Below are 121,896 nucleotides of genomic sequence, written 5' to 3'. Positions count from 1 at the left end.
CTGTACCAGGAGACAATGAGTAATGGACAATGCCCATACTGTACCAGGAGACAATGAGTAATGGACAATGCCCATACTGTACCAGGAGACAATGAGTAATGGACAATGCCCATACTGTACCAGGAGACAATGAGTAATGGACAATGTCCAGACTGTACCAGGAGACAATGAGTAATGGACAATGTCCAGACTGTACCAGGAGACAATGAATAATGGACAATGTCCAGACTGTACCAGGAGTCATTGAGTAATGGACAGGGCCCATACTGTACCAGGAGTCAATGAGTAATGGACAATGTCCACACTGTACCAGGTGTCAATGAGTAATGGACAATGCCCATACTGTACCAGGAGTCAATGAGTAATGGACAATGTCCACACTGTACCAGGAGTCAATGAGTAATGGACAATGTCCATACTGTAGCAGGAGTCAATGAGTAATGGACAATGTCCACACTGTACCAGGAGTCAATGAGTAATGGACAATGTCCATACTGCACCATGAGTCAATGAGTAATGGACAATGTCCACACTGTACCAGGAGTCAATGAGTAATGGACAGTGTCCATACTGCACCAGGCGTGTATGTGCAAGAGATAACACGGGTAAGGGAAATCATGTTTGTACTGTACTAATTGTTCCAGTTTGATGCCTACCTTGTGCCCATTCTAATGGTAATCAGATCAGTTGAGGCTGCATTCCTGCTGTTCCTCCCCCATCAACTACAGTTTGAACCATCTCTCCAAAATTCTAATCCTTTCAATCTCTCAGTTAGCGAAGGGCCTCCAAAAATGACTTCTCACTCTCAGGCAAGTCTGACATTCTGAATCATAGAATCATAGAATTTACAGTGCAGAAGGAGGCCATTTGGCCCATCGAGTCTGCCCAGCTCTTACAAAGAGCACCCTACTCCAGCCCACGTATCTACCCTATCCCCCTAATCCAGTAACCGCCATTTCACTTTTTTGGACACTAAGGGCAATTGATCATGGCCAATCCACCTAACCTGCACATCTTTGGACTGTGGGAGGAAACCAGAGCACCCGGAGTAAATCCACGCAGACACGGGGAGGATGTGCAGACTCCGCACAGACAGTGACCCAGCCGGGAATCGAACCTGGGACCCTGGAGCTGTGAAGCAACTGTGCTATCCACTATGCTACCGTGCTGCCCTGCTACCATGCTACCGTGCTGAAGGAGGTGGTTTGCTGAGAATTTGGCATATCACCTCTTGGAGAAATCCACAATCGACCCTGAACTGGATACACACCTGCATTGTTCAACAAGTCCCCATTTTACATTGTCAAACCATTCTCACAACGGAGCAAATGTTCAACAGAATGCTGCTGCGACCAGGAATTCTGGATGATCCAAGGTGTCATTATCCTTTTAGATGGACATTAAAGGTTCTCCAGCACTAATCTTAAGGCCATCAAGGTGGCACAGTGGTTCGCACTGCTGCCTCACAACACCAGGGACCCGGGTTCGATTCCGGACTTGATTGACAGTGTGGAGTTTGCACATTCTCCCCGTGTGTGCGTGGGCTTCCTCCAGGTGCTCCAGTTTCCTCCCACATTCCAAAGATGTGTGGGTTAGGTGGATTAGCCATGCTCCTCGGTGTCCAAAATGTTAGGTTAGGTTAAGGAGTAACGGGGATAGGGCGGGGCTGTGGGCCTAGATTGTGTGCTCTTTCGGAGGGTGCAGAGTCAATGGGCCGAATGGCCTCCTTCTGCACTATTGGGATTTTATAATTCTGTGGGATTCCATGAAGAGGCACTAAATAGATAGTTCCTTTAAAGATCCAAGAGGGAGGCGATGGGACGATGGCCTCCATCCATGCTGTAAGGTTTGGTAATTAACCAGTGTAAATCACACTAAACAAGTGTCAGAGGCAAACTTTGGGCTACAGGCGAGTAAAATTGGAAGAAGACCTATTGCTGGTTGGTGGCCGATTATGGATGGGATTTTGTAGCCGTTCCCAATGGCAGGGTCACCTGGTCCCACCAACCAAGGGTTCCCCAATGGTGGAGGATGCAAACAATGGAGAGACTCGTTGACATCGGCGGGCTGGAGGATCCCACTGCCAATCAATAGCGGGCCCCTCTGCTGCAGGGTGGGGGGGGGGGGGGGGAGGCAGGGGAGGGTGCGGGTGGAGGGGCGGGGGGGCAGAAAATCCCACCCTACGTGTGCACTCGAAACCGCTTCCTCAGTTCTAGATATGAACCAGTTGGACGACACTTGATTTTAAAATTATTTCAGATGATGGCTGGCGGCGGGGGAAAGATTGCGAAAGTTTAATCGCAAAATGATTTGCAGCGGAAGGATTTGCAGCTGAAAATAAGAAGCACCGAAAATAAACGACAGCACAAAAACGGTGCGGGGTTGTAAACTGCTGTCTTAATTTCCTGCTGGCGCAAAGCAAGAAAGATAGTTTGGCTTTGTGAGGTTTCAAGAGTTGAAAGACAGGCAGTGGTAATCCCCGTCCCACAACGTTAACATCTGACCCGCAGGTGATGGGTGACAGTTCAAGAGTGGACACATCCGCATCCCCAGTGGGGTCCACAGATCCAGCCCCGAAAGTCAGGAGAGGGCCAAAGAGCTGAAGATAGCTTCCGCCCTGCTCCCGACGCAGTGATGAAGTAATGAGGCTGAGATAAATACAGGTTGAAAATCCCTTGTACGAAATGCTTGGAGCCGAGTGTGTATCGGATTTCGGAATTTTGCGGATTTCCGCGTTGGGAAGTGCGCATCGCCCAGAAGCCTGGTGGGATTTCGCATTTGTGACGTCACGTCGGGGCTCGAAGAAAAGTACAGATTTCGGAATGTACTGCGCATATGCGGCGCGCGTTGGGAACTACGCATGTGCGGCGCGCGTTGGGAACTACGCATGTGCGGCGCGTGTTGGGAACTACGCATGTGCGGCGCGTGTTGGGAACTGCGCTTCACCTAGGAGTATTGTGGGATTTCCCACTCGTGACGTTACGTCGGCACTCAAGAAAAAAGTGCGGATTTCGGAACGTTTCTGTTTTTGGAATTTCGGATAAGGGATGTGTGGTAATACCAGGTATTGTAGTACCTGAGAGGTGAATGACCATTGGCTAGACCTAGGAGTCTACCATTGGCTAACGTACATAGCTCCGCCCTGAGAGGCGGGGTATAAGAACCAATGCCGTCCCAGCAGCCTTCACTTTCTGTATCGAAGCTGCTGGGTACAGTTCTAGCTGATTAAAGCCGATTAGATATGACTCGCCTTGTCTCGAGAGTAATTGATTGTGCATCAATTTAATCAGCTATTACTTCAGTGAAGGATGGATCTCCGCATCAAGCCGGAGTGCCTTCAGCTCAGCCCCCACGCAGACAACTCCGCTGCTATCTTCAAGCACTGGCTGGCGTGTTTTAAGAGCTTCGTCGGCACGGCCGGCGACACCCCCACGGAAAGGCAGAAAATGCACCTTCTACGCTCGCGGGTCAGCCCTGCAATCTACCCTCTGATCGAGGAGGCGGAGAATTATGCTGCAGCTATCGAGCTGCTAGAAGGTCACTATATCCGACCTGTGAACCAGGTCTACGCCCGTCACCTGCTGGCAACTAGAAGGCAAAGCCCTGAAGAAACACTGGAAGACTTCTACCGGGCACTGCTAGTGCTGGGCCGGAACTGTGGATGCCCGCCAGTTTCGAGGAACGAGCACACAGAACTTTTGATTAGGGCTGCTTTCGTGGCAGGTATGACTTCTGATATCCGCCGAAGGTTCCTAGAAATGGACACACTGGAACTTACTGAGGCACGGGCCCTGGCGGGGTCTATGGACGTTGCGTTTAAAAACGCGCTGACTTTTTCCCCCGGACGCGCGGCGCCCCCCTGGGCTGCGTGGCACCTCTAACCCCGCAAACCTGCGCGGCGAGACAGCCTACTATCGCTACCGGCCAATGCTGCTTTTTCTGCGGGCAGGCGAAACACCCCCGCCCGCGCTGCCCGGCCCGCACCGCCACCGGCAAAGGGTGGGGCAAGAAGGGCCACTATGTCGGGGTCTGCCAGGCCCGCGCCGTGGCCGCGGTCTCCAGCGACTATTGGCAGCCTTTAGCTCAGGTCCCGGCCGTCCAAAGCCCATCGCCGCCCTCCTATACCCTGGCCGCATGCGATCCACAGTCGCGGCCATTTTGTCCCCCCAGCCACCACGCTGGATGGGTGGGCGCCGCCATTTTGTCCCTCGCCGCCGCCATCTTTGGCATCCCCGGACTCCATGTACGACCCGTGTCTGACGCCATCTTGGATGGGGCCCTCAAGCCCCCAGCACAGCCAACTCCACGCTGCCTGACCAGAACGTCCCCTTGCTGCAGCTGGCCTCCGTTACCCGGGACCGGCCTCAAGCCCCCAGCACAGCTGACTCCACGCTGCCTGACCAGAACTCCCCCTTGCTGCAGCTGGCCTCCGTTACCCTGGACCAGAGTCGGCCCCGGACGCTAACGAAAGCCACCACAACGATCGCCATCAACGGACACGTGACGTCTTGCCTGATCGACTCCGGGAGCACGGAAAGCTTTGTCCACCCCAACACGGTAAGGCGCTGTTCTCTTGTCACCCATCCCGTAAACCAACAAATCTCCCTGGCCTCCGGGTCACACGCGGTGCAGATAAAAGAGTTCTGCCTAGCGAACCTCACTGTCCAAGGCAGGGGATTCCGCAATTTCCGCCTGTACGTTCTGCCGCACCTCTGCGCAGCCACCCTTCTTGGGCTGGATTTCCAGTGCCACCTACAAAGCCTGACCTTTAAATTTGGCGGCCCTATACCCCCCTTACTGTCTGCGGCCTCGCGACCCTTAAGGTCGACCCGTCATAACTAATAGGTCGCCACCAAGAGCAGACGGTACAGTGCCCAGGACCGGACCTTCATCAGGTCCGAGGTCCAAAGGCTGCTGAAGGAAGGGGTCATCGAAGCAAGCAACAGGCCCTGGAGGGCTCAAGTAGTGTAGGTAAAGACCGGGGAGAAACATAGGATGGTCATCGACTATAGCCAGACCATCAACAGGTTTACGCAACTGGACGCGCACCCTCTCCCCCGTATAGCCGACCTGGTAAACAGGATTGCGCAATACAAGGTTTTCTCCATGGTGGATCTCAAGTCTGCCTACCACCAGCTACCCCTCCGTAATGGTGACCGCCAGTACACTGCCTTCGAAGCAGATGGGCAGCTCTATCACTTTTTAAGGATTCCCTTCGGTGTCACGAACGGGGTCTCGGTCTTCCAACATGAGATGGACCGAATGGTTGACCGGTACGGCTTACGCACAACGTTCCCGTATCTTGATAACGTCACCATCTGCGGTCATGACCAGCAGGACCACGACACCAACCTCCGAAAATTTCTCCAGACCGTGAATATCCTTAATCTGACCTACAATAAGGATAAATGCGTGTTCAGCACCGACCGTCTAGCCATCCTCGGCTACGTTGTGCGAAATGGAGTCATAGGCCCCGGCCCTGAATGCATGCGCCCCCTCATGGAGTTCCCCCTCCCTCACTGCCCCAAGGCTCTAAAGCGCTGCCTCGGCTTCTTTAGCTATTATGCACAATGGGTCCCTAATTACGCCGACAAGACTCAACCCCTGATCCAGTCCACAACCATCCCCCTGTCGACGGAGGCCCGCCAGGCCTTCTGCCGTATCAAAGCGTCATCGCAAAAGCCACGATGTGTGCCATCGACGAGTCCCTCCCCTTCCAGGTCGAGAGTGACGCATCCGACGTAGCTCTGGCAGCTACCCTCAACCAGGCGGGCAGACCAGTGGCCTTCTTCTCACGTACTCTCCATGCTTCCGAAATTCACCACTCCTCGGTCGAAAAGGAGGCCCAGGCCATAGTAGAAGCTGTGCGACACTGGAGGCATTTCCTGGCCGGCAGGAGATTCACTCTCCTCACGGACCAATGGTCGGTTGCTTTCATGTTCGATAATGTACAGCGGGGCAAGATTAAGAACGACAAGATCTTGCGGTGGAGGATAGAACTCTCCACCTACAATTACGAGATCTTGTACCATCCAGGGAAGCTGAACGAGCCTCCTGATGCCCTGTCCCGCGGCACTTGTGCCACCGCTCAACTGGACCGCCTCCGAGCCCTCCACGAGAACCTCTGCCACCCGGGGGTCACTCGTTTCTTTCATTTCATTAAGACCCGCAACCTGCCCTACTCCATCGAAGAGGTCAGGACAGTCACCAGGGACTGCCGAATCTGCGCGGAGTGCAAACCGCACTTCTACTGGCCAGAGAGAGCGCATCTGATAAAGGCTTCCCGTCCCTTTGAACGCCTCAGCATGGATTTCAAGGGCCCCCTTCCCTCCACCGACCGCAACACGTACTTCCTGAACGTGATTGACGAATACTCCCGGTTCACATTCGCCATCCCCTGCCTGGACATGACCACGACCACCGTCATCAAGGCCCCCCAGGGTATCTTTACACTGTTCGGTTTCCCCGCATACATTCACAGTGATAAGGGGTCCTCCTTTATGAGCGACGAACTGCTTCAATTCCTGCTCAGCAAAGGCATCGCCTCGAGCAGGACAACCAGTTACAACCCCTGGGGAAACGGGCAGGTCGAAAGGGAGAACGGAACGGTCTGGAAGACCGTCCTGCTGGCCCTTCGGTACAGGAATCTCCCAGTCTCCCGCTGGCAAGAAGTCCTCCCAGTGGCCCTTCACTCCATCCGGTCGCTGCTCTGTACTACCACAAACCAGACACCTCACGAACGTCTCCTTGTTTTCCCCAGGAAGTCCTCCTCCGGGACCTCGCTCCCAACCTGGCTAGCGCCACCCGGACCCGTCCTGCTGCGGAAACATGTGAGGGCGCACAAGTCGGACCCGTTGGTCGAGAGGGTCCACCTGCTGCATGCCAACCCCCAGTACGCATACGTAGCGTTCCCCGACGGCCGCCAAGACACGGTCTCCCTTCGGGACCTGGCGCCCGCCGGAGCCCCACGCGCACCCGCACCATTGCCTCCACCCCCACCCTCCCCGCAGCACCTGACCGGAGGGTCAGTACTGCCTCCGCCCCTACCCAGCGCCGAACAGGCACCGACGCCCCCTACAGGCGCCCCTCCCCCCTGCTCACTGTTCGCCCCAACAGCGCGCCTAGGGGTGGCGAAGCTGCCTGGGAGGGAGACACCACGTTCCCGGAGCCACAACCGCCGGGGCCCCCACCAGGATCATCACCGAAGCCCAGACACTCCAGAAGGATGACCAAGCGACCCGATCATCTGATTGCTGCACCATAAAACAACAAAAAAAAGAACTTTTTCTGTTACCCTCAACATCACGGTACCTCCATACCTGGTCCGACCATGCAAAAGGCGACAGTAACGCTGGTCATCACCCCGCTTGGTTCCTTTTTTTAACAGGGGGTGAATGTGGTAATACCAGGTATTGCAGTACCTGAGAGGTGAATGACCATTGGCTAGACCTAGGAGTCTACCATTGGCTAACGTACATAGCTCCGCCCTGAGAGGCGGGGTATAAGAACCAATGCCATCCCAGCAGCCTTCACTTTCTGTATCGAAGCTGCTGGGTACAGTTCTAGCTGATTAAAGCCTATTAGTTATGACTCGCCTTGTCTCGAGAGTAATTGATTGTCCATCAGGATGCTCAACCTGTAATCCGAATGATGGAACGCAGCTCCGAGCATAGAGGATAATTCGAAGGCTTGACTCATTTTTAACCTCGTTACCAGAACAGGACGCACTTAAGGACAAATCGCAGTGAGTCAGTCAGAACAAAAAGTGACTCAATTAGTATCGAGCCGGGGTACAGTAACATGGGAAATAAAGGTAGGAAATGCAGTGAGTGAGTCATCACTCGGAGGGGAAAGGCCGGTCAACATTTCTAACAGCGAGGTGTGTTGCTAATTGGAAAAGCAGGCACTGTTTTATTTCCCTGGGGCCAGGCAGGGTAAGCAAAGGCAATGGGACTGATCTCAGAGACTGGCGGTGTCACAACACTATGCCGATGTTCCTGATGGCATGCTCCATGAAGTAAAATAAGGTTGACACTCGTGATGGGTGCAGCTTTCACGGGCCAAGTTATGAGAACATGTGGTAATGGCGTTAAGGGTTTGCCCGTGACAAGTGTGAACACTGAATCCTCTGGAATATCCAGCATCGATGAAAAAGCTGAGAGCTACTAACCTGCATAGTTGCTGAACCACAATACCTTGCATTGATATAGCATCTTTAACACGGTGAAGCATTACAAAGCACTTCAATGACGATCAAACAACAGTGGACCCCATACACTGTCAGGATATATTAGGACGTGTTTTGAGGGCGAAAAGAGGTGCGGAGGGGATTAGGGCGGGAATTCCAGAGCGCCCACTTGTCCAAAATCAAGGCCACCATCGCCGGCACGAAGAACACGATTGGTACCCGAGAGGCCAGAGTCTCAGGGGGACTGTTGAGCTGGAGGGTACAGAGTTAGGGAGGGGTGGGGCGATGCAGGGTTGTCGACAAGAAGGATGAGAATTTCAAATTGACGTACTGCTTATTTGGGACCCGATAATGTAGCTCATCGAGAACGGGGGCGATGGATGAGTGAGAGGTTAGTGCGAATCAGGACTCGAGTGTGGTATTCAATTGTTCTGTGGTTGATTATGTGAGTCTGATAACTGATCTCACTTTATTTGATTGGTTTCGTCTGGGTGGTAAATAAACAAACAATAGCAATCGGGGCAAACCGGAGATGAAGCAGGGAGCATTCATTTTAAAACTGTGAACAAAACACTCATAGGCCTGAATCTTCAGAATGGTGGGGATTTATCAGGGTTCATCAAACTAAGTGTCAGGGGTCGCAGGGTGTGGAGGGTAGAGAAGGCCCAGGAGGGGGCGGGTGGAGGGGGGGGGGACAATTGGGGTTCCAGAGGGGTGGGTTGGGGTTCAGGAGGGAGGTCTGAGGGTAACTAGGCCTTCAGGGGTAAGGGGGGGAACCCCAGTCGGAAGGGGTCTCCTGATGGAAGTAAGTTTCCCACTCACTCCCCTCCCCATCACACTCCACCCCCCCCCCCTCCGCCCCCCACCATGTTCTTGCCACAGATCTAACTTGGATTATTTCAGGCCTTCCTCCACAGATCTTCAATCCCACCCTTTGGCCTCAAAATTGAGGCTGGGCAGGAAATGGTCCTTAAATGACCACTAATGTGCGAATTAAGGGCCTCAATTCGGGCAAAGGTGGGCTTCTCATCCAAGGCCTTGCCCATCCCAGCCTATAAATCTCCATGAAATCATGGTGGGCAAGAATCCAGAGGGAGTCCCCGTCCTTGAAATTTCTGTCTCAATGTCCCAAGATGTGCAGGTTAGGTGGATTGGCCGTGCTAAATTGCCCCTGAGTATCCAAAGGCTAGGTGGAGTTATGAGGAGAGGGCGCGTGTTCTTTCAGAGGGTCGGTGCAGGCTTGATTGGCCGAATGGCCTCCTTGTGCACTGTAGGGACTCTCTGATTCTATGAACTGGTGCACTTGCTTGCTAGTGGATATCAGTTCAAATTGGATTTGTAATCTTTTCCTGTCCATCAACTGCTATGATGCCGGGGCATGTGAGTATTGGCAGTCCACTTCCAAGATGGACTCTATCAGCCTCTGTCGCTCCAATCGCTCCATTTTCATATGAAACATCTCCCCACCTTATGACGGCCTTGAGGGTCTCCCAGAGTGTTGAAGGAGAGATTGACTCCGGCCTATTTCCGCGAGGGTGGCAGACAACCGCTGACAGAATTTTATCAACAGACAGCAAAGTGGTGTCTAATCTCCAAGGCGGGCGTTGGGAAGGACCAAACTCTGAACCGTAAATAGGCAAAATGAGGTGCACGGTTTGAAGTGCCGATTGCCGAGTAATTATTATTACCAAAAATAAAGAAGTCGATTCCGGAATAGGCCTGATGAACTTGTGAAAAAAGAAAGAAAATTCTTTCTCGTTTGGATACAGAAAAAGCCACGGATCCGCCCCACATACCTGCTCTGCAAATGAGGTCAGCGCCCTAGCCGCCAGAGATTTTGATTTGGAACGGTCCAATTAGGGTCCAAGTCACAGTTCAGGTCACCTCCCAGAATCACCCGGTGTGAGTCTAGGTTGGGGAGAGAATTCACGAGCGAATTTATAAAGTTCATGTCATCCTAGTTGGGGCATAGATGTTTGCCAGGATTACAGGGCTGTTGGGCCAGTAAACTACAGAGAACAACATAGCGACCATTCGGGTCCTCTGTAACGTCAGAGGGGGAGAATTGTATTAATTTATGGATTAATATTTCCGTGTCACTGGCCCTACTCGAGTGGAAGACCCACCCCACCCAATTTGTACAAAGCCTTGACTGGTCCTTTAACCGCAGGTGGGTTTCTTGCCAAAGCACAACATCAGAGTTTAAGAATAATATAATAATAATCGCTTATTGTCACGAGTACGCTTCAATGAAGTTACTGTGAAAAGCCCCTAGTTGCCACATTCCGGCACCTGTTTAGGTTCTTAAGATGGGCGAAAATCCTAGCCCGCTTCTCTGGGTCATTCAGACCTCGAACGTCCCAAGTTACTGATCGAAGTGGAGGTGCCCCACGGCCTCTCACACCGGATTCAACCTTTTCCAAGGAGGATCACCGAGTAAGGAATCCCGGAAAGAGACATTGAGGAGACCCACCCTAGATGGCCACCGGGCTAAGTCAGACAGAAAAGGATTCACAGACACCACCAGCCAACCAACATTGAAACCCTCCCCCTCCCCCTTCCCTCCCTATCCCCAAACCTCCCCTTGGCAACACGAACAAACAAGCCCAATCACTGCGTACCTCATTCACAAAATCCTCCTAAATGTGCAATCGAAGCTCACATTCACAAACTATGACGAGGTGCAGTGAAGCTCCCCTCACCTCTCCCGTTAGCTAACTTCATCACCAGCCGCGAGGCTCTGCTAAAGAAAAGGCAACAAGCGCATAATTTGCAGCATAACAATAATCAGCAAATATTAAACCCGACAACAAGTACAAACCCTAAACGTGACGGAAACACACAATATCAAACGCCTGTGCACCAGTCTCCAAATTAGAACAAACATGAACAAGTATGAAACAGAATTTGAATTAAATTTTTGAATAAAAATGTTGGCTTCCTCTGGAGAATCCAAATAGCGGTCCCTCTCACCAACCATCACATTCCATACCCCAACAACTCTCTGAGTAAAGAGGTTTCTCCTCATCTCGCTCCTAGCTCTCTGACTGACCATATTGAAATTGTGACCCCGAGTCACTGTCATACCAACTAGTGGAAGCAAAATCCTTTACCCTGTCAAAGTTGTTCAGAATTTTGAACACATCAATAAGGTCGCCTCTTAATCTTCTCTGGGAACAAGCCCAATTGCTCCAATCTTTCCCTGTGTCTAAAATTCCTCATTCCTGGTATCATTCTAGTAAATCTCCTCTGCACTCTCTCCAGGGCTTTAACATTCTTCCTTAAATAGGGTTCCCAGGACTGGACATAATACTCCAAATGTGATCTGACCAATGATTTGTCGAGGTGCAGCATCACTTCCTTGCTTTTATATCTCTGCCTCTATCTATAAACCCAAGGATGCTATAATCTTTCTTAACAACTGTTTCCACTTGCCTGGCCCCCTTCAGAGAATTATGCAATTGAGGTCCCTCTGCTCCTGAACTCCCCTCAAAGTTGTACCATTGAGCCGATATTGTCTCCCTGTGTTTCTTCTCCAAAATGCGTTTCGCTTCATTGAAGTTCATCAGCCAGGTGTCTGCCCATCTGGCCAACTTGTCAATGTCCCTCTGAAGTGGCTCAGCGTCACACTCACAATTCACAATTCTCCCTCGCTTAGTATCATCTGCAAATTTAGATATTTTGCCCTCAACACCCACTTCGAAATGACTTGTATAAATCAGAAAAAGCCAGGTTCCCAACACTGAGCCCTGGGGAACACTACTTTCAACTCATCTCCAGCCTGAGAAATGTCCACCTATACCTGCCCTCTGTTTCCTATCTCTCAGCCAACTTCTAATCCATGCTGCCAAGGACCCATCAATCCCAAACAATTTTAATTTGCTAGCAAAGTACTCATTTAGTCCCACTGCCATACCCTCTGCTTCAGTGAGCAGTTCCCCCTGCTTGTCCGTTATGGGCCCCATTCTATCCTTCACTAATCTTTTACCATTAATACGTGTGAAGAACGTTTTGCCATTTGATTTAGATCAGCCTGCCGCCCTTTCCTCGTGCTTCCTCTTAGCCTTCCTTGTTCCAGCCTTAGTTTCTCTCCTGCATTTGAGATAGTCGTCCTGATTTCTGTTGCTATTATTATTCCGGCATGCATCATATGCCGCTTTTTTCTTCCTTATTTCATCATCAATATCCTTTGTCCTCCAACGTACTCTAGTTTTTGATACCCTGTATTTACTTCTCTGGGTACTGTTGCTAACTTTTTGTTGGTTCAATTGGCTCTGTTTTATAACCTTTGCTCTCGAGTCGCCAGGTATCTTGATGATACCACCACGAGGTTCAAGTTCAAGTAATGATCAATAACTCAATACACTGATTAGTAAGATTCAAATCAAAGCACATTTATTATACACAGTAATCGCTACTCATGCACAAATTCTACGTCTAAGCTACTTCTACACCTAACAGGCCTGTACTTAGCTTCGGACTGGCCCACCAGGTCAGGGGAACAAATGGCCTTTCATTCGGGTTCTGAGTCTGCTGGATTCGAAGTTGGTACGGATTGGTAGCTAGGAGCGCCTATCTCGTAGCGAGCGTTGACTTAAGACTTACTGGATATCGGCGGCAGTTGAACCGGTCACGGTCAAGGTTGGTTTGCGCTGCTGAGTGACCCGGTCAAGAAGAACGATTTGAACTTGGGGGCTTAACTTTATAGTCCCCAGGGGCTTCCCGCCTTTCGGGGTGGACCCTGTTCCTGATTCCAAGTGATTGGACTCCGTTCCAATTACTTGGTTCGATTTCTCCAATACGGGAGCGGTTCCCTGATCGATGGGTTGTCTTGAGGTGTCCGTTAACCTCTTTTGTGTTGGCTCCTGCTGGTGCCGGGGAGTCTGGCTTAGCTTTGTTTGTCCCAAATGTTGCGATTGTTCCCTGGGATCACTCATCAGTATGTAGATGGCTGCTACATTATTATGCAGATGGCTGCTTGTATCGATGCTGTCTGGGCTTTTGCAGAGTTTAGTACACAGTAAACTTTCACCTGCTGGTTTCTGCCTGTGTTGGCTGAATTTCCCTGCAGCCTTTGCTGTTCTCCATTTTACATCGGAAGTTGGCCAACCCAGGTGGCTACATGTCCTCCTTGTGATCCTAACGCAAAGCGTGAAGGATCACACAACAGTGTGGGTTTTCATTCCCTGACTCGGCGTGCACTCTTCTATGGCCTCTACACTGACCATAACTATGCAAAAAATGTTTAAGTGACAGTTCTGAGGGGCGCTATGTCAAACAGGGGCATGCATCACAAAACAAGAAAATGGGAACCACTAACTATCCTTAATATACTACACTCACTCAAACATTTCATCACACTCACTTCCGAAACCATACAAACAAAATCATAGCAGTTTTATACACATTTTCTGGCTTGGCAGTCAAGCTCAGGATTGTACAATTGCTCATGAACATTTCTTTATTTACAACAAATCACAAATGAATGCTCTTTATTATAGATCGCGGGGGTCGGGGGTCTGGTCATATCCGAAAATAGGGGATCTTATCCTATATACCGGGGTTTGAGCGCGGTTGGCTCTCCTTCTCCATTTTCTCAGACGAATAGTCTGCACGATGCAGCAGAGTATCGCCAATACCAATAGGGATTCTATCACGTAGGACAGGGAGTACCAGGTTATAAACCTGTCACACCAAGATGGTGTGGTGTCGCTTGTGACTGGGCTCTGGGTACTGTGGGGAAGTGAATCATTAACGGCTGCGGGAGTTGAGGTCAGGGGGTTCGTGTTCGCGCGCAACCAAATGTCCATTAGGGTTATGAGCCACGCGGAGGATGTCCTCATGGTTCTTCTTCTCTTCTCTTCTCTTCTCTGGTCCTGGAGCTTCTGGAGTTCTGTGGGATCATAGATTATCATAGAATTTACAGTGCAGAAGGAGGCCACCCGGCCCATCGAGTCTGCACCGGCTCTTGGAAAGAGCACCCTACCCAAGGTCAACACCGCCACCCTATCCCCATAACCCAGCAACCCCACCCAACACTAAGGGCAATTTTGGACACTAAGGGCAATTTATCATGGCCAATCCACCTTACCTGCACATCTTTGGACTGTGGGAGGAAACCAGAGCACCCGGAGGAAACCCACGCACACACGGGGAGGATGTGCAGACTCCGCACAGACAGTGACCCAAGCCGGAATCGAACTTGGGACCCTGGAGCTGTGAAGCAATTGTGCTATCCACGATGCATAGTGTCTGTTACTATCTTGGTTTAATATCTTGTACGATAGCCTGTCTGTCCTTTGGTGCCAATTACTCCCTTTATAATTGGTCACTATGTGTGACTCCCTCATTTTTTTTTCAAAAACCAAGTTTCGGGACAAGACACACTTACAAATACTGAACCAGTGCGAGCCGTCTCGCAGACTGTGCGATTTACCATCCAAATGTTTGAAGATGTAAATAGCATAAGGTTGGCAACCTAAGGGTCACCTGAAAACAGAAGAAAGCTTTTTGAACTAAACTTGACGAAATGAGGTGCGTGTGGGCTGCGACGGGTACGATTTGGATGGAGTCCCCGGGTAGGACGGCTACCTATGCCGTGTGTGCCCTACCCTAGCATAGCTGACCAGAGGGGGGGTTCCCAGGCAGGGCGGGTCCCAAGCCGTTTCTCCACTGCCTGAGCAACCGACAAGAACGGGCAAGAAATGTAGTCATCGTGGGGGGGGCTGCCGTATCGGTTCTTCCCTCGAACCAGAAGGCAAGTTACGAACGGGGGTCTGTGTTTCCGTTGACAGACGAGTTCCTCTGAACTGGCGTCTGGGACCTTAACAAGTCTCTGTGGACAAATTCTCAGAGGTTTCGGCCGAAAAGGCGTGGGGCCGTGGAAAAAGAAATTCCGGTCGAACATACAATATTTAACAAAACAAGTACAAACAACATCAAACATGATGTAGGTTCCATCAGAAAGGACACCGTTTTCTCCCAAGCGGTTCCTTTTAAAACATCATCTGGACACCTCAGTAATCGGTTGCGAACAGGGTTGCAAAGTGGTTCTCGTTTTGGGAGTCAGACTCCAAGTCGTCATCTTCTCCCAGATGCCAAACTCTCGAGTGTATCAGGGCTGATAGGGCTGCATGGTGTGATTTGGGATCGCTCTCGTCATTCCGGACGAGTCTGTATGAATTATCTCGGTGCCAAAAGGTGGTGTCTAGTTCTGTGGGGACGGAATCGGGGTCGTCATTGTAGGTCGGTGGTGGGGTTTGTTGAGGAAAGTGATCATGAAGGGATCACTCGAATCGTGGTCAGATTCGCTGGGTGTGGGTCCTGTTGCATGGGGATAGTAGGGAGGCGTGCTGTGGCTATTGTCCGAGTCACAGTCGCTGTCGCTGCTGCTGCTGTCTGTGGGCGTTCCGGGGCGGAGTGTATATTTTGGGGTGGAGTCGAGGTTGAGTCCATGGCTGGGCTGGACGTGTTGGGGGAGGGTAGGGTTACGTTGGCTGTGGGCGGGGTGTGGTCTGCTACGTCGAGCATGACGTGGTGTGCGTGGTTAGACTGTGTTCCATATGCCTTCATCTGGTTGATATGGAACCACGCAGTCTTTCCATTGGGGTACTTTATTTTGTAGACGGAAGGGCTGACTTTGTCTGCAATGGAGTACGGACCCGAGTACTTTGGTGACAGGAATGTGCTGGGGTTGTATACGGAGAGCATGACTTGCTGTCCTACACTGAACTCAGTCGCATGCACTGTCTTATCGAAACAGGCCTTGCTCTGTTTCTTTCTTGTGCCCAATTTCACTGCGGCTGCTGGCTGAGCCGTATTAACATTCTGCACTAATTGTTTGACTGCGAGGGCCGTCACTTCGGGGCTGGTCAAATCTAATCCTAATAAAAATTCTGTGCCTTTCATGAGGCATCCGGTCATGAGGGTGTGTGGGGTGTAACCTGTGGATGTGGAAACCGTATTTCGCAAAAACATCAGCGCAAAAGGGAGGACTGAGTCCCAAGTGGTGTTGTTTTGCTGGACCATTTTTCTGAGGGTGGATTTTAGGGTCCGATTCATTCGCTCCACGATACCACTTGACTGGGGGTAGTATACAATGTGGAATTTTTGGGTAATGCCAAATATCGTGAGGACGTTCTTCATGACACGTCCCGTAAAATGGGAACCTTGATCGGATTCAATGCTGCGGGGGAGTCCCCATCTCGTAAAGATGTGGTGGGTGAGGATCTTGGCTGTGGTCTCTGCCATGTTTGTTCTTCCATCCATTTTGTAAACGTGACTATCACCACGAGTACATATTTATAACCATTCCTGCAAGGGGGCAATGGTCCTATATAGTCAATCTGGAGGTTAGTCCAGGGGCCATTAACGGGTCGGGTGTGACTGAGCTGAGTCTTTTTGGCGTATCTGTCCGGGTTGTTCTGGGCACAGATAAGGCAATTCTCAATGTAGTGATTTACATTGTCCTTTAAACTCGGCCACCAGCAGAGCTGCCTGAGGTGGGATGTAGTGGGATCGATTCCCTGATGTCCATGACTGTCATGGAATAAACAAATCAGTTGATTCCTGTCCTGTTCAGGAACCACATAAAGGGTGTCTTTTAACATCACACCATCATGTGTGGTCAGAGCATTTTTAAACCTCTCATAGGGGTCTGGATAGTTTCCTTTTAAAATCTCCCTGAGATTGCTGTCCTGCTTCTGAGCCTCCGCTAGATCCTCGATATTAGCCTGCGAGACCTGAACTGCATTCACTGGTGCGCTTTCGGGGGGTGTCCAAAAATATCCCTGCCTGGAACCTGCGTCAGCCTTTACATTTCCAGGGGGGGGAGTAACGATGGTGACTACGAACTTTGACTATCCCAAAAGTCCTGTTCTGTGCTCTCTCCAAAATCGTAAAGAATCGGGAATTGAGTCCCTGCTTGAGCATGGTCTCGGGACTTGTGGCTACTGTGGGGGCTGCTGCGGGGGTGATGTTGTTGAGTTCCCGGTAATCAATGGTCAGTCGCCATGATCCATCGGTCTTTCTCACTGGCCAAATCGGGGCATTATTAGTGGAGGCTGCGGATCTAAGTACGCCCTGCTCTAATAAGCTGTCGATTACCTTTGAGATTTCTCCCTCTGCCTCTTGGGGAAATCCATACTGTTTTGGGGGTCTAGGGTCAGGTCCTGTGCTTTGTACTGAACCAGTCATCCGGCCACAGTCATGCTTGTGGGTCGCGAATGCTGTCCTGTTCTTCTGTAAAACTGCCCTAACCTGCTTGTCCGTGCTAATTGTTGTCGGGTTAAACCAAAACTCGCCTACTTCGCTAATTTTGTAGGCGTATTCACCTATTGTGAGCGTTGCGGGGGCTCTTGCGGACTTTGCCATTTTCCAGACACATTGGTTGACTGGATCAAATGAAAGGTGGTGGGAGTTCATGAAGTATATGCCCAAAATGTGTTCTGCTGTGTGGGGCAGGTCAACTAAAACTATGGCGTGCTTGGTGGTGATGTTGCCGATTTGAATGGGTACAGGGTGTCATGATATTCAGGTAAACATCATAGCACATACATACACACATACTGATGGACAGATCAACGGACCAATCAACACCCACACAACACGACAGCCAATCACAGGCAAGAGCATACACAGTACAAAACAGGGAACACGACACTTCCTGGGCATTCCAGCAGGAGACAGCTCAGGGCACAAAGCTCATAGCAAGCCACTCAGACATCCACCATGTGCTGAGGGCCACTACTAGATAGTATTAGGAATAGGTCCACAGATTCAAGGGTTATGATCGAACCTCAGTGTTGTGGAAAAAAATAGCCAGCACTTTGAGGTTTCGCAAAAGGTCTTTTATTGTAGCACGAAGTTCGTGGAAGGAGTTAGAGTGACCACCGTCCTTCTAATTGGCCCCACCTTACAAGAGTATAGCAGTACTTGATATGGTTTAATAAGCAATATTTAGAAAAAACGAGGCATTCCTTTGATAAGCACAGACAAATGAGCAGTGTTAAACAACAGGTCTTGAATTCCCAGCCTAAGAACAATAATAATTGTCTACTCTCAGCAAAATGTGCAGCTGTGCACTTGTTTACATAGTCTGAACTTCTGCCTCTTACATGCAGAACTTCTTGACTGAAATAAAGCTAATATATCCATCATGCTTTGCCAAGTGCCCATTGCCATGAAATAGAGTCAAGCAGCCGGTTAAGAAGGAATACAGGGTATTAAGGCAACTAATCCACCAACTAAAGTTCCTTCTACAATTCCCTCCTTGTTGATCATATGATCAACACATTGTTAGTACATCACAGTGTCCTCAGCAGCAAAGGGTGGGTCATAATGTATGGGGAATGGGCGTATGATAGACACCTGTTTGTTAAGTGGCTGGGACCACGGAGGCAAATCTGACATCCGCGCCCCCATGCCCTGACAACGTCCCGAGCAACATTTAAACAGTAACCATACGACAATCAGGATTACAATAATGATTATAATCCAAATCACAATCCTCTGTCCTAATGTTCCCAACCATCTAAAGCCAACATCCCATCCCTCATCCTCATGCAACTGTGCCACCTCTCGACGAATGTGATCCACCATGTTATCAATTTTCTCTGAGTTATCAGGGATGTATGTGCAGCAGTCACTGCCAATCAGGGCACAAGTACCTCCCTTTTCTGCTAACAAGAAATCAAGGGCCATCCTATTCTGTAGGGCAACTGCTCTCATCGCAACCATCTCTGTCTCTATTTGGTGAACAGCTTCCACAGTGTCATTAGCTGCCTGCTGAAGGATGTCTCTTAATTCGTGTAGTTCGTATGCATTAGCGGCTATTCCTAATGGTGGCATCATTATTCCCAGCATTTGTGTCCATGTCATAACATTGCGTGTCGTCCTGTGATGGGGATGGTCCTTTAGTTGTTGGACGTGTTGTACATAAGGGACTACGTATCCCAAATAGAAGGAGCCCTCCCAATTTTCTGGTTACCATGGGTACGCCTTGCGTCCATAGATAAAGTATGTGCCGTTATATGCGGTCAGGTTTCCTTTACTATCAGTCATCATTAGTCTAATCGGGTCCCCTCCCCAGGGGCCTCCATTAGTACGATTTTCAACCGCTGACCAGTCAAAGATGAATAGCCCTTTAACTGTAAGGCGGGGCATAGGGGGTTGCCCGTTCAAGGTCTGGTCGCACTGACTTGTGCCGACTGAGTAGGCCCCATATGTTTTATGTTTCCTAAAGCATATGCTACCCTTTGGGACTCCAGTGTAATTGGGAAGGATCAAACAGGGCGTTTGACGTGTTACATTAAACCCCCACCATTCCTCAAACCTATTCATATCGTATCCAGCTAATCTCCAATCGAACATATTCTGTGTATCTTCTCCACGTCCTGTACTATTTTGTCTTAGAGCCCATTCTGCTGCCTCTTTACTGCCGAAGGGGATAGGTCGCACAGGGAAGCCCTCCTCCAAGCACCTGGGAATTTGTGTACAAACCAACAAATGGATTTATTTACCCTCTCTGCGTATGAGTGAGACATGTATATTAAGGTGTCAGTATGCAATTTACCCTCTACATGATGTTGGATTAATATGATGATATAAAAACATCAACGCCGTCATTCTCTTCAGGTTAGCGTCTCACTAGTACTCTCAAAGTTCCGTCTGATGTAGTTTACACGAGTTGCGCGGATCCCACCTGGCTTTTCTTTTACTTTAACGGCTGTTCGGGCTGTTAGCAGCACTTGGTAGGGTCCAGTCCACCTAGGAGAAAAATAATCTTTGTTTAGTGCTTTCACATATACTTGATCTCCAGGTTTAAAGGGTGTGTATTTCCCTCTTTTGGATGCATCTGAGCCTGTCGCACCTTTTCATGTTTTGGGGTTTTTTCCATTTTTTTTTTCCAGCGGTTTCACACATGGCCTGGGCAGACTTTAGCGATGCCTCACCTGCCCATATTATGACTACTGCTGCTTGAATCATTGGGGGTTTAGTTCCAGTTGTCGTGGGATGTTCCAATTATTTTCTCCTACGGGGTTAAACCCGTATTACGATTTCTCTGATTTCTCAGGGCATACATCACTATGGGTATGGCATCTGGCCGTAGCAGCCCATTTTGTTGACACACTTTTGTAACTGCAGTTTTAATTATTCCATCCGCCCCTTCCACCATTCCTCAGGATTGTGGCTGACATGGGATGTGCAATTTCCAATCAAATCCCATGGCTTCTGTTCGGGCCTTGGTCAATTTGCTAGTGAAATGAGTTCTCCTGCCACTGTTAATACCCATTGGTATCACAATCCCAGGATATTCATCCTTCAACACTTCAGTTGTCTGATTTTCCACTGGCTTATCAACAACAGTAGGCATCACTCCCACCTGCGATCCAGCTATATCATTACCCAAGATAAACTGTTTTTCTGGACCAGATAATTTCTCTATTACTCCTACTACCACTTCACCACTCTTCGCTGGACTTTCCAACCTTACCTTATATAATGGAACATTACTCCTCTCACCCTGAATTCCACATATTACCACCTTTTCTGGCAACATTCTTCCCAGACTACATAACTCCTCATCTCCAACCATCAAAGATTGACTAGCTCCCGTATCTCTTAAAATTGTGACTTCATTAAGAGTTATAGCTGGGGGAAGGGCAATTATGATGCCATTAGACGTGACTTGGGGGGGATAAGGTGGAGAAGTAGGCTGCAAGTGTTGGGCACACTGGATAAGTGGGGCTTGTTCAAGGATCAGCTACTGCGTGTTCTTGATAAGTATGTACCGGTCAGACAGGGAGGAAGGCGTCGAGCGAGGGAACCGTGGTTTACCAAGGAAGTGGAATCTCTTGTTAAGAGGAAGAAGGAGGCCTATGTGAAGATGAAGTGTGAAGTTTCGGTTGGGGCGATGGATAGTTACAAGGTAGCGAGGAAGGATCTAAAGAGAGAGCTAAGACGAGCAAGGAGGGGACATGAGAAGTATTTGGCAGGAAGGATCAAGGAAAACCCAAAAGCTTTCTATAGGTATGTCAGGAATAAGCGAATGACTAGGGAAAGAGTAGGACCAGTCAAGGACAGGGATGGGAAATTGTGTGTGGAGTCTGAAGAGATAGGCGAGATACTAAATGAATATTTTTCGTCAGCATTCACTCAGGAAAAAGATAATGTTGTGGAGGAGAATGCTGAGCCCCAGGCTAATAAAATAGATGGCATTGAGGTACGTAGGGAAGAGGTGTTGGCAATTCTGGACAGGCTGAAAATAGATAAGTCCCCGGGACCTGATGGGATTTATCCTAGGATTCTCTGGGAGTGTTGATTCCCAAATTTCTTTCTCTGTCAGTCTGGCCTCAATAAAAGTTGAGATGGATTCGCACGTAAAAAGAAGTTATTTATTTAGCTTGCAAGCTTGATTCATTTCATAGAAATATAAGAGACATCCAGTTTCCTATATCCCAGAAAGCGAATGAACAAAGAAACAAAGGGATCTCTGCAAATCAATTCAAATGGTATCAAGTTTCACATACTCGACGCCCGTAGGTCAGCCTATATCCCTCCTGACCTGTTTGATCTATTCTGATTGGCTCACTTCCAATCCCTTTCTCTGGCCCCTATCAATGCAGCATCACTCTCATAGACACACCTCTTCCTGCTTTTTCCATGCGGTCTCAAATCCCTTTGTCCCTAACTGCCAGAATCAAAGTGGCTTATTTCTACATTACATTAACTAGTATCTCTAAAGTAACTATTTTATATCACATTCGTCAGGAGGCCAGGGAAGAGATTGCTGGACCTTTGGCTTTGATTTTTATGTCATCATTGGCTACAGGAATGGTGCCAGAGGACTGGAGGACAGCAAATGTGGTCCCTTTGTTCAAAAAGGGGAGCAGAGACAACCCCGGCAACTATAGACCGGTGAGCCTCACGTCTGTAGTGGGTAAAGTCTTGGAGGGGATTATAAGAGGCAAGATTTATAATCATCTAGATAGGAATAATATGATCAGGGATAGTCAGCATGGCTTTGTGAAGGGTAGGCCATGCCTCACAAACCTTATTGAGTTCTTTGAGAAGGTGACTGAACAGGTAGACGAGGGTAGAGCAGTTGATGTGGTGTATATGGATTTCAGCAAAGCGTTTGATAAGGTTCCCCACGGTAGGCTATTGCAAAAAATACGGAGGCTGGGGATTGAGGGTGATTTAGAGATGTGGATCAGAAATTGGCTAGCTGAAAGAAGACAGAGGGTGGTGGTTGATGGGAAATGTTCAGAATGGAGTACAGTCACAAGTGGAGTACCACAAGGATCTGTTCTGGGGCCGTTGCTGTTTGTCATTTTTATCAATGACCTAGAGGAAGGCGCAGAAGGGTGGGTGAGTAAATTTGCAGACGATACTAAAGTCGGTGGTGTTGTCGATAGTGTGGAAGGATGTAGCAGGTTACAGAGGGATATAGATAAGCTGCAGAGCTGGGCTGAGAGGTGGCAAATGGAGTTTAATGTAGAGAAGTGTGAGGTGATTCACTTTGGAAGGAATAACAGGAATGCGGAATATTTGGCTAATGGTAAAGTTCTTGAAAGTGTGGATGAGCAGAGGGATCTAGGTGTCCATGTACATAGATCCCTGAAAGTTGCCACCCAGGTTGATAGGGTTGTGAAGAAGGCCTATGGAGTGTTGGCCTTTATTGGTAGAGGGATTGCGTTCCGGAGTCGGGAGGTCATGTTGCAGCTGTACAGAACTCTGGTACGGCCGCATTTGGAGTATTGCGTACAGTTCTGGTCACCGCATTATAGGAAGGACGTGGAGGCTTTGGAGCGGGTGCAGAGGAGATTTACCAGGATGTTGCCTGGTATGGAGGGACAATCTTATGAGGAAAGGCTGATGGACTTGAGGTTGTTTTCGTTGGAGAGAAGAAGGTTAAGAGGAGACTTAATAGAGGCATACAAAATGATCAGGGGGTTGGATAGGGTGGATAGTGAGAGCCTTCTCCCGCGGATGGATATGGCTGGCACGAGGGGACATAACTTTAAACTGAGGGGTAATAGATATAGGACAGAGGTCAGAGGTAGGTTCTTTACGCAAAGAGTAGTGAGGCCGTGGAATGCCCTACCTGCTACAGTAGTGAACTCGCCAACATTGAGGGCATTTAAAAGTTTATTGGATAAACATATGGATGGTAATGGCATAGTGTAGGTTAGATGGCTTTTGTTTCGGTGCAACATTGTGGGCTGAAGGGCCTGTACTGCGCTGTATTGTTCTATGTTCTATGTTCTATGTTCTATTACCTGCTCCTCCTGATACACATGAGTAAACTTTACCCACACAAGTAAATTATTTCAAAAGATCTGGCACCTTCTTATCAATCAACTCTTGATCAGGCTGTACAATCTTTTGCACCTCCTTTGCTTCACCTGGGTTTTCCTTTCCCACTCTAACAAACCTCACCGTCTTATCCTGTTTTACCACATCAGCCTTCCCAGTGCTTTTCTTCAACCACCAACACTGTGACTTTACATGGCTTAGTTTATTACAGTGAAAACATTTGAAACTTTTGACACTGTCCATATTATCTCCCATCAGATCACCTTTACCTTTGCCACTTGAGTATTTCTCATGTCCCCAGTTTCTATCCCTCACCGGCTGAAACTGATGTTGGAAACCAATCTTTGATTTATGAACTAATTCATAATCATCTGCCATTTCTGCTGCTAATCTCACAGTTTTAACCCTCTGTTCCCATATGAGTTCTCACTACATCAGGAATTGAATTTTTAAACTCCTCCAAAAGTATAATTTCTCTGAGAGCTTCATACGTTTGGTTTATTTTCAAAGCACTTATCCACCTATCAAAATTGTCTTGATAGCAACCTGCTTTTAGCCAAGAGCGATGCTCCTGTAGAGAGGCTTGCTCCTGTGTCTTTTTTTTAACTTTGGTTCTGTTATGGTGGACGGAAGTTCAACTGCAGAAGCTTGCAGTTGGGGCTGTTTTTTGAGAGCCACTTCCTTAGCTATTTTATCAGCAAATCTGTTTCCCCTGGAGATTTCATTGTCTGCGGTAGTATGCGCTTCGCACTTTAATATAACTATTTTGCTGGGCAGCTGAACAGCATCTAATAAATTTAAAACCAATTTAGCATGCTTAATAGGTTGGCCGGAGGAAGTTATGAACCCCCTGTTTTTCCATAATTGGCCAAAATCGTGTACTACCCCAAAAGCGTATCGAGAATCAGTATAAATGTTGACTGTCTTACTCTTTGCTAGAATACATGCCCGAGTAAGCGCGAATAATTCAGCCGCTTGGGCAGACGTTCCCGAAGGCAGAGCAAAAGCTTCCACTATCTCGAATGGAGTTACTATTGCGTAGCTGGCTAGGAGGGTCGTATCATTTGGTCGGTTCGCTGACCCATCAGTAACAAAAATGATGTCTGGATTTTCAAGTGGGTGACTCAATAAATCAGGGCGAGGGGTTGTGGTGGCTTCAACCAATTGTGCACAGTCATGATGAAACAAATGTTCTTCATCCGAGGGCGTGGGTATGAGTGTAGCAGGATTGACAGCTGGTGCTCGCTTGTAGACAAAGTTAGTCTTAGAGAGAAGGATTACCTCATACCCAATGCGTCGAGACGCAAGAAAAATGCTACGTTGCGGATGAATTAAGCAGGAGCAAAACAGAATGAGGAACCAATACTGTACACGGGTGGTCGAGTACAAGGGGTACTGATTTTTCTACTATGGCGGCCTTGGCTGCTACTGCTCTTAAGCAACTTGGCATACCCTTTACCACTGCACATAGGACGACCGAGTAATAGGCAAGGGGTCTTTTCCCTGCTCAATGCTCTTGCACCAGGACCCTGTTGCAAATCCCCTTGCTTCATTCAAATAAAGAGTAAAGGGTTTGCTGAAATTAGGAAGTCCCAAGGCAGGGGCGCTAATCACGGCTTGTTTCAAATTACAAAATGCTTGCTCCCTCTCTGGGATCCGGGTAACAACCGAAGGGGCATCCTGTAGGGTAGCCTTTCGCAATACTGTGTCCATCTCTCTATAGTCCGGGATCCACTGCCTGCAATAGCCCACCATGCCGAGGAAGGTGAGGGTCTCCTTTTTTTGTACGCGGAGTTGGAACCCTTGCTGCAGCCTGTATTCTTTCATACCCAAGCCTCCGCTGTCCTTGCTGAAGCTGAAATCCTAAATACTGAACTGTCTCCTGACAGAATTTCAGCTTGTCCAGTGAGGCCCTATGCCCTCTTTTTGCCAAATGTGTCAATAACAAAAGGGTATCCTGTTGGCAATTTAGACCCCCCTCTGACGCCAATAATAAATCATCCGCATATTGCAACAGTGTTGAGCTGGATGAGAACTGGCACTCATCCAAGTCTCTTTTAACCGCCGCAGCATATACTGCCGGGCTTTCTGTGTAGCCCTGTGGCAGGCGCGTCCAAGTGTACTGTTGATTCCGATATGTAAAAGCAAATAGATATTGACTGTCCGGGTGCAGTGGTATGGAGAAAAAGGCCGAGCATAAATCTATGACAGAGAAAGTGTCTGCTGCTGGTTGTATAGAAGACAAAATAACATTTGTGTCCGGCACCAATGGAGCAATAGTGATCACAATTTTATTGACGGCTTTGAGATTATGTACAAATCGCCACTCGTTGGGTCTTCCCACTTTTGGAATGGGGAGTATAGGGGTGTTACAGGGGCTTTGTGTCCTCTTCAGCACCCTTTGCTGTAATAGTGCACTGATAATCCCCTCTATTCCTTTCTCTGCGTCTGACGCCAACCGGTATTGTTTCAAGTATGGCAGGGCAACGTTCTTCTGTAACTGTACCCGGTGCGCTGGGGCAGAATGGACCTTTCCAACATGATTTTTATGTTGGGCCCATAGATCTGCCGGTACCTGGGCCAGGACTGAAGGGAGTAAATGATGGCTGTTTCGGGGCGGTTGTTGACTTTCAAATGTAGCGGGCCATTGTTCCTCCTTCCAGGTCACTGTGCCCTCCTGTTTGCCATAAAACTCTATCAGGCAATTTCGTCCATCCATTTCAATATAAATCCCATGTATTACTTTTTTCCTTTGGCCTCTTTGATCACTTCTCCTATTTGCTTTGCCTTAGCGGGATGTCTTACGGCCAATGTTAAATGGGGTTCTGAAGTTAAACCCATCCTAAAAAGGTCCCTCTGACTATAGGTCAACTGTACTAACATTCCTAATCCCACAACTGTGAAAAATAAAAATGGGGTGACATGCAATGTTGTCTGCTTCCCAAGGTGACATTGCGCTTGTAAATTGTATGACTGTCCGTCTTTACGAGCATACCAAGCCGTGCAGTGGGTCACTGTGCTCTCTCGGCTGATCTCTATCAGGTGTTTTAATAACTGCGCCCAAGGGTCAGTGATCTTTTGCAATGCTTCCTGCAGTTGTTTAACAATTGTGCTGTAAGGGTTAAAGTCCAGCTACCAGCAATATAACACAGGCACAGAGCGATCTGTCTCTTGGTCAAAAGCTATTAAATTCAACAACTGATGAGCGCGTATCTGAGGCAGTTCCATAAACATGCCTTTGTTGGTGCAATGAATTAATGCCCCTAATTTCATAGAATTTACAGTGCAGAAGGAGGCCATTCGGCCCATCGAGTCTGCACCGGCTCTTGGAAAGAGCACCCTACCCAAGGACCACACCTACACCCTATCCCCATTACCCAGTAACCCCACCCAACACTAAGGGTAATTTTGGACACTAAGGGCAATTTATCACGGCCAATCCACCTAACCTGCACATCTTTGGACTGTGGGAGGAAACCGGAGCACCCGGAGGAAACCCACGCACACACGGGGAGGATGTGCAGACTCCACACAGACAGTGACCCAAGCCAGGAATCGAACCTGGAACCCTGGAGCTGTGAAGCAATTGTGCTATCCACAATGCTACCGTGCTGCAGAGGGTCTGCCTGCCAAGCAGAGGGAGGGGCGTAGTTTTTGAAATAATCATAGTATCGACCAAGGGGATATTGTCAATTTCCAGGTTAGTTGGGCGTGATGATGGCTCAGTCATGGGAATGCCGGCTACTCCCAGAGTGACAATAGAGGACTCACCGGGGGTTAATTCCATGGAGGGGGGCACAGACGACATAGTAGCGCCGGTATCGACCAGAAGGTCCACATAATGATCTCCTATTTTAACCGTTGTCATGGGTTCGTCTCTTACTGAGTTGGACAGTCTGATCATAGCCGCCTGTATCACCTTTACTCCGTGGCACCCCTATTGGTTTTGGTTAGGGTTCGGGTCAGAGTACGTAAAGGGAGATGGGGAAGGGGGCATGTCTCCGAGTGGGGCGCAAGCTTCCTGGAGATTAAAGTTACAATCACGAGCCCAATGTCCCTTTGCCTCACATCGCCTACATTGATCCTGGGGTCTATCCCTTCCTTGCCACTGTCCTCTGCCTCTACCCCTGCCTCTCTGCCCCCTGCTGGCCTGCTGACCACGCCGTGCCCACCCTTTCCTTGGTAGAATTGCCCTGTGATTCTAGGCTTTTGATATTTGGGGCCCATGAACAGTCCTTCCCGGTCCATGTTCATGGTAAATAAATGTTAGCAATAAAACTGAGTTGTACCATTCGCAACCGCGTTGGTTCATCTGTGTAGCAGAGCACCCAACACATCACAGGGGCTGTGATGTGTCCCTGCTGTGAGTGGCCTGTAAAGCCGCTGAGGGTGATGGTGGCTGTAGTGGGCCACATGTCTTTTTGGAACATGGTGGAGGAATTTATTGTGGTGCGGGACCCTCCTGTGTCCCAGAGAAACTCGATGGGCTGTCCCCGTATTTTCGCTGCGACTACCGGTCGTCCGGACCTATCCCAAAGGGTGTCGCAGACCCAACTGGGGGAGCCCGAACACCATCAGTCCGTTCCGTTCAGGTCTGTCTGATCTGAACGGGTGCTCACACTATGTATGGGCTCTGTCTTATTCTTAATTAGAGTGCCCGTCTGCTGGGCTCCCTGTGGCTTTCGTGGGGCATTGCATTCCCTTGCAAAGTGTCCCAACTGTCCACAGTTGTAACACTCCTGTGACTTTTGTGGGGGGCTGTTCCTTGCCTTCATTTACCCATGCGGGGTTCTGGTGTGTTTTAACAGCTTGTATGTCTGCTTCTGCCTGCTTTTCTTCGGGATTTTTAACTGCGGGTTTGTTTTGTACAGACTGCTCCCAGGTGCGGGACAATCTTTTTACGACCCATTTCTCGTTATGAGCCTCCTCTGAGGGATCATAATTGGCGCAAGCTTTCTGTCCTGTTTCTGTGGCATGGGAGATAAGGGTGCGGGTCCATTTAGCCATGTTGTCTGGGGACAAATGGGCGCGGTCTAAGTCTCCGAAAACTGCCGCAAAATGGATCCACAGGCGTCCAGCAAAGGCTGTGGGGTGCTCGGTTTTCTTTTGCCTGCATTTATTGAGGCCATCTACGGGGTCACCCCGGTTATGCCCGATCGCGTCTAGAACCGCGGTAGGCATTTCTGCAAGGGTGCCTCCTCCTACATTCTGTGGGTCGGGAAGGGCTGCTACGACCGAAGGGTCTAGACTCAAAACTGTGAGCTTTACATGCTCTTGCTCATCCAGGCCGTACATGGTCGCCTACTGCTTTACTCTGGCAAAGAAGTGGTGGGGGTCTGAGGTGGGGAGGAACGGTGTGATCTTCTCGCACGCGTCCCGTAATTGGGTCACTGTTAAGGTGGTGTACAGAAATTCCGTATCGTCCGATGTGGCTGTGCGGTGGGTGGTTACTGGGTTCATTGGAGCCTGAACTATCTGCTCTGTGGGGGGTTGGGGTGCTTTTCTCTTCTGGGGCTTTCCCTGCGCACATGTTCTCTGAACATATCTCTGCACTGTCTCATTCAACTCTTCCCAATCAGGGCCGTCTTCCTCATCTAATTTTACTCCAAAGGTTTCCTGGAATCCTTTTTGGACTGAAAGCAGAGATTGCAGCTCTGCAATCTGCTTCCGGCACTTTGCGTGATCTAGCGTGCTTTGTCTTTGCTCCGTGTTGGCAGCATGGAGTGCTCTTAACGCTGCCTTCAGGTCACTACACGGCCTCTGCAATGCTTCTACCTGCTTCTCGGTTTCTTCTCGTACCAGGACTGCACGTTGCGTGTCCTGATAGGCCTTTTCATACTGGGACTGGAAGCTGCTTAGGTGCACCAGACAAGACTGGTGTGCCCACTTGGCATCATCCACCTCTCCGTCTTTTGCTGCCAACTTCCTCCTTAACTCTAAGTTCTCTCTTTCTACCTCTTTCCGGAGCGTCCTAATGACCTCCTCTGTGCCTCGCAATTGTGCCAAGCAGGATACGATTGCCATCGGCTTGCGAGCTTTCCCTAAGCTCTTCTTGTGAATCTCGCTCAGGTTCTCCCACCAAGTATGTCCTATACTCCCGGGACCTGTTTCCTCATTGCTACAGAATTCGCTCCAAAGGGGCCATCCTTTCCCTTTGAGGTACTTCCTGATTTCTTCTTCCCATACGGGACAGTGTCCCACTCTACTGCTGCTGGTCGCTGCGACCGCAAATTCTTCTGGGTTCATATGCATTGCCATCTTTCTTATCTGAATGCTTCTTTTAAATTTGGAACAGTGGAGCTAAGGCGGTGCTGTAAATACGGGTACGGCTTTCGCTAATTTCTGAAATACAAACTCCCGACAGTTTTGTCGCAACAGAAAATCTATCAGTATTACCTTATACCTGTTAGTTACACATGCATTTAACACACTTCCGAATTATGAGGATTGATCAGAACTGCTTGAACACTTGTGGTTTTCTGTTCCCAATTGGATCTCTAATTCAAATGTTTTGATTCTCCCGGAATGGTTAAGTCACTTCTAGTTCAGGTCCCGTCAGGATGGCGCCAGTAATATGTTGCTAACCTTTGGTTGGTTCAATTGGTCTGTTTTATAACCTTTGCTCCCGAGTCGCCAGGTATCTTGATGATACCGCCACGAGGTTCAAGTAATGATCAATAATTCAATACACCGATTAGTAAGATTCGAATCAAAGCACATTTATTTTACACAGTAATCGCTACTCATGCACAAATTCTACATCTAAGCTACTTCTACAACTAACAGGCCTCTACTTAGCTTCGGATTGGCCCACCAGGTCAGGGGAACAAATGGCCTTTCGTTCGGGTTCTGAGTCTGCGGGATTCGAAGTTGGTACGGATTGGTAGCTAAGAGCGCCTATCTCATAGCGAGCATTGACTTAAGACTTACTGGATATCGGCGGCAGTTGAACCGGTCACGGTCAAGGTTGGTTCGCATTGCTGAGTGACCTGGTCAAGAAGAACGATTTGAACTTGGGGGCTTAACTTTATAGTCCCCAGGGGCTTCCCGCCTTTCGGGGCGGACCCTGTACCTGGTTCCAAGTGATTGGACTCCGTTCCAATTGCTTGGTTCGATTTCTCCAATACTGGAGCGGTTCCCTGATCGATGGGTGGTCTTGAGGTGTCCGTTAACCTCTTTTGTGTCGGCTCCTGCTGGCGCCGGGGAGTCTGGCTTAACTTTGTTTGTCCCAAATGTTGCGATTGTTCCCGGGGATTGCTCATTAGTATGTCGATGGCTGCTACATTATTATGCAGATGGCTGCTTGTAGCGATGCTGCCTGGGCTTTTGCAGAGTTTAATACACAGTAAAATTTCACCTGCTGGTTTCTGCCTGTGTTGGCTGAATTTCACTGCAGCCTTTGCTGTTCTCCATTTTACATCGGGAGTTGGCCAACCCAGGTGGCTACAGTACGTACCCAGCTTGCACCCTATTCATCTCCTTTGAAAGTCTCCCATTTTTTTCATCCACTGTTTTATCCACCAAAATGTGTTTCCAATCAACCTGCTCCAGTTCACCTTTCAGCCCCTAAAATTTCCCCTTTTCCAGTCTGGGATCTTAATCCGTGACTGATTTTAATGCTTTTCCAATTTAATATTGAATCATACCATATTATGATTGCTACTTCCTAATGGCTCCCCAACTCTGATGTTCTCCACCTGCCCTGCCTCATTTCCTAGGACCAGATCCAGCACAGCTTGCTCCCTGATAGGACTAGAAATGTAATGTTCCACAAACTTCTCCTGCACACACTGCAGGTATTTATCCCCTTCCATGCTCCACACCCGACCGGTTTCCCAGTTTATCTTTGGGTAATTGAAATCCCCAACTATCACAACCCTACTTGCCCTGCAGGTTTGCGCAATCTGCCTACAAATGCTCTCTTCTACTTCCTCCCCACTATTTGGAGGTCTATAATAAATACCAAACCAGGGTCGGGATTCTGCGACCCCCCGCCGGGTCAGAGAATCACCGGGGGAGGGGGGGGCGGTGTGAATCCCGCCCCCGCCAGCCGCCGAATTCTCCGGCACCGGAGATCCGGTGAGGGCGGGAATCGCGCACGCCAGTCAGCGGGCCCCTCCCCCGGCGATTCTCCGGCCCGCGATGGGCCGAAGTCCTGCTGCTGTAATGTCGGTCCCGCTGGCGTGAATTAAATCACCTCCCTTACCGGCGGGACCAGGTGGCGTGAGCGGGCTCGGGGGTCCTGGGGGGGGGGGAGGCGCGGGGCGATCTGACCCCGGGGGGGGGGGGTGCCCCCACGGTGGCCTGGCCTGCGATCGGGGCCCACCGATCCGCAGGCGGCCCTGTGCCGTGGGGGGGCACTCTTTCCCCTCCGCGTCAGCCACAGCCTCCACGATGGCTGACGCGGAGGTGACCCCTCCCCCTGCGCATGCGCGGGGATGACGTCAGCAGCCGCTGACGCTCCCGCGCATGCGCGGACTTCCTCCGGCCGGCTGAGTCCCTTCGGCCCCGGCTGGCGTGGCGCCAAAGGCCTTCCACGCCTGCCGGCGGGACGGCAACCACTCCAGCGGGGGCCTAGCCCCTAAAAGTGGGGGCTTGGCCCCTGAAGTTGCGGAGAAATCCGCACCTTTGGGGAGGCCCGACGCCGGAGTGGTTCCCGCCACTCCATCCCGCCGGGACCCCCCTCCCCACCGGGTTGAATCCCGCCCCAGGTCACCGCTCCCTTCCTGTTTCTCACGTCCAACCATGTAGATTCTAATTCAAGAACTGGATCTCGTCCAAGGGATATGATACTATCTTTGACCAAAACTGCTACATCTCCTCCCTTTTTACCCAGCCTGTTTCTACGAAAAACCTTATAACTCGGGATGTTCAGTATCCAGTCTATTTCTGGCTTGAGCCACATTTCTGTCAATGCTACTATGTCAAATGTCCCTAGAACAATTTCTGCTTCCGGTTTCCCAGTGCTGTTCACTATACTTCGTGCACTTACATACATACAACTTAACCCTGCCCTTACCTCTTTCTTGTCACGCATTTACCTCCCTGATCTGCCTTTGCCTAAATGGTGAAGCTGGTGGCACAGGTGGTATTTCTGAGATTACCACCCTACGTTCCAACCTACTCCCTAACTCCTGAAACTGGTCCTGCGGGATCTCCAAACTGTCCCTCTCTATGTTGTTGGTTCCCACGTGAAAGACAACCTCTGGTTGTTCACCCTACCTTTCCAGGTGTTTGTCCAGCCAATCCATTATGTACCGAACCCTTGCACCCAGGAAGCTACAGACCATATGGGACTCACGATCTTGGCTGCAAACTAGACTATCTATCCCCCGAACTGTTGAGTCACCCACGAATACTACCTTTCTAATCTGGCCACCAGCCTCTCTCTCTTTTCTCAGAGTAGCCTCAGGAACTATGGTACTGTGGTTCTCCCTTGAGTCATTTATGCCTGATTCAGTCATGTAGATAACTTCATAGTGATCTAAGATTTCCTACCTGCTAGACAGCTCCAAGGAGTCCTGTGTTTCCTGGACCTGCTGTCTCTTTTCCTTTCGATGAATTGTCACCCACTCTCCTGCCATCTTTACACTCCTCCTTGCTTGCCTAACGCAATGTGGAGTGACCACCCTCTGGTACGACTGTTACAGAAACCTCTCTCCTTCTTTGTGCGCAGGGAAGAGGGTCGCTGATCCAAATCAGCCGCATGTTGTTCAAGGATTGTTATCCTGGGGCGGTTCTTGCAGCTATGACTGTCCTGGATGTCTTGTCGATCCAAAATCTCCCACATCTTGCAGGCCATGCACATCATAAGCTTTCCCAGAGACCCTGCCACCTTTACCGATTCTCTTGTGCTGTTTTCAATCACCCGGCTCCTCTCGCGCTGTGCATCTCGTAGACGGCACACCCGGCTGTCACTGTCTATCAGGGGCGAGATAGGTTCGACTGGTTCTTATTCACCGGAGTTTAGTGGAATCTCATTGAAATGTATAAAATTCTGACAGGGCCCGACAAATTGGATGCGGAGATGTTGTTTCCTCTGGCTGGTGTGTGGGGTGTCTGGCACAAGGGGTCACACCCTCAGGATATGGGGTAGGCCATTCAATATGAATACAACCAGGGATGTTCTTCTGAGGCTGTATAAGGCTCTGGTCAGACCCCATTTGGAGTATTGTGAGCAGTTTTGGGCCCCGTATCTAAGGAAGGATGTGCTGACCTTCGAAAGGGTCCAGCGGAGGTTCACAAGAATGATCCCCGGAATAAAGAGCTTGTCATATGAGGAACGGTTGAGGACTCTGGGTCTGTACTCGAAGGAGTTGAGAAGGATGAGGGGGGATCTCATTGAAACTTATAGATTATTGAGAGGCCTAGATAGAGTGGATGTGGAGGGATGTTTCCACAAGGAGGAAAAAGTAGAACCCGAGGGCACAGCCTCGTAAAAGGTGAGGTAATTATTCATTCCAACCACTTACTTGGTTACAGATAAAGGGCTAATGGAATATTATTTATATTTTGGAGGAGGGCAGCACGGTTGCAGAATGGTTAGCACTGCTGCGTCACAGCGCCAAGGACCCAGGATCGATCCCGGCTCCGGGTCACTGCTGTGTGGAGTTTTCACATTCTCCCCATATCTGCATAGTTTTCACCTCCACAATCCAAAGATGTGCAGAGTAGGTTGAGTGGCGACGCTAAATTGCCCCTTAATTGGAAAAAAGATACATGATTGGGTACTCTAAATTAATTTTTTTTTTAATTTATATTTTACTTAGGTTCCTAGAGTGCAGATAATTTATGAGGGATTTATTTAGTCCTTGCTAAGCAGATCAAGGAACTTAGTGGTATAGAGATGATATAATTAATGGGAGGAGCCAGGTCTGTCTGTAGAACATAGAACATTACAGCACAGTACAGGCCCTTCGGCCCTCGATGTTGCGCCGACTTGTGAAACCACTCTAAAGCCCATCTACGCTATTCCCTTATCGTCCATATGTCTATCCAATGACCATTTGAATGCCCTTAGTGTTGGCGAGTCCGCTACTGTTGCAGGCAGGGCATTCCATGTCCTTACTACTCTCTGAGTAAAGAACCTACCTCTGACATCTGTCTTATATCTATCTCCCCTCAATTTAAAGCTATGTCTCCTCGTGCTAGACATCACCATCCGAGGAAAAAGGCTCTCACTGTCCACCCTATCCAATCCTCTGATCATCTTGTATGCCTCAATTAAGTCACCTCTTAACCTTCTTCTCTCTAATGAAAACAGCGTCAAGTCCCTCAGCCTTTCCTCATAAGATCTTCCCTCCAAAGCAGGCAACATTCTGGTAAATCTCCTCTGCACCCTTTCCAATGCTTCCACATCCTTCCTATAATGCGGCGACCAGAATTGCACGCAATACTCCAAATGCGGCCGCACCAGAGTTTTGTACAGCTGCAACATGACCTCATGGCTCCTAAACTCAATCCCTCTACCAATAAAAGCTAACACACCGTACGCCTTCTTAACAACCCTCTCAACCTGGGTGGCAACTTTCAGGGATCTACATACATGAACACCGAGATCTCTCTGCTCATTCACACTGCCAAGAATCTTACCATTAGCCCAGTTCTCTGTCTTCCTGTTATTCCTTCCAAAATGAATCACCTCACACTTTTCTGCATTAATCTCCATTTGCCACCTCTCAGCCCAACGCTGCAGCTTATCTATGTCCCTCTGTAACTTGCAACATCCTTCCGCACTGTCCACAACTCCATCGACTTTAGTGTCATCTGCAAATTTACTCACCCATCCTTCTACTCCCTCCTCCAGGTCATTTATAAAAATGACAAACAGCAATGGCCCCAAAACAGATCCTTATGGTACACCACTAGTAACTGGACTCCAGTCTGAACATTTCCCATCAACCACCACCCTTTGTCTTCTTCCAGCTAGCCAATTTCTGATCCAGACTGCTAAATCATCCTGAATCCCATGTTTCCGTATTTTCTGCAGTAGCCTACCATGGGGAACCTTATCAAACGCTTTACTGAAATCCATATACACCACATCAACTGCTTTACCCTCATCCACCTGTTTGGTCACCTTCTCAAAGAACTCAATAAGGTTTGTGAGGCACGACCTACCCTTCACAAAACCGTGTTGACTATCTCTAATCAAATTATTCCTTTCCAGATGATTATACATCCTATCTCTTATAAACCTTTCCAAGATTTTGCCCACAACAGAAGTAAGGCTCACTGGTCTATAGTTACCGGGGTTGTCTCTACTTCCCTTCTTGAACAAGGAAACAACATTTGCTATCCTCCAGTCTTCTGGCACTATTCCTGTAGACAAAGATGACTTAAAGATCAAAACCAAAGGCTCAGCAATCTCCTCCCTAGCTTCCCAGAGAATCCTAGGATAAATCCCATCCGGCCCAGGGGACTTATCTATTTTCACACTTTCCAGAATTGCTAACACGGTTGTCGGTTGGAGTCTTTACCTCGTACACGCATCGTATACGAGACCGGCCCAGAACATTTTATTGTTGTTCCCAGAATCCATATCGCCCCATACCTCCTCCTTATGAACCTCAAGCCCTTCTAGTCTAGTAGCCTGAATCTCAGTATTCTCCTCGACAACATTGTCTTTTTCCTGTGTGAATACTGATGAAAAATATTCATTTAGCACCTCTCCTATCTCCTCGGACTCCAAGCACAACTTCCCACTGATGTCCTTGACTGGCCCTACTCTTACCCTTGTCATTCGTTTATTCCTGACATATCTATAGAAAGCTTTAGGGTTATCCTTGATCCTACCTGCCAAAGACTTCTCATGTCCCCTCCTGACTCTTCTTAGCTCTCTCTTTAGGTCCTTCCTAGCTAACTTTTAACTCTCGAGCGCCCTAACTGAACCTTCAGGTCTCATCTTTACAGAAGCCTCCTTCTTCCTCTTGACAAGTGTTTCGACTGCTTTAGTAAACCATGGTTCCTTTACTCGACCACTTCCTCCCTGCCTGACAGGTACATACTTATCAAGGACACGCAGTAGCTGTTCCTTGAACAAGCTCCACATTTCCATTGTGCCCACCCCCTGCAGTTTTCCTCTCCATCCGATGCATCCTAAGTCATGCCTCATTACATCATAATTGCCTTTCCCCCAGATATAACTCTTGCCCTGCGGTATATACCTATCCCTTTCCATCACTAAAGTAAACGTAATCGAATTGTGGTCACTATCACCAAAGTGCTCACCCACCTCCAAATCTAACACCTGTCCTGGTTCATTACCCAGTACCAAATCCAATATGGCCTCGCCTCTCGTTGGCCTATCTACATACTGTGTCAGGAAACCCTCCTGCATACATTGGACAAAAACGGACCCATCTAAAGTACTCAAACTATAGCGTTTCCAGTCAATATTTGGAAAGTTAAAGTCCCCCATAACAACTACCCTGTTGCTTTTGCTCCTATCCAGAATCATCTTTGCAATCCTTTCCTCTACATCTCTGGAACTTTTCGGAGGCCTATAGAAAACCCCTAACAGGGTGACCTCTCCTTTCCTGTTTCTAACCTAAGCCCATACTACCTCAGGAGATGAGTCCTCATCAAACGTCCTTTCTGCCACTGTAATACTGTCCTTGACTAACAATGCCACCCCTCCCCCTATTTTACCACCTTCCCTGAGCTGACTGAAATATCTAAACCCCGGCACCTGCAACAACCATTCCTGTCCCTGGTCTATCCATGTCCCCGAAATGGCCACAACATCGAAGTCCCAGGTACCAACCCATGCCGCAAGTTCACCCACCTTATTCCGGATGCTCCTGGCATTGAAGAAGACACACTTTAAACCACCTTCCTGCCTGCCGGCACACTCCTGCAAGTTTGAAACCTTATTCATGACCTCACTACTCTCAACCTCCTGTATACTGGAGCTACAATTCAGGTTCCCAAGCACCTGCTGAACCAGTTTAAACCCTCCCGAAGAGCTTTAGCAAATTTCCCCCCCAGGATATTGGTACCCCTCTGGTCCAGGTATAGACTATCCCGTTTGTAGAGGTCCACCGACCCCAGAATGAGCCCCAATTATCCAGAAATCTGAAACCCTCCCTCCTGCACCATCCCGGTAGCCACGTGTTCAACTCTTCTCTCTCCCTATTCCTCGTCTCGCTATCACATGGTACAGGTAACAACCCAGAGATAATAATTCTGTTTGTTCTAGATCTAAGTTTCCACCCTAGCTCCCTGAATTCCTGCCTTACATCCCTACCCCTTTTCCTACCTATGTCGTAGGTGCCTATGTGGACCACGACTTGGGGCTGCTCCCCCTCCCCCTTAAGGATCCCGAAAACACGATGTAGTTTTGCAGTCTGTTATAGGATTTTAAGTTGAACAGCAGGGCTGTCAAATACTTTTAGGTTGGGCTGTTAGCCAAAGGATTTGAGTCTGACAAGACAGAAGTGTACTGGATCTGCTCTTGAAAGGATCTCTCTGTAAACGTATCTACACAGAAGGCTGCAAGTAAACCTGTTGTGCTAACTTTATTTATAAGTGGCCTTTGAACTGTATTGGATTGCTTAATTGGAATTAGTAGCAGGTGTAAATGATAAGCTGAAGTTCTTCCTTTGAATTAAGAGCTGTTTAACTGGTATTTGTGAAGCTATTTCTGTCATATGGTTAATTGTGTGTTGAAATTAAAGTTTTGCAAGATAAAAGATATCTATTGGTGAGTGTCATCACTCCTGGGGTGAAGTATCCTTTCCTCACAGTTTTACAAAGTAAAAACAATTGTTTGAGGTTATCGTCTAGTATCCTAACAAACATTGGGGTCTGGCCCAGAACCCTAACAGACAGAGAGAGAGAGAGAGAGAGAGAGACATGATTTGGATTTCGGCGGCAGCGGTGCGCAGGGGCCTTCTTGGAGGTGAGTAGTGAGTTTAAAAGCACTTACCTTTACAGGAGCAGCCCTTTGGATTTCGGCGGCAGCGGTGCGCAGGGGCCTTCTTGGAGGTGAGTAGTGAGTTTAAAAGCACTTACCTTTACAGGAGCAGCCCTTTGGATTTCGGCGGCAGCGGTGCGCAGGGGCCTTCTGGGAGGTGAGTAGTTAGTTTAAAAGCTCTTACCTTTACAGGAGCAGCCCATTGGATTTTGGCGGCAGCGGTGCGCAGGGGCCTTCTTGGAGGTGAGTAGTGAGTTTAAAAGCACTTACCTTTACAGGAGCAGCCCTTTGGATTTCGGCGGCAGCGGTGCGCAGGGGCCTTCTTGGAGGTGAGTAGTGAGTTTAAAAGCACTTACCTTTACAGGAGCAGCCCTTTGGATTTCGGCGGCAGCGGTGCGCAGGGGCCTTCTTGGAGGTGAGTAGTTAGTTTAAAAGCACTTACCTTTACAGGAGCAGCCCATTGGATTTCGGCGGCAGCGGTGCGCAGGGGCCTTCTTGGAGGTGAGTAGTGAGTTTAAAAGCACTTACCTTTACAGGAGCAGCCCTTTGGATTTCGGCGGCAGCGGTGCGCAGGGGCCTTCTTGGAGGTGAGTAGTTAGTTTAAAAGCTCTTACCTTTACAGGAGCAGCCCATTGGATTTCGGCGGCAGCGGTGCGCAGGGGCCTTCTTGGAGGTGAGTAGTGAGTTTAAAAGCACTTACCTTTACAGGAGCAGCCCTTTGGATTTCGGCGGCAGCGGTGCGCAGGGGCCTTCTGGGAGGTGAGTAGTTAGTTTAAAAGCTCTTACCTTTACAGGAGCAGCCCATTGGATTTCGGCGGCAGCGGTGCGCAGGGGCCTTCTTGGAGGTGAGTAGTGAGTTTAAAAGCACTTACCTTTACAGGAGCAGCCCTTTGGATTTCGGCGGGAACCGGAAGTTCGACCTCTGGCAAGTCCCCCCCCCCCCAATAAATTCTGGTGGAGAGGAAACCCGAGACACTACACGTGTAGTGTCTCCCACCCACCCTCCTCCTCTAACCTAATAATAAGACCCATTGGTGGAAGGTAAGTGCCATATTATATTATATATTATTAGCATTGTGCAGGCCAAGGATTGGAGGTGGAGGAGCAGTCTCTGTCAGCGAGAGAACCTGAGAACATCTCAGAAGGTAAGCAAGTGATTTTTACTTTTATACCTTTTTTCAAATTGTGTGTGTCGGGGGGGACAGAAAAGCTGTGACCTGAGTGGCTGGTTGGGATTCTAACCTAAATTTTTTTGACTATTTGGGAACTAATTAAACATAATAACTTAATTATAATTTAGAGGATATCTAAGCCAGAGATCGGAGGATATTATAGTTAGCTATCGCATTTCTATTAGAAATCTAGTGCTAGGAAACAGATAGTTGACAGTAACTTTGTAATTTAAAAAAAAAAAAGTATTTATAAAAAAAAAAGACAAACTTTAATTTTAATTAATTGACGCAATGTCAGTTAGAGGGGTGCTGTGCTCTGACTGTGAGATGTGGCAGGTCCGGGAGGCTTCCAGCGTCCTGGATGGCTTCATCTGCAGAAAGTGCACCCAACTGCAGCTCCTCACAGACCGCATGGTTCGGTTGGAGCAGCAATTGGATGCACTTAGGAGCATGCAGGTGGCGGAAAGCGTCATAGATCACAGTTATGTAAGTGTGGTCACACCCAAGGTGCAGGCAGAGAAATGGGTGACCACCAGAAAGGGCAGGCAGTCAGTGCAGGAATCCCCTGTGGTTGTCCCCCTCTCGAACAGGTATACCCCTTTGGATACTGTCGGGGGGGATAGCCTATCAGGGGAAAACAGCAGCAGCCAGAGCAGTGGCACCACGGCTGGCTCTGATGTTCAGAAGGGAGGGTCAAAGCGCAGAAGAGTAATAGTTATAGGGGACTCTATAGTCAGGGGAACAGATAGGCGCTTCTGTGGACGTGAAAGAGACTCCAGGATGGTATGTTGCCTCCCTGGTGCCAGGGTCCAGGATGTCTCCGAACGGGTAGAGGGAATCCTGAAGGGGGAGGGCAAACAGGTAGAGGTCGTTGTACATATTGGTACTAACGACATAGGCAGGAAGAGGCATGAGGTCCTGCAGCAGGAGTTCAGGGAGCTAGGCAGAAAGTTAAAAGACAGGACCTCGAGGGTTGTAATCTCGGGATTACTCCCTGTGCCACGTGCCAGTGAGGCTAGAAATAGGAAGATAGAGCAGACAAACACGTGGCTAAACAGCTGGTGTAGGAGGGAGGGTTTCGGTTATCTGGACCACTGGGAGCTCTTCCGGGGCAGGTGTGACCTGTATAAGATGGACGGGTTGCATCTAAACCGGAGAGGCATAAATATCCTGGCCGCGAGATTTGCTAGTGTCACACGGGAGGGTTTAAACTAGTATGGCAGGGGGGTGGGCACGGGAGCAATAGGTCAGAAGGTGAGAGCGTTGAGGGAGAACTAGGGAATATGGACAGTGTGGCTCTGAGGCAGAGCAGACGGGGAGAAGTTGCTGAACACAGCGGGTCTGGTGGCCTGAAGTGCATATGTTTTAATGCAAGGAGCATTACGGGTAAGGCAGATGAACTTAGAGCTTGGATTAGTACTTGGAACTATGATGTTGTTGCCATTACAGAGACCTGGTTGAGGGAAGGGCAGGATTGGCAGCTAAACGTTCCAGGATTTAGATGTTTCAGGCGGGATAGAGGGGGATGTAAAAGGGGAGGCGGAGTTGCGCTACTTGTTCAGGAGAGTATCACAGCTATACAGCGAGAGGACACCTCAGAGGGCAGTGAGGCTATATGGGTAGAGATCAGGAATAAGAAGGGTGCAGTCACAATGTTGGGGGTATACTACAGGCCTCCAAACAGCCAGCGGGAGATAGAGGAGCAGATAGGTAGACAGATTTTGGAAAAGAGTAAAAACAACAGGGTTGTGGTGATGGGAGACTTCAACTTCCCCAATATTGACTGGGACTCACTTAGTGCCAGGGGCTTAGACGGGGCAGAGTTTGTAAGGAGCATCCAGGAGGGCTTCTTAAAACAATATGTAAACAGTCCAACTAGGGAAGGGGCGGTACTGGACCTGGTATTGGGGAATGAGCCCGGCCAGGTGGTAGATGTTTCAGTAGGGGAGCATTTCGGTAACAGTGACCACAATTCAGTAAGTTTTAAAGTACTGGTGGACAAGGATAAGAGTGGTCCGAGGATGAATGTGCTAAATTGGGGGAAGGCTAATTATAACAATATTAGGCGGGACCTGAAGAACACAGATTGGGGGCGGATGTTTGAGGGCAAATCAACATCTGACATGTGGGAGGCTTTCAAGTGTCAGTTGAAAGGAATACAGGACAGGCATGTTCCTGTGAGGAAGAAAGATAAATACGGCAATTTTCGGGAACCTTGGATGACGAATGATATTGTAGGCCTCGTCAAAAAGAAAAAGGAGGCATTTGTCAGGGCTAAAAGGCTGGGAACAGACGAAGCCTGTGTGGCATATAAGGAAAGTAGGAAGGAACTTAAGCAAGGAGTCAGGAGGGCTAGAAGGGGTCATGAAAAGTCATTGGCAAATAGGGTTAAGGAAAATCCCAAGGCTTTTTACACTTACATAAAAAGCAAGAGGGTAGCCAGGGAAAGGGTTGGCCCACTGAAGGATAGGCAAGGGAATCTATGTGTGGAGCCAGAGGAAATGGGCGAGGTACTAAATGAATACTTTGCATCAGTATTCACCAAAGAGAAGGAATTGGTAGATGTTGAGTCTGGAGAAGGGGGTGTAGATAGCCTGGGTCACATTGTGATCCAAAAAGACGAGGTGTTGGGTGTCTTAAAAAATATTAAGGTAGATAAGTCCCCAGGGCCGGATGGGATCTACCCCAGAATACTGAAGGAGGCTGGAGAGGAAATTGCTGAGGCCTTGACAGAAATCTTTGGATCCTCGCTGTCTTCAGGGGATGTCCCGGAGGACTGGAGAATAGCCAATGTTGTTCCTCTGTTTAAAAAGGGTGGCAGGGATAATCCCGGGAACTACAGGCCGGTGAGCCTTACTTCAGTGGTAGGGAAATTACTGGAGAGAATTCTTCGAGACAGGATCTACTCCCATTTGGAAGCAAATGGACGTATTAGTGAGAGGCAGCACGGTTTTGTGAAGGGGAGGTCGTGTCTCACTAACTTGATCGAGTTTTTCGAGGAGGTCACTAAGATGATTGATGCAGGTAGGGCAGTAGATGTTGTCTATATGGACTTCAGTAAGGCCTTTGACAAGGTCCCTCATGGTAGACTAGTACAAAAGGTGAAGTCACACGGGATCAGGGGTGAACTGGCAAGGTGGATACAGAACTGGCTAGGCCATAGAAGGCAGAGGGTAGCAATGGAGGGATGCTTTTCTAATTGGAGGGCTGTGACCAGTGGTGTTCCACAGGGATCAGTGCTGGGACCTTTGCTCTTTGTAGTATATATAAATGATTTGGAGGAAAATGTAACTGGTCTGATTAGTAAGTTTGCAGACGACACAAAGGTTGGTGGAATTGCGGATAGCGATGAGGACTGTCTGAGGATACAGCAGGATTTAGATTGTCTGGAGACTTGGGCGGAGAGATGGCAGATGGAGTTTAACCTGGACAAATGTGAGGTAATGCATTTTGGAAGGGCTAATGCAGGTAGGGAATATACAGTGAATGGTAGACCCCTCAGGAGTATTGAAAGTCAAAGAGATCTAGGAGTACAGGTCCACAGATCACTGAAAGGGGCTACACAGGTGGAGAAGGTAGTCAAGAAGGCATACGGCATGCTTGCCTTCATTGGCCGGGGCATTGAGTATAAGAATTGGCAAGTCATGTTGCAGCTGTATAGAACCTTAGTTAGGCCACACTTGGAGTATAGTGTTCAATTCTGGTCGCCACACTACCAGAAGGATGTGGAGGCTTTAGAGAGGGTGCAGAAGAGATTTACCAGAATGTTGCCTGGTATGGAGGGCATAAGCTATGAGGAGCGATTGAATAAACTCGGTTTGTTCTCACTGGAACGAAGGAGGTTGAGGGGCGACCTGATAGAGGTATACAAAATTATGAGGGGCATAGACAGAGTGGATAGTCAGAGGCTTTTCCCCAGGGTAGAGGGGTCAATTACTAGGGGGCATAGGTTTAAGGTGAGAGGGGCAAAGTTTAGAGTAGATGTACGAGGCAAGTTTTTTACGCAGAGGGTAGTGGGTGCCTGGAACTCACTACCGGAGGAGGTAGTGGAGGCAGGGACGATAGGGACATTTAAGGGGCATCTTGACAAATATATGAATAGGATGGGAATAGAAGGATACGGACCCAGGAAGTGTAGAAGATTGTAGTTTAGTCGGGCAGTATGGTCGGCACGGGCTTGGAGGGCCGAAGGGCCTGTTCCTGTGCTGTACATTTCTTTGTTCTTTGTTCTTTGTTCTTTGATGGCTGGGGCGCAATCTCATCGGCCAGGATTTTATGGCCACCACTCCCCCCCGCACCCGCCCTCCACCTATCTCATCCCCCCTCTTCCCTCAGGTTTGTTGCCACTTCACTATCAAACCACGAGCAGCGAGTACGTTTCTTGTATTGACCAAATGACCACACAACCAGTATGTTAGTTCAATAGATAGTTTATTATTAAACACAAAACTTATCTCTCTGTGCAATGATACACGCGGCTACGCATTAAACTACACCTATCAACTAAGATGACCTTTACTTAACTTCTGGATGACCGGCTCTGTGCAGGTGGATAAAGCCTTTATCTGAGTCTTCACACGTGTCGGCTGGAAATCGTCAGGTTTGTCTCGGCTGCGGCTCGTCCTTCAGGTAGCGATCGGCGGTCATGAACTTGGCTGGTCGTTATGCTGCGATTGGAGTGGGCACAGGCCGGTCCCAAAAGAGACCGGTCCCGAGTGCGCAGGGCCTCTTATCCTGCTCCTCTTTCGTGCCCTTTTGGGCGGAGTTAACCCAGGATCCAATGGACCGATAGGGGCAGGTACCTTCATGGCTGGGCGGGTCCTAGTCACCATTGTTCCAAGTACGTAGGCCTTTCCAAATAAGGGGAGGTGGCGCCGGGGAGTCTGCTACTGTTGCTATTCCTTAATTTGAGTCTATTGTCCTGGGGAAATCGGTGATTGACCTTCAACAGGTGCAAGTTTCGGTTCGGTCTGGTTTTCCGTTGCTCAATACACAGGGCCTGTGCACTGTCTGTGTCCCGACTTGACCACAATTCCCATTATCCTTTGCGGGCGGTCATTTTAGGTGGCCACAAGTTGATGCAGTGGACCATTTAAATTGCCCGTTTACTTTGGCGGGAATATAATATCCCACCGGGTAAAATCCTACCAATTAACTCACTGTTGACGTGTAAATTATTGCCCACGTTGCTCTCCAGCACCAGAGTGTGTCACTTAACAATTAATAATGGTTTTCAAAAAAGCCAGAACCATGGGCGAAATTCTCCGGGAACGGCGCGATGTCCGCCGACTGGCGCCCAAAACGGCGCAAATCAGACGGGCATCGCGCCGCCCCAAAGGTGCGGAATGCTCCGCATCTTTGGGGGCCGAGCCCCAACCTTGAGGGGCACGGCCGGCGCCGGGCGAATTTCCGCCCCGCCAGCTGGCGGAAAAGGACTTTGTTGCCCCGCCAGCTGGCACGGAAATGACATCTTCGGGCGGCGCATGCGCGGGAGCGTCAGCGGCCGCTGACGGCATTCCCGCGCATGCGCAGTGGAGGGAGTCTCTTCCGCCTCCGCCATGGTGGAGACCGTGGCGGAGGCGGAAGGGAAAGAGTGCCCCCACGGCACAGGCCCGCCCACGGATCGGTGGGCCCCGATCGCAGGCCAGGCCACCGTGGGGGCACCCCCCTGGGGCCAGATCGCCGCGCCCCCCCCCCCCCCAGGACCCCGGAGGCCGCCCGTGCCGCCTTGTCCCGCCGGTAAGGTAGGTGGTTTAATTTACGCCGGCAGGACAGGCATTTTAGCGGCGGGACTTCGGCCCATCCGGGCCGGAGAATCGAGCGGGGGGGCCCGCCAACCGGCGCGGCGCGATTCCCGCCCCCGCCGAATATCCAGTCCCGGAGACTTTGGCAACCGGCGGGGGGGGATTCACGCCAGCCCTGTCGATTCTCTGACCCGGCAGGGGGTCGGAGAATTTCGCCCCAGATGTCCATATTCCCATTGACATTTCACACTCATTAAAGAATAAAATGTTTCAATTGATTTAATGAGATCCCAGCAGGTCTCCCAGTTGGAGTAGCTACAAACAACGGGAGCAATGGTGAAGAGTGATGGATTTTGAACTGTAGTCTGAGGTTTGACTGGAAATGGTGTTGATTAAGCAAATTGTGTTTTATCTCTAAGTCTCACCACACTGCCTCATCTTGACTATCTTCTTGTTATCTTTGTTCATGAGCACATTGTCACACCTCTGATCAGAATTGTTCTCTGGTTCAATTCCCACTCTTCTTCATGACCAGTCCTTGAGGTTTAACTCACAGAATTGTTACTGGCAGTGAAGGATGCCTTTGGCCCATCGTGTCTCCAGCTGTCCAAGCAAGCATTATTATTAATAATAATAATAATCTTTATTATTGTCACAAGTAGGCAACGAAGTTACTGTGAAAATCCCCTAGTTGCCACATTCCACCGCCTGTTCGGGCACACTGAGGGAGAATTCAGAATGTCCAATTCACCAAACAAGCACGTCTTTTGGGACTTGTCGGAGGAAACCGGAGCACCCGGAGGAAACCCACGGAGACACTGGGCGAACGTGGGAAAGTGATCCAAGCCGGGAATCGAACCTGGGACCCTGGAGCTGTGAGGCAACAGTGCTAACCACTGTGATGGCTCTGTGTCATTCCCTTGCCTTTTCCCCCTGCACATTTCGCTGGTAACTGCTTGTTGTGCACGAGTTCTCAGGACGTGGTGAGCGAGGTTCCTGTCTACAGACCAACAGGAGGCATGTCCACCTTATGTGAGAATTGCTTGGTGCCAAACGATTAGCAGAGTGCTCACCGGATGGTTACTGAGGATTACACAGTGGATATTATGCCCCCAAAAGAACCATAGAATCCCTACAGTGCAGAAGGAGGCCATTCGGTCCATTGAGTCTGCAACAGCCCTCTTCCGAGGCCCACGCCCTCGCCCTATTCTCATAACCCCACCTAACCTGCACATCTTTGGACTGTGGGGAGGAAACGGGAGCACCCGGAGGAAACCCACGCAGACACGCACAGGGAGAATGTGCAAACTCCACACAGTCACCCAAGGCCGGAATCGAACCCGGGTCCCTGGCGCTGTGGGGCAGCAGTGGCTAACCCACTGTGCCGCCCACAGATTTCAGAAATGGCAGAGCAAAGTAGAGGTGTCTCATCAATAGACAAGGCATCCAAGACACATGCCTTCATGAAAGATAATGGCCGGAATTCTCTGGCCGTCGGGATTCCTCTTTCCTGCCGGCAGCGCCCCCCCCGTCCATGGGTTTCCCAGCGGTGTGGGGCGGCTTCAATGGGAAATCCCACTGACAAGCAGCGGGAAGAGAGAGACACACAGGCTGGGGGACCAGAGAATTCTGCCCAGTGTCCGTCAAAGCCATCCGAGAGATTTACTTCCATTGATACACAATGCCGTCATTAAGGTCACAATGGATAAGATTAGCGATGGAGCTGATATAAATCACCCTTTTGAGTCTATTTAACTGGCAATGAAGTGGGGGAGATTTGCAGGTTTTTAATGTCCTCTATCTAAAGATGTGCTGTCTTTTAGCATCCCTGAATGGTCTAATTCTCATTCTAAGATTGTTCCTCTCGTTCTGGACATACCCAGCAGAGGAGAGAGTTTCTCTCTATCTACCCAATCAACTCTTTCAATCATCTTAAACATCTCAATTAGACTAGCTCATAATCGTCCATACTCAAACGAGTACACGCCTCTACTGCTAGTGTCATGTGAGAATGCTTTTAGGAAATGGGTGTTTATCAAATAGCTGTAGTAGGTGTACCTTTAAGAAATGGGTATTTATCAAATGGCTGTAGTGGGTGTACCTTTAAGAAATTGGTGTTTATCAAATAGCTGTAGTGGGTGTACCTTTAAGAAATGGGTGTTTATCGAATAGCTGCAGTGATGTCAGTGTGTTGGTGGAGCTGGGCTGTCTGTCTGTCTTTCACTTTCGCTTTTGAGCAGGCTGCTACGGGGTGTGTTTAGTGTAGTTTTGCAGATTTGGAGCTGCATCCGGCAAGACAAGGCGTGATTCTGATTTATTTCTGTTTGAAAGGAATGTCTTCAGATCACTTGCTAATTTAACAGTGGTAACTACTCTCAGTAGAGAATTTAAACCTGACATCTATGTTAAAAAGGGTCTTTTGTCTTATGGATGTTGCAAGGAAAGATGAAGGGTTACTTATAGAATATTGTATCTGTGAGGAGGATTGGTGTTGATAGTTGTTAAGATGTTTACTGTGGGTTTATAAAGTATGATCTGAATTCATAAATAAACATTGTTTTAATTTAAAAGTACTTTAACTCTCTGTTCCACCACACCTGTAAAGTAGGCCAGTGTGCTCCCCATAACCACAATCTATTAAAGGTTGTGGGTCAGGTGAACTCCTTGATACACTTTGGGGTTCTCTAAACCCTGGCCCGTAACACTAGTCAATGGAACCCGTCCTCAGAATTTAACACTTTGAGGCTGATATTCTGCTGAATTTCCATCCATGTTCAATATAATCTTCCCAAAGTGCGGTGCCCAGGAATTGAACGAGGTGGTCCAGATAGAGCTTTGTACAGCTAGAACATAACTTTAATCCTTTGTATTCCAGCCCCGTTGTAACAAAGGCCCATCATAGAAACAAGGGGGATCCTTCATCACTATAGCAACCCATCCAGAAGACCCAATGTCGTTTATATCACTTTATATTACTTTTGGTAGAGTGCTCAACGCTCTTGTGCCAATTAACACCGTCGCCAATTCCTACGCGGCGGGATCTACAAGCATCAGAAGTGATGAATGATGAGTTAATTCATGTGCTTTGTTGATGGCACTAGTTGAGGATAGTTACTGACCAGGATTACTCTGGGACAACGCCCTACCGCCAGGCATGAGCCAACAAGGCCTCAGTTTAGTGTTCAATTTGAAGGATTACATCAGTACCTTTATATTGTATACATTGCGGGGATGTGGGCATCGCTGTTCTGGGCCAGATTTGTTACCCCTCCCTACGGGAGCACGGTAGCATTGTGGATAGCACAATTGCTTCACAGCTCCAGGGTCCCAGCTTCGATTCCGGCTTGGGTCACTGTCTGTGCGGAGTCTGCACATCCTCCCCGTTTCCTCCGGGTGCTCCGGTTTCCTCCCACAGTCCAAAGATGCGCGGGTTAGGTGGATTGGCCATGATAAATTGCCCTTAGTGTCCAAAATTGGCCTTAGTGTTGGGTGGGGTTGCTGGGTTGTGGGGATAGGGTGGAGGTGTTGACCTTGGGTAGGGTGCTCTTTCCAAGAGCTAGTGCAGACTCGATAGGCCGAATGGCCTCCTTCTGCACTGTAAATTCTATGATTCTATGAATTGCCCTTGACAAGATGGTGGTGAGCTGCCTTCTTGAACCGCTGGAGTCCCTGTGGTGTGGATACACCCACAGTGCTGTTTGGAAGGGGCTTCCAAGATTCCGACCCTGTGACAGTGAAGGAACGGCCGATATATTTCCAAGTCAGGGCTGTGAGGAAATTAATATAGATATGCTCATGGCTATTTCTAAAATTTCAAAACTGAGCGATGCTCATTAAAATGGCTGAAACAGTGTCTGTCAGCGACCCCTTTAACAAAGGAAGCCCCTTGGCAGTTTCAGGAACACTCACACCTCGTTATCTCTGAGGAGACAGTAATGGCCCCCCTTTAGACGGCACAACCCAGTGGCAAAGAGAACTACACATAGTCAGCTGTGTTGCCTGGAAGAAGATGCATCAGCGGCTCCAAATGGCAGAGGCAATGAACAGTCATCAGAACCCAGGCGATGTGTACACTCCCTCTGCCAATGGCCTGGTGGGGAGTTCGGAGATCATGCGAGATGGGTCTCTGGCTTGTGGTGTTAATATACTGTGGTAAAACCCTTTTTGTCTGTCTGTATTTTCCTTTTTATCCTCTCCCTGCTGCCTGTCTTCTGTTAAGCTGCCTCAACAGTAATGCACCATCTGGGATCTCTGTTAAAACTGCAGATTTTAGACAGAGTTGGAACCCCTATGGTGATGGATTAAGCCGAGACGCCCCCTTTCGGTTCTGTGGTAGAACCGGTGATGATGATTTGATAGACTTGGCAAGCAGCCAATCTGAATGTACAATTTCATATTGCTGCCTGTGATTGGTGGGGGGCCATGCTGAAAGCTCCGGAGACAAGGCGGATCTTGTGAAGAGTGCCATTTTTATTTTGGGTGTGTGCTGGGAAGAGATCCAGACATCTCTCTCTCTCTCACTGCCGGCTGATTTAGAAAGCTTTCTACAATGAATGAAATGAAAATCGCTTATTGTCACAAGTAGGCTTCAAATGAAGTTACTGTGAAAAGCCCCTAGTCGCCACATTCCGGCGCCTGTTCGGGGAGGCTGGTATGGGAATTGAACCGTGCTGCTGGCCTGCCTTGGTCTGTTTTCAAAGCCAGCGATTTAGCCCTGTGCTAAACCAGCCCCTACAACCTGCGGGTTCAGATTCTAAGCATGATTCAGAGATTGCTGGCTACAAGGAGCTACGTCAGTAGCAAAGAACAATCTCACACCTATTAATCCCTTTTCAGTTCAAACCTTTTCCCTCCATTCCCGTCATCCTGTGTGTCTGTCTTGTGTGTGTCTGGGTGGAGGGTGGGTTTTGTGATTAGGTAGATCGTTAGATCATTGTTCTGTTATTGCTTCATATACTCATCTTTTCCTCTTGTTACTAATAAACCAGCAGGAGCTGGTTTAGCACAGCGGGCTAAATAGCTGGCTTGTAAAGCAGACCAAGGCCAGCAGTGTGGGTTCAATTCCCGTACCATCCTCCTCGAACAGGCGCCGGAATGTGGCGACTAGGGGCTTTTCACAGTAACTTCATTTGAAGCCTACTTTTGACAATAAGCGATTTTCATTCATTTCATTCATAATAAATAATCTACTAACGTTTTTTTACGTATAAACCTAGTGTCTGCATCTCATTGCAGCAGTCTAGGGCCAAAATCTCGATAAGTTAATAAGAATTATTTGTTAATTCACTTATGTTGCGACCCCGGGTTGCGGGGGGACTGAAACTGACTGCACGCTCCCCCAGGGTGTCACGACAGTGGAACAATTTATATTACCTTGCTGGACTGTATTGGTCATTCTGCTGTTCGCCATCTGAGTAGCAGCTCACAGAAAAGGAGCTGTGCCCAGGTGGGAAGCATGACTCCCTTCTTTGAAGTAGAGTCTTGCAGTAGTACAGGAAATGCAGCAGCCAATCGGCATGTAGCAAGCTCCCGCACCAGTCATGTGATGAAGACCATCAGATAATTACCCTACTGCTTTTGCTGACAATTATCACCATCGCCTACAAGACTGGCTCATTGTGCGAAGTCAATACCCCCAGAAAAGTGAATTATACAGCATTGCTTTTCAATCTGCCAACATCCGTGAAGGAATACTTAACTGGAATTTTATTCTGAACTCTGGAACAAATTTATTTTCTCTGTGGCCTCTGTACTGTAGAACCCTCTTTTCTCTTTCCCTCTTTTTACTGTATGAGTGTGAGGGAGCGACATTGTGGCCATCCATTCCCCGGTTTTTAGTGTGAGCAAATAAATTAACCCTTCGAGCTCATCCTATCTCAAGTTTGTTGCGGGGTTATTAATAGAAAATCGATTCACACATAAGCCGAGGGGTTGGGAAACACCTTATAAAGAGGGAAACAAATCCAAAACACCTTTTTGTTTACTGGGGATGGTCAGAGGGGAAATTAATGCAGATTAAATTAAGCCCTTTCACCCCCCCCCCCTCCCCTCCTGCTAGCAAGAGGATGGTGCGTGGCTTGAAGGGAAACTTGCAGATGGTAGTTTTCCCATGTGTCTGCTACCCTTATTGGTGTAGGTAGTAAAGGTAACAATAGTAATAATAATCTTTATTAGTGTCACAAGTAGGCTTACATTAACACTGCAATGAAGTAACTGTGAAAAGCCCCCAGTCGCCACATTCCGGCGCCTGTTCGGGTACACGGAGGGAGAATTCAGAATGTCCAATTCACCTAACAAGCGCGTCTTTCGGGACTTCTGGGAGGAAGCCGGAGCACCCGGAGGAAACCCGCGCAGACACGGGGAGAACGTGCAGATTCCGCACAGACAGCGACCCAAGCGGGAATCGAACCCAGGACCCTGGAGCTGTGAAGCAACAGTGCTAACCACAGTGCTATTTCGAAGGGGCTGCCAAAGGACATTGGGCTCAAGACCTTGGAGGGATCTTGAACACAAATCCTTCTGACTCAGAAATCGGAGTGCTGATCATAAAACCATAGCTGATGGTGCACCCTGTGCGCGCACAACTGTGAGATTGTTGCTGATCAGTCATCTTTTGATGTCATATTGTTCGGGCTGGGGGGTAGGCCTTGGATGTATTTCAGTTTAACTTAGCGTGCGGAACAATTTCTATCATGTGAAGCACTTTGAGATGTAATCGGGAGATGCAAGAAAGCCTGACATGTATATGCAAGGCTCTGGAGTTTTTTTATCAAAGTTAAGTTAATGATCTCTTTTCAACTACGCTCGACACAGAGCGTGTTAAAGTTTAGTTCAGCTGTGGTTTTCGTGGGCTGTTTAAATCTCAAGCCACGTTGCTGCGAAATTCAGAACTTTCCGCTTCAGGCGAGTGGTGTTAGCTTTCTCTCGAGTCAAATAGAATGCAGTGAGATGCAGAGAGCAGCTCTCTCCATGCCACCTTATCCAGCACTCGCAAGGCAGCTGCAAAAAGATACAGGGTAAAGGTCCCTCTTCCCATCGAGGGGCAGGATACACAGGGGTTTTGTGCCTTCCTTCGATCTCAGGACATCCCAGAGCACCTCGCAGCCAATAAAGTTATCTTCGCAGTACAGTCATTGAGGGAGTACAGGAAATTCACACGGCCAATTTGCACACACCATCTCCCACAAACAGCCATGTAATAAAGACCAGTTAACTCACCTACTCGAGAGAAAAGTGACATGGGGGTGTTTGCATTCACTTTGGCAAGTGTGATGTTCTTTTGCTTTCTGGATAGGATGGCTTTGATGTGTCGTGTTCAACAAAGACCATCAAGCTATGTTGATTAACAAAGCTAATTAATTAACACTACTTATAACTAGATTTGAATGCCTTACTAAGATACAAAGGTTGCTAAATAAACTTAACTATAATTCTATCCACAGATCTCCTGAACACGTGACTACTTTCTTGGGTCTTAGTTTTAACATTACATCCGGAAGGCAGTGATGTTCTGAAGCTGAGATGATTGACCTCCAACCACCACAACCGTCTTCCTTTGTGCCGGGTATGACACCAACCAGAGGAGAGTTTCCCCCCCTGATTCCCATTGACTCCAGTTTAGCGAGGGCTCCTTGATGACACATTCGGTTAAATGCTGCCTTGATGTCAACGGCAGTCACTCTCACCTCACCTCTGGAGTTCAGCACTTTTGGCCATGTTTGAACCGAGGCTGTAATGAGGTCAGGAGCTGAGTGACTCTGGAGGAACCCAAACTGAGCGTCCGTGAGCAGGTTATTGCTGAGTGAATGCCGCTTGACAGCGCTGTTGATGGCCCCTTCCATCACTTTGCTGATGATCGAGAGTAGGCTGACGAGGTCAAGTTGCCTTTGTCCTGGTTCTTGTGGGCAGGATATAGCTGGCAATTTTCCACACTGCCGGGTAGATGCCAGTGTTGTAGCTGTAGCTTGGCGAGGGGCATGGCATGTGCCCCTAAGTGAGCTTATGCCCAAATTAAATAAAGAGGAATGCTCTCTCCTTGCTGTCTCACGAAGCACTTCAAGGCTAGATGCAGGTTAAGTGCAACAATAAAGTTCTGTGCATTTTGCCGAGTGTTGTGAGTGCAATGTGAACCCAACTTACTTTACAGCAGAGCAGCTGGTTTGGAGTGAAGGTTGTTCTCCCAGTGTTAGTAAAACCATTATAAGAACAAAGAACAATACAGCACAGGAACAGGCCCTTGGGCCCTCCAAGGCTGTACCGGTCATGATACCAACCTTGGCCGAAACCCGAAAGAACAAAGAACAATACAACACAGGGGACATTGTTGTCATAATATACACCAGTGTATCATGGTGCAGACACACACTGATGGACACACAGTGGGACCAATCAACATACACAACACCGCAGCCAATCACCAGTGAGAGCACACGCACTGTAAAGACAGGGGGCATCAGAGTTCCCGCTCATTCGAGCAGCAGCTAGCTAGGAGCACAGAGCTCACAGCCTGAAACACAGACATTCACCATGTGCTGAGTGCATCGACTGGTTAGGACAAGGCAAAGGTCTTTAGTTAAAGCTGATATCGTATTTACCCACATTTCAAGTATGTTTAAATAGTTAACCTTTTAATAAAATAGTGTTGCACTACTTCAAGTGTTGGTGACCTGTACGTGATCCAGAACACCCAACACATCAATTGTGTTAAACAGTGCTGCAGTTTCCCTACAGCAGTCCTGGGGCACTGAGGCGCTGTTGAAAGGTTTCAAGCAACCCGACTATTCCCGGTGACACTCTCACTGGGCTTCTGAATGAGCTGAGGCCTAATGGAGTAAACTAGAGGAGTGGACAAGAGAGACTGGGATTTCCCAAGCCCGATCTGGGCGGGAATGTTTGGCGACATTGTCAGAGGTGTTGCCAGAAGGCGCCTTTCTCGGCAGCGGGAATGCAGGACTCAATTGTCCCCTCCGCCTATCGCTGGCGGGCCCTGTTTCCCACGGTCAAACATCGGGATCGTCATTACAATAATTTTGTATCCAAAGAGGGGGGTGGAGTATGGCGGACTCAAGGCAGCAGAGACTGAATGTTGCGCGCAAGCACATAGTGGGGAAGGTGTAGAGTGGGAGGGGGCATGGGGTCAAAAGAACTAAAATAAATGAAATAAAGGTGAGTACTCTATTGCAGCTTAGATTGTGTAGCTTGAGATCAATTGACATGCTTGGAGTCAGGCTCGTCAAGCAATTGTGCCCACTCAAGCAGCACTGAGTCCTTGAATGCCAATGATTGCTGTTCTACATTTAACCCCTTGCGCGCAGCCTTCCAAATCCAATGACTGCTATGGTTCGGCAGAAACATTGGGCGACTGGATGAGCTTGAGGGTCCCTTTAGAAAGGTGGCCATGGGACACTGACCAATGGGTATGCTCCTAATCACTTGCTTTGTGTAAAAGTTCACATTGTCAAGTTCCCCTCCATTGCCCAAGCAAAGTGTAAGGCCTTGGGAGTACAGGATAGGACAAGGCCTGCGCCTGAGATCAGACGAGCAGCCGACGCTGCCACCGTTCGGTCATGTGGCGTGGGGCGGTGTTGGGGTAGTTTTGGTCGACTGTCATTGTCATTAAACACAGGCTGTAGCGACATTTATTTCCACTCTTCCTCCGCCCACCCGCCCTCCCGACCGTGACCCACTTTCGTCCCCGCGTCACCCCCAACATCCACGTGAGGCCTCTTCACATTGTAATAATAATAATCTTTTATTGTCACAAATATGAAGTTACTGTGGAAAAACCCCTAGTCGCCACATTCCGGCGCCTGTTTGGGTACACAGAGGGAGAATTCAGAATTCTCAGCCGGCCTCTTTCTGCATTACAGACCAGGGGCGGGATTCTCCGAGCCCCCGCCGGGCCGGAGGATCGCCGGGGGGGGGGGGGGGGGGGGGGGGGGGGTGAATCCCGCGCCGCCGCCCCAACACCGGCTGCCAGATTCTCCGGCGCCGGGTTTTGTCGGGGGCGGGAACCGCGCCGTGCCGGTCGGCAGCCACTGGCAGCGCCCCCCCCCCCCCCCCCCAGCGATTCTCCGGCACGCGATGGGCCGAGCGGCCGCCCGTTCTCGGCCGGTCAAACCGGCGTAAATCGAACCAGGTCCGTACCGGCGGGACCTGGCTCTACGGGCGGCCTGCAGAGTCCTCGGGGGGGGGGGGGGTGCCGGGGGATCTGGCCCCGGGGGGTGCCCCCACGGTGGTCTGGCCCGTGATCGGGGCCCACCGATCCGCGGGTGGGCCTGTGCCGTGAGGGCACTCTTTCCCTGCGCGCCGGCCGCTGCCGCCCTCCGCCATGGCCGGCGCAGAGAAGAACTCCCCTGCGCATGCACTAGGACGACCCCAGCACACGCTGGCGCCCCCGCGCAGGCGGCAACTCACGACGGCCGGCGGAGGCCCTTCGGCGGCGGTTGGCGTGGCGCCAAGCCCTTCCGTACCTGCTGACGCGGCGCCAACCCCGCCGCCGGTGGCCTAGCCCCTGAAGATGCGGAAGGTTCTGCACCTTCCGGGCGGCCCGACGCCGGAGTGGTTCACGCCACTCCTCGGTGCCGATACGTCCCGCCCCGCCGGGTAGGGGTGAATCCCGCCCCAGTTGCCTAGCCCACTGTAATGGTATACATAAGCAATTCTGTATGTTAACATGTTAGACCTCCAACCAGCAGGTGGCAGTGGAGCTGTACCACGTGACACTGCAACCTCAGGGAGTCTGGGGTGAGGGGTCATCGTGGATAGTCGTGTTTTGTATTAGCTCGCGTATTCTAGTTGTTAACAGTTTAAAGTTCGTTAGTAGTATAAGTGTTGTTTTTTACCCACGTTATTGTGATTTAATGAATCTTAACTAGTCACAAACTAGACGTTCTTTGGTGCACTGACTCAATCATTGCATTTGACTGGAACATAACACATGTGTTTGGAACTGGAACGCACTGCCCCCAATCGTGGCAGAGGTTGGGATCTTTTGAGGCTTTCGAATGGAAATTCCATCATTATCTGAAAGGAAGTAAAAAAAGAAATTGTAGAGCTAGGGGAAACAAGACTGGGGAGCGACACGAGGTGAATTGCCCCTTCAGAGGGCCAGCACAGACGCGATGGGCTGGATGCCCTCTCTCTGCACCGTAGCCATCCTCGGATTCTGCGTTCTGACTTCTCCTCGGGAGCAGTGAGCTTCAGGAATGTGCGATTTTCTGCGGTGGCAGGAGCTGACTCTCTATGCTGTCGAGGGGGAGGTGGACGGATTTTTGTCTGGAACCGAGAGTGCCTCATGTTGATGGGAAATTAGGACCAGAATACTCGGGATGTACTGCTGAGGCTGTATAAGGCTCTGGTCAGACCCCATTTGGAGTATTGTGAGCAGTTTTGGGCCCCGTATCTAAGGAAGGAATGTGCTGGCCTTGGAAAGGGTCCAGAGGAGGTTCACAAGAAAGATCCCTGGAATGAAGAGCTTGTGTTATGAGGAACGATTGAGGACTCTGTGTCTGTACTCGTTGGAGTTTAGAAGGATGAGGGGGGATCTTATTGAAACTTACAAAATACTGAGAGGCCGAGATAGAGTGGACGTGGAAAGGTGTTTCCATGAGTAGGAGAAACTAGAACCTGAGGGCATAGCCTCAGACTGAAGGGACGATCCTTTAAAACAGAGATGAGAAGGAATTTCTTCAGCCAGAGGGTGGTGAATCGGTGGAACTCTTTGCCGCAGAAGGCTGTGGAGGCCAAATCACTGAGTGTCTTTAAGACGGAGATAGATAGGTTCTTGATTAATAAGGGCATCAGGGGTTACGGGGAGAAGGATGGGGATGAGAAACACATCAGCCATGATTGAATGGCGGAGCAGACTCGATGGGCCGAGTGGCCTAATTCTGTCCCTATATCTTATGGTAAAGGTCTATATGTCTGTCCCTATATCTTATGGTAAAGGTCTATATGTCTGACACTATGTGGACTTTGGACTGGTTTCAATTGGAAAGTCAGAGACAAATTTTCCATAAAATATATTTGCCCTCACTGGGCCTGTGCTTTTGTTGCCTCACATAGGATCCCATGAGGAGGGTCATGGGATTATTGCGGAGCAGAGTTAGTGGGAACGGCGTTTTTAAATTCATTCATGGGATGTGTGTGCCGCTGGTTAGGCCAGCATGTATTACCCAAATTGCCCAAAACATTTCAGGCACTATTAAAATTCAAGCACTGGGGTTACATGCAGGCCAGACCAGGTAAGGATCCCTGAAGGCCATTAATGAACCAAATGGTTGACCTCAACCAGAACGTGAATGAGCAGCTTCTCCTGGAGGTGGAGGACATTGCGAATGGTGCCAGGGAGGCCCGGCCAACCATACCCACATGTTCTGGCCCTGCCCTAGACTTGTTGGGTACTGGATGTCCTTCTTTGAGGCCAGGGCCAAGGTTGCGGGGGTAGGGGTGGAGCCGTGCCCAAATGTGGCAGTCTTCAGGGTGTCAAATTAGCCAGAGCTCTCCATGGAGTGGGGGGGGGGCCTGCTGACGCCGTAGTCTTTGCCTCCCCGATCGCCCGCCAGAAGATCCTGCTCTGCTTGCAATCAGCAGCACCACCCAAGGCTGCAGGCTGGCCGTCCGACCTGGCGGAACCTCTCAGGCCGTGGGTCGGACGAGGGTTGGCACAGGACGTGGAAGCTGATCACCAAGTTGTTTCAAGACTTGTTCAGAGCCAGCCAACCAATAAAGTAGGTGTGTGGGGGGGGCGTTTGGGGGGGGGGGGGGGGGGGGGGAGACACGTGACTAACTGCAGCACAGTCAGGAGAAAAAAAGGAGGTGGGGGAGGAAAGGAGTGAACACATAACAAGTGGAACGCGTGGAATAAACAGGAGGGACAAAAGCCACAGAGGACCAGCTCGTTGGCCAGCTAAAGCCCAAACCAAACTGTACATACTTGACCGTCAAATAAGTCAGAAAGGTACGTCTGTTAAAGGCGGGGTCACGGCCACAGTTGCTGTAAGGTGATTCTCTGCTGTGAATATACGTGTTGGTTTCGTATTGTTTTGTAAAATGGCCGGCACGGGAGCACAGTGGTTAGCACTGTGGCTTCACAGTTCCAGGGTCCCAGGTTCGATTCCCGGCTTGGATCACTGCCTGGGCGGAGTCTGCACGTTCTCCCCGTGTCTGCGTGGGTTTCCTCCGGGCGCTCCGGTTTCCTCCCAAAGGTCCCGAAAGACGTGCTTGTTAGGTGAATTGGACATTCTGAATTTTCCCTCCGTGTACCCGAACAGGCGCCGGAGTGTGGTGACTCGGGGATTTTCACAGTAACTTCATTGAGTGTTAAAGTAAGCCTACTTGTGACAATAATAAAGATTATTGTTATGATTATTATTATTAAATTGTTGGATACAAAATATGAAAACTCAATAAAAATATTTCCCCCAAAAAAACCGAATGAACCAAATGACAATTTCATGGTCACCATTAGTCTTTCAACTCTCGATTTTTTAAAAATTAAATTCAAATTTCATCATCTACCACAATGGGATTCAAACCCAGGTCCCCAGGGCATGGCCCTGGGTCTCTGATTTAACTAGCCCAGTGATAATACCACTGCCTCCCATGCAGGGGAGCAGGAGAAATGAGGGAAGTGTCCCATCACATGCTCTGAAGTAGCCTCAATTGTATATGTCTGTCTCGACAGTATTGGCCACAATATTAGCGAAGCGTTTCCACTCTGCCCCACTCATGTTTCGCATCTTGATGACTATGAGGAATTTGTCAAGAAAGGAAACTGACAACTTGAACACGGAGGCAGGGGGAATAAGACCGAGTACGTGCTTTGAAGTGAGCGATATGCAAACAAAAAAAAAAGCCCACGCACTTCATAACCTCAATTTTCACCATTCTGCAACGTTAGGCATTGGTGCGGTCGCTTGTGGTTTATCTCTGCACAATCGCCCAAACGCTTTATCTGCGCCCCATCACGGCCGTTACTACTAAGATCCTTCCAGCTGACTCTCAGGGAGCGCGCGTAGGTTGAAAGCAGCAACGGTACAGGCGCGTTGTGAAGAGAGTGAATTTGGCTGTGTGAGAAAGGCGAGCGATGCAAAGGAGTCCTCGCCTTTTGGAGGGGAACTGAAAGATTCTCATTTCCAAATCTTTGCGGCGCAACAAAATGTCCCGAAGAATGACCGGCAGAGTGAGGGCCGGGGAGCGAGACGGCGAATTCTGATGTGCAAACAGGCCACAAGGCTCCAACCAGACACATAAGCCGCCGTCGCCCTTTCTGCCGTTCCGGTGACTCCCAGCATTTTCTGTTTTAAGGGTGTCTTTCCGATAAATGTTTCTGACTCAGTTGAAGTGAGCATCGCCTTGCAGATGGGAAGTCCAGAGCTTCTAACATTAGAAACATAGAGACCAGGAGTAGACCACCTAGCCCAGTGATAGGCAACCCTAGGCTGGTGAGTGGGTCGCATGAGTGACCCTCCTTCATCTCAGTGGGCCGTAAAATTTAAATCGGGGTTTGTTCACTAACCGTGACCCCATGAATAAGATTAAATACATTTAATACACGTTGAATATTTCATAACCAGTTATAGAAAATGCTTAATCATTTATATATTAATAAAATACACATATAGTATTATATATTAATATATTATTGTATATTCATATATTCGCCATCCGTGGGTCAGAATAGGGCACAGTGGTTAGCACTGCTGCCTCACAGCGTCAGGGACCCGGGTTCGAGTCCGACCTCGGGTGACTGTCTGTGTGGAGTTTGCACGTTCTCCCCGTGTCTGCGTGGGTTTCCTCCGGGTGCTCCGGTTTCCTCCCACAGTCCAAAGATGTGCAGGTTAGGTGGGGCTATGGGGATAGGACTTTATAATTGACGTCAAGGCCTTGAGAGGGAGCAGAAGAGATTTACGGGAATGATACCAAGGATGCTGTGTGGGGAGTTACGTGGGAGAGACTTTTCAGAACAGAGGATATTAACATACGGACGCAGGAATCAGGGGCAGGGGTAGGCCCGGGCCCCTCTGCTCTGACACTCAATAGGATCATGGCTGATCTAATCGTGTCCTCAAGTCCACCTTACGCCAACTTCTGATAACCTTTAAACCTGCCCACCCACCCCCACCTTGATCGTCAAGAATCTGTCTAGTTCTGCCTTCAAAATATTCATTGAATATCTGCCTCTGAGGAAGAAAGTTCCAAAGACTCACGATGCTCCGAGAGAAAAGATTTCTCCTCATCTCCGTCTTAAATGGGAGACCCCTAAGTTTTAAACCGTGCCCCCCTTAATTCTACTCTCTCCCACACGGGGAAAGACCCTTTCAGCATCCACCCTGTTGAGTTACCCCCTCAGGCCTTGCGTGTCTCGATAAGATCATCTCCCATTCTTCTAAACTCCAATGGATGCAGGCCCAGCCAGTCCAAACTTTCCTCGTAAGATAACCCCCTCGCCCCAGGTTGTGGGCCCGTCTGCTGATGCGGTTGGCGGATGGACGGGCCGATTGGCTTCAAACTTGATCCGGCAGGGGAGGTGATGCACAATCAATCACTCTCGGGACAAGGCGAGTCATAACTAATCGGCTTTAATCAGCTAGAACTGTACCCAGCTGCTTCAATACAGAAAGTGAAGGCTGCTGGGATGGCATTGGTTCTTATACCCCGCCTCTCAGGGCGGAGCTATGTACATTAGCCAATGGTAGACTCCTAGGCCTAGCCAATGGGCATCCACCTCTCAGGTACTGCAATACCTGGTATTCCCACAGGAGGGTTGGATGAACAGTCCGGGCTGAAGTAACATTTTAAAAGGCTCTTATGGGAACTAAGGTTTGCCTGCGGATGTGATTCCTAAACGTAATTTAGTTTAATTTTTCCAATCGCAATTGATTTTTCACAGGTCTGCTGCTCTCTGAGACAGCTCGGCAGGCTATCCCCTGAGGGAATACCTTAGAAGCATCAGCCTGCGGCCTCCCTTTCCGTCAGTGCCTGCCCTCGACGGCAGTGCTGAGACTTCCTCAGCGCGCGCTTCGCAGTGGCTGCCCCGTAATTGAAGCGCGTTTCGACGAATAAGGCCAGTGTTTATAAAAATAACCATTTCGCGGTTGAGGATAGTTTCTGCTACACTTCAGGCTCCAATGATCTGGAATGCGCTGCGTGACAGGCCGGTAGAAGCAGCTTCAATATCAACCTTTACAAGGGGACTGGACAAATGTTTGGTTAAGGAAACCCTGCTGGCACAGCAGTGAGGGGGCGGATTGGGCTTGCTATACTGTTCTGAAGTTAGTGTTCCACACAGATCTCTGCTTGACCTTGTTCATCTAAGTCTACCAGCGTATCCTGCTGTTCCTGCCTCCATTTGGAGTATTGTGAGCAGTTTTGGGCCCCGTATCTAAGGAAGGATGTTCTGGCCTTGGTAAGGGTCCAGAGGACGTTCACAAGAATGACCCCTGGAATGAAGAGCTTGTCATATGAGGTGCGGTTGAGGACTCTGGGTCTGTACTCGTTGGAGTTTAGAAGGCTGAGGGGGGATCTTATTGAAACTTACAGTGTACTGAGCAGCGTGGATAGACCTGTTTGGAATATCAGAACAGTCCAGTTGGACGAAATGATCTGTTTTCTGATGCCGTACACTTTGTTCTAGTTCGACGCAAATCATCCGAGCCTTCATACTTGGAATGCTACGTGGAGGAGGTAGTCCCACTAGTAGGAAAAACTAGAATCCGAGGTCACAGCCTCAGACTGAAGGGACGATCCTTTAAAACTGAGATGAGGAGGAATTTCCTCAGCCAGAGGGTTGGTGAATCTGTGGAACTCTTTCCCGCAGAAGGCTGTGGAGGCCAAATCAGTGAGTGTCTTTAAGACAGAGGTTCTTGATTAATAAGGGGGTCAGGGGAGAAGGCAGGAGAATGGGGATGAGAAACATATCAGCCATGATTGAATGGCGGAGCAGACTCGATGGGCCAAATGGCCTACGTCCTCTCCTATGTCTTATGGTCTTACTACGTCTTTGCCGAGCTTCCCCGTAAACACGTCTCAATTAAGATAAGAGATTCCGGATTCATTTCTGGTTCACTCAAGTCGCTCATCTCAGCACCTCAGGCTAACTCTGCTACCGATGCACCAATGCTTCTCCTTCAGAGGGTCATTTGCATGCTTCGAGTGCCGTCTAAACCAAACCTGGGACAGGTCTGGTCACAAGAACCGCGAAATATTTTCAGCTCTCCCACTGAGGCCGCAGCTGGCTCTGTTTAACCTTTATTGTGCTGAGTCAGTGGCCCTCGAGGTTAAAGATTCTGAGGGACGCCCATTCAAAATGTTCACCCATCATCTGTTCCCTCTTTTCCCTCAGGGGATGGTTTAGCACACTGGGCTAAATCGCTGGCTTTAAAAGCAGACCAAGGCAGGCCAGCAGCACGGTTCGATTCCCGTACCAGCCTCCCCGAACAGGCGACGGAATGTGGCGACTAGGGGCTTTTCACAGTAACTTCATTTGAAGCCCACTTGTGACAATAAGCGACTTTCATTTTCACACAATGGTGCCATGGGAGAACGCTGCAAGTTAGCTGAGACTGTCAGGGGAACCCGGAACTGTGAGCCTTAACAGCTGAGGCACTGCTATTCAGTTGCGTACTAATCGTTTGTGGTCCCACTGAGGTTTGACTCAGCCAATGCGTAGGATATTCCTGTCCTTCCCATGGTGGTGCCCTACCCACCACTCCGCGCAGACAGTGACCCAGCGGGGAATCGAACCTGGAACCATGGCGCTGTGAAGCCACAGTGCTAATCACTTGTGCTACCGTGCTGCCCATAAACAACATCAGTAAGATCTTAACCCAAATCCCCACCCGTTCCCTCAAGGAGCTGAGGTGGAGCGTGGGAGTTCTCCCCCTGCACCCAGGCCGACATTGATCCCTCAAACACATCACCGGAGCAGATGAACCGGTCATCGTCGCAGTGCTGTGTGTGGGGTCTTGCTGTGGACGGATTATCATAGATTATCATAGATAATCATAGATGTGGTTGCCGTCCTCTCCGAGGCCGCCCCGCAAGAAGCTGTCGGATGGATCTTGCGGGGCGCGGAGGAAAGGAGGTCCGATCAGGGGCACCGATCGCGGGCCAGACCCCTTTTGAGTCCTACCCTGGTGAAAGAGCCCCCGTCGCCCCCCCCCCCCCCCACAGGCCGCCCCCCCCCTCCCCAGCGTTCCCGCGCTGTTCACGCCGGCAGCGATCAGGTGTGGATGGCGCCGGCGAGAAGCCGTTGTTTTGGGCAGGCCGCTCGGCCCATCCGGGCCGGAGAATAGCGGGGATAGCGGAGAATCGCCATTTTGGGTGTCCCGGGCGATTCTCCGGCCTGCGCCGCGCAGAACCCGACGGGGCCGTTCTCGCCGCTTGGGTGAATCGCGGGAGGGCGTCGGACCGGCGTCGCAGGGAAAAATGGCGCGCCAGGCGATTCTCCAAACCGGCGCGGGAGTGGAGAATCGCGCCCTCTGTTCCCGCATGTCAATGGGATTTTCCATTGAAGCCACCCCATGCTTCCCGGGAAACCAACAGGCGGGACTGCACTGCTGGCGGGAACAGAGATTCCCAACGGCTGGAGAATTCCGGCCTTCGAGTCCCGCTCCAGACACTTGATCACAATATTGATCCTCGGGCAACGTGGTGGCGCAGTGGTTAGCACTGTTGCCTCACAACACCAGGGAGTATTCCCGCCTTTGGTGACTGTCTGTGTGGGGTTTGCATGTCCTCCTCGTGTCTGCGTGGGTTTCCTCCGGGTGCTCTGGTTTCCTACCACAGCCCAAAGATGCGCAGGTTAGGTGGACTGGCCACGCTAAATTGCCCCGAGTGGGGTTACGGGGCTAGAATTGGGGTTTGGCGTAGGTAGGGTGCTCCTTCAGAGGGTCGGTGCAGACTTGATGGGCTAAATGGTCCCCGTCTACACTGTGGTGATTCCAGGAAAAGTACAAAGCTTTATAGGAATCATACGTATTTAAAATCAAATGTTGTTTTGGGGCTAATGATGCCACTACTAATGGAAGACCTCAAGGAAACCAGTGAATAGCATGTATCCCTCTCCAGCAGTCTCTCTTTATAAGTGCTCTAAGAACCTCAGTATAACAATGTAATGATGGTATCATGAGCAAAGTAGTGTTTGGGAATGATGAAGAAAACGTTGGGCCTGTTGGGATTAATGCTCCCTTTTGATCCTTTTCCCTTTTTATTCATATCATGGAAGTTGCATAAAATAAACTCTGAAAAATGGGCACAAAAAATCAGTGCTATTAAAACAATAAAGCAGACACAATGGGAGATGGAACTGTATCCCTCTCGGTCTCTAATTCTCCCTGCGTACCTCCCCACACTCTCTTTCACTCCGATTAAGTGCAGACGGCGACAGAATGTAGAATTACATGCGATGCAGAACGTAGGCCGGGTGGTTTTCCAGCTCTCTGTGGCTAGACCACCATTTTGCTCGGGTGTACCAGCTGTGGCCTAGTGGGCAACCTTTCTGTCTCCAAGCTACAAAGCTGTGGGTTGGAGTCCCGCCCTGGAGACTAGACCACAAGGTTGACGCCAGCTCTCCAAGTAGAGTAGATGCCATCTTTCTGGTGACTCGTCAAACTAAGGCCTGCTGCCTTCTCTCTCAGGTGGATCACTATTTCAAAGGCAGAAAGGGTGGTTCTGCCTCTATTTCTCCTGCAACTAATATCACTAACCAGTAGATAATCCGAGCTTTATTGGCCTGCTGCTTGGAGGATGTGCTGGGCACAGGTTGGCTGCCCTGTGTTCTATAATATGCACTTGATTGACAGTGATGGGCTTTGCAAAGTATCTTGAGGTCAAAGGAACTGGCTCCATCTATTTTGGGCCCTGGGGAGTTTCTCACCAGTTTAGCCCGCGCAATGGGTGCGATTAGCCAGCCAGGCTGCGCCCGTAAATCAGCTCGCCGCATGGCCGATAAAAGCCCGGTGAACCTGCTCCCGGGATCGACCCGGCTCATGATGCAATGTAAATCCCACCCATTGTGGGCGGGATTACTTTCGGCAGATCGCGCATATTAAAGCATGACGGCTAGTCTCACTTTAATGTGCAGATTCCCAAAGTACCTGAGGGTTTGGGATCTATCCATTTTGCCTCAGAGACCTCGGGCGAGTGCTGTTTAGCACAACACAGGACTCTGTGCTCTACGCTCTACGGACTGTTTCCAGGGACACACACCGAAACAAACATCAACTGCTGCTGGAAGGTCATCAACTCGGTTAAAGACGCTCTTTGGTCTGCCCGAAACTTGCTGATCTTCCAGTGCAAAGAGCTGTCCTCGACCGAGTGTTGCAGACTGGCACATTCCAAGGTCCAGGGCTACGAGCTGAGGGACGCACTCAAGCTTGGGGAAAGACCACTGTGTAAGGTCTTACCAGCAAATGTACATTGAGGGGCAGGTAACAGTGTAAACCCCCCTCGGTCTGGGTCATTAACACTCCAATGTATAAAAGAAACATGATGGTGTAAATATTTAAGAAAGAGTTGTAACGTAAAGAGGGATATGTGTGTAATGTCATCCCAATTGAATGAAAGAAAGTCAAGGGAATGTGTAACTCTGATGGAAATGTACAGTCAAGACAATTCGAAATGTTCTGTAATGTTTATGATAGATTTTATGAATAAAGTATATTTTTTGAAAAAATAAACTGGTCTCCACAAATGGGGAACAGATGGAAATGGTACTCATGGAAGTCTCTCAGGGGATTGGAGGCACTCAGGTACATACGCTTTGTGCAAGGTTGTACACTAGCAGTGCCAGACTGAAACCCTGGTTGTGCCACCTGGGTGCCAGCCTGATACTGCAGGGTACTGGGTTGGCAGTGTCAAGCTTGCATATTTGTGCCGTGGCTATCAGGTTGGAGATGCCCTGTGTGGGCGTCAGGAAGTGTGGAGGAGCCCAGGAGCCCTGCCATAGTGCATTGGGGCTTTGGGAGGTGTTGGGGGCTGTGTCAGGGTCTCCAGAGATGGGGATGCCATTTAAAAATGGTGGCCCGATCTCTCGTTACACTGAGGAGTTCCAGCGAGCAGAGCTCCTCAGTGCAGGAACCGGGACTATGAGCGGCCTTGGCCATGCATTCCCGCTGAGGCCCCCTCGCTAACCTGAGTGCCGTTTTATAGCGTTGTGTTTCTCTGTGCTGCGAGTGGTGGGAAACACACGGCTAAACACGCTCGCTTTTGGGACGTTGTTCCCATTTGGTTAAATCCTAGCTTTAGATTTTTTTCATCACTGGAGAGCTGAACTCAGAGATCAGGCCGCCATTTTGAAAGGGTGCCCCGATCTCTACGTGAGCTTCTGGGTCCCCCACACAGCCCACCCATAGGCAATGTCACCCCCCACACACATGGGCATTACCTCACGTCCCCCCAAGTGAGGCCACTCTGCTATGGGGTCCCTGGTGAGCCCCTTCTCTAGGCCCCACCACACCCCATTACAGGCCCCCAGCCCCCCCTTCCAGGACCCCAAACCGTCCCCCGTCCCCAACCTCCAGAGGCCCTTTCTTACCTGCCCTGCACCCTTCATACCCCCCCCACCCTCTTTTCATGGGCATGGACCCTCTCGGTCCTACCCTTTCGCAGTGCCACCCTAGTACCCTGGCTTGGCAGTGCCACCCGGCCACCTTTGCCATTAAAATGATGCCAGTGCTAAGGTGCCCGACTTCCAGGGGGAGGGTCAGGGCACCCAGAGTCAGGGGGAGGGTCTCCGATGTCCTGGGAGACCCCTCGGGTGCCTGGTCCAGGTTTGTGTGGACTAGTTCTGAGTGGGGCCCACCTGAGGCCAGCTTGGCGAGGCTGTTAGATCCTGGAAGGCGGGTTGATGTCGGGAAAATAGGGAGGTTATGCTTCCGTTGAACAGGGCGCTGGTGAAACTGCTTTGAAGTATTGTTCAGGAAGGATGTAAAGCATTGGATGCAATTTTGAGAAGGTTAACCAGACTAATACTTGGAATGGGCGGATTGTCTGATGAGGAAAAGTTGGACAGGCGAGGCCTGTATCCACTGGAGTTTAGAAGAGTGAGAGGCAACTTGATTGAAACATATACAATCCTGAGGGGTATTGACAGGGTGGATGTGGAGAGGATGTTTCCTCCTGTTGGGAGTATCTGGAACTAGGGGGTCACTGTTTAAAAATATGGGGGTCACCCATTTAAAACGGAGACGAGGGCGAAATAGTCCGGAAACGGCGCGATGTCCGCCGACTGGCGCCCAAAACGGCGCAAATCAGACGGGCATCGCGCCGCCCCAAAGGTGCGGAATGCTCCGCATCTTTGGGGGCCAAGCCCCAACATTGAGGGGCTAGGCCTGCGGCGGACAAATTTCTGCCCCGCCAGCTGGCGGAAACGGCCTTTGGTGCCCCGCCAGCTGGTGCGGAAATGACATCTCGGGGCGGCGCATGCGCGGGAGCGTCAGTGGCCGCTGACGGCATTCCCGCGCATGCACAGTGGAAGGAGTCTCTTCCGCCACCGCCATGGTGGAGACCGTGGCGGAGGCGGAAGGGAAAGAGTGCCCCCAGGGCACAGGCCCGCCCGCGGATCGGTGGGCCCCGATCGCGGGCCAGGCCACCGTGGGGGCACCCCCCGGGGCCAGATCGCCCCGCGCCCCCGCCCAGCGGGGGGTCGGAGAATTTCGCCCGAGGTGTGTTTTTTCCCCTCAGAGGGCCGTGATTCTTTGGAACTCTTTTCCTCAAAAGGCAGTGGAAGCAAAATCTTTGAATATTTTTCAGATGGAGGCGGATAGATTCTTGCTAAGCGAGGGGGTGCATGGTTATAGGGAGCAGGCAGAATTCCGGTTTGAGGTGGCTGTCAGATCTGATTAAATGGCGGAACAGGCTCGAGGGGCCGAATGGCCTCCTCCTGCCATCTTGTTTGCATGTTCGTGTGTGCTCATCCGATTTGCTGACTGACGTCAAAGCGTCCCGTCCGCTAACCGGAGCAACGTGGTTACAACATGTACTGCTGACTGGCTACACCCCAGCAACCCCCCAAGATTCCTGAGCAGCAACCTCCAAGCCCACAACTGCCACCAACTGGAAGGACAGGGGACCCAGGTTCATAGAACATAGAACAGTACAGCACAGTACAGGCCCTTCGGCCCACAATGTTGTGCCGCCCATTTATCCTAACCTAAGATAAACCTAACCTACACCCCTTCAATTTACTGCTGTCCATGTGCCTGTCTAAGAGTCGCTTAAATGTCCCTAATGACTCTGACTCCACCACCTCTGCTGGCAGTGCATTCCACACACCCACCACTCTCTGTGTAAACATAGAACATACAGTGCAGAAGGAGGCCATTCGGCCCATCGAGTCTGCACCGACCCACTTAAGCCCCCACTTCCACCCTATCCCCGTAACCCAATAACCTCCTAACCTTTTTGGTCACTCAGGGCAATTTATCATGGCCAATCCACCTAACCTACAAGTCTTTGGACTGCGGGAGGAAACCGGAGCACCCGGAGGAAACCCACGCACACACGGGGAGAACGTGCAGACGCCGCACAGACAGTGACCCAGCGGGGAATCGAACCTGGGACCCTGGTGCTGTGAAGCCACCGTGCTAGCCACTTGTGCTACCGAGCTGCCCTAAAACCTACCTCTGACATCTCCCCTATACCTTCCTCCAATCACCTTAAAATTATGTCCCCTCGTGACAGCCATTTCCACCCTGGGGAAAAGTCTCTGGCTATCCACTCTATCCATGCCTCTCATCACCTTGTACACCTCTATCAAGTCACCTCTCTTCCTTCGCTCCAGTGAGAAAAGCCCTAGCTCCCTCAACCTTTCTTCATACGACTTGCCCTCCAGTCCAGGCAGCATCCTGTTAAATCTCTTCTGTACCCTCTCCAAAGCATCCACATCCTTCCTGTAATGAGGCGACCAGAACTGGACACAATATTCCGAGTGTGGTCTAACCAGGGTTTGAAAAAGCTGCAGCAAACCCTCGCAGCTCTTAAACTCAATCCCCCTGTTAATGAAAGCCAACACACCATCCGCCTTCTTAACAACCCCATCAACCTGGGTTCAAGGGAGAATAACCATCTTACAACCTCCCCTTAAACACTTGCACCCCGCCCCGACCTAGGCATCCAGCGGCCATTCCTTCACGGTCATTGGGTCAAAATCCTGGAATTCCATCCCTGATAGTACCGTGGGAGCCCCTTCACCAGCAGTTCAATAAAAGGGGGACCACTACTAGAGCATGTTGGGTCGGGCAGTGAAAACCAGCCTTGCCAACGACGTACGCCCTCGAGATGAGTTTTTTAGAGACTCTCTTTGACCCTCCACGTAAAGAAACAGGAGCCCGCTCCGCCATTCATTCTGATCATGGCTGATCATCCAACTCACTAAACTGTTCCCGCTTGCCCCCCATATCCTTTGGTCCCTTTAGCACCCCCTAAGTGTTTTATCTAACTCCTTGAAAACATACAATGTTTTGGCCTCAACTATTTTCTGTGGTAGCGAATTCCGCAGGCCGACCGCTCTCTGGGTGAAGAAATTTCTCCCCATCTCTGCGGTGGGCAGTGTGCGCCGAGCAAGATCCCAAAAGGAGCAACGGGGCAACGGTCAGATCGTCCTTTTTTTTGCCCCTCACTCTCTCTCTCTCTCTCTCTCGCTCTGTCGACGTTGGTTGAGAAATAAGCGTTGGCCTGGAAACGAAAGGCCATCCTCAATGCTGCAGGCCTCCGGGTTCAGCAGAGTGATGCCACAATAGCTCGGGCCAAGAGATTAGAGTCGTGAGCAGTCAGGTAACTTTGCAAGCCGGCGCCAAGGCTGCACGCGTTCTTTGCAAAGTTATGAAAACATTTCATCTTCAAATGCCTCTGATATGATCCACTTCAAAAATAAATCTATGTGTATCGGTGGTTTCCGTCAGCTTCTTGCCTCTGAGTCATATCTCTGATTCTTATCAGGCCTGATAAATCCTGGTGACCTTCCATCAGCCTAAGTCAGTGTCAGCTTTTTGTTGTTGTCTGCATTAGATGGTTTAAACAGATCCTGAAGCAGATGATCCATATCACAACAAGACGCTCACAAAAGCTGCTTTCTTCCTGAAGAGCATTTCTCCTATCGGAACAATGTTTTATCAGTATTTGAGAGACACTCCTTCGGCAGCACCTTCCAAATCCCCGCCACCTTTACCACCTCGCGGTGGGCAAGGGCATGGGGCAGCGGGCGGAGGGGAACGCTGCCATCTGCAGGTTCCGCTCCGGGTCACGGGCCTTCCTGGCTGGGACCGACAACCGCCGTCCCTTAACTGTCGCTGGGTCAGAATTCCCAAGCTCCCTCCCGGACCAGGCGCACACCGTGCGGGGCGGCAGCAATCCAAGGTGGTGGCTCCCTGCGACCTCCTCAAGGGCAATTAGGGATGGGCAATAAAAACCCTGGACCGCCCCCCCCCCCCCCCCCCGCCCCCCCCCCCCCCCCCCCCCATCCTGTGAAAGGATTAAAACAGAGTGGAAAAAGGCCCGTTGGTCCAACCAGTCCACGGTGACAGAGGAACATAGAAAAAAGTATCAGAAGAAGGCCATTCGGCCCTTTGAGCCTGTTCCGCCATTCATTATGATCATGGCTGATTATCCAACTCAATAGCCTCATCCCACTTTCCTCCCCATATCCTTTGATCCCCTTTGCCCTAAGTGCTATATCCAACTGACATAAAAACCTTCTGTACTTTAAAAGGCCTCTATGAAGTCACCTTTTTCTTTCCATGTGACCCAGCCAGGTCATCCCTTCCTCATCCCGCATTTCTACCATCCTCCTTGTAAATATATATATTTATTTTATTCATTTCCGGGATGTGGACATCGCTGGCTAGGCCGTGCATTTATTGCCCATCCCTAGTTGCCCTTCAGAAGGTTGTGGTGAGCCGCCTTCTTGAACCGCTGCTGTCCCTCAGGTGTAGGTACACCCACTGTGCTGTTAGGGGGCAGTTCCAGTATGTTGCCGCAAGTGACAGTGAAGGAACGGGTGATATATTTCCAAGTCAGGGTGTGAGTGACTTGGAGGGGAACCTCCAGGTGGTGGGGTTCCCAGGTATCTGCTGCTCTTGTCCTTCTAGATGGTAGCGGTGGTGGGTTTGGAAGGTGCTGTCTCAGGAACCTTAGTGAGTTACTGCAGTGCATCTCGTAGATGGTACACACAGCTGTACTGTTCGTCAGTGGTAGAGGGTTTGAATATTTGTGGAAAGGGGGCACACTCTCTCCAGTGCCCCTGTGGTGGTGTCCCTGCTGTTAACATCAAATGTTAGCACATGATGGAGGAACAATATTTTACCTTCAGCAAATTTATTCTCTGCCCAGCTCAGCTGAGGCACGAGCCCCCTATCGTCACTCCACTCCCCCCTCACCCATCCCCCCCACCCCCCCCCCACCCACCCCACTACATACACAATCAACTCTAAAGCATGATTATTAAAATGGCAGTATAGAAGAGGACCTTTGTGAATGTGGGAGACTCTGAGGCTCAGTGGATTAATGTCCCTGCCTCTGAACCAGGAGCTCTGGGTTCAAGCCCCAGCCCAGGCCTTGAAGGTGCGTTCATAACACGGCCAAAGAGGTTGAGTTTCAACCTGCAAACCCTTCCTGTACAGGTGGTAACAATAATAATAATAATAATCGCTTATTGTCACAGGTAGGCTTCGATGAAGTTACTGTGAAAAGCCCCTAGTCACCACATTCCGCGCCTGTTCGGGGAGGCTGGTACGGGAATTGAACCGTGCTGCTGGCCTGCCTTGGTCTGCTTTAAAAGCCAGCAATTTAGCCCAGCATGCTTAATAATCTTCATTAGTGTCACAAGTAGGCTTACATTAACACTGCAACGAAGTTACTGCGGAAATTCCGTACTCGCCACACTCTGGCGCCTATTCGGGAATTAGAGAGTCACCCGGTCAGCAATGCTTGATGTGAAGTGGTGTCCCTCAAGCTGCAGTCGCTGATTCCAGAGGAGTGACCTGTTCCAGGAAGAATGAGTTATGCCTTCAGGCGAAAACAGGTGCGCTTTTCCTGTCTCACGTGGGAAATAATTTAAGTCTCAGTGCCTTTATGAGCGGCATAGACTCAGCGAGGGTGACATGCGCTGGCTGCACGGAGGTGAAAATGACCCAAACGACCTTGAGGAAGCAGCGCCTGTTGAGAGGACCGATGTACTTGCCCCAACCTTCGCAGCCGACGAAACTCGAGTAATGGAGTGATGCAAATGTTTGCAGCTGCCAGTGACTGGAGTGAGATGCAGCTAAAGCTGAAGCGAAATCAATTTATTACCTAGACTGCCTTTTACTGAACTCTAATGACTAATACTTGTGTTTGCTAAACTGTCAACTCTCTCTCACTGCTAATTTGCATGTTACTGTTTATATTGTTTGAATGAATTGTACTTTTGTGTAATTTCCGTTGCTGCGATATTAGCCTCTTGGCCAGGTCATTAATGTGAGCGACTATTGGTTCTCAGTAGAATAACCTGCAGGCTGTACTCCAGGTGGGAACTAGTCAAGGTTCACAGATATTTAGCATAACCCCTTTAATCTTCAACTCTGTCAATTTAGAAGTAAACCCCTGGACTTGGGTTTACGTTTTCTTTTGACGGCCTTGTTAACCTACTTTTTGTGATGTATTCCCAGAACCATCTGTTCCTCTACCCCGTTGAAATTCTTATTTGAAATGTCACTGTTGAGTTCACGGAAGCAGCCACACGGGTGATTTCTTTACAGAGGTAGGAAAATACCACATGCGTGGGTATATTCTGGTTTCCCCTCCTTTAGCGGGGAAGCTCGTACTCCATGGGATTCACGGGGAGCCTAATCGGCCCAGCCCCGGAGGTCTCGTAAAGATTACAATGGTCACCTTCCATTATCATTTCCCCCGTGTCTTATGTGTTACTGGTACCATGTGCCAATCCTAAAAGGTTGTTTTGCGATTTGTTTAAGATCCTTTGTTTTTCCCGCACACCTCCCCCCCCCCCTCTCCACCCAACCCCCCAACTTCACGGCAGGTTCTCAGGCGGGGTGAGTGAAGTGTGCAATTCTGTGCTCGGGACTCCCTTCGAGTTCCCGCCTGCCCCGGCCTGACCAGTGATTTTACTCTGGGATAGGCGGGGCCTTAGACGGGAAGCCTACTCTTGGACCAATGAAGGCCCGTAAGTGGCCACTCGTGCAGTTGACCGCACCTTCAATTTGAAGCTGAACTTGCTCAACTCATGTCAGTTCGTTAAAGTTCTTCTTGCACTACATGCATGTTCTGAGAGGCCGAGAGAAAGAGAGAGAGAGAGAGAGTGAATGTGGAGAAGATGCTTCCACTGATAGGAGGGAGTAGAACCCGAGGGCACAGCCTCAGACTGAAGGGACGATCCTTTAAAACTGAGATGAGGAGGAATTTCTTCAGCCAGAGGATGGTGAATAGAACATACAGTGCAGAAGGAGGCCATTCGGCCCATCGAGTCTGCACCGACCCACGTAAGCCCTCACTTCCACCCTATCCCCATAATCCAACCCCTCCTAACTGTTTTGGTCACTAAGGGCAATTTATCATGGCCAATCCATCTAACCTGCACATCTTTGGACTGTGGGAGGAAACCGGAGCACCCAGAGGAAACCCACGCAGACACAGGGAGAGCGTGCAGACTCCGCACAGACAGTGACCCAGTGGGGAATTCGAACCTGGGACCCTGGCGCTGCGAAGCCACTGTGCTAACCACTGTGCTACCGTGCTGCCCATGGAACTCTTTGCCGCAGAAGACTGTGGCGGCCACATTACTGAGTGTCTTTAAGAGAGAGATAGATAGGTTCTTGATTAATAAGGGGATCAGGGGTTATGGGGAGAAGGCAGGAGAATGGGGATGAGAAACATATCAGCCATGGTTGAATATCGGAGCAGACTCGATGGGCCGAGTGGCCTAATTCTGCTCCCTATCCTTGGAGAACCACTCCTCGCAATGATCTCAACTCCGAATTGTCCCCACAGCCTCCTGAGCGGTTTTGTGGAGATTCTTTGACCCACACCCACGCACCCACACACCCCACCCGCACTTCGCTGGAGTAACAGGGCACCTGTCCTACTCTCCAAGGGCCGGTTTAGCTCAGTTGGCCAGACAGCGGGATCATGATGTGGAGCGAGGCCAGCGGTGTGGGTTCGATTCCCGTGCCGGCTGAGGCTATTCAGGAAGGCCCCGCCTTCTCAACCTCGCCACTCGGCCTGAGGTGTGGTGATCCTCGGGTTAAATCGCCACCAGTCAGCTCTCCCCCCTCAAAGGGGAAATTAGACTACAGTTCATCTGAGACTATGGCGATTTTACCTTACCTGCCAGGAACTCGATTCAAAGGATCATAGCCCAAATTGACATCTGAAGAGATTCCCACCACTTCTTGCAGAGATGGTGCACCTCCTCGTTAAGAGCTGCAGGCTGTCTTTGACTAGCACCACCCGCCCACAATATCACACCCCTGCTAATGACAATGACTGGAGCTGGGGTGGGGGCGTCCAGGCATAGATTATCGGAAAGAGCAGACTGTACGAGCTTAACGTGCTGTTTGCAACCCAAGGCATGCCTGAGAGTTAATGTGCTCCATGCTCGTCCCATCCATTTTCAGTGTCCTGTCCCCAATTTCTCCCCGGGTTCCTCCAATTCTGACCCCTCGGGCTTCCCCCCACTTCCTTCCATTGGCTCCAACTATCTGGGTCTCAAACTCTGGAATTTCTCCCGAAGCATGTCCCGCTCCCAACTCTCTTCCTGAAAAATCTCCCTCCACAGCCGAACAATTTTTTTTTAAAATCTTTATTTTCTCAAGTAGGGAGAGAGAGAGAGTGAATGTGGAGAAGATGCTTCCACTGATAGGAGGGAGTAGAACCCGAGGGCACAGCCTCGGTAACTACATGATAACTACATTCTCACTGCAATGAAGTTACTGTGAAAATCCCCTCGTCGCCACATTCCGGCGCCTACACAGAGGGAGAATTCAGAATGTCCAATTCACCTAACGAGCACGTCTTTCGGGACTCGTGGGAGGAAACCGGAGCACCCGGAGGAAACCCCCGCAGACACGGGGAGAACGTGCAGACTCCGCACTGACAGTTACCGAAGCCGGGAATCGAACCTGGGACCCCGGAGCTGCGAAGCAACAGAACTAACCACTGTGCTACCGTGCCGCCCCTGAGCTGCCGTGCTGTCTGGAGGACGCCGCGGTAGCTGTTCTAATCCAGGTAATGGTACAAGGTACAGACGATGGAGCTGAAAATTAGACAAATGGAGGTGATGAGCCATAAAGTAACATGTGGTAGAGTGGGTTCCAGGAATGTCGTGTGCCGTCATATGGTCTCTGGAATGGCTGACTGCAGCTTCTCCGAGTGCCAGTTGAGGTCAGCATTGGAAATTTCATTATGCACCAATCATTGGACAATACCAGAGGTGGCCCACATTCACAGGCACTGGAGGTCAAACACCTGAGCAGGGACAGTTATGTTACTTTTTATATTAATCTCCTAAAACCTACCCATAATGGATACTGCGCAAGTTCAATCAGTACCATGAGGAGGATCGTTGGTTCAAAAGTTGCAAAATGGCTGAAAGATGCAGGAGACTTAAAGTATTGGGACAGTATAAGGAGATTCTTAGTCTGTGTCTAAGCTGTGGCGTGCCATTTCGAAGACTGTTTGGCAGGACTGGGTATAGGGAGCTTTACTCTGTACCTAACCCCGTGCTGTACCTGTCCTGGGAGTGTTTGATGGGGACAGGGTATAGGGAGCTTTACTCTGTACCTAACCCCGTGCTGTACCTGCCCTGGGAGTGTTTGATGGGGACAGTGTAGAGGGAGCTTTACTCTGTATCTAACCCCGTGCTGTACCTGTCCTGGGAGTGTTTGATGGGGGACAGTGTCGAGGGAGCTTTACTCTGTATCTAACCCCGTGCTGTGCCTGTCCTGGGAGTGTTTGATGGGGACAGTGTAGAGGGAGCTTTACTCTGTATCTAACCCCGTGCTGTACCTGTCCTGGGAGTGTTTGATGGGGGACAGTGTCGAGGGAGCTTTACTCTGTATCTAACCCCGTGCTGTGCCTGTCCTGGGAGTGTTTGATGGGGACAGTGTAGAGGGAGCTTTACTCTGTATCTAACCCCGTGCTGTGCCTGTCCTGGGAGTGTTTGATGGGGACAGTGTAGAGGGAGCTTTACTCTGTATCTAACCCCGTGCTGTACCTGTCCTGGGAGTGTTTGATGGGGACAGTGTAGAGGAAGCTTTACTCTGTATCAAACCCCTTGCTGTACCTGCTCTGGGAGTGTTTGATGGGGACAGTGAAGAGGGAGCTTTACTCTGTATCTAACCTCGTGCTGTACCTGTCCTGGGAGTGTTTGATGGGGACAGTGTAGAGGGAGCTTTACTCTGTATCTAACCCTGTGCTGTACCTGTCCTGGGAGTGTTTGGCGGGAACAGTGTAGAGGGAACTTTACTCCGTACATTACCCCGTGCTCTACCTGTCCTGGGAATGTTTGATGAGGATGTCATGATATTCAGGTAAACATCACAGCACATACATACTGATGGACAGATCAATGGACCAATCAACACATACACAACACCACAGCCAATCACAGGCAAGAGCATACACAGTACAAAACAGGGAACACGACACTTCCTGAGCATTCCAGCAGGAGACAGCTCAGGGCACAGAGCTCATAGCAAGCCACTCAGACATCCACCATGTGCTGAGTGCCACTACAAGATAGTATTAGGAATAGGTCCACAGATTCTAGGGTTATGATCGAACCTCAGTAACCAGTTTACCACTGTAAATATATGACAGTAATAAAACTGAGTTGTACCATTCGCAACTGTGTTGGTTCATCTGTGTAGCAGAGTACACAACACATCATAGTACCAGGAGTGACTGTGGGACCTACCTACAAATCCTCCGGAATCTGCCATCCTGCCCCATGGACACCGTCAGCACACCGCATCCGCTACAAGTCGCTGGAAACCTCGGCGTTAATTGGAAGCTGTTCAAACAGCGCTTCCAGATCTTCCTGGAAGCCAACGAAAAGGAGAGCGCTTCGGACACCAGAAAGATCGCCATCCTCCTCTCCACGGCAGGTCAACACGCCATCCATGTCTACAACTCCCAGGTGTTCGCGGAAGGTGAGGACAAGACCAAGTACAAGACGGTCCTTCTCAAACTCCACCAACACTTCAACGTCGAGGTCAACGAGAGTTTCGAGAGGTATGTCTTCCAGCAGCGCCTGCAGGGTAAGGATGAGCCCTTTCAATCCTTCCTTACGCATCTCCGTATCCTCGCGCAGTCCTACGGTTACGACACCACCTCCGATTCAATGATTCGGGACCAGATCATTTTTGGGGTCACCGCGGGCACCCTATGCCAGCAGCTCCTAAAAATAAAAGGCCTCACCCTAGCCTCCGCAATCGAAGCCTGTGTCCTGCATGAAAACGCGACAATTTCAGGCGGCCGGATCGGCGAGGCAGGCGTCCTACAAGTCGAACGGGACCAGGCGATCGAGTTCCTCCCGGCCCGCGGCCCGGACGAGGGCGGCCATTTTGCGCGCTTTTTGAGGCCTCCCGCGTTTGCGCGCGCCAAAAACGACGTCGACAATGAGGGACATGATGCGTAGGCGCGCTCGACGCAAGACCAAACTGCGCATGCGCAGTGGCGCAACAAACTCCATGACGTCACGACGTGCAGCAATGGCGGAGCCGCACATTTAAAGCGGCAATGTCCCGCAAGAAACCGACAATGCCTCCGCTGTGGCAAGATGGGCCACTACGCTGCCTGCTGTCGAGCAGCTCAACCTGCCAATGTTCCCTTATTCCGACAACCTCGCAGGGGCGTGCGGACCATTCAGCCTCCCTCCTACGAGTCGTACCCAGACGATATCCAGACCAGTGACACAGACGACCAGGAAGACTTCCGTGTTGCGGTCATTGATGGCAACCGGATGTCACCAGCCAGGACCCACCAGCCGTTGCAAGTGAACACTGTCAATCCGGGTGATGAATGGTGTGCCACCCTAACGGTCAACACAAATTCGTCGCCCACCTACTAGACTGGACTTATGAGCCTGTTTGTACATTGAACTCATAATACCACTGTGTTAATATGTTTCTGTTCTTCCTTGTCGTTACAGGAATTCGTTTTTGTCGTTCAACATTTCCCCGTTCTTTGTCAATGGTACAACCTCGTTGTTATGTCGCACTTGACATCGCCCCTTGTACATAGTTTAGTACATGCTGTAGATATTGCACGCACACACATTCAGCTGCACTCAGTGCACATCTCTATTTATAACCACATAGGCACATGTTCTTGTACAAAAGGGGGGATGTCATGATATTCAGGTAAACATCATAGCACGTACATACTGATGGACAGAGCAACGGACCAATCAACACACACAACACCACAGCCAATCACAGGCAAGAGCATACACAGTACAAAACAGGGAACACAACACTTCCTGAGCATTCCAGCAGGAGACAGCTCAGGGCACAGAGCTCATAGCAAGCCATTCAGACATCCACCATGTGCTGAGTGCCACTACAAGATAGTATTAGGAATAGGTCCACAGATTCTAGGGTTATGATCGAACCTCAGTACCCAGTTTACCGCTGTAAATAAATGGCAGTAATAAAACTGAGTTGTACCATTTGCAACCGTGTTGGTTCGTCTGTGTAGCAGAGTACCCAACACATCAGAGGACAGTGCAGAGGGAGCTTTACTCTGTACCTAATGCCGTGCTGCACCTGTCCTGGGAGTGTTTGATGGGAACAGTGAAGAGGGAGCTTTACTCTGTATCTAACCTTGTGCTGTACCTGTCCTGGGAATGTTTTATGGGGACAGTGTCGAGGGAGCTTTACTCTGTATCTAACCCCGTGCTGTACCTGTCCTGGGAGTGTTTGATGGGGACGGTGTAGAGGGAGCTTTACTCTGTATCTAACCCTGTGCTGTACCTGTCCTGGGAGTGTTTTATGGGGACAGTGTCGAGGGAGCTCTTACTCTGTATCTAACCCCGTGCTGTACCTGTCCTGGGAGTGTTTGATGGGGACGGTGTAGAGGGAGCTTTACTCTGTATCTAACCCTGTGCTGTACCTGTCCTGGGAGTGTTTGATGGGGACAGTGTAGAGGGAGCTTTACTCTGTATCTAACCCCGTGCTGTTCCTGTCCTGGGATTGTTTTATGGGGACAGTGTCGAGGGAGCTTTACTCTGTATCTAACCACGTGCTGTACCTGTCCTGGGAGTGTTTGATGGGAACGGTGTAGAGGGAGCTTTACTCTGTATCTAACCCTGTGCTGTACCTGTCCTGGGAGTGTTTTATGGGGACAGTGTAGCGGGAGCTTTACTCTGTACCTAATGCCGTGCTGTACCTGTCCTGGGAGTGTTTGATGGGGACAGTGAAGAGGGAGCTTTACTCTGTATCGAACCTTGTGCTGTACCTGTCCTGGGAGTGTTTGATGGGGACAGTGTCGAGGGAGCTTTACTCTGTATCTAACCTTGTGCTGTACATGTCCTGGGAGTGTTTTATGGGGACAGTGCAGAGGGAGCTTTACTCTGTACCTAATGCCGTGCTGTACCTGTCCTGGGAGTGTTTGATGGGGACAGTGAAGAGGGAGCTTTACTCTGTATCGAACCTTGTGCTGTACCTGTCCTGGGAGTGTTTGATGGGGACAGTGTCGAGGGAGCTTTACTCTGTATTTAACCTTGTGCTGTACCTATCCTGGGAGTGTTTGATGGGGACAGTGTTGAGGGAGCTTTACTCTGTATCTAACCCCGTGCTGTACCTGTCCTGGGATTGTTTTATGGGGACAGTGTCGAGGGAGCTTTACTCTGTATCTAACCCCGTGCTGTTCCTGTCCTGGGATTGTTTTATGGGGACAGTGTCGAGGGAGCTTTACTCTGTATCTAACCCCGTGCTGTACCTGTCCTGGGAGTGTTTGATGGGGACGGTGTAGAGGGAGCTTTACTCTGTATCTAACCCTGTGCTGTACCTGTCCTGGGAGTGTTTTATGGAGACAGTGTAGCGGGAGCTTTACTCTGTATGTAACCCCGTGCTGTTCCTGTCCTGGGATTGTTTTATGCAGACAGTGTCGAGGGAGCTTTACTCTGTATCTAACCCCGTGCTGTTCCTGTCCTGGGATTGTTTTATGCAGACAGGGCCGAGGGAGCTTTACTCTGTATCTAACCCCGTGCTGTACCTGTCCTGGGATTGTTTTATGGGGACAGTGTCGAGGGAGCTTTACTCTGTATCTCACCCCGTGCTGTACCTGTCCTGGGATTGTTTTATGGGGACAGTGTCGAGGGAGCTTTACTCTGTATCTAACCCCATGCTGTACCTGTCCTGGGATTGTTTTATGCGGACAGTGTCGAGGGAGCTTTACTCTGTGTGCTAGTAGAGGTATTACGGTACCTGGTAATGCTGCAACACCATTGGTAGGAATTGTATGCTTCCTACGGGCACTTCCTTCGAGGCAGATGGGCGGCTCTATCACTTCTTAAGGGTTCCCTTTGGTGTCACCAACGGTGTCTCGGTCTTCCAGCGCGAGATGGACCGAATGGTTGACCGGTACGGTTTACGAGCAACATTCCCGTATCTCGATAATGTCACCATCTGCGGTCACGACCAGCAGGACCACGACACCAACCTCCGAATATTCCTCCAGACCGCAAAGATCCTTAACCTTACATACAACAAGGATTAATGCGTGTTTAGCACTGACCGCCTAGCCATCCTCGGCTACGTAGTGCGAAATGGAGTTATACGCACCGCACAAGTGGACCGCCTCCAAGCCCTCGACGTTGACCTCTGCCACCCGGGGGTCACTCGCTTTTTCCACTTTATCAAGACCCGCAACCTGCCCGACTCCATCGAGGAGGTCAGGACAGCCACCAGGAATTGCCAAATTTGCGCGGAGTGCAAACCGCACTTCTATCGGCCAGAGAAAGAGCACCTGATAAAGGCTTCCCAGCCCTTTGAACGCCTCAGCATGGACTTCAAAGGTCCCCTCCCCTCCATCGACCGAAACACGTACTTCCTGAACGTGATTGACGAGTCCTCCCGGTTCCCATTCGCCATCCCCTGCCCCGACATGACCGCAACCACCGTCATCAAGGCCCTCCATGGCATCTTTGCACTGTTCGGGTTCACCGCCTACATACACAGTGATAGGGGGTCCTCCTGTATGAGTGACGAACAGCGTCAATTCCTGCTCAGCAAGGGCATCGCCTCGAGCAGGATGACCAGTTACAACCCCCGGGGTAACGGACAGGTAGAGAGGGAGAATGGAACGGTCTGGAAGACCGTCCTACTGGCCCTATGGTCCAGGAATCTCCCAGTCTCCCGCTGGCAGGAGGTCCTCCCGGATGCCCTCCACTCCATCCGGTCACTGCTTTGTACCACAACCAATCAGATACCTCACAAACGTCTCCTTGTCTTCCCCAGGAAGTCCTCTTCTGGGACCTCACTCCCGACCTGGCTGGCAGCTCCCGGACCCATCCTGCTCCGAAAACACGTGCGGCGCACAAGTCGGACCCGTTGGTCGAGAGGGTCCATCTTCTCCACGCTATCCCCCAGTACGCCTTCGTGGCGTACCCCGACGGCCGACAAGATACGGTCTCCCTACAAGACCTGGTGCCCGCCGGAGCCCCATGCACACCCCAGCCACCAGTCCCACCCTCCCCTCCACCAGGGCACATTACAGGTGGATCAGTCCTTCCGCTGGCCCTGTCTAGGCTCCCCCAACCACCGACGCACCCCGCAGGCGCCCCCTTCCCAGGTCAACCGTTTTCCCCACCAGCGCCGTCTCGGGGTGTTGAAGCTGCCACAGAGATCGAGGCCACGCTCCCGGAGTCACAGACGCCCGAGCCTCCTCCAGAGTCACCACCGAAGCTCCGACGATCACAGAGGACGACCAGGGCCCCCGATCGACTGAATGCTTCATCTTAAATTGTAAATTTAAATCATAAATTGTACGTAGTTACTAGAATTGTAAATAGTTACAAAACGCTGTACGGCGGTATTACGGTACCTCCATAACTAATTATATCACGTTGCCAAGTTTGTAGTATCAGGTCACCACCCCTGTCGGACTCTGTTTTAACAGGGATTGAATGTGGTAGTAGAGGTATTACAGTACCTGCTAATGCTGGAACACCATTGGTAGAAATTGTATGCCTCCTATTGGTCAAGCTGTATGGTAGCTCTGCCCTGCTAGGCGGGGTATAAGAGCCCTTGCCCCCCCAGCAGCCTTCATTCTGTACCTGAGCTGCTGGGGGAAACATCTAGCTTATTAAAGCCTTCAGTTGGACTACAACCTCGCTTTAGTGGTCATTGATCGTGCATCACTCTGTATCTAACCCCGTGCTGTACCTGTCCTGGGAGTGTTTGATGGGGACAGTGTAGAGGGAGCTTTACTCTGTATCTAACCCCGTGCTGTACCTGTCTTGGGAGTGTTTGATGGGGACAGTGTAGAGGGAGCTTTACTCTGTATCTAACCCCGTGCTGTACCTGTCTTGGGAGTGTTTGATGGGGACAGTGTAGAGGGAGCTTTACTCTGTATCTAACCCCGTGCTGTACCTGTCCTGGGAGTGTTTGATGGGGACAGTGTAGAGGGAGCTTTACTCTGTATCTAACCCCGTGCTGTACCTGTCTTGGGAGTGTTTGATGGGGACAGTGTAGAGGGAGCTTTACTCTGTATCTAACCCCGTGCTGTACCTGTCCTGGGAGTGTTTGATGGGGACAGTGTAGAGGGAGCTTTACTCTGTATCTAACCCCGTGCTGTACCTGTCCTGGGAGTGTTTGATGTGGACAGTGTAGAGGGAGCTTTACTCTGTATCTAACCCCATGCTGTACCTGTCCTGGGAGTGTTTGATGGGGACAGTGTAGAGGGAGCTTTACTCTGTATCTAACCCCGTGCTGTACCTGTCCTGGGAGTGTTTGATAGGGACAGTGTAGAGGGAGCTTTACTCTGTATCTAACCCCGTGCTGTACCTGTCCTGTGAGTGTTTGATGGGGACAGTGTAGAGGGAGCTTTAATCTGTGTCCAACCCCATGCTGTAACTGTCCTGGGAGTGTTTGATGGGGACAGCGTAGAGGGAGCTTTACTCTGTATCTAACCCTGTGCTGCACCTACTATGGTAATGATTGATACTGATAGCAGAAAGTGGGAGGAGAAAGTTATTATATATTCGATTCCCAACACTAACCCCCCACCCCCTCGTCTCCTGCCCTCAACTAAAACGTGCTGCTGAGATAGCGATGCACAAGAAATTCTCTCCCTGCTGCAAATAATTATGTTTGCTCCACACTTTGCAATGCAAATGAACTCTTGTTATGTAAATATTGACAAATTGACCACACACCGCCCCCCCCCCTCCCCCATTTCCTGTGGTACTCAGCAATTGAGAGTGAAGCAAAATCAATTTAAAACTGTCCCAAATTCCGTTTCTTACCCACCGACTGCATCCCTCACACTGGCAAATGTCTGAGATCTTGGTGTCACACATGTGTCTCTCCACAATAGCGGCACAGTGGTTAGCACTGCTGCCTCACAGCGCCAGGAACCCAGGCTCAGTTCGATCTGTGTGGAGTTTGCACTTTCCCCCGCCCCGTGTCTGCGTGGGTTTCCTCCGGGTGCTCCAGTTTCCTCCCACAGCCCAGAGATGTGAAGGTTAGGTGGGCTGGTCAAATAAATTGCCCCTTAGTGTCCAAAGGTTAGGTGGGGTGAGGGGGGAATGGTGGGGGTGAGGGTCTAGCTTGAGTGCTCTTTCAGAGGGCTGGTGTAAACCTGATGGACCGAATGGCCTCCTTCTGCTCTATAGGGGTTCCATGAACCCGGGATGAGTTTCAAACTTCATATTCGCGCCCTCTCTCTGAGCCCCTATTTCCACCTCCATAATACCCTCGCTCACTTTCACCACTTCCCAGCTCAATCGCTGCTGAAACCCCATCTTCAGCACCTGTTACGACACCGTGGGCTAGACCACGGTCAATTCCAGCCCCATTCTTCAAAAAATACACAAAGTCTTTGGTCCTTGGCTGCCCAATAATTACAGTCACCAGATTTATAAATTTAAACACAATTGCTGCTTATTTATAACAAGAATTATAATGAACTATGCAACACATACAACTGGTTAACTATTGACTAATTCCTAATTATCCACTTTAACTTGCCCCCCCCCCCCACCCTCTAAACACACACAAGGCAGACAAACACAGAGGGGTAGAAAGTGGTAAATAAAAAATAAGTAAAAGGGAAAAACGTGTCATTGTTTCAGATGGTGGTTTTCAGCACCTTACTCCTCTTCAAATTTTGCTTTCAGGTTTTACTGTACATTCATTCAGGTCTCAGTAGTTTCAGAAGTGCAGCACCCACAGCCTTTCTGGAGAAGGAGCAGGTTCTTGTCTTTGTTTGCAGCCTCTAATGGGTCACCTGTAGATTCATTCATTCAAGTTCTCTGCAGCTTAAGGAACACAGCACTCACAGCCTTCCTGGCGAGTGAGAGAAAGCAGGACCCGTATCTTTCTATGTCTCGGACTCTACTGCTCCCTCAGGTCTCTGAGAACCACCCCACTGGGATAGGATCAAACCACCACCTGTTACAGGGCTGAGTATAGCCCTTTGGCCAATTCATTGGCCACCAGCCAGTCAATCAAACTGAGTCCCCGCCCCATCTATCTCTCTGATGCCGAAAAGTCTGAAGCTCCTGTTCAAACTAGCAGGGACTAGCAGAGTGTAACTTCTGAATTCCTCACTCCTCTCTGCTGCTTGACTTCAAGACATATGTCCATTAATCACCCGTGGATCAAAAAATGATAACGGGAAAATAATAGGAACGGAAATAAGTGAATAAACAGGAAGGACACTTACCCATCCCTGATGATTCAAATGGTCTCCTAGCTGGCCTCCACATTCTACCCTCTGTCAGTTAGAGATCACCCAGAATTCTACTGCCCATACCTTACCTCGTTTCAAGCCCCATTCTACTGTGTCACCCCCTTGTGCTCACTGACTCATGCTGGCTTCCAGTCAGCCAACATCTTTATTTAAAATCATTCCATGGCCTTGTCCCTCCCTATCTCCGTAATCCCCTCCAACTGCAGTCCCCTCCGAGAAATCTACGCTCCCCTAACTCTGGCCTCTTGTGCATATCCAATCATAATCGCTCCACTATTGGTGGCCTCGGCCCCAAGATCTGGAAGTCCCTCCTTACGCCTCTCCGGGTTCTCTCCCCTAGTCACCCCTGTTAAGATCACTCCCTACGATCTACCTCTTCGACTAAACTTGAGGCCTACCTCCATCCGTGGCTCAGTGTCAGCCTTTGGACTGAATTTTTCGCCGGTCGGGCGAGAGCGTTCAGCGGACGAGAAACGCGCCTCCGGCCGCCGTCGGCCCCAAAATGCAATTTCACACTGGCTGGCCCATTATCGGGGGGCGGGGGGGGGGGGGGGGGGGCACCCGCCTCGGAGCTGTCTCAGGGGGCTGCAGACCTGTGAAAAAAATATATTTCGGAAAATCTCTGCAAGGACTGTCTAGGCCGCGCATTGAACCACAAACCTTTTTAAATCTTATTTCGGTCCTGACAGTACAGCCCGCCCTCGATCGAGGTTGAAGCTACAATGTAAAGGCCACCAAACGTGTACGCAGATGACCCACGCACAATTGCGTTCCATTCGGCCCTCAATGGGTTAAATTGTCTGCTTGATTGTCTGCAGGTGAGTTTCTGACTCTTGACCTTCTATTGCAATTTCATGCGCTTCCAGGTCAGGTGCCCTCCCGTCCAAGCAACATGAAATTGTGGCCTTTGTTTTATAATAGAAGCATGCGGGACATTTCTGGACATTAAAAGCACCATATAAATATAAGTTGTTGGTGATTGATGTCTCCGTAAAGTTCTACACAATAGCCAACATGGGCTTAGGTGGAAAAGTCTTATTAATTTCACAGGACGGCGAAGGTGTGCAGCTAACATTTATTGAACTGAGCGTCTCGCTCGGCCATTTCAGAGAGGCAGTGAAAAGTCAAGCACATTGCTGTGGGTCTGGAGTCACATATAGGCCAGACCAGGTAAAGACGGCAGATTTCCTTCCCTAAAGGGGATGAGAGAACCAGGTGGGGTCTTGAACAATGATCAATGTAACAAGCAAAGTGGATAATGGGGATGCTGTAGATGTAGTGTATCTGGATTTCCAGAAGGTGTTTGATAAGGTGCTGCACAGAGGGTAATTCACAAGGTGAGATCACATGGGATTCGGGGTAATTTATTAGCTTGGATCGAAGACTGGCTGACAGACAGAAGATAGAGAGTTGGGATAAATGGGTCTTTTTCTGGATGGCAAGCTGTAACTAGTGGGGTGCCACAGGGTTCGTTCCTTGGGCCCCAGCTATTTACAATCTATATAAATGACTTGGATAGAGGGATAGAAAGTTCTATCGTCACATTTGCAGATGACACAAAAATAGGTAGGACAGTAAGTTGCAATGAGGAAATAAGAACCTCACAAATGGATATAGATAGGTTAAGAGAGTGGGCCAAAATGTGGCAGAGGGAGTTTAACATGGATAAGTGTGAGGTCATGCATTTTGGTCGGAAAAATGGGAAGGCAACTTATTATCTATATGGGGAGAGACTTCGGGGTCGCAGAAAGCTAGCATGTAGGTACAGCAGATAATCATAGAATCAGACAATTTACTGTGCAAAAGGAGGCCATGAAATGAAAATGAAATGAAAATCGCTTAGTGTCACAAGTAGGCTTCAAATGAAGTTACTGTGAAAAGCCCCTAGTCGCCACATTCCGGCACCTGTTCGGGGAGGCTGGTACGGGAATTGAATCGTGCTGCTGGCCTGCCTTGGTCTGCTTTAAAAGCCAGCGATTTAGCCCAGTGTGCTAAACCAGCCCCATTCAGCCCATTAAGTCTGCACCGGCTCTTGGAATTCGTTACCCCCGAGTGCACTGGATGCTGGGGCAGTGAGTAAATTTAAGGAGGAGCTAGACAGATTTTTAATTGGTAATGGGTTGAAGGGCTCTGGAGAACGGGCAGGATGGTGGAGTTAAGGCTAGTATGAAATCAGCCATGATCGAATGGCGGAGCAGACTCAATGGGATTCTGGACTAACCCCCTGAAAAAACACCCCAACTAGGCCCCACTCCCTTACCCCATTCCCCCAGCCCAACCTAAACCGCACATCTTTGAACACCAAGGGGCAATTTTAGCATGATCAATCCACCGAACCTGTACATCTTTGGACTACGGGACGAACCTTGAGCCCTCGGAGGAAAACCGTACAGACACAGGGGGAAGGTGCAAACTCCACACAGAGGCCGGAATTGATACCCGGGTCCCTGGCGCTGTGAGGCAGCAGTGCTGACCACTGTGCCATCGCGTTGCCCTTCTACCCTTTCAGACAGATGCAAATCATCACAGTACGAGTCTGTGGGATCTTCCTGTGTACAAATCCGCTGCTGTGCTTCTAAAATACCAAGTTCAAAAGCACTTTGTTGGCTGAAATCCACTATGGGACATCCAGATATTTGCAGTCGATGCTAGATCATAAGACCTAGGAGTAATATTAGGCCCTTCGGCCCATCGAGCAGGCTCCACCATTCAATTGAACATGTCAGCCACGACGCTGAAAATGATTTCTACCTGGGACATGTTGAAAAGTCACACTGATCATCTCATTTATTGATTTACAGCCGTGCACTCAAGTTGTTCATTACCTGAGCATTGACTGGGGCAGGCGGTCAGGATGCAGATGAACTCTGAGGGCAGAGGTCACCCGAGGTCGTCCGAGTCCCTGAACCTGGTTTCCTGTCATGTCAAGAATGAAAGACGCAGGGTGTGGTAAAACCCATATCGTGGAAAGTCCAGGACCCAGCCATGCCTTAACTGGGATGTGGGAATGCTCTGATTCATGTCAATCCATCCCTCTTAATCAAATGAAAAAGAATGGTGCAGGACAGGAACAGCCTGATTCTGGGCCCCTCACTGTTAAACAGATCGCCCTTCATCACTGTCCAAACCCAGTGACTGGATATAAACAAAGGGAAAAGAGGTGGATAAAACAGCTTGTGCTATATTCCCACTGGGAAAAGAATGTCTAATAAGGTTAAAAATAAAACACAGAATACAGGCTGGAAACTATCTTAACTTTGACATTGTCATGAGAATGTTGCTTTAAGAAATGTTTGGCTGCTCATGTTACTGCAGTGATGTCAGAGTGTGGGTGGAGCTAAGCTTTGTTTCACTTTGAGAAAAGCTTGGGTGTGTCTGTCTTTTTGGTTTCATTTTTCAGTGTGTTGCAGCTGAAGTCAGCCAAAGCAGGTGTACTGTTGAGCTCTCTGCCATGAAGGACTATCTCTTAATCATTTGGTGAATTCAGAACTATAAATGTTTTCAGTATTGAATGTAAACCCTGATGTGCTTCTGTTTAGAGGTTTTTTAAGTCTTCTGGGTGTTAAAAGGACAGCAGACAGGTTACTTAGTGCTGTATTCTTTGGGGGGTGTATTTGATTTACTGGTTGCTAAGATGTTCACTGTATGTTTTAAAAAGGTTAACTTGAGTTCATAGAATAAACATTGTTTTGCTTTAAAAAATACTTTTCCATTTCTGCTGTCCCACCCCTGTAGAGTGGGCCGTGTGCTCCCCATACCACAATCTATTAAAAGTTGTGGGTCAGGTGAACTCCATGATACACTTTGGGATTCTCTAAACCCTGGCCCATAACAACATGACTGACATTGTCTCTGCCCTCTGTCTGGAAGAGACTGTTTAAACAAAACCAAGCAGTTTAGCAAGTCTTTCAACTCTGAACAAAGTTAGTTACTGACAGTTCAGGCAGTGCTGTCTCACAGCCAGTTGAATAGAAGAGGCAGATCTCCAGAAATGATTCCTCGCCTTCCTGTCAGAAACTCTATTAACATCTCCACCAAACCCATGGTTTCAGCCTGAACACCTAAGCAGCCCAGTGTCTGCTGTTTCGATGTGGTATCTGCTTTCTCGAAAGGTAAACCTGTTGGCTGCTAACTACCACCACCACCACCCCAGCACCACCCCTGTTTTTACAGCATTAGCTACTGTGAAGGAGGAGTTTGAAGGGACAATTTAAAGGGGCAAAATAAGTGATGGTTCAAACTTCAGATAGCAAACCCAATGGGGGACAGGGGAGACCCACAAGGGGTGTGCGGGAGACCGGGTGGGGGGGTTCATAGCATCATAGAATCCCTACAGTGCAGAAGGAGGCCATTTGGCCCCTCGGGTCTGCAACGACCCTCTGAAAGAATACCCTACCTCGACCTACTCCCCCACCCTGTCCAGGTCACCCCCACCCACCTGCGCATCCTCAGATACTAAGGGACAATTTAGCGCGGCCACTCTACCTAACCCGCACATCGTTGGACTGTGGGAGGAAACCGGAGCACCCGGAGGAAACCCCACGCAGACACGGGGAGAGGGTGCAGACTCCACACAGTCAGCCAAGGCTGGAATTGAACCTGGGACCCAGGTGCTGTGAGGCAGCAGTGCTAGCCACTGTGCCACCCTTGGGTGGGTGGGGGGGGGGGGGGGGGGGGGGGGAGACCGGGCCGGGGGTGGGAGGGGACAATGGGTGGGGCGGAGACCGGATAGGAGGGAGTCAGAACGACTGGGGATAACCAATGTGTGGGGGGAGTGGCAGGTGTGTTGGGGGAAGGTGACCGGTGCGGGTGAGGGGTGCGGGGGGGGGGGGGGGGGGGGGGGCGTACTGAGAGGTGACTGTGCTGGTACAAGAAATATGAATGACCCTATCAGCATGCAATACAGGAGAACATCGGGCTCTGATTATTGGACTTCGCTTTAGAGTGGGAAAAGCAATTTGCCAGCCGTTGATAGGGGACGTAGAGCAGTTCAGACACAGATCTCCTGAATTTGGAGGGAAGTTTCTGATCTGATTGCTTCTGCAAGCTGGCATTTTGTTATCCAGTGTGGAGTTGGATTTTACTGAGAGAATGGCTGTCAGCCTTCGCCTCGTTAAAGGGTGGGATAGACTCGAGGGTCCAAGTGGCTTCCAGTCTGGTGATCTGACCAAGCAGGTGTTCTTGTCAACCAAGAGCTCCACAATTCCCATTTGCAAAATGGTTTCGGCCTCAAAAAGAGATGAAAATCCGAGGCAATCAGCGGCAAGTGAGCGATGAGACGCAGCGTGGCCATAATGGAGAACCCGGAACGGGAAAGGAATTCAGGCAGAGAGCTTCAAGGCGTGACTGCGGTCGCCTCAGCCACGTGACTGAAATCTATCGATAGCTCCGTCAAAAGCAAAACAAGAATGACTTGCATTTCTGTAGCGCCTTTCACCGCCTCACAGCATTGTAAAGCACCCGACAACAAGACACCCCTTCTCCCCCTCCCCACCATCTCTGTTCTAAACATCCTCGTCTCTACTCCTGATATCAGTGGCCACCAACAATTCGGGATATTCTTTCACTGAGTGGGAAACACAGTCACAATAACGCTGGTTGCTTGGGAATCTCGCAAGCAAGGGCCCGGCCCAGGTGGTCAGGCCTTCAACAGATCTCCCTATAGCGTGACTTCAGAATGACTCACCAGGCCATCCACTCCTTTGCAGTGACAATGTCCTTGTCACGGTGTTCAGAAGGGAGACCTGGTCAGACAAGATGTTAAAATCGAGATTCCCTCCAACCTCTCAGACAGATACAAATGATCACAGTACGGGCGTGTGGTGTGGTGATATGCATGTACACGTTAATGTATATAGTTGTCCATCAGTGCACATAATTATCGGTACGACCTCCGACCAGCAGGTGGCATCAGAGATCCATCACGTGACTCGGGACACCCACCTGTTGGTAGTAAGCTGTACAAGAAGACAGCCGCACTTAGAATAGCTCCAGGAGAATTCACTGAATTTGTTTAGTAGCCATCGTCTGTATTATAGTTCATCAGTTATCTTTCCCAGGCGCTTGTTAATAAATCATCCTGATAGATTGTTAATAAATCGTCTTTATAGTTAAACAACTACATGTTTGGTGTACATCATTACAATGGTTGTATCACAGAACACAACATGTGGGATCCTCCTGTGTATAAATTGGCTGCTGTGTTTCCTTCATGACAACTTCAAAAGTAGTTTGTAGGCTGGAAAGCACTCTGGGACATCCCGAGGTTGCGAAAGGCAGTTGGCGGGGTTCTCCGTCTCGGGCGCGCCCCCCCGGGATTCTCCGTCTCTGCGGTTGGCCAATGGGGTTTCCCATTGTGGAGCAGCCCCACGCCGTCGGGAACTCCCCGGGCTGCCGGCGCAACAGAGAGTCCAGACAGCGGAGAATCCAGCCCAGTGCCTTGATATACCTTCCCGACCCTAGGCCTTGGCACATAAGGCAGTATCCTCAAATCAGATCGCCTGATTGGATTATTAACCCCAACTTGGCCAACAAGAACAACCCCTATTTGGTTACATCCTGCCCTCAGCTGATGGATGGGTGTCTCCAGATGCATGCCAAAAGTGGGTGCAGTCACAGTATCGTGGGGAAGGAAGAAAGGCGTTAACACATTGTCTATTGCCTAGTTCAGTTTCTATAGACAAAGTGCCTGTGGCAAAACAACCACCTCAAGCACCTGTCCTGACATTCTGTCTGTGTGTGTGTGTATTTTTGCCTATTGAGCGAAACTGTCACGAGCAATGAACAAAGAAATGTACAGCACAGGAACAGGCCCTTCGGCCCTCCAAGTCTGTGCCGACCATGCTGCCCGTCGAAATTAAAATCGTCTACACTTCCGGGGTCCGTATCCCTCTATTCCCATCCTATTCATGTATTTGTCAAGATGCCCCTTAAACGTCACTATCGTCCCTGCTTCCACCACCTCCTCCGGCAGCGAGTTCCAGGCACCCACTACCCTCTGCGTAAAAAGCTTGCCTCGTACATCTCCTCTAAACCTTGCCCCTCGCACCTTAAACCTATGCCCCCTAGTAATTGACCCCTCTACCCTGGGGAAAAGCCTCTGACTATCCACTCTGTCTATGCCCTTCATAATTTTGTAGACCTCTATCAGGTCGCCCCCCCAACCTCCGTCGTTCCAGTGAGAACAAACCGAGTTTATTCAACCGCTCCTCATAGCTAATGCCCTCCATACCAGGCAACATTCTGGTAAATCTCTTCTGCACCCTCTCTAAAGCCTCCACATCCTTCTGGTAGTATGGCGACCAGAATTGAACACTATACTCCGTGTGGCCTAACTAAGGTTCTATACAGCTGCAACATGACTTGCCAATTTTTATACTCAATGCTGTGGCCAAAGAAGGCAAGCATGCCGTATGCCTTCTTGACTACCTTCTCCATCTGTGTTGCCCCTTTCAGTGACCTGTGGACCTGTACAGCTAGATCTCTCTGACGTTCAATACTCTTGAGGGTTCTACCATTCACTGTATATTCCCTACCTGCATTAGACCTTCCAAAAAGCATTACCTCACATTTGTCCGGATTAAACTCCATCTGCCATCTCTCCGCCCAAGTCCTCATCACTATCCGCAATTCCACCAACCTTTGTGTCATCTGCAAACTTACTAATAAGACCAGTTATATTTTCCTCCAAATCATTTATATATACTCCGAACAGCAAAGGTCCCAGCACTGATCCCTGCAGATCACCACTAGTCACAGCCCTCCAATCAGAAAAGCACCATTCCATGGCTACTCTCTGCCTTCTATGACCTAGCCAGTTCTGTATCCATCTTTCCAGCTCACCCCTGATCCCGTGTGACTTCACCTTTTGTATCAGTCTGCCATGAGGGACCTTGTCAAAGGCCTTAGTGAAGTCCATATAGACAACATCCACTGCCTTACCTGCATCAATCATCTTTGTGACCTCTTTGAAAAACTCTGACACGACCTCCCCTTGACAAAACCGTGCTGCCTCTCACTAATACGTCCATTTGCTTCCAAATGGGAGTAGATCCTGTCTCGAAGAATTCCCTCCAGTAATTTCCCTACCTGGTTTTTATAAATGACTTGGATGAGGAAGTGGAAGGGTGGGTTAGTAAGTTTGCCGATGACACGAAGGTTGGTGGAGTTGTAGATAGTGTTGAGGGTTGTTGCAGGTTACAACAGGACATTGACAGGATGCAGAGCTGGGCTGAGAAGTGGCAGATGGAGTTCAACTTTGATAAATGTGAAGTGATTCATTTTGGAAGGTCGACTTTGAATGCTGAATACAGGGTTAAAGGCAAGATTCTTGGAAGTGTGGAGGAACTGAGGGAGCTTGGGGTCCACATACATAGATCCCTCAAAGTTGCCACCCAGGTTGATAGACTTGTTAAGAAGGCATGTGGTGTGTTGGCTTTCATTAACAGGGGGATTGAGTTTATGAGCTGCGAGGTTTTGCTGCAGCTTTCTAAAACTCTAGTTAGACTACACTTGGAATATTGTGTCCAGTTCTGGTCGCTTCATTATAGGAAGGATGTGGATGCTTTGGAGAGGGTACAGAGGAGATTTACCAGCATGCTGCCTGGACTGGAGGGCAAGTCTTATGAAGAAAGGTTGAGGGAGCTAGGGCTTTTCTCACTGGAGCGAAGAAGGCAGAGAGGTGACTTGATAGCGGTGTACAAGGTAATGAGAGGCAAGGATAGAGTGGATAGCCAGAGACTTTTTCCCAGGGTGGAAATGGCTGTCATGAGGGGACATAATTTTAAGGTGATTGGAGGAAGGTATAGGGGAGATGTCAGAGGTCGGTTCTTTACACAGAGAGTGGTGGGTGTGTGGAATGCACTGCCAGCAGAGGTGGTGGAGTCAGAGTCATTAAGGACATTTAAGCGACTCTTGGACAGGCACATGGACAGCAGTAAATTGAAGGGGTGTAGGTTAGGTTGATCTTAGATTAGGATAAATGATCGGCACAACATCGTGGGCTGAAGTGCCTGTACTGTGTTTACTGTTCTATGTTCTATGTACCACTGACGTAAGGCTCACCGGCCTGTAGTTCCCTGGTTATCCTTGCTACCCTTCTTAAACATTATAAGAGACAAGATTTATAATCATCTAGATAGGAATAATATGATCAGGGATAGTCAGCATGGCTTTGTGAAGGGTAGGTCATGCCTCACAAACCTTATTGAGTTCTTTGAGAAGGTGACTGAACAGGTAGACGAGGGTAGAGCAGTTGATGTGGTGTATATGGATTTCAGCAAAGCGTTTGATAAGGTTCCCCACGGTAGGCTATTGCAAAAAATACGGAGGCTGGGGATTGAGGGTGATTTAGAGATGTGGATCAGAAATTGGCGAGCTGAAAGAAGACAGAGGGTGGTGGTTGATGGGAAATGTTCAGAATGGAGTACAGTCACAAGTGGAGTACCACAAGGATCTGTTCTGGGGCCGTTGCTGTTTGTCATTTTTATCAATGACCTAGAGGAAGGCGCAGAAGGGTGGGTGAGTAAATTTGCAGACGATACTAAAGTCGGTGGTGTTGTCGATAGTGTGGAAGGATGTAGCAGATTACAGAGGGATATAGATAAGCTGCAGAGCTGGGCTGAGAGGTGGCAAATGGAGTTTAATGTAGAGAAGTGTGAGGTGATTCACTTTGGAAGGAATAACAGGAATGCGGAATATTTGGCTAATGGTAAAGTTCTTGAAAGTGTGGATGAGCAGAGGGATCTAGGTGTCCATGTACATAGATCCCTGAAAGTTGCCACCCAGGTTGATAGGGTTGTGAAGAAGGCCTATGGAGTGTTGGCCTTTATTGGTAGAGGGATTGAGTTCCGGAGTCGGGAGGTCATGTTGCAGCTGTACAGAACTCTGGTACGGCCGCATTTGGAGTATTGCGTACAGTTCTGGTCACCGCATTATAGGAAGGACGTGGAGGCTTTGGAGCGGGTGCAGAGGAGATTTACCAGGATGTTGCCTGGTATGGAGGGAAAATCTTATGAGGAAAGGCTGATGGACTTGAGGTTGTTTTCATTGGAGAGAAGAAGGTTAAGAGGAGACTTAATAGAGGCATACAAAATGATCAGGGGGTTGGATAGGGTGGACAGTGAGAGCCTTCTCCCGCGGATGGATATGGCTGGCACGAGGGGACATAACTTTAAACTGAGGGGTAATAGATATAGGACAGAGGTCAGAGGTAGGTTCTTTACGCAAAGAGTAGTGAGGCCGTGGAATGCCCTACCTGCTACAGTAGTGAACTCGCCAACATTGAGGGCATTTAAAAGTTTATTGGATAAACATATGGATGATAATGGCATAGTGTAGGTTAGATGGCTTTTGTTTCGGTGCAACATCGTGGGCCGAAGGGCCTGTACTGCGCTGTATTGTTCTATGTTCTATGTTCTATGTAAACAAAGGAACAACATTGGCTATTCTGCAGTCCTCCGGGACATCACCTGAAGACAGTGAGGATCCAAAGATTTCTGTCAAGGCCTCAGCAATTTCCTCTCTAGCCTCCTTCAGTATTCTGGGGTAGATCCCATCCGGCCCTGGGGACTTACCTACCTTAATATTTTTCAAGACGCCCAACACCTCGTCTTTTTGGATCTCAATGTGACCCTTCTCCAGACTCAACATCCACCAATTCCTTCTCTTTGGTGAATACTGATGCAAAGTATTCATTTAGTACCTTGCTCATTTCCTCTGGCTCTACACATAGATTCCCTCGCCTGTTCTTCAGTGGGCCAACCCTTTCCCTGGCTACCCTCTTGCTACTTATGTATGTTTAAAAAGCCTTGGGATTTTCCTTAACCCTATTTGCCAATGACTTTTCGTGACCCCTTTTAGCCCTCCTGACTCCTTGCTTAAGTTCCTTCCTACTTTCCTTATATTCCACACAGGCTTCGTCTGTTCCCAGCCTTCTAGCTCTGACAAATGCCTCCTTTTTTTTTATGAAGAGGCCTACAATATCTCTCGTTATCCAAGGTTCCCGAAATTTGCCGTATTTACCCTTCTTCCGCACAGGAACATGCCGGTCCTAAATTCCTTTCAACTGACATTTGAACGCCTCCCACATGTCAGATGTTGATTTACCCCCAAACATCCGCTCCCAATCTAAGTTCTTCAGTTCCCGCCTAATATTGTTATAATTAGCCTTCCCACAATTTAGCACGTTCACCCAAGGACCACTCTTATCCTTGTCCACCAGCACTTTAAAACTTACTGAATTGTGGTCACTGTTCTCGAAATGCTCCCCTACTGAAACTTCTACCGTCTGGCCGGGCTCATTCCCCAATACCAGGTCCAGTAACGCCCCTTCCCTAGTTGGACTATCTACACATTGTTTTAAGAAGCCCTCCTGGATGCTCCTTACAAACTCTGCCCCTTCCAAGCTCCTGGCACGAAGTGAGTCCCAGTCAATATTGGGGAAGTTGAAGTCTCCCATCACAACAACCCTGTTGTTTTTACTCTTGTCCAAAATCTGTCTACCTATCTGCTCCTCTATCTCCCGCTGGCTGTTGGGAGGCCTGTAGTAAACCCCCAACATTGTGACTGCACCCTTCTTATTCCTGATCTCTACCCATGTAGCCTCGCTGCCCTCTGAGGTGTCCTCCCGCAGTACAGCTGTGATATTCTCCCCAACCAGTAGCGCAACTCCGCCTCCCCTTTTACATCCCCCTCTATCCCGCCTGAAACATCTAAATCCTGGAACGTTTAGCTGCCAATCCTGTCCTTCCCTCAACCAGGTCTTTGTAATGGCAACAACATCATAGTTCCAAGTACTCAGATTCAAAAAGGTGACCTGTCATCTTTTGCCTGAGGGTGTGGGGGGGGGGGGGGGGGATTAAAGTGATTAAAAACAGTTGTTAATATATGGGAATTATTTGCCCTCACTTGCCCCGATCACTTACATTTTTGTTCACGTTTCCGTGGAGATTCTGTGACTGCAGGTTGCGGTGTGGGGAAAGGGTGATGACGTTACTCATTATGGCTCTCTGTTCATAATCATGTTGGGTGGAGCTTGATGGATCAGCTATTGGGCTGCTCTGCCCATCAGCTTTACGCATTTGTGCGTTCATACGAAGGTGGATATCAAAGTCGGATTGAGTTCTTTCAATTGGCCCAGCAGAGGTGTCAACTAGAAATTTGAAGGACTGTCTTCACAGCGGTGTGTAACCTGCATCGACACCTACCTCCGCTATCAATGGTGCAATGTGTCCCATCTACAAGACACTCTGCAACAGCTCACAGACTCTGCCTCAGCAGCACCATCCAAACCCTCAAACTCTATTGTTATGGGCCAGGGTTTAGAGAACCCCAAAGTGTATCATGGAGTTCACCTGACCCACAACTTTTACTAGATTGTGGTATGTGGAGCACACGGCCCACTCTACAGGTGTGGTGCAGCAGACATCTAACAGTATTGTGTTAATCACCCTGGGGTAACATGGACTGCAACTGAATGCAGTTGTACTTGAAAGTAGACTCCAAACTTTGATGTTAGTTCAATACGCTTTATTGAACTTGTTAAGCAGTGCACGCAGTTCGCTGTGGGTTTGACACTCTACTAATCTAAGCATGCTTACTATAACTAACTAGACCAGACTAGCTCTGAGCCACGTGTAGAAGGTGCTAACTGATATATACACCCTGACTGTCACTACAGTTGTCACCAGTGGCAAGAGGCAGAGTGCTGATGCCTTATGTTTTATAGTGGCAGACCACCTTCTAGTGTTCTGCCTGGTGATTGGTTGTGTTCTGTCCTGTGTGTTGATTGGCTGTACTGGGTGCCTGTCACTGCCTGTCTGTATCTCATTATGTGCATGAGTGCATATCATGACAAACAGTATTTGTTAAAGCAAAACAATGTTTATTGTATGAATTTAAGTTAACCTTTCTAAAACATACAGTGAACATCTTAGCAACCATCAATTCAAATACAACCCCCAAAGAATACACAAAGTAATCCTTAATAAATTCCCAAACAACATCCAGAAGACAAAAGATCCTTTTAACGCAGAGATCAGGTTTAAATTCTCTAATGAGAGCAGTTATCCCTTTGAAATCACCCAAATGAACACTCTTTAGCTTGTAGAGAGATCCATGCACTTCTGCTGGCTTTCACTGCAGCTCTTCACTCTGAAAACGAAACTGAAAAAACACAGACACACCCAAGCTTTTCTCAAAGTGTAACTAAAAAGCAGAACCAGAGCTCAGCTCCACCCACACTCTGACATCACTGCAGTAACATGAGCAGACAAATATTTCTTAAAGGTATACACAGTACAGCTAATCAATAAACCCCCATTTCTTAAAAAGTACACTCACATGACACTTGTGATATGGAAGGGCAGGGAGGGATGTGATAGCCCTGGAAAGGGTGCAGAGGGGATTTAACAGGATGTCGCCTGAGCTGGAGAGTTTTAGTGCGGAAACAAGTTTGGATAGACTGGGGTTGTTTTCCTTGGAGCAGAGGAGACTGAGGGCTGGGCATGATTGAGATGTATAAAATTATGAGGGATATAGAGTAGACAGGAAGAAACTTTTCCCCTTGGTGGAGGGATCAGTGACCAGGGGGCCTAGATTTAAGGTGAGGGGCAGGAGGTTTCGAGGGGATGTGAGGGAAAGCTTTTTCACCCAGAAGGGGGTGGGAGTCTGGAACTCGCTGCCTGAAAGAGGGGTGGAGGCAGAGACCCTCAAAACATTTAAGACATGTTTAGATGCGCACTTGCAATGACAAAGCAGACAGGGCCAAGTGCTGTAAAATGGGATTAGAATAGTTAGGTTGTTTTTGACTGTTGCAGACGTGGTGGGCCGAAGGGCCTTTTCTGTGATGGAGACCTCTACGACTCTCTGACGCGGGACAGGGACAGCAGGCACGTGGGAGTGCAACCATCTGTACATTACCCACCAAGCTACACGCCGCCCTGACTTGGAACCTCCGTTCCTTCATGGTCGCTGGGCCAAATTCCTGGAACTCCATCTCTAACCACACTGTGGGTGCACATACGGTGCAGTCGTTCAAGACGGCAGCTCACCATCATCACCTTCTCAAGGGCAATTGGAGGGGAGGGAAAATGGTGGCCGCGCCAGCGACAGCCACATCCCATGAATGAATATAAAATACAACTGTGGGTTCTGGTGCATCGAGCTGCTCGGCTCAATTCTAAAGGAAGACAGGAAGGGGCTGGTTCAGCACAGTGGGCTAAATAACTGGCTTGTAGTGCAGAACAGCTACAGCAGCGCGGGTTCAATTCCCGTAACAGCCTCCCCGTACAGGCGCCGGAATGTGGCGACTAGGGGCTTTTCACAGCAACTTCATTGAAGCCGACTTGTGACAATAAGCTATTGTTATTGCGAGTATTAGCCAACGCACTTTTAAGCAACCGAGGGTCTGATGTTGGCTCGTTGGGAAGGCTTTTCCAGTCCTGCCAATGGCATGTTTTCAAGTGCTGGAGGTGGCTTGCCATTGGCCGTCAGAGGGGTCGTCCAGTCCCTCCAATGTCTATGGCACTTTGAGGGGAAAAGTTTCCTCTTCTGCTTTGCAAAGTAATTTCAGCCGCCCAGTCTAAAAATGGAACCCTGAGAACCTGATGTGACAGCAGGAAGGGTGCGTGAAGTGTCAAATGCAGAAATAAACATGCAGAGCATTATTCCGTGGCCTTCAACCGTGAGCAGCAGCAAATGGTGCTCCCTGGAACCCGGTCCGAATTTACTGTATTGCAATCAGCTCTGCCGCCGACAGCCTGGCCCCTGCCCTCCCTGTTGCACCGCGCTTACTTCTGGTAGGTTCCAATGTCTACGTGGGTTCAGAGGTCGTGTCGCATGCTGAATGTCGTCAAAGGATTAAACCCAGTGTTGTCCAATTGGGTGGCGCGGAGGCACAGTGGTTAGCATTGGCGCCTCTCAGCGCCAGGGTCCCGGGTTCCATTCCGGTCTCGGGTCACTGTCTGTGCGGAGTCTGCACGTTCACCCCCGTGTCTGCGTGGGTTTCCTCCGGGTGCTCCGGTTTCTTCCCACAGTCCAAAGATGTGCACGTTCAGGTGATAAATTGCGTCTTGGTGTCCAAAGATGTGTAGGTTAGGTGGGGCTATGGGGTTACAGGGAGAGGGCAGGGGAGTAGGCCTAGGTCGGGGCTCTTTCAGAGGGCCGGTGCAGAATGGCCCCCTTCTGCACTGTAGGGACCCTGTGGTTAAATCTCTGGGGAATGTGGATCATTACAATTCTGTAGCATTGCCTTGACTGAGAACCTTAGCTCAAGGCCTGGAGATGGATCTGTGGCCCCTGGTCTGGAGCCCTTTGGGGCAGTTGAGGCCCTCTCCTTCTGGGCCTGTTGACTAAGTGGATGTTGCCTGGGCAGGTGTGAAGAGAGGCTGGTCAGGCTGGGATTGTTTTCCTCAGAGGGGAGAAGGCTGAGGGAGAAACTGGATTGAGGTGTACAAAATTATGATGGAGATAGATAGGGTTGACAGGAAGGAGCATTTCCACTTAGTAGGGGGGGGGGGGGGGGGTCAAGATTTAAGGTAAGGGGCAGGAGGCTTGGAGAGCATTTGAGGAAAACCTTTTGACCCAGAGGGTGTGGGCGCCTGTAGCTCACTGCCTGAAAGGGCGGTGGAGGTGGGAACCCTCACGACATTAGCACTTTAAAAGCCATAGCAGGCAAGGCTATGGACCAAAGACTGGAAAATAGGGTTAGAATAGATAGGTGGCCGATGGCCGGCACCGACACGATGGGCCAAAAGGCCTCTTCCTATGCTGGAAAACTCTGTGACTCCTGATCCGGCCACTGTGGGTGTACCTGCACCACAGGGACTGCAGCGGTTCAAGAACGTGGCTCACCTTCTCGGGGGAACTTAGGGATGGGCAATACATTTTCAGGGACGTTCAAATCCCAGGAATTAATTTAAGCATTCAAGAATTTCCGGGCGACACCGTTTTCGGATGACGGTGCGGACGAACCTTCCACAACAGGGTCGGAGCAGTTGGGATGGTCCCACTGGCAGCTCTCATTGCTGTGGCTCAGTCCCGCAAGGACGCTGCAATGTTCTCAGCAACGCACCTTGCCGCCTGAATGAGGAAGCGAGTGGCTGCCGGGGATGCTGATTCCTCACTACTCAGCAACAAGTGTGTGGGATTTGCAGTGTGTGTGTGTGTGTGTGTCACAAGTACGGGGGTTGGTGGCCACAAAGAGACAAGTGTGGCCAGTTTTGCTGACGATTCCTGATAGGCCGCACTTTACACTTACCATGTGTGTAGCGTTGTCTGTCGATCATAGGGGCGTCACGCTTGCCTGAGTCAGATTGTGGGGACAAATCTGACTCCAGAGCACACACTCTGTGCTGACACTGCAGTGCAGAGCTGCATTCGGGTCAGAGACACCTACAGCACAGAAAAGGCCTTCGGCCCATTGCATCGGCCGGGGAAAAAATAACCACCGAACTATTCTAATCCCATTTTCCTCCACTTGGCCCAAAGCCTTGCTAAATTGGGCTCCTCAAGTCAGACTTCAGGGGCGGCTTTCTCCGACCCCCCGCCGGGTCGGAGAATCGCCGGGGGCTGGCGTGAATCCCGCCCCCGCCGGTTGCCGAAGTCTCCGGCACCGGATATTCAGCTCGGGCGGGAATCGCGCCACGCCGGTTGACGGGCCCCTCCGCTCGATTCTCCGGCCCGGATGGGCCGAAGTCCCGCCGATAAATTGCCTGTCCCGCCGGCGTAAATTAAATCACCTACCTTACCGGCGGGACAAGGCGGCGCGGGCGGGCTCCGGGGTCCTGGGGGGGGGGGCGCGGGGCAATCTGACACCGGGGGTTGCCCCCACGGTGGCCTGGCCCGCGATCGGGGCCCACCGATCCCCGGGCGGGCCTGTGCCCTGGGGGCACTCTTTCCCTTCCGCCTCCGCCACGGTCTCCACCATGGCGGAGGTGGAAGAGACTCCCTCCACTGCGCATGCGTGGGAAACTGACAGCGGCCGCTGACGCTCCCGCGCATGCGCCGCCCGGAGATGTAATTTCCGCGCCAGCTGGCGGGGCAACAAAGGCCGTTTCCGCCAGCTGGCGGGGCGGAAATTCCTCCGGCGCCGGCCTAGCCCCTCAATGTTGGGGCTTGGCCCCCAAAGATGCGGAGCATTCCGCACCTTTGGGGCGGCGCGATGCCCGTCTGATTGGCGCCGCTTTGGGCGCCAGTCGGCGGACATCGCGCCGTTTCCGGAGAATTTCGCCCCTGAAAAGTTAGAAGGGAAAATAGAAAATAAAGCAGTGAAATATTTGCACCCTGTTAAACATTACTCTCTGCACTGGGAAATGATTGCAATGCCTGCATGGATAAATAGTGGAAGGGTGTCTCCCTAACACATACAATGTGCAAAAGGTCAACAATGCTAATTCTGCGTGAGAAACGCTTCATTTCTCAGAGCCTATCAAAGGCAGCTGAAACTTTGCGGAGACTGCAGAGTGCGAATTAATCTTTCTGCCTACTTCAGTCTGGCACAGCTCCAGATACCAAACACATTTTCTTATCAAAAATGTAACAGCTAGCAAAGAGGAAAAGTGTTAAGCGGCTGATCACATGTTCTGCTTTTGCTTGTTAACTGTGTCGAGTAGTCTTCAGAGCTCAGCGGCTCAGGTAGAGGCAGGCAGCTGGGCATTATAACAGGAGAGACTTGGAGGGGCTTTACATAGAACATAGAACATACAGTGCAGAAGGAGGCCATTCGGTCCATCGGGTCTGCACCGACCCACTTAAGCCCTCACTTCCACCCTATCCCCGCAACCCAATAACCCCTCCTAACCTTTTTGGACATTAAGGGCAATTTATCATGGCCAATCCACCTAACTTGCACGTCTTTGGACTGTGGGAGGAAACCGGAGCACCCGGAGGAAACCCACGCGGACACGGGAAGGACGTGCAGACTCCGCACAGACAGTGACCCAGTGGGGAATCGAACCTGGGACCCTGGCGCTGTGGAGCCACAGTGCTAGCCACTTGTGCTACCGTGCTGCCCCTAGGCTTTGTGGGAGAGGGTGATGGGGTGGACACGGTGGAAGTACTGGTGAGATGGGCATTGTAGGAGGGTTCGGGTATATGAGGGATAAACGTCACAGGAAATTTAGGGTTCTGGAGAGATGGATATCAGAGAGAGATAGAGAAAAGGGGGATAAATTTGTGAGGGAGTTAGATTACCAAGAAGAGAGATATTGTGGGAGAGGCAAGGTACCGGGGGATAAGATCTACGGCACAATACTTATTTGCCACAAGAAAATGACAGTTCCATAGTTACAAGAACGAGTCGTCCTGAGAATATTTTGGAATTTCTAGAAATAATAGTTGCAGAAGGAATGCTGAGGTCACGGTTGCTTAGAAATAAGTTTCTCCCCCTCTCTGTTCCAATTTCAGGGTTTGTTTCAGTCCCCAATGGAGATAAGACAGACACAACACAGTTGGCCATTGTTCTACAGAAGGGCATTATCTCAGTCAGAAAGCTCCTTCAGGCATTGTTTTTCATCCAGACATTCCCGGACCTGATAAGATGGAGATTTATGTCCTCTTATCCGGATAAAGGAACGGGAAGTTCTTACAAGGGATAAGCCATGAGGTGATCTCAGGGGCAAGAGGAGGCCTGAAAAGGAGGGCAGTATTTTGGGTAGCTGCTCTCGATTATTGGACAATGGGAGGATGCGATTGAGTGGCTCAGAATGGGCATGCGATAAGCGCCAACTTCCAACAATAAAGTACATTGGCGAATAGTCACAGAATCACATAGTGCAGAGGAGACCCTTCGGCCCATCGAGTCTGCACCGACACATGAAAAACACCTGACCTGCCCACCTAATCCTACTTGGCAGCATTTGTCCCAATAGCTTTGAATGTTATGACGCGCCAAGTGCTCATCCAGGTAATTTCTAAAGGCTGTGAGGCAACCCGCCTCTGCCCCCCTCCCAGGCGGTGCGTTCCTGACAGTCACCACCCTAAACTTCCTGCACCTCACCTTGAACAAGTAATAATAATAATCGCTTATTGTCACAAGTAGGCTTTGTGTAAGATGGGGAGGTGGAGCGGGGTGGGGGTTGGTGGGAGGTCCTATCTGCTATCTCCTGCTCAACACTCTGATAAACCGAAAGTTGGGGAAGCGATTAGGCCATGTTGTTCTGGACCGGTAAACCCCTCACGCATCACACCATATATATTCTGATTTCTCCTCCAGGTACCGTGCCCGAAGAAAACACTGGTGACCATGGATGTCCATCGATTTCGGCCAAGATTACGCTTGGCAAAATGTCGCAGTGGGAAGGATTTACATGTTGGTGACCTGCTTATTTGGGCCACGTTATGAACACACCTGCCTTGGTCACCAAGTCCTGAAGTGGGACTTGAACCCAAAGCCTCTGGTCCCGAGGTCGGGACACTAACCTACTGTGCCACAAGACCATCTCATTTCTGATTATGTGTTGTACTTGAACTGTAACTTCACAATAAACCACTTGAAACCTCTCAAATTAAATGTGACTCCTCAACTCTTTTGGAATATCTGCTGCCCCCTGACCACGGCCGGGATATTACCATATTTATTCAGAATGTCACGCTCTGACTGAAGACTGGCGTGTCGCTCTCCAGTCCCACGGACCAGTTTCCTCTCCAGATCTTGGGGGCGATTCTCCGAGCCCCGCGCCGGGCCGGAGAATCGCCGCAACCGCGCCACGGCGCCCCGACGTCGGCGCGCGGTCCTCCGAGGCGCGGAGAATCGGCGGCATTTGCGCCGGCGCGTTTGACGCAGCGCCGGGCGCGGGCCGGCCGCTGGAATCGGCGGGGCCGCCGGTTCCCCGGCCCGGATGGGCCGAGCGGCCGCGCGGATACGACAGAGTCCCGCCGGCGCCGTTCACCCCTGGTCGCTGCCGGCGGGAACTCTGCGCGAAGGCCCGGGGGGGGGGGGGGGCGGCCTGTAGGGCATGGAAAAGTGATCCTTCACCGGGGGGTGGGGGGGGGGGGGTGGGGGGCAGAATCGGTCATCCCCGTGCCCGTTTCGCGCCGTCGTGAAACGCGGTGGCGTTCACGACGGCCCGAACACTCGCACTCCATTTTGGAGAATCGTCCCCCTTGAGTCTCTCTGAAGGAAAAGAGTGAGTGGGCGGGTTTTTTTTGTCATCAGTCTGGTGGAGTGGGGTCTGATAGAGCGACGAGCCTGGCTTCACAGAGACCGGGCGCCATCTTTAAAGGGCACCCCTCCCCCCGCACAATCATCGGGCTCTCTCACCCCCACCTCTCATGAAGGAAGTGTTGCCGGCATTCCCCGCCCCCCCCCCCCCCCACCTCAGTGCTCACCAACCCCACCCAGTGCCTTCAAGTGACTCCCTCAATGGCCTGAACGCTCCCCACTATGGGGGGGTAACCTCACCCCCCTCATTTGGGTCAATCGTAGTCGGGTGAGGCCACATGGACTCTGAGATTGCTGATCCCTGAGCCTCCTGTCGGGTTATAACACCCCTCCCCAAGTGGTCCATTTCAACGAGAGGAAGGAAATCCGTTGCCCTCTTCGCCAGGGCTTATCTATCCAGCATCCGCCGTTCCCGGTCCGGAAGGGTGTAACGGATCGGGGAGCATCGCTTCCTGGTCGAACATCTGGGAGATTCCTCCACCCCCTTGCTCGGAGTTCACCCCCGGACCTGCGTCAACTTCCGTGGGCAAAAACCTCCATGTCTAACTCCTGGTCGGATTGGGTGGCCTCCCATATTTCAGAGTCACAACGTTCAGCCGCTTCGCTGGGCATCGCCAACATCTTCCCAATCGTCCAATAATCAGGAACAGTTACCGAAAATACTGTTTGGTGGGTGGGCAGCACCGGGCTCGGTCCTCAGGCATCTGTTCCACCTGGCTTTGGAGATGGTCCACCTGTCGGTTGGAGTCTTTACCTCATACACGCACCATATACGAGACCAGCCCAGAACATTTTATTATCGTTCCCGGAATCCATATCGCCCCGTCTGAAAAATAGCGCATCCGCTCAATGTACTGGGTCCAATGCCCCGCCACAGCGTCGAACGCCTCTAGCTTATCAATGAGTGGCATATCTGTTGCCTGAATGAAGGCCTCCTGAGGCCTAATTGAGGCCCAGCGGAAATGGCGCCTCCTGCAGCTCCACTTAATCCTTGTCGCCAGGGTAAAGTTTCAGGCAAGCGATCAGTCGGAAGCGATGACTGTAGAAAAGTTTCAATTTGTTCTCCTTACTATTTACACCTCCTACTCCCCGAAGGGTCTCCCGCTCTCGGCCCACACCCGGGCCGGGATTTATATGTCCCAGCAGCCCTAGGAAAAGGTGGAGGGGGTAGCCCCGCCGCACTGCCCCCCCCCCCACCTCATCTGGGTAAATCGTACTCAGGTGAGGCCAGAGGGACTCTGAGGTTGCAGATCCCCGGGCCTCCTCTGGGGTTATAACACCGAGAGAATCCTAGGAATTTCACTCCGCCTCAGTTATTGCCCTCCACAGATGTGACTCCGTGTGGTAAAGTCGGTCCCACCCACCCACCCCTCCCCCCCAGCAGACATGCTTACCTGGGCCCGAGGAAAGGGTGCGAAGGTTTCTTCCCTGTCAATGTCAGGCGACTGGACGAATTATTTTCCAAAACCTTTTGTGAGAGGAAAGAAGGACTTGCATTCCCATAGCGCCTTCCATGAGCAACGGACACCCCACACACTTTGCAGCAACCAAAGGAATTTGGAAGTGTGGCCACCATTGCGATGTGGGAAACTCGACGGACAATTTTTGCAGAGCAAGATCCCACAAACAGCAATGTGACACTGCCCAGATAACCTGGCTCTTTACAACGTCAATTGATCACGAGAGGAAGGATGAGATTGCATTGACAAGGGCACAGAGGAGGTTCACCAGGTCGTTGCCTGGGCTGGAGTATTTGGGCTACGAAGAGACGCGGGATAGGCTGGAGTTGTTTTCCTTGGAGCAGAGAAGCCTGAGGGGCAGCCTGATCGAGGTGTACAAGGGCGGCACGGTGGCACAGGGGTTAGCACGGCTGCCTGGCAGCGCCAAGGACCTGGGTTCAATTCCAGTCGTGAGCGATTGCGCGGAGTTTGCACGTTGTCCCCGTGTCTGCGTGGGTTTCCTCCGGGTGCTCCGGTTTCCTCCCACAGTCCAACGATGTGCGGATTACGTTGGATTGGCCAGGCTAAATTTCCTCTGAGGAAAAAAGGTGAGGTGGGGGTTAAGGGGATAGGTTGGGGGATTGGGCCTGGGTAGTGTGCTCTTTCAGAGGATGGGTGCAGACCCGATGGGCCGAATGTCCTCCCTCTGCACTGTAGGGATTTTATGATTCTATGATTAAGAGGGGTATGGACAGGATAGACAGGGAGACGCTGTTCCCCTTTGTTGAATAGTCAATAACAAGGGACATAATTTTGAGGTGAGGGGCTGGAGGTTTAGAGGGAATTTGAGGAACATTCTTTTGACTCAGAAGGTGGTGGGAGTCTGGAACACACTACCTGGGAGGGCGGGAAACCTCCCAACCATTAAAACGTACACGGACGAGCACTTGAAATGTCACAATATTAAGGGCCAAGTGCAGGGAAATGGGACCAGTGTGGATTTACTGTAGTTTTTTCAATAGGCCGAAGGCCTCGTCTGTACTGTGCGACTCCATGAGTGACATGGGCCAGGACACCAGACTAATTCCCTCTCTTCCTTGAATGGCGCCATGAAGTTTCTTTGCCTCCACTTGAGAAGAGAGCACAGACGGAGCCTCGGTTTAATGTCTCATTGTAAAGGTAGCTCCTTTGACGGCGCAGCACACCCTCAGCGCTGCTCTGAATGTTAGCGCTGAGGGCTCGGAGTAGGAACGTTACTGAATGATTTTCCAATCAGTGGGCCCGTTGAATGAGGCTTCCTGTCAAAAGGCCCCGTTCGGTGTCTCACGAATGGGTGTGAAGTAAAAGGGTTGTTAAACAACAAGTTATTTGCATTTGGACAAGCGTGAAGATGTCCCAAAGTGCCTTCCAGGCAATTAAATACTTTTGGAAGTGTCACCATTGTTGAAATGTAGGAAACGCAATAAATGTGGCCATCTTCTGCTCCTAATTCCTATGTTTCGAAAGCAGAGCTAAAGAACAAGTGACAGATGGCCCCATGGGGAAGGGGTGCGTGGTTTGTGAAAGAAAACCAAAAACAAACGGCAAAAAAGGGGTAAAGGTGGAGGGGGACAGTCTGAAGTTGTTGAACTCAATGTTGAGTCAGAAGGCTGTATAATGTGCCTCGTCGGAGGATGAGGTGTTGGTCCTCCAGCAGGGGTCGGGCTGGGGTGAATCTGAACTGAGACAATAGCACACCACTGGACAGTGAATGAAAACATACTGCGACAACAACAACTTGCATTTAGATGGCTCCTTCGGCAGAGTGAAGCGGCCCGAGGCACTTCACAGGGGCGTCATCAAACAAAGCTGGACAGCGGGCCACGTAAGCAGATTATTTGGATGGGTAAAGTGGACGTGGAGAGAGTGTTTCCATCGTCGGAAGGACTTAGAAGCAGAGGACACCATCTCAGACTGAAGGGACGATCCTTTAAAACTGGGATGAGGAGGGATTTCTTCAGCCAGAGGGTTGGTGAATCTGTGGAACTCTTTGCCGCAGAAGGCTGTGGAGGCCAAATCACTGAGTGTCTTTAAGACAGAGATAGATAGGTTCTTGATTAATAAGGGGATCAGGGGTTATGGGGAGAAAGCAGGAGAATGGGGATAAGAAACACATCAGCCATGATTGAATGACTGAGTGATGGGCCGAATGGCCTTATGGTATAATGGGTAACATTCACGCCACAGAAGTGCCAGGTGATGACCATCTGCAATAAGAGAGGATCTAACCATTGCCCCGTGGCATTCAACCATCTTTTAAAGCATGCTTTGAAAGCAGACCAAGGCAGGCCAGCAGCACGGTTCAATTCCCGTACCGGCCTCCCCGAACAGGCGCCGGAATGTGGCGACTAGGGGCTTTTCGCAGTAACTTCATTGAAGCCCACTTGTGACAATAAGCGATTTTCATTCATTTCATTCATAATAAATAATCTACTAACGTTTTTTTACGTATAAACCTAGTGTCTGCATCTCATTGCAGCAGTCTAGGGCCAAAATCTCGATAAGTTAATAAGAATTATTTGTTAATTCACTTATGTTGCGACCACGGGTTGCGGGGGGACTGAAACTGACTGCGCGCTCCCCCAGGGTGTCACGACAGTGGAACAAGTTATATTACCTTGCTGGACTGTATTGGTCATTCTGCTGTTTGCCATCTGAGTAGCAGCTCACAGAAAAGGAGCTGTGCCCAGGTGGGAAGCATGACTCCCTTCTTTGAAGTAGAGTCTTGTAGTAGTACAGAAAATGCAGCAGCCAATCGGCATGTAGCAAGCTCCCGCACCAGTCATGTGATGAATACCATCAGATAATTACCCTACTGCTTTTGCTGACAATTATCACCATCGCCTACAAGACTGGCTCATTGTGCGAAGTCAATACCCCCAGAAAAGTGAATTATACAGCATTGCTTTTCAACCTGCCAACATCCGTGAAGGAATACTTTCCCCCACTAAAAGGGCGACACGGTGGCACAGTGGGTTAGCCCTGCTGCCTCACGGTGCCGAGGTCCCAGGTTCAATCCCGGCTCTGGGTCACTGTCCGTGTGGAGTTTGGACATTCTCCCCCGTGTTTGCGTGGGTTTTGTCCCCCACAATCCAAAGATATGCAGGGTAGGTGGATTGGCCACGCCAAATTGCCCCTTAATTGGAAAAAATTAATTGGACACCCCTAATTTTTTTAAAATTCATTCCCCCATTAACAACATTCTGGTGGTGCGTGGTTTGCATTGAGGTAAGCATTAGCCAGAAACTGAAGTGAACCAGCCATGTAAATACTGTGGCTACTGCAGCAGGTCAAAGGTTAGGAATTCTGTGGTGAGTAACTCACTTCCTGACCCCCCCCAAAGCCTGTCCACCATCTACAAGGCACAAGTCAGGGGTGTGATGGAATACTCTTCACTTGCCGGATTGAGCACAGCTCCAACAACACTCAAGAATCTCAACACCATCCAGGACAAAGCAGCCCGCTTGATTAGCACCCCTTCCACAAACATTCACTCCCTCCACCACTGATGCACAGTGGCAGCCGTGTGTACCATCTACAAGATGCACTTCAGGAACTCACCAAGGTTCCTTAGGCAGCACCTTCCAATACCTGGGAACCCCACAGCAGGAGGTTCCTCTCCAAGTCATTCACCACCCTGACGTGGAAGTATCTTGGCCGTTCCTTCACTGTTGTCGGGTCAAAGTCCCTCCCCAACAGCACAGTGGGTGTACCTACACCACAGAGGTTCAAGAAGACGGCTCACCACCACCTTCTCGAGGGCAATTAGGGATGGGCAATAAATGCTGGGCCTAGCCAACAATGCCCAAATCCTGTAAGTGAATTTTTAAAAATGGTGAGTGGTCAAAGGGTTTTAAAGAGTAAATTAATGAGGGCAGCACGTGGAGCAGTGGTTAGCATTGCTGCCTTACAGTGCTGAGGTCCCAGGTTCGATCCTGGCTCTGGGTCACTGTCCGTGTGGAGTTTGCACATTCTCCCTGTGTTTGCGTGGGTTTCGCCCCCACAACCCAAAGATGTGCAGAATGGGTGGATTGGCCACGCTAAATTGCCCCTTAATTGAAAAAATGAAAGGGGTACTATAAATTTATATTTTTTAAAAAAGAGTAACTTAATGGAGGAGAGGGAGGTGAGAGAGGCAGAGAGGTTTAGGAAGGGTTTCTAAGTGTCGAAGGCCCAAGGCAGCTGAAGACAACTCTGGAGGAGCTGTGAGAAAACAGAGGCCACATTTCCCACCAGGCAGTGACTGAATCACTCGAACCATCTAACATTAATCACGGTTTAGACAGCAAGTGGTATTACCCGCACAACGAGCGTTCACATGACTGGCACACCCGGATGTTACTCAACCTTAGGCTTTCCCAGCCTAACTTCCCAGAGACAAACAAGAAATGAAAATTAGAACCCAACCACAAAATGATCTGTTTCGTGGACTGACTAATTCGCTGCACGGAACCCAGGGCTGGAGTTCTCGCCCCAACCACTACATAGAACATAGAACATAGAACAATACAGCGCAGTACAGGCCCTTCGGCCCACGATGTTGCACCGAAACAAAAGCCATCTAACCTACACTATGCCATTATCATCCATATGTTTATCCAATAAACTTTTAAATGCCCTCAATGTTGGCGAGTTCACTACTGTAGCAGGTAGGGCATTCCACGGCCTCACTACTCTTTGCGTAAAGAACCTACCTCTGACCTCTGTCCTATATCTATTACTCCTCAGTTTAAAGTTATGTCCCCTCGTGCCAGCCATATCCATCCGCGGGAGAAGGCTCTCACTGTCCACCCTATCCAACCCCCTGATCATTTTGTATGCCTCTATTAAGTCTCCTCTTAACCTTCTTCTCTCCAACGAAAACAACCTCAAGTCCATCAGCCTTTCCTCATAAGATTTTCCCTCCATACCAGGCAACATCCTGGTAAATCTCCTCTGCACCCGCTCCAAAGCCTCCACGTCCTTCCTATAATGCGGTGACCAGAACTGTACGCAATACTCCAAATGCGGCCGTACCAGAGTTCTGTACAGCTGCAACATGACCTCCCGACTCAGGAACTCAATCCCTCTACCAATAAAGGCCAACACTCCATAGGCCTTCTTCACAACCCTATCAACCTGGGTGGCAACTTTCAGGGATCTATGTACATGGACACCTAGATCCCTCTGCTCATCCACACTTTCAAGAACTTTACCATTAGCCAAATATTCCGCATTCCTGTTATTCCTTCCAAAGTGAATCACCTCACACTTCTCTACATTAAACTCCATTTGCCACCTCTCAGCCCAGCTCTGCAGCTTATCTATATCCCTCTGTAACCTGCTACATCCTTCCACACTATCGACAACACCACCGACTTTAGTATCATCTGCAAATTTACTCACCCACCCTTCTGCGCCTTCCTCTAGGTCATTGATAAAAATGACGAACAGCAACGGCCCCAGAACAGATCCTTGTGGTACTCCACTTGTGACTGTACTCCATTCTGAACATTTCCCATCAACCACCACCCTCTGTCTTCTTTCAGCTAGCCAATTTCTGATCCACATCTCTAAATCACCCTCAATCCCCAGCCTCCGTATTTTTTGCAATAGCCTACCGTGGGGAACCTTATCAAAAGCTTTGCTGAAATCCATATACACCACATCAACTGCTCTACCCTCGTCTACCTGTTCAGTCACCTTCTCAAAGAACTCAATAAGGTTTGTGAGGCATGACCTACCCTTCACAAAGCCATGCTGACTATCCCTGATCATATTATTCCTATCTAGATGATTATAAATCTTGTCTCTTATAATCCCCTCCAAGACGTTACCCACTACAGACGTGAGGCTCACCGGTCTGTAGTTGCCGGGGTTGTCTCTGCTCCCCTTTTTGAACAAAGGGACCACATTTGCTGTCCTCCAGTCCTCTGGCACTATTCCTGTAGCCAATGATGACATAAAAATCAAAGCCAAAGGTCCAGCAATCTCTTCCCTGGCCTCCCAGAGAATCCTAGGATAAATCCCATCAGGTCCCGGGGACTTATCTATTTTCAGCCTGTCCAGAATTGCCAACACCTCTTCCCTACGTACCTCAATGCCATCTATTCTATTAGCCTGGGGCTCAGCATTCTCCTCCACAACATTATCTTTTTCCTGAGTGAATACTGACGAAAAATATTCATTTAGTATCTCGCCTATCTCTTCAGACTCCACACACAATTTCCCATCCCTGTCCTTGACTGGTCCTACTCTTTCCCTAGTCATTCGCTTATTCCTGACATACCTATAGAAAGCTTTTGGGTTTTCCTTGATCCTTCCTGCCAAATACTTCTCATGTCCCCTCCTTGCTCGTCTTAGCTCTCTCTTTAGATCCTTCCTCGCTACCTTGTAACTATCCATCGCCCCAACCGAAACTTCACACTTCATCTTCACATAGGCCTCCTTCTTCCTCTTAACAAGAGATTCCACTTCCTTGGTAAACCACGGTTCCCTCGCTCGACGCCTTCCTCCCTGTCTGACCGGTACATACTTATCAAGAACACGCAGTAGCTGATCCTTGAACAAGCCCCACTTATCCAGTGTGCCCAACACTTGCAGCCTACTTCTCCACCTTATCCCCCCCAAGTCACGTCTAATGGCATCATAATTGCCCTTCCCCCAGCTATAACTCTTGCCCTGCGGTGTATACTTATCCCTTTCCATCATTAACGTAAACGTCACCGAATTGTGGTCACTGTCCCCAAAGTGCTCTCCTACCTCCAAATCCAACACCTGGCCTGGTTCATTACCCAAAACCAAATCCAACGTGGCCTCGCCTCTTGTTGGCCTGTCAACATATTGTTTCAGGAAACCCTCCTGCACACACTGTACAAAAAACGACCCATCTATTGTACTCGAACTATATCTTTTCCAGTCAATATTTGGAAAGTTAAAGTCTCCCATAATAACTACCTTGTTACTTTCGCTCTTATCCAGAATCATCTTCGCCATCCTTTCCTCTACATCCCTAGAACTATTAGGAGGCCTATAAAAAACTCCCAACAGGGTGACCTCTCCTTTCCTGTTTCTAACTTCAGCCCATACTACCTCGGAAGAAGAGTCCCCATCTAGCATCCTCTCCGCCACCGTAATACTGCTCTTGACAAGCAGCGCCACACCTCCCCCTCTTTTGCCTCCTTCTCTGAGCTTACTAAAACACCTAAACCCCGGAACCTGCAACATCCATTCCTGTCCCTGCTCTATCCATGTCTCCGAAATGGCCACAACATCGAAGTCCCAGGTACCAACCCATGCTGCCAGTTCCCCTACCTTGTTTCGTATACTCCTGGCATTGAAGTAGACACACTTCAAACCACCTACCTGAACACTGGCCCCCTCCTGCGACGTCAAATCTGTGCTCCTGACCTCTATACTCTCATTCTCCCTTACCCTAAAACTACAATCCAGGTTCCCATGCCCCTGCTGCATTAGTTTAAACTCCCCCAAAGAGCACTAACAAATCTCCCCCCCAGGATATTTGTGCCCCTCAGGTTCAGATGTAGACCATCCTGCCTGTAGAGGTCCTTCCTTCCCCAGAAAGAGCCCCAGTTATCCAAAAATCTGAATCCCTCCCGCCTGCACCATCCCTGTCGTCACGTGTTTAAATGCTCTCTCTCCCTATTCCTCATCTCACTATCACATGGCACGGGCAACAACCCAGAGATAACAACTCTGTTTGTTCTAGTTCTGAGCTTCCATCCTAGCTCCCTGAAAGCCTGCCTGACATCCTTGTCCCCTTTCCTACCTATGTCGTTAGTGCCAATGTGGACCACGACTTGGTGGTCTCCAGTAAAATTAATGTTTGCCAAACATTTATTTCTCCACGTCCCTTTTTCCGTAACAGTTGCAATGAATGTCATTTGACAATCAAATGAAGCCCTCCAGGGCCTGGGGGGGGCGGTTGTACGCAGTCCAAGTTTCTGAACCGTATGGAAGAGTTGGGACGATGACCGCCTTGGCCTTGTAGCCGAGGATCTTGGTGTCGGCACGGATGCCGTGGTCGTGAAAGACTCTCATCCTTGGGCATCTGAAGGAGACGAACGCGGATTGGATACGAATTTGGATCCCCGCATAGATGTTAGCCTTACACGAGGGTGGCTCCCTAGGTATGTGAAATATTCCACGTTTGGTAGGGTTTTCCCATTGATCTTGATGGAGGGAAAGACCAGGGGCGGGATTCTGTGGGAATCAGCGGGGTGGGCAACTCCGGTGGCAAGGAGTGGCGTGAACCACTCCGGCGCCGGGCCGCACCAAAGGTGCGGAATCCTGCTGAAGGCCCTCCGCCGGCGCGAGTTGCTGCAGGTGCGGGAGCGCCAGTATGTGCTGGCGTCATCCCAGCGCATGCACGGGGGGGGGGATCATCCCCGCGTCGGCCATCGCGGAGGACCACAGCAGCCGACGCGGAGGAATAGAGTGCCCCCACGGCACAGGCCCGCCCGCGGATCGGTGGGCCCGATTGCGGTCCAGGCCACCGTGGGGGCACCTCCCGGGGCCAGGTCCCCCCGCGCACCCCTCCACTCCGAGGACCCCGGAGGCCGCCCCCGCCGCCAGGTCCTGTCGGTATGGACTTACTCTAATTTACGCCGGCGGGACCAGCCGATAAATGGGCGGCCACTCGGCCCATCGCGGGCCGGAGAATCGCCGGGAGGGCCGCTGCCAGCTGCCGCTGACCGGCATGCCGCGATTCCAGCCCCCGCCAAATATCCGGCGCCGGAGAATTCGGCAGCCGGCGGGGGCGGGATTCACGCCGCCGCCCCTCCCGCCGATTCTCCGGCCCGGCGGGGGTCGGAGAGTCCCGCTCCTGATTTTGCCCTGGGGCGGGTTGGTAAAGGAATTGTGTCTTCTTCAGATTGAGGTCGAAGTTGAGACCAATTCTTTGGTAAGCTTCCATGAATGTGTCAAGAAATGATTTGGAGATTCTCTTCCGAGGGAGCAGAGATGGCAATGTCATCACCATATTGAACGACGTCAATGTTGTTTCCTTCATGGATTTCAACCAGTTGAGGTTGAAACATTTTCCGTTCATCCTGAAGGAGATGTCCACTCCACTGGGAAGCTTGTTATTGACACGGTGAAGGATGCTTGGGGTGATACGGTGGCACAGTGGTTAGCACTGCTGCCTCACAGCGCCAGGGACCAGGGGCGAAATTCTCCGTAATCAGCGCGATGTCCGCCGACCAGCGCCAAAAACGGCGCAAATCAGTCCGGCATCGCGCCGCCCCAATGGTGCGGAATCCTCCGCATCTTGACCGGCCGAGCCCTAACCTTGAGGGGCAAGGCCTGAGCCGGACTGATTTCCGCCCCGCCAGCTGGCGGGAAAGGCCTTTGGTGCCCCTCCAGCTGGCGCGAAAATGACATCTCCGGGCTGCGCATGCGCAGGAGCGTCAGCGGCCGCTGACGGCATTCCCGCGCATGCGCAGTGGAGGGAGTCTCTTCCGCCTCCGCCATGGTGGAGACCGTGGCGAAGGCGGAAGGGAAAGAGTGCCCCCACGGCACAGGCCTGCCCGTGGATCGGTGGGCCCCGATCGCGGGCCAGGCCACCGTGGGGGCACCCCCCGGGGCCAGATCGCCCCGCGCCCCCCCCCAGGACCCCGGAGCCCGCCCGCGCCGCCTTGTCCCGCCGGTAAGAAAGGTGGTTTAATCCACGCCGGCGGGACAGGCATTCTAGCAGCGGGACTTCGGCGCATCCGGGCCGGAGAATCGCCGGGGGGGGGGGGCCAACCGGCGCGGCGCGATTCCCGCCCCCGCCGAAATATCCGTTGCTGGAGAATTCGGCAACCGGCAGGGGCGGGATTCACGCCAGCCCCCGGCGATTCTCCAACCCGGCGGGGGGTCGGAGTATCTCGCCCCCTGATTCAATTCCGGCCTTGGGTCACTGTCTGTGTGGAGTTTCCACCTTCTCCCCGTGTCTGCGTGGGTTTCCTCCGGGTGCTCCGGTTTCCTTCCACAGTCGAAAGATGTGCAGGTTAGAGGGGGTTATGGGGATAGGGTGGGGGGGGGGGGGTTAGCCACGGCGGGGTGCTCTTTCAGAGGGTTGGTGCAGACTACATGGGAAGAATTGCCTCCTTCTGCATTGTAGGGAGTCTATGGCGGTGATGAAGATGACACATCCCTGCTTGACTCCAACTTTCACCTGCAAGGTTTCTGTCTTATTTCCATTGGTGAGGACTGCCACCGACATCTTGTTGTGCAGGGCTCAGAGGATTTTGATGAATTTCTCTGGACAGGGCCTTTGACAGGATCTTCCACAGCACTTCCTGATTGACTGAATCAAAAGCCTTGGTCAGATCGATGAAGGCGGGATTGGAAAATCTTTGGTTTGCAGCCACTGACTCGATTGGTCTCCCTGGCATCTGCCTGAAGCTGGACCGGACAATTGGCAACTTTGGAACCCAGTTTGGCCTTGAGCTGGACTTCCGAGCCCAGGTGAGCTCCATCATCAAGACTGCCTCATACAACCCTCATGAGAATTCCCCTGTCTCAGCTCATTTACTGCTGAAACCCTCATCCATGTCCTTATAATCTTCAGACAGCACGGTAGCACATAGGGTAGCACTGTTGCTTCACAACTCCAGGCTCCCAGGTTCGATTCCCGGCTTGGGTCACTGTCTGTGTGGAGTCTGCACGTTCGCCCTGTGTCTGAGTGGGTTTCCTCCGGGTGCTCCCACAAGTCCCGAAAGACGTGCTGTTAGGTGAATTGGGTAGTGAATCTGTGGAATTCTTTACCGCGGAAAGCTGTGGAGGCTGGGTCGTTAAGTATGTTCAAGGAAATGAGCAATGTGTAGACACTGTTGCAGTAAACAAGAACACATGGCAGTTCTTGCTTTTGCATGGCAAGTATCAAAATGAATGAAATTAAATGAAAATTGCTTATTGTCACAAGTCGGCTTCAAATGAAGTTACTGTGAAAAGCCCCGGGTCGTCACATTCCGGCACCTGTTCGGAGAGGCTGGTGCGGGAATTGAACCGTGCTGCTGGCCTGCCTTGATCTGCTTTCAAAGCCAGCAATTTAGCCCTGTGCTAAACCAGCCCGCTGTGTTTGGACAAAGAGTTTCCTCTTTCACAACAAATGAACACCAACTAGTTGCACATTTACTTTCTCTGTTCCTTTTATGATCATGCCCAAAAGTTACTGAGCATCAAAATGCAGAAGTTTCACAGCCAAGAAAAATATTCTGCTTTTCTATTCTTAACACCAAAGCGAATAACCTCACACTTCCGCACATAATACTCAACTCATCACCTTGCTGCCCACTGCCTTAACCTGTCTATCCCATCTGCACCCTCTTTGTGTCCTGCACACAGCTTACATTCTCACCTAGTTTAATATCATCAGAAAACCTGGATACATTACACCCGTCCTGCGGGTCTATGTCATTAATGTAGATCGTAAATAATAAATCTTGCTACTCCCTTTGAATTGGACCCGTTAAGAATTGAGGAAAATCAAGATTAAAAAAAGAATTGGGATAAAAGGGGAACTTGTGAGTGAAACTGCCTGAAGGGGTGTTTTTGATATGAAAAGTAGCGTCGCAGTAAGAAAACAAGCTTTTACCTAAGTGACTAAGAGAAAACAATAGCGTATAGAAAAGGTGACTTCAAAGTGGAGAGGAAGGGAATAATTTGCAGCTATCTGATAAACGCCTGGTCCACAGGGTGGTTAACATCAAAGGGAAAAAATGATACATTCACAGCAAGATAACTGGAGAAGGCAATAGAGAAGCAGCTCCCATCATATCCAGCTGTGGAAAGCAGGCTCCCAAGATTGTTGCTAAAAGATTGCTGTTTAACATCAAACTCTAACAGAGAAGAATATTCCTATGATGAAGACCTGGAAGTTAACCTGTCTGGTGGTAACTATATGCTGGGTTTAGGTCAGAGAGTATATTTAATATTGGATGGTGTTTAGGAAAGGTGAATTTCTCAGAGTTCAGGACACATAGGTAGCTGGGAACAAGGATAACTTCATGAGGCATTGGGCAAGGATTCAAATCAGTTTCACACCAGCCGCTAGAGGATTTCCCGATCCGTCCTGGCGGGCTCCACCCAAAGATCCCGCGGGAGATTCACGTCGGCATAAAAATTAATTTTGGGCCTCCCGCTACATTTTCACTCCCCAGCTCCCCATCAATACTGCCCATTGCGTCAGTGCGATTTCTCACATGCTTTCCGGGTGAGGAAAACCGCCTCAGCATCAATATCCCCCCATTGCCTGTACCTGGGAAATCTCATTTAGACACCCACATGGTCGATTTGACTTTACTGATTAGGTAAGTACCATTAATTAGGAATAAAACTGAGGAATTAAGGTTGGGCCTTAATTTCAAACATTCTCCACCTTAATGTTGGTGACATTGTCAAGGGCATGTGCGGCCCAATCACTAAATTATTTTGTTTAATCATGTAATGTGAGTTGGAGCGATATGGCTGAAGTAAAACAAGAATAGATAAGATTGTCTGGCTGATATGTCTGGAAATCGAAGCCCGACCCGAGTGCATATGGGTACACAGCACAACTGTTAAAACTTAATCACCTTCAGACCCATCTTCAAGAGTTAAAAATATATCAGTGGTTTTGTAGGGCATTCTCATGAGGTTAGGACTTCAATTTCTATCGAACCCGTGCTGTATTCATCCAGGGAGCGTTGAATGGGAACAGTGTAAAGGGAGCTTTATTCTGTATCAAACCCCATGCTGTACCTGTCCTGGGAGTGTTTGATGGGGTCAGTATAGAGGGAGCTTTATTCTGTATCAAACCCCGTGCTGTTCCTGTCCTGGGAGTGTTTGATGGGGTCAGTATAGAGGGAGCTTTATTCTGTATCAAACCCCGTGCTGTTCCTGTCCTGGGAGTGTTTGATGGGGACATTGTAGAGGGAGCTTTACTCTGTATCGAACCCCATGCTGTACCTGTCCTGGGAGTGTTTGATGGGGACAGTGTAGAGGGAGCTTTACTCTGTATCTAACCCCGTGCTGAACCTGTCCTGGGAGTGTTTGATGGGTACAGTGTAGAGGGAGCTTTACTCTGTATCTAACCCCGTGCTGTACCCTTCCTGGGAGTGTTTGATGGGGACAGTGTAGAGGGAGCTTTACTCTATATTTAACCCCGTGCTGTACCTGTCCTGGGAGTGTTTGATGGGGACAGTGTAGAGGGAGCTTTACTCTGTATCTAACCCCGTGCTGTACCTGTCCTGGGAGTGTTTGATGGGGACAGTGTAGAGGGAGCTTTACTCTGTATCTAACCCCGTGCTGTACCTGTCCTGGGAGTGTTTGATGGGGACAGTGTAGAGGGAGCTTTACTCTGTATCTAACCCCGTGCTGTACCTGTCCTAGGATTGTTTGATGGGGGCAGTGTAGATGGAGCTTTACTCTGTATCTAACCCCGTGCTGTACCTGTCCTGGGAGTGTTTGATGGGGACAGTGTGGAGGGAGCTTTACTCTGTATCTAATCCCGTGCTGTACCTGTCCTGGGAGTGTTTGATGGGGACAGTGTAGAGGGAGCTTTACTCTGTATCTAACCCCGTGCTGTACCTGTCCTGGGAGTGTTTGATGGGGACAGTGTAGAGGGAGCGTTATTCTGTATCTAACCCCGTCCTATACCTGTCCTGGGAGTGTTTGATGGGGACAGTGTAGAGGGAGCTTTACTCTGTATCCAACCCCGTGCTGTACCTGTCCTGGGAGTGTTTGATGGGGACAGTGTAGAGGGAGCTTTACTCTGTATCTAACCCCGTGCTGTACCTGTCCTGGGAGTGTTTGATGGGGACAGTGTAGAGGGAGCGTTACTCTGTATCTAACCCCGTGCTGTACCTGTCCTGGGAGTGTTTGATGGGGACAGTGTAGAGGGAGCTTTACTCTGTATCTAACCCCGTGCTGTACCTGTCCTAGGATTGTTTGATGGGGGCAGTGTAGATGGAGCTTTACTCTGTATCTAACCCCGTGCTGTACCTGTCCTGGGAGTGTTTGATGGGGACAGTGTGGAGGGAGCTTTACTCTGTATCTAATCCCGTGCTGTACCTGTCCTGGGAGTGTTTGATGGGGACAGTGTAGAGGGAGCTTTACTCTGTATCTAACCCCGTGCTGTACCTGTCCTGGGAGTGTTTGATGGGGACAGTGTAGAGGGAGCGTTATTCTGTATCTAACCCCGTCCTATACCTGTCCTGGGAGTGTTTGATGGGGACAGTGTAGATGGAGCTTTACTCTGTATCCAACCCCGTGCTGTACCTGTCCTGGGAGTGTTTGATGGGGACAGTGTAGAGTGAGCTTTACTCTCTATCTAAGCCCGTGCTGTACAGGTCCTGGGAGTGTTTGATGGGGACAGTGTGGAGGGAGCTTTACTCTGTATCTAACCCCGTGCTGTACCTGTCCTGGGAGTGTTTGATGGGGACAGTGTAGAGGGAGCGTTATTCTGTATCTAACCCCGTGTTGTACCTGTCCTGTTAGTGTTTGATGGGGACAGTGTAGAGGGAGCTTGACTCTGTATGCAACCCCGTGCTGTACCTGTCCTGGGAGTGTTTGATGGGGACAGTGTAGAGTGAGCTTTACTCTCTATCTAAGCCCGTGCTGTAAAGGTCCTGGGAGTGTTTGATGGGGACAGTGTGGAGGGAGCTTTACTCTGTATCTAACCCCGTGCTGTACCTGTCCTGGGAGTGTTTGATGGGGACAGTGTAGAGGGAGCGTTATTCTGTATCTAACCCCGTGTTGTACCTGTCCTGTTAGTGTTTGATGGGGACAGTGTAGAGGGAGCTTGACTCTGTATGCAACCCCGTGCTGTACCTGTCCTGGGAGTGTTTGATGGGGACAGTGTAGAGTGAGCTTTACTCTCTATCTAAGCCCGTGCTGTACAGGTCCTGGGAGTGTTTGATGGGGACAGTGTGGAGGGAGCTTTACTCTGTATCTAACCCCGTGCTGTACCTGTCCTGGGAGTGTTTGATGGGGACAGTGTAGAGGGAGCGTTATTCTGTATCTAACCCCGTGCTGTAC

The 121,896-nt window shown here is 50.1% G+C and overlaps 1 long non-coding RNA gene across 2 annotated transcripts; it reads left to right on the top strand.

Annotated features, from left to right (window-relative positions):
- The first annotated feature begins 549 nt into the window (after window positions 1-549).
- Window positions 550-104,767, top strand: LOC140403398 (uncharacterized). 2 transcript variants are annotated; one of them, XR_011938298.1, is made up of 3 exons: window positions 558-605; window positions 52,782-52,903; window positions 104,471-104,767. It is a non-coding gene; the product is annotated as an uncharacterized lncRNA (long non-coding RNA). The 2 variants fall into 2 exon arrangements; XR_011938297.1 differs by lacking the exon at window positions 52,782-52,903 and having other exon boundaries at window positions 550-605.
- Window positions 104,768-121,896: the final 17,129 nt, after the last annotated feature.

Source organism: Scyliorhinus torazame, chromosome 27 (genome assembly GCF_047496885.1).
Source record: "Scyliorhinus torazame isolate Kashiwa2021f chromosome 27, sScyTor2.1, whole genome shotgun sequence".
NCBI lineage: Eukaryota > Metazoa > Chordata > Chondrichthyes > Carcharhiniformes > Scyliorhinidae > Scyliorhinus > Scyliorhinus torazame.
Note: the sequence above shows the minus strand (reverse complement) of the source record. Positions and strands in the feature narration are given on the sequence as shown.